Raw genomic sequence first — 144,179 nt, forward strand, 5'->3', positions numbered from 1 at the left:
TGTGGGGATGGAGGTTTTGGATAAATAGTGATTTAAAATTTAACTCTTCCTCCATTCCGGAGTCATTTCTAGGTCCGAAATACGCCTGTCTGAGTCAGTTATAATATTGCTGAGGGGATTCCTGGCGTTGCTGTTTTACGTTCAAAGCAGCGGCCAGTCCTGTCTGTGACAGGTAATTGGATAATTCTTCCTCCAATGCTTGGCACAGCACATCAGATCGTGCTTTCACATAGTCTGGCTGACGTTCAATGAAGTTACTGACGTCTCGGTTGGAGGTCAGTTTAATCACATATAGCATGTCATCTATTGTGATTCCGGGGAACCGTTGGAGGTAGAAATCAATATCTTTCAGGTAAGAAAAGATATCATTAGAACCATCAGGTTTGGGATCAAAGCGGGTTATATTGCGCGCGATTTTGTCTAGGTCCTTGTATGAGGGACCGGGAGAGGGTAAAGGTTGAGGGGGCCAGACACTGGGTTGCAGTGCTCTGGGTCTAGCAGGGCATTGTAAGGGACGGCTGACAGGAGACACAGGGGAAGGCGAAATACCTGTTGATACCAGAGGAGGTGCTGCAGCAGCTCTAAAGGTTATGGTCCCTGAGTCTGGTTCCTGATCCTCACTATCTTCCTGCTGGTCTTGTCTTTCTGTAGCGGCACTAGGTGGCACATCAGGAGTGACCTGGGGCAGTGTGTTCCCTTCAGCCATTTCATACTGGAGCTGACTTAATTCTGCCTCCACCTTTGCCCGCTGTCGCAGTGATACATCAACTTCACGTTCACTGGCCCTGAGCTGTACTACAGCGAGAATGGCTATTTGACCTAATGCCTCAGTTAGGGACTGGCCCTTGAGCATGTAGGTTAAGTGGTTCTCTATCCACTTGGTCACCATGTGGTCACGACCGACCTGTGAGGCTTTCTGCACAGTTTCTGCGAGTCCAGGTGTTCAATTTAGAACATTTAGGTGAGGCTGGTCAGAACAGAGAATGCCTCATCCCACAATCTTTCTACATATACTTCCGGGGGAGAAGTCCCTTCTGCCATGTTAGCTGTGTCTAACTGCGAGGTGTAACTTAATTCTATTTAGTTAGGATTAATTCCGTTAATCCTTTTTAAACTAAACCGAACTAAATAAAAATTCCCAATTAAAGAATTATGAAAGCAAAAGAATTTTTCAAATTAAAGAATTATTAAAAATTTCCCTTTTAACTGCGTTTACGACCTGGTATCAAGTTAAAGTGTCAATCTCTAATTACTGCACACTGTTTGCTATAGCTGTATCAGCTTACTATGTTTCCAAACCTTTAATCATTGTTATTCAGATATGCAGAGCTTAGAGACAGCCACCAGAGCTGTAATACCAGATCTTGTTAGTGTGAACTGGTCAAAAATTTCAATTGCGATAGCAAGTTTCTCCACTAGAGGGTACTGAAAGTAAATCTGAATGGCAACAGCAAGCTTCCCGTCTTAGAGTTGAACTTAAATTGTAATACCAGACCGGGGCACCAGAGGGCGACAAGCAAGTTTATAATGCAATAGCAGCAATGAACACCAGTCGGTGCTGGTGGGAATTCTAATAAACACGGCACGAGCAGACACAATGTAACACAAATGGGAATTTCCACTATAGCGGGAAGTTTTAACACTAGAGGGCGTTATCAAAATTAAAATCTCAAATGGGACAAAGATTTTAAACACTAAGGTACGTTATCAAAATTAAAATCTCAAATGGGACAAAGATTTTAAACACTAAGGTACTTTAAAAGAATTTCATCTGTAATGACAGCTTTTAAGCACCAGAGGGCTGCTAAACACTTAAGGTTGCCTCGGCGGACAACCTCCCAACCACTAGAGGGTGTACAGGAATCAAACGTCAAGGGTAGCACCACACTTGACCACAAGGAGGAGCACGGGAGGACACACTTCAGTAGGCTCTAGTTATGAAGTGATTTCCCTGCAATCACGCACTTTAACCACAAGAGGGAATTAGTCTTCCTCTGTTTTGGGGGCGTTTTGAATTTCCCTCCTTAGTTTCAGCTCCGCCCCTTCAAAGGGGTCGTTCCTTTCCTGAATTCGCATTCAGTCGGCAGGAAGAGCTGAGAAGAGCACACCGCTCTCTACACAAGCCGTATTTTCGGCTTTCTATTTATTAATCTCCAATCGCCTAGCACGCAATTTCGTTATTAACGCTGGTAGCGACCCAGTTTTAAAACGAACGGAGGAATTCGGTTCGGTGGTTCTTCGCGCCGGAATTCGCGGCCGAGGGTCGAACCACGGCAATGGCCCACCGCGGAATACGCGCAATGGGGGTGCCGAGGCCTTAGTTTAATGCATGCAAAATGGCGCAGAGCCGCGCACTTCAAAAACAACCAAGCTTATTTTTTTCACGGTATATACCACAGAACAGATTTTCAACAGTAACATACACAACACGAAATTGCCCACATCAAGCTTTGAATCTCAATCGTTATTCAGCAACATAAACAGCGGAAAGCATTTCCATAAACCCAAGCTGAGATTATTTATCAGTGTTTACAGTTTGTTCATTAAAAAGCCTTTTTCCTGCCCCGCGTTGGGCGCCAAAAATAATATATATATATATATATATATACTATATATATATATATATATATATATATATATAGTTATGCCCCACGTTGGGCGCCAAAAATAATATATGTAGTGTATGTTGTGTATACACTGTAATATATATAAATATATATAATATATATATTGTGTTTGTAGCGTTTGACCTTATTCAAACTCTTCTGATTACTGACGTTTTGACTAATGATAATAATTGTTATTGTTATGATTGACTTAAATGACAATACATTAACAAGTAGTTAGAGAGTGAATACTGTCATCGCTACGTGAGTTCTTCAGGATTTTCAGACTTTTAATGAACAGACTCCACACACTGTTATTTCAAATAATGGAAATATTTTATTAAAAGGAAAAAAGAATATTCACTTAACATAGCATAATCTCACAATCTCACGGCATCAATGCAGGTGAAGCCCATTCGAATTTAAAGATAAGCTAGGCGATATGACTTGTGACTAATGTGTTGCTAACTGAGATTTAATTAACGTATAAATTTATCAAGAGACTTAATTCAATTTTCAGCTCTGGAAGTGCGTAGTTTTAGCTTACTTTTCGGTTGATCTCAACCACTCAATGGGTACAGAGGCGCTTTGAGGTTATGGGAGATAGGAGTCCCACTTAGTTCCCGCAGTTCTTCCGGGGAAGTTTTCAGGCTGGGTCAGCGTGGATTTAGTCACCCACGAGTCAAGCCGCTTCGGGCGTACTCAGAGAGTGGTGACGCGGATGAAAGGATTTCCTCTGGCTCACTGTCCTGAGTGGGAGGTTCCAACTATATGGAAGCTTTGGACGAGAAGCTTTGCTGGTCCTTGCAGTCTCCAGAAATAAAAATCAAACCAATAAGCTTATGCTTATTTTACGATTTTCTTCTATCTCTGCGGTGTTTCTTACTCTGGCCACGAATAAGTTCCACCTGCTTTGATCAGTCGTGAGATTAAATTTAGATTGGGCAACAAAACATGGAAACAAAAGTAACAGGAAGATTACTGAAAGTTACTCGACGTTACACTGTGTTTTCTGTATCACACTGCTAACTAACACAAGGCGTCCCTTGGAAGCTGAGTGAGGTCCTTTTAGAGTCTTTGATGAGTCGTTTCATCGGCATAAGGAAAAATGAAGAGCATCGCACTTGAAGAGAGTGAGCGCAACTCGAGAAGGTCGCTGGAGAGCGGAGAAAGAAGAGAGCTCTGGGCAGAGCGGAAGCGAGAGAGCCAAGGGCGGAAGCGAGAAGCAGCGAAGGGCGGAAGCGAGAAGAGGAGGGCGTGAGTCGGGCACTCTCTTTTCAAAGGTGGCGCGGTCACGCCCAATTGGGAGGTATCCTTCCTTTGATTGGATCCTGGGTCTGAGGCTCACGTGACTTGTTTCACGTTTCAGAGAGAGAGAAAAGATTCACGTATACACAAAATTACTTATAAATATTTGTGGAATAGCACAATGAGTGTCCTGGATTATTAATATCAAACATCTACGTATATATATCTTGGGTATTTTACGATTACATCCCACTACAATATTATGCTAGAAGTTAGATACTAATTTGTTTTCCTAATCAGAGACAGAAACTTTCCGTCATGATTGAAACAGTAATACACATCACTTCATTAGTTGGTAGACATTCACCTGAGAATAACAGAGGGTGACATTAATACATATTTGCATAAAACATGTTCATAAACACTCGTTGCGTTCGTTATGCATTTAGAGGGCAGCAAGGCGAAACATGATTTCGCAACTGTCCACTTGGGGTTGCTGTTGGTCCATGCTGTTCGTCCTGCAAGAGATAACCAGTGAGCCATTTAGGTGCCAAGGGCCATAAACGGGTTCTTTTTAATTCTGGTCTTCACCACTTTGTTTGATCTTCTTTTTGCCTAAGAGCATCATAAACTGGCTTGTTATCTTTAGAGGAGGGGGTCATAGCCAGGCGTCCTTTGATGCAGACCTTAGGTGTGTGCGTGAGTGTGTGTGTGTGTGTGTGTGTGTGTGGGGGGGGGGGGGTGCAGAGTCTCTCAACACATTCTATGGAATGTGGGATTCTGTTCCAAAAAATCCTTATCAGAGTGGAGAGTTTTTCATTCAGAACTTTTCATTTCTTTATTCAGTCCATACTCCACTACACTTAAATTTTCACATAGCACAGCTATTAAATTTTAAGAAGATCATATTTGAGTGAGTCTGGCCTGATGAGGGTGCAGTGTAATGCCCTCATGACTGAACACCTGAACTGCACTTTCATGGCCACCTGACAGAGACGTGAAATATCTATTGTGTGGCTTCTCAAAAATCCTAAACAGTTCATTTCAACTGTCTCAGATGCTGTTGTGATATAGGAATTTAGTTCAGATAAAGTACTACTAGACTTTCTCCTATTTTTCTTCCCTGTAGCTTAAGAAAGACTTAGCTACTGTCTCCTGCTTGTTTTCTTCACTGCTACTGTCAGGAACTGACTCATTCCCTCTGTGCAGTTGCAAGGACTGAAAGTAGAGATAATACACCTTTTTATCTATAAAGCAATATGTCAATAAATAAAACAGAATATTAATGAGAATATATCATAAAACACATACATTTGTTTGCACATTTTGACACTGTCACTTGTTGGTAATTAAATATTTAGTTGCATCAAAATTGTTCTGGAGGCAGGACGTCATGATCCAGCCAGAACAGGCAGTAGGATAGGTCCAGAAGAACAGATTGTATGTGGACTGAGTCTCCAAAAGACAGATCTACAGTTTGTTCAGCTAAATCTTCAATTCTCACATACTGGGAGAGGTTTATCTAGATTTTCATATTATTAAAATATTATTTATATTTTACTTTCACCCCTGATCACAGAACAAGGTGGGGTGAGGATTATACATGTGGGGGGGATGTTAAACATTGATTTTCTCTGCGTTATGTGACTTACAAGAAGTAAAAAATGTTTACAGTCCTGTTGTACATGTTGGAGTCCCATGCAGTAAAGATGAGAGTTTAAATGCTAAAGATATATCATGTGTCATGACTGTGACTGGGGTTGCCAAAACAGTAAATTACAAACTTCACCATCTCAAAAATGAAAACACAGAAGCATATTGTAAATTTAGATTTATTATTTATGCCATTAAATATATCAAGTTTATTCAATGTCACATAAATATAATTAAAATATACAAAATACAGATTTAAAAATGGTCAGCTTTTAAGCTTCATACAGAAGCATCATAAATTGTGACTATACTACACCTTTTTTAAAAGACACATTTTTTTCCCTTCATTAATCTTTATGTTTTCAAGATTCTAAGCAGGAAATAATGATATAATTAAGAAATATACAAAAGCAAAGAGAGTACTTTCTATTTTGCTTAGTATTAAAAAACTGACATTTTCAGGAAAAGCAGGTGAGCAATCAAATTAGGAAACAGAAAAAAAAATATCCTGTGACTTCCATTAGCCATAGATTTGTGGAGCTATATTAGGGTCAAATGTTTTGTTCATTTAAGAAAAAAAAAAAAATCTGACTGAAAGTTCAAATCTTGAGAATGAACTTAAAATAAAAAAAAATACAACAATGTATTCAAAACAAAAATAGGTGTAGGATGATTTTTTTCAGTTTAAACAGAATTTTGATTGATTTTTATTTTTTTATTTTTATTTTTGAGTAAATAATTTATTTTCATTTTTCACATTCCTATAAATTTTGATTTTGATCTAGTGTGGGAGGCGGGACATCAGCGGAGAGGGGCGTGGTCTAATGACTGACAGCATCGCAATGAAGGCGGAGGACCTTCCTCGCTGTTGACAATGAGAACTATTGCTGAACACTCACGTTATACGCAATATTCAGTGTAAAACATTGACTTCAGTGACAAAGTCCTTTATAGTGAGCTCTTTTAGACAACATTCGACACCATCCTCAGTAAAAAAGCTATAAACTCTGTCAGAGCGTAGTTCCACAGCCACTCTTTAGTTTCCCAGCACTTTGCTGGCGGTGACATCCGCTCCATCAAGACAAAGCTGCAGCCGGTAACAAATCTGAATAAACCCCTTATTCACCAGGTTCTTAGTCTGATGTTCTGTTCCACCTTAAATTGTGCTTTCGCTGCGCAGCACAATTCCGCTGATGTCAGAGAAACACCCCTCTCCGCTGATGTCCCACCTCCCACGCGAGATCAGGGCCAAAACTCTAAAACTGAAAAACAGGGATCATTCATTTATTCATTATCTGTAACCCTTATCCAATTCAGGGTCGCGGTGGGTCCGGAGCCTACCTGGAATCATTGGGCGCTAGGCGGGAATACACCCTGGAGACACACAGACACAGGGAGAACACACCACACTCCTCACAGACAGTCACCCGGAGGAAACCCACGCAGACACAGGGAGAACACACCACACTTCTCACAGACAGTCACCCGGAGGAAACCCACACAGACACATGGAAAACACACCACACTCTACACAGACACGGGGAGAACAGACCAACTCTTCACAGACAGTCACCCGGAGCGGGAATCGAACCTACAAGCTCCAGGTCCCTGGAGCTGTGTGACTGCGACGCTACCTGCTGCCACACTTTCAGTTTCAGATTTTTTTTTTCAGATGAACAAAACTCTTGACCCTAATATAGCTCCACATAGACTGCAGATCATGCAACCACATTTTTTTGTTACAGTTGGTCTGTTAAAACCAGGGCAGGTGATTTTGTAGAAACCAGTCAGTGTGGGAGGGGTTGGATAGATATCTTACTTAAAAAGTCCCACCCCATTCTTTCAGCACTTCTTTCCAAACCACTCCCACTATGTGAATGTATTAAACGTTGTTGTACCTATAAATATGGACGTTGTTAGACCTGTTTGATTCTTTAATCCAATTCTTTCATTTTCAACAATGTTTCTCTGTCTCTAGATGTCTGTATTGCTTTTTTGACAGAATACGCACACTGTGTTGCCAAACGTCCCGTAAAATATGGAATCGTCCCATTCCATTTTGAATTGATACGGGACACGTTTTGAAGTGTATTTCTGAGGTCACACAGTTATGTTTGAGACAGAAACACGCAGATCTCCCTCTCTCAGGTGGAGCGAGGGGCAAATTCTCCACAGCTCCTAAACAGAACACGATTTTCATTGGTCGTCACATTTATTTAGCCAATCAGCAGCCAGAGTTATCTGTCCATCATTCAGTGTGCTGCCATTGGAGTCAGAGTCCCTCCTTCAGCAGTTTCTTTTGCAGCGGCACTGAGAGCAGCATTTCAGAGCTGAAACACCAGTTTTACACCAAATTCTGTGACCGTCGAGTTCTGTGAACCTAGAGGCCTCTAATTCATGTCCAGAATAGGGGTCACAGTTTCTGACAGCTGCCATCAGAATTTGTGACCCCACTGAATATTAATTACATAAATGTACTTAAACCAGAATATTTATAAGGTTTATATGGGGATTCAGTGGGGGTCACAAATTCTGACGGCAGCTGTCAGAGATTGTGATCCCCTATGCCAAAGCTATGAAGTAGCGCCCTCTAGGGTCACAGAATATGGTGTAACACCTGGAACTACAGCTCTGCTTTCAATAGAACTAATGTTACCTCCTTGTGGCTTTGCTTAATGTGTACCTCATCAAAGAAATTTGCTGCTATGAGGCAATTTCCCCAGACCCCCCTGGTTAAACCTTAGCCCCCCAAATCATTAATCTTTATTGATGGCCTTGCCTATAGATAAACACAAATAAGCCAGCAATATGCACCACCTCAACTCATGTCCTGTTTAAAGCCAATATATATATATATATATTTTTATAAATGAGGAATGCAGCTACTATTTTGAATTTACTGTAGTTCTGAATGTAATTATAGATCCTTTAAAATTATTTACAGTGCACCTACAGAGAAGGACATGGTCAGCTACTTTCATTACAGGCACTAGCAGAGTTTCATGGTGCTTTGTACTCTTTAGGTTCAGGACATGTTATTTACCACAATAATCATCATCACATACTTAGGAAATAATTTACATGGTTTAGCCTATATGTATTGAGGCATTATATGTACATAGCTGACTAATGAGGAAATGATGAAATGAATTTTAAGATGCCCAGTAATAACCACATATTTCTAGTGTCATGCCATTTACTTACTCAGTATTTAATTTATCTTATGGCTTACTTAACAGGTACATATTTTGTACTTACCCATTAATTAGTTGGCTGTAATTTAAAGTGTTACCAAATATTTGCATTATAGTGCAAACTAACAGAGAGTAGCTGCCACTAGAAGCCAAAAAGGTATTAAACAGAATATAAAGCAAAGATGTCACCAAATTAAAGCGACTCTACCATGCGGTATTGAGCTTAAAGTCTGATAATCGTTCTATTGATCACTAACTCTCCTGTTCACAGTCAAATCAAATCAAATTTTATTTATATAGCGGTTTTCACAGAAAGCAGAAAGTTGTCATAAAGCAGCTTTACAGAGATATGGCAAGCCAAGGGCAACAGTGGCAAGGAAAAACTACCTCAGTGTATGAGGAAAAAACCTTGGAACCTTGAAACATTCATTCATTCATTCATTATCTGTAACCCTTATCCAGTTCAGGGTCGCGGTGTGTCCAGAGCCTACCTGGAATCATTGGGCGCATGGCGGGAACACACCCTGGAGGGGGCGCCAGTCCTTCACAGGGCAACCTTGAAACAGGTGAAACATTTTTGATGTTTTCACAATTACTGACATGGAACAATCAGAGCCGTACAGACATTTAGGCATATCTGTTGTTACATTACAAATATATTATGTAGCAAACTATGTAATAACTGTGCAATTCCACTGCTCATACCTTGCACTACTGTGACATTAGACTCTTACACTAACAGGCCTGCTGCTGTGGAGCTACACTGCCCCTATGACCTTTCTCTAACCTGGGTGAAATATGCCTGGGGCGTCTGAAACAACATTTTTACCTGCACTGCAGAGTCTTATCACTCTGACGATTTCACACACCTGTTCTTGTCATTCGTGCTAATGACTATCATCTCCAACAGTTCCTCATTCCTGGAGTGCAGACAGAGATGTTGTTTCAGACGACCCAGGCATTTTTCAACCAGTCTGGATAAAGATCACAGGGGCAGCATGAACTAAAGATTGTACACTACAACGAAAAGACGTCAGGAGATGTCAGTTAGTGTGTCATCTCTCTCCCTATCTCTATATGTCTGTCCCTATCTCTAGTCATCTCCCCTGCACTCCCCACTTATATAGGGTTTTTTCTGTCTACCCATGTAAGGTAATGGTATAGCTCTTGTTTACATTATTCCCTGCTCTAGGATTGAGATGAGTTATAGCCTCCTGCTCTCTCAGGAAACTTACTCTCCATACCCATGGACACAGACAAATATCATATGTGTAAACCCAGGATATTAAAATCTTCCTGTGTACTGCACACACTTAATAACATATGCATATATGGACTTTAAATTATACGTCATTTGAATACACATCATCTCCAAGCCAAGTCCAACAATCCTTTAAGTTTTGTTTTGTTTGTTTACATATGTGTACATATTTCCTTACAGTTTTACTCACAAAACATGACAGTCTCTGTGTGGTCTTGAATTATTTTGAACATGTTTGTCCGTAACTAAAATAGAACACACAAATGTGAGAACTCTTAAAGTAAAAGCCATTTCATTTTTTGTTTGTAAAGTGAAAATGAACAATAGTTGGTTAGATTATTATACAGGGTGGACCATTTATATCGATACACCTTAATAAAATGGGAATTGTTGGTGATATTAACTTACAGTTTGTGGCACATTAGTATATGGGAGGGGGGAAACTTTTCAAGATGGGTGGTTATCATGGTGGCTATTTTGGATCCAACTTTTGTTTTTTTTCAATTGGAAGAGGGTCATGTGACACATCAAACTTATTGGGAATTTCACAAGAAAAACAATGGTTTAACGTTACTTTTTTTCTTTCATGAGTTATGTACAAGTTTCTGACCACTTATAAAATGTGTTTAAAGTGCTGCCCATTGTGTTGGATTGTCAATGCAAACCTCTTCTCCCACTCTTTACACACTGATAGCAACACCGCAGGACAAATGCTAGCACAGTCTTCCAGTATCCGTAGTTTCAGGTGCTGCACGTCTTGTATCTTCACAGCATAGACAATTGTCTTCAGATGACCCCAAAGATAAAAGTCTAAGGGGGTCAGATCGGGAGACCTTGGGGGCCATTCAACTGGCCCACGATGACCAATCCACTTTCCAGGAAACTGTTCATCTAGGAATGCTTGGACCTGACACCCATAAAGTCCATCTTGCTGGAAAAACTCAGGGAATGTGCTAGCTTCGGTGCATAAAGAGGAAAACACATCATCATGTAGCAATTTCACATATTCAGTGGCCTTGAGGTTTCAATTGATGAAGAATGGCCCCACTATCTTTGTACCCCATATACCACACCATACCATCAAGATGTTCAACACCTGAAACTACGGATACTGGAAGCCTGTGCTAGCATTTCTCCTGCGGTGTTGCTATCAGTGTGTGAAGAGTGGGAGAAGAGGTTTGCATTGACAATCCAACACAATGGGCAGCACTTTGAACACATTTTATAAGTGGTGAGAAACTTGTAAATAACTCAAAATGGCCGACATGGTCACCACCCTTCACCACCACATCTTGAAATGTTTCCCCCCTCCCATATACTAATGTGCCACAAATAGGAAGTTAATATCACCAAGCATTCCCATTTTATTAAGGTGTATCCATATAAATGGCCCACCCTGTATAACGTCCTTGAAGTTAAACAATATAAGTAGGTGTTCCTGAGGTGTGTCTTAAATTTTCACAAAGCACTGCTATTAAATTTTAAGAAGATCATATTTGAGTGAGTCTGGCCTGATGAGGGTGCAGTGTAATGCCCTCATGACTGAACACCTGAGCTGCACTGGCCACCTGACAGAGACGTGAAATTGTGTGGCTTCTCAAAAATCCTAAACAGTTCATTTCAACAGTCTCAGATGCTGTTGTGATATAGGAATTTAGTTCAGATAAAGTACTACTAGGCTTTCTCCTATTTTTCTTCCCTGTAGCTTAAGAAAGACTTAGCTCCTGTCTCCTGCTTGTTTTCTTCACTGCTACTGTCAGGAACTGACTCATTCCCTCTGTGCAATTGCAAGGACTGAAAGTAGAGATAATACACCTTTTTATCTATAAAGCAATATGTCAATAAATGAAACAGAATATTAATGAGAATATATCATAAAACACATACATTTGTTTGCACATTTTGACACTGTCACTTGTTGGTAATTAATTGTTTAGTTGCATCCCTCCCTACCAAGTACTGTCTTTTTCAAAATTGTTCTGGAGGCAGGACGTCATGATCCAGCCAGAACAGGCAGTAGGATAGGTCCAGAAGAACAGATTGTATGTGGACTGAGTCTCCAAAAGACAGATCTACACTTTGTTCAGCTAAATCCTCAATTCTCACATTTACAAAAATCCCACGGAAGCCATACTTTAGCGATTCCCTTAAAGTTTTCACTGATACAGTAAGGTGGCGGACAGTGCTTAGCATCCTAATAAGGTGATTGTTGAGAAAGAGAACACAGGGAAAAGCTGCAGTAGGAGTCACAACTTGCTCCCCTTGTATCAGATCAGTGGCTTGATTATATAGCTCCAACACATCCACTAGCATTCTCTGGCTGGCTGTATTGCCTGGGTGTTAGACATGGCTCTTGAAGTCCTTGAGCCTCAAGAAGGACACTGAGTCTGTGGTTATCCAAATATGTAACTGTCTGGAAAAGCATAAATGTTCCATTCCACCTGACAGATGTTCTTGAGGAGAGACTGCAGTTGACTCAAAACTCTGCCTCAAACACTTCCTTTACTCCACAGGAGGAATGAAGTAGACTACAGAATTTACTGACTTTTCCCAGTGGGCTGTTCAGTATGCTGGTATCTTTTAGCCCATCATGAACAACCAGCTCTAAAGTATTAGCAAAACAGTTTCTTGTGGTCATCATCCACATTGTGAGTTTTCCAACTCCACATCCTCACTCTCAGCTGAAGCTAAAGTGCTGACTTTTTTATGTTGGAAGCATAATCACAGATAAGGTAATAAAGTTTATTCTTTATGTCAAAGTTGATACAGATTTGTTCAAACTTGATTTTTCCGCTGTGTGGGACTCAGTGAATGGATCACAGCTAAACAGACTGCAGCCTGTAGCTTGTCTTTTCCAACTCCATAAAATGAGCAGTCACAACTAAAAATCCATGCATGTTTTTGTCTGTGCAGATATCCACTGTCACAGTTTGCCTTCTCAACATTAGATGTGCCCCCTTTAACACCAGATCATTCACATGCCTAGTCACTGTGCAGTATGTGTGTATTCTCTGTGGTACGACCCAGTCTATGGTTGAGCCGTAACAGAATGTGGTGTATGTTGGAATTAGCGTATGGGAAAGGAATTACTGTAAAAGAGATGTGAAGGTGGACAAAAAGAACACAAACGGAAACACAGAATGTATAATGAATAGAATCTATATATATATATATATATATATCGTTAGGTGATATTTGCAATGACACAAACACCAGTGAACTCCGGGATGGCCTTATGCCGACAAAAATAACAAACACCCTCCTAACTGACCCACAGACAGCTCTAACTTACCTAAGTGAAAACAAAAGGAAACCTTACCTTACTCCCTGTCTATACACAAAAACACACACAAAACCCACTCCCAAAACAAACGGCACCCACCCTACTCTGGTGAAATATATACACAGTGTTTACAATACTTTACAAACAACAGATCTAACGTCAGTAATCAAAAAAGGGCAAAAACAAACTTGTAGTCAAAGTAGAATGTCACAAAGTCAAAACCAGGCAAACAGAATTCAATATACACAACACAAATCACAGAGCACAAAACACGGCTGACTAGCAGAGTACACACAGACGTATTTATGATTCCTGCCGAGATGACGTAGAGGAAACGGTGACAGACATAACACATGGACTGGATGGTGGACCGGACTCTGAACAAATACACGAACTGGAACTGGAAAAAAGTCACTGACATGACATCTATGTAATAAATAAATAATTTTCTAAACAAATAATTAATGGATAAACAACAAATATTTGCTATTTTGTGGAAATAATGAAGATTTCAAGACATGACACTCAAGTCACTCTGATGTGCCATTTCAAAATAAAGGCCCTTTGAATGGTCCCATTTCTGTAAATTTAATTCCAAATGTCAATAATTATTAAAAGGAAACCTTTAGTTTGCACAGAACAATTTCACTTCATAATTATAGTACAACACCTGATTATGTCACTCACTGAATATCAAGTAATTCTGATGTGTCATTTCAAAATAAAGGCCCTTTGAATGGTTCCATTTCTGTAAATTTAATTCCAAATTTATATAATTATTAAAAGGAAATCTTTAGTTTGCACAGAACAATTTCACTTCATAATCATAGTACAACACCTGAATATGTCACTCACTGAATATGAAGTCATTCTGATGTGTCATTTCAAAAATAAAGGCCCTTTGTTGTCCTATCTCTATAAATTTAATTTCAAATTTAGATCATTATTAAAAGTGAACCATTAGTTTGCACAGAACAATTTCACTCCATGATGATATTACAACACCTGATTATGTCACTCACTTTAACATCAAGTCATTCTGATGTGTCATTTCAAAATAAAGGCCCTTTGAATGGTCCCATTTCTGTAAATTTAATTCCAAATTGAGATCATTATTAAAAGAAAACCATTAGTTTGCACAGAACAATTTCACTTCATGAGGATAGTACAATACCTGATTATGTCACTCACTTAATATCAAGTCATTCTAATGTGTCATTTCAAAATAAAGACTCTTTGCATGGTCACATCTCTCTAAATTTAATTCCAAATCTATATAATTACTGAAAGAAAACTATTAGTCTGCACAGAACAATTTCACTTCATGATGATAGTACAACACTTGATTATGTCACTCACTTAATATCAAGTCATGCTAATGTATCATTTCAAAATAAAGGCCCTTTGAATTGTCCCATTTCTGTAAATTTAATTCCAAATTGAGATCATTATTAAAAGAAAACCATTAGTTTGCACAGAACAATTTCACTTCATGATGATAGTACAATACCTGATTATGTCACTCACTTAATACGAAGTCATTCTGATGTGTCATTTAAAAATATGGGACCTTTGAATGGTCCCATTTCTGTAAATGTGATTCCAAATTGAGATCATTATTAAAAGAAAACCATTAGTTTGCACAGAACAATTTCACTTCATGATGATAGTACAAATTTGAATGGCCCTTTGAATGGTCCCATTTCTGTACATTTAATTCCAAATGTATATAATTATTAAAAGGAAACTATTAGTTTGCACAGAACAATTTCACTCCATGATGATATTACAACACCTGATTATGTCACTCACTTTAACATCAAATCATTCTGATGTGTCATTTCAAAATAAAGGCACTTTGTGTTGTCCCATCTTTGTAACTTTAATTCCAAATTGTCAAATTCCAGTGTCTCTTAAAATCTGAATAGACTGTTTATCTCCCGTATCACTAAGAGAAACAAACCCAGAAAAAGTAAACGGTTTAAACAGTATTTCTACCGAAGGCTGTTCAGACGAAATGTCACTATCAGGGGTCTTCAATGAACCAACAGCGTTAACTTTCTTTGGGGCTAAAGTGCGGGCTTCTTTACGTTTTAAAACAGGACAAGCAGCAATTAAATGACCAACAGCATGGCAATAGAAACATTCTCTATTTTCAGAAACATTAGATGGAGAGGAACTAACAGCAGGTTGTGAAGGGGGGTTGCGGCGAGACATGTCACGCTGAGAACTCGGGACAAAGTTTGTTTTATGTGTGAGAACGAATTCATCAGATAAAGTAGCTGCCACAGACAGATTGGTGACTTTTTGTTCATTGAGGTATACCACTATTTTATCAGGAAGATTGTTTTTAAAATCCTTCAGAAACACCAACTCCTTAAGCTGCTCGAATGTCGTGACATTACTAGCCGCACACCATTTATCAAACAGAGACTTTTCTCTGGCAAATTCCACATAGGTCTGGCTGGGGGGTTTTGTAAGACGTCTGAAATTCTGCCTGTAGGCTTCTGGAACTAACTCATATGACTGCAGAATAGTACTTTTCACGACATCATAATCCAAGCTCTGCTCCAGCGACAGAGACGAACAAACCTCCTGAGCCTTGCCCACTAACTTACACTGAAGCAGAGACCACAAGTCTTTAGGCCAACTAAGAGTGGTAGCGATCCGCTCAAAAATCGGAAAATAAGCATTGAAGATTACAATGTTATTTTGGACCGTTCCCAAAGTAATTAAAATTTAAAAGATCTCCAAAAGATCCAAAATACACCCTCCCTCTTCCAGGGAGGCGTGGTCGTTCCGGGAGCTTTGCAAAAACCAGTCGAGTGAAGTTCAAAGCAAATCAAAGTATTTATTGGATCCAAGAGAACAATACATGAAACCCTTCTAATGGCCTTCCCCAGTAGAGTTCTGAGGTGTCCCTCTTCTGAGTCCAATTTTATACCCCATATGACGTATAGCCTGGTGGTGAGGCGTTTCTGGCTGATTAACATATATTAATATGCATAATAAGACATGTTAGTACTCAGCTGTCTCGCGTGCAAGTTTCCCATACACCTTGACCCCAAAACATTAATTCTTAGGTAGGCTTGACAATATACCTTTTCTTTCCCACACTCCTTTTCTGTCATCAAAATTTAGAGGAGTCACTAATGCACTTCAGGTCAAAATAGCCCTAAAGTTCAGCTGTCCTGGCTAACACTTGTAATTTATACTAAAAGCCTAAGTGCAGATCTGTTCAATGTTAGAAGTCTAAAAATTTAAAACGTGAGTCATCATGCCAGTTATTGTGCAGATTCTAAACTGTTTAAATGCATGTCTAAATACTGGTTAGTCATTCATATGAGTACATATAAAATACAAGTTTTCATACAATGAATATGTAATTATACTTTCTAATTTTAACTAATATTCATTTAAGGATATTTGTCCACTAACACAAAATAATAAAATTGTTTTCTACAACAATTCCCCCTTATGACGTGTCCCAAGACACGTCATCACACTCTAAATCCTCCAAACATGCTTTTGACATGTGTTTAACCTGTGAGAGCGAAAACCTGTCGGGCAGCCAACCAACCAATTTTTGACAGGAAAAATTCTCCCACTGGCCCCTTCTGCCCCCAGGAAGGGGGAAATGACATTATTTCCCTGTTCGTTATCTCCCAAACTACTTATTCTACAACAATAATTCCTCCCGCTCTTCCGCAGACTCCAACATTGGTAACATATATGGTGGTGGAGGATCTTTGCCCTCCATCATACGTGTTATTGTTCTCTCTATCAGGGACCTAATACAGGGTACACAGCAGCATCCGCACATGACTAGAATAGCGGCGAATACCGCTACGGCTGAAGCCATAGATATGAACACGCCTTTCCATTGTCCAAAAGTTCTCTCTAACCACTTAGTGATTGGATTGACTACTCCCGTGTTTTCTGCCATCTCTCTAGACAGAGATTTTAGGGCTATTAAGGCTTTAGTCACCTTTCCATCTGGGGCCGTATTATTTGGAATTATAGTACAGCATACATCTCCGAACATATGGCAAACACCACCCTGATTAGCGAGTACCATATCTAAAGCTATACGATTTTGTATGGTCATTAATGAAGTTGCAGATAGTTGCTCTGATAAACCAGTTATTGCTGCTCCAGTGATGTTAGCCAGTCTCATTACTTGGTAAGTTACGTAATTAATTCTATCAACGTTCTTGTTTGGTGTGATCCAAATGAAAATACTTTCCCATCCTGCCGCTATCTGATCTACCAATTTATGTTCGTCTGGCACTCCGCGTGGAATTCCTATTGCGTCTATATAAGTGGGTTCTTAGTTAAGTCGAATTCATAGTTACCTGATCGTCTAAGCCTATTGTGATTATCAATGGGTTTGTGCGCGCCATACATAGTGATTGGGGAAATTAATCTAACCATAGCACAAAGGCCGTGACTATCTTTAGTCTTAGCAATAGATTTAACCCTCCGCAATAATAATACAGTCCTGCTCTAGCCCATGGCCCTATAGAGTTACCGGAGTCATGATTAAATAGTGTGGCACCATTTAGGATTTATGTTACCTAAGTGTTTTGCACTCCGTGTCTCGTCACCTGCTGTATGATTAAAACAAGTGAAGTTACCTGATTCAGGAATCTTGAACGGCCCTGATCCGGTGTTGTTTGCTATGACTGGTAAAATGTTTACCAAGGCAGTACAATTAGCTGGATTAGCCATATGTGTTAAGTTAATCATACACTTAAACCCTATTGGGTCTTCTCTCGGAAATAATGGTGCTGGACCTAAAAACAATGTTGGTCTGGCTGCCGCACATGCTATGCACCCGTCCATGTTAGCTTCCCTGGCTTGCGCATTTATCCATTTGATCCATAAGTTACTCCCTTCAAACCCTGTGCTTAATTTTACGATTTGTTCGGTTGTCCATGTAGAATAATCTGTTCCCAATATAGACTGATTCCCCCCAGTGTTGTCTGTCATGTTTTTTGTGTCCTCAACGGTGTCGGCTGTTGGTCTATTTTTAATTCCGACCTTAATCCATCCCACAGGGTCATTACCACTTACATCTACCCCGAGCCCTATGAAAAATGCTGAAGACTTTTCCCCATTAGGGTCGGCTTGCCACTCCAATGCAATAGTTATTAAATTGGAAATTGGACCATTGTCCCTCTGTATGTTAAGTTTTTCCCATTTCTCCCGTTCACGAGTCGCCCAACGTGTAGTCGGATTCCAATTAACATGTGTTGACCTCATCACATCTTCCCACTTGTTACAGGGTCTAGCCTTATAAGCTGCTTGGTCGGTGTTCTGATTACATTTAATATTGTCGTCCCGAGACCAACACAAATACACCGGCTCCCCCTTATACCCCAGCTGATTTTTGCCACAATTAACCACTTCACATAAGTTCACTGTCCATGCGGTTGTCTCACCCCAATAATAGTCTAATTCGATACCTCCCCAGCGTCTGATGCATTTTGATTTAGGCTGAGAGATGGTTGATCGTTTGGTTCTGTTTAGCTGTGATGTCGGGTCTTTAATTGTCGCGTTTGCCGGGCATACGATCGCTGAAGTATTGACAACTGTTCCCTCTCCCGTTGTTAATTGTTCCTGTGTTGAGACAATGGCCAGAGTTATTATCATTGTACCCAAAAGGATAATGGTTATGGTTACCTGGAGCCATATCGGAATATCAGGAGGAAGTACTGGTTGGTAATGGTATCTGTATTTTGTCCTGTCCCACCCCCTTTTTCCATACCAAGCCATCATTAAACAATCAATGTGTTTCCCCACTAAGTTCCCTTCTACTTAGTAAAATATTATCTAAACCCTTATTATGTGTAAGTGTCAAAGTTACAGGGTGCGTTTTTTTTTTATTTTATTTTTTTTACAAATTCGTTTAGAAAGTTCAACCTGCAAGGAAAGAAGGGAAAAAAAATAAAAAATTAAGAGTCCAAGCAACCTGTAAAGAAGAATAGTCCACGACAACCTGTAAGGAAAATAATAATGTGTTCTCCCCTAATTAGTAAGTAAGAGTCTATGGCCCTATATGTGTAAGTGTTAAAAATTACAATGTGCGTTCTTTTTTTTTTTTTTTACAATTTTATGCAGTCCAAGGCAACCTGTAAGAAAAAAAAAATGTTTTATTGTTCTAGATCTTCAAGAGCTTCAGACCGCTCTCCGGTGACGCCTGTCGTTCGCAGAGTGTCCAGCTGGCACTTGTTACTAATTAGATGCTTGCTTCTGCGTCTGGTGCTCCTCTGGTGGCAGTGCTGGCTTGCACTGAGACAGGTGTGCAATGGTTGTTTTGATGTCCTTTACACTTCACAATTGCTACCTTGTTTGGTTTGTGTATAGCTGCTTCTAATCGCATCAGTTCTGTCTTGTGTTTGACTGGTTTCCCTGTGCTTGTTACATATCCAGCCTGCTTCCAGTGTGGAATGTCTACGTGCGCAGCTGTGACTACGTACGCTGAGTCACTATAAATAGTAACGTCCCTTCCTTCTGCCACTTCTAGTGCTGAAATTACTGCTAGCAGTTCTGCCTTCTGTGCTGATGGATTTTGTTTCACTTCCTCTGCTATGACTATCTGAAACTCATATGTTTCCCCCTTTGCTTCCTGAACTACTGCGTATCCTGCTCTGACTTCACCTGTATCTGCCCTGTACCCACACCCATCAGTCCATAAATTCCATGACCCTGGAATGGGTGTGGCTTGTAAGTCTGGTCTTACTTTTCCTTGCCTTTCTACCTGTTCCTCACACTCATGTGGTGGACCTTCCAACATCCCATCTGCCATATTAACTCCTTCGTGTGTGTAGGTGATGTTGGGTGCAGTGAATGCTTTGTGAATGCGTCTCTGTCGCAATGGAGTGAGTGTGAACATCTGTGAGTTTATGTACGCTACTACTCCATGTGTGGTTAGAATGCGCAATGGATATCCTGCTACCAAATGTGCTGTTTTCTGTACTAATTTGGTCAGTCCTGCTACATGTCTTGTGCACTGTGGTTGTCTCCTCTCTATAAGGTCCAATGGGACACTTAAGTACATTAGTACTGCTCTACCTTCCCCCTTTTTCTGAAACAGTACACCATTTATCACAGTGTCTGTTTCAGAAACATCCATGTAAAAAGGTAATGAATAGTCAGGTCTGGCTAAGTCAACTGCAACGGATAAGGCTTGTTTAACATCTATAAACGCCTGTTCTGACTCCACCGTCCAAGTGAGCTTACCAGACAAATTTCTCATCCCTAGAGATTTCACCATGTCTCTAAGAGGTTGTGTACGTCCGACAAAGTCAGGAATGTATTGTCTGCTGTAGACAGTCAGTCCTAAAAATGCTAACATGTCTTTCACCGTTTCTGGTCTTGTGTGCGACAGTATAGCGGACCGGTGTGTAGCGGACATGCCCGTAGAACCCTGTGTTATTACCCTCCCCAGGAAAGTAACCCTAGATCTGCAGCACTGTAATTTCTGTTTGGACACTTTGTACCCAGCGTCTGCTAAGCATTGAAGAACCACCTTGGTTGCTTCAAGGCAGATTTCCGGTGTTTTAGCCGCCAAAGCAAGATCATCAACATATTGTGTCAATATGGAGCCTTCTGGCAGTTGGCATGAGTCCAGACTCCGCCTCAGGGCCTGATTGAACAATTCTGGGTCAGAAACCCTGAGGTAATCTAGTGTATCTGTATTGTATGCCTTTGTGTGTGAATGCACATATATCTCTGCAGTGTTCTGCCAGCGGAATACAGAAAAATGCGTTAGCCAAATCAATGCAAGTGAACCATTTCATGTCTGGACCTAGTTCCGACAGGGCGGTGTATGGGTTAGGAACCGGAACAGTGGCAGTAGCCAAGGCTGCATTCACGGCTCTTAGATCATGGGCCATCCGATATTGGCCTGGTTCCTTTTTCGGAACCGGCAGAATCGGTGTGTTCCATTCTGATTGGCACGGTTCCAGGACTCCAGCCTCCACCAAAGCCTGGACCGTTTTATCCAAGGATTCAACAGCATCTGGCTTGTGTTTATATTGGGGAATCCAAATTGGTTGTGTAATGTTCATACAAAAAGAGACAGGTGTCTGATTAGTGTATCCTACATCATCTGGGCCTGTGGACCACAATGTGTCAGGCAGTGATGCTAATAATGCCTCGGTCTGTGGATGATCAGTGTCCTCACAACCATGATGTCTAGGCAGCAATTGATGGTGTAATGTGACTTGGATGGGTTAGTTATCAGTTATGTGATATGTCTGTGTTGACTGTGAAAACATGACACCAGGCAGCTGGGTCCAGACCCAATCCGTGGCCTCATTTGCTCTTTTTACCATAGGGCCCAACTGCTTGGCCTCGTGTCCCGGATGGAGAGCTAGTGAAATGTGTGGTGCCGCCGTGTCAGACAGTTTGTACCAATTACGTTGTTGTGGTGTTAGTGAGACAGGAGATGCCACCCCTTCAGGACCCACATAAATCCCTGTGGTATCAACCGACCACTGTGTGCCCTCTAATTCTGTTTGAAAAGCTACATAGTAAGTTAAATCTCCCTACATCATAAAACAGGGTGACATGAAATGGGTCGGGCGGAGGGACGTAGGGTGCCATGGCTGTAATCCAAGGCGACCACTGGTGGAACAAAGCAATGAGTGGTGGTGACAGGTCCGTCTGTCCAGTCACTAAACCCCAATAAATGTCTACCGACTCATCCTGCCGAGGTCTCATCAGATACATACCATCAGTGTACCCCACCACTGCCACAGTTTTGTGTCCGTCCAACCAAATGTCAGTTTTTGGCAGTGATGTAGATGTCCCCGAGAAGCCTCTTACTTGCACAGTGTGTTCGCTCATCAGATGTGCAGGTAATACTGTATTGATGGCTGACCATGTGGCTCCCGTGTCTACCAGAAAAAGGATTTCGGAGGCCCCCACAGTTAATGACAGCATGGGTTCAGCCCTGGCCCTGCTGTCCTGGTGCTCCTCTGGGCCCCGTCAATGTCCACCCCACGGTTCCATGCTGTATTGGCCAGCAGGAAGATGTGATGGCTCCGGTTTTGGTGCCGCCTGTGGGTGTGGTGCCTGGTGTGGACAGCTGGTGTCAGTAGAGAGTGGTGCCCTACATTGTGCTGCCCAGTGGTCCAAAGCTCCACATCTTAGAGATGCCGCTGTCCGACGGCGGGCCCTGCCCCTCCACCTACCACTACCGCGCCTCCTGCCCCATGAGTAGGGCTGATATGAGAAATATGGACTTGGTCCATAATTATACGGTGGGTTTTGTGGTGGCCCTGATTGAGTAGGCATATATGTGTCTGTGTTCATAAATGTTCGTGGTGATTGCATATTAGGTGGTGGTGCAGTCATAGGCATCATGGTATCAGACTTTGTTTGCTTTTTATTATCATTTATAGATTTCCTGGCTTCTGTTAGTTGAACACTTAATAGGTCTCTTTGTAACTTAAGTGTCTCCTTGTCCTTGTTATCTAATTTTTCCTTATATTTGTTCATATGGAACAAAACGTGTCTAACCCACAGGTCATGTGGTGCGTCAGGGCCCATATTAGGATCGTCCTCAATTTTATCTTTTATGAGGGCTGGCAAGCCTTTCACAACTGCAGTCCTAAACCAAACCACCTGCTGCCCCCTAGCAGGGTGAACCCCTGTAGTGTTAGTCCAATCCTCAACTGCTTTACCCATATATTCCCCTGGGCTAAGCTTTTCATCCCAGGCATATAATGGGATTGTGGACGCTGCTCTGGTTGGCCACATCTCTCTCATAACGTCAGTAAGGCGCTGTGAGTGAATGTGGAAAAGATCATAATTAGGTTGAGTAGATGTCTGCACCTGTCTCTCTATTTCAGCTGCTTCCATGGAAGTAGTCGATCTTTTAATAATGTTTCTAAAATCCCCAAGTGCTAGAGTCATGCCACCTGTCAGACTGTCCAGCTTTCTAATCCAAGCAGCCGCTCCACTACATAGAGGCGGAAGCTGGTCTGCCAAAGTCTGTGCATCAGTCAGTGATAATGGTACATATATGTTCCAGTACTAGTGGCCACTAATGGAAGCATAGTGTCGACGTTAGTGTCAGTTGTATATCTGTCAGGCGGGTGTCGGGGTCTGGTGCTTCGTCTCAAAGTGTCCGTTTTGTCCGAAGTGTGCATGTCGCATTCTAAAGTCTGTTGTTTTAAGTCCAATTGTCTCTGTTCTTCTAGTATAAAGTTTTCCATGGCACGCAATGTTTTGTTCAAATCAGTCATCCGTCTACCACCACGTCGTCCATTCGCACTGTCCTCATCATCTGCTATATGTCCCTCATCTTGGTCAGAGTCATCCGTTGTGACATGTCGCTCTAAATCTGCTTTAATCCTGATTTTTTGTTTATTTTTACGTGGCCTCGGGTTCTTAAATGGAGTTGTCAGTGATTGTTTATCGACAAGGCGCGGTTTATCCTGTTCTACATGCTTTCCCGTGTCATCTATAATGTCAGAACAGTCGGTGTTAATATCTGTGTGTGGGTTTAAAATTGACTCCTGTGGCTTTCGCAATTGGAACGGGTCGTGTATGTGTGCTTTTGTATGTGTGTCACTTTGAGCTGGCTGCTCACAAGCAAAGTCCCGCCCTCTTGTGTCTGTCCGAACGCTCACTTTGCCGGAATCAACACTGAAAACAGGGAGGATATTATCAACTGGTGTGACGTGACCTATGTTATATGGGGGAGGCGGAGCTGTAGGAGCTGTAGGCTCCTCCCCCTTGTGGTTCGTGTAAGCAATTTCCACTTCCGGCTTCTCGGCAGTGAGTGATACAGTGATCGAAGGTGACGGACCTGGTGTTTTCAATACCACGAGCTGCGGAATGAGACTGAGGAACGCCATTTTAAAATTTTGAAGCTCCGCAATGTCCGTTTTGGCTATATTTAAACTTTTGTGTGCCTTAGTTCTTTGGAAAAGGCTAGCCTTACTAACCTCTGCTTCAGCCTGACATAATATTTCCTCCAACTCTCTTTTTAACTGATTAATACCGGTGATTAAAGAAGTTTTCTCCCCTGTGTGTAATTTAGCCCACATTTCAAATCTCTGTAGCACACTTTTGTGCACAATATCCCGCTTTTTCAAATGTATTTCTCCCAGTTTTAATCCCTCAGTAATAATTTCAATTTGTTGTACAATCGGTTTCCATTCCCAATTCCCCACGCCGTAAATGGTGTTTAATTCATTATGTAAGTCTCTAGTAGTAGCCATAGTGTCTGTAAGAAGCTGATTAAAAAATTGGACCTTACCTGAAAGAGTCTTCGCTCTAGTTCAGCCCCTTAATTGCAAATCAATTATTACCGCTAGGTTTCATCACAATACAGAGTGAACTAAAACAGTTTCCCAGCACCCACGCAACCTCGGACGATATATAGAAAAGAAGAGAAAAAATCTAGGTTTTAAAGTCAGGTTCTGAAACACAGCCAATAAAAGCAGGACCACCTCAGCTCTGTGAATAATTTCACAGGTGGATAGAAAACATAAGTTTGTCTTCAAACACAGTATTGAATTTAAAAGCAAGTCAAGCCTAATTTACATGAAGTATGAAACCGACCCACGGACCAAAAAAGCTTATTAGTCAGAAGGAAATAACACGCCAATGTATGAAATAAAATTTGTAGGAAATGGAAAAAGCAAGAAAAGCAGGACTAATATCTCACAACACAGAATTAAACCAACGACTATATATTAGGAACAAAAACAAGTTTCCAGACACACTCAACAGTCCACAAGCCACAGTGAAATCACAAGATATATTATAACAAGCGAAAACAAACTTTTGAGAACTACTGAAATAGCAAGCAGGTTACAAAATATGTTATAATGAACGAAAAATTCAAACCGAGGCAGAAAATAAAATGGAACACAAACTAGCACAGTCAAAAATGCAAAGTGAATCGGAAAGTAAGATTCTTAGAACAATAAGCAGGAAACGAAATACTATTTATATTACCACAAGAAGTCAAAGTGACCAATATATGCAAATAAACCCCAAAAAGAAAGAAACAGAATTTTTTAAATTTGAGCAGGCGCTCTTATTAAAAAAAAATCAACCAGTTTATGCAATCCTCTATCGCCCTCTAGCGAGCAAAAACATACACGACAGTCACATAACAGCCTCTAAGAATAACACAGGCATTCAAAACAGAGATAAAACATGAATACACAATCAAATTTCATTAAAATATACAACAAACTGTGGCGGGAACAACTTCCGCTCTTTTTTAATAAATTTGCGGGGACAACTTCCGCTGCTATTTTTAATAAATTTGTGGGGACAACTTCCGCTGCTATGAATATACTTCTGAGGAGACGAACTCTCACGGCCTACCCTTAGACCAGGCAATTAACACGAAACCTCGTCAGGTTCCGAGCTGAGGACGCCACCACTCTGTCTCAGATGGGTACAACATCCATCTATTCCATTTTAAATTCCATAACCAAGCAACCCCAAAAGAATAAACCAATAACAAATTATAAAAACATATTTAAAATAAATTGATTTGCTCAATACCCCACTCCGGACCACCATCGGGGCTCCACACCACTCCAATTTAAAAAATCCAATATGCAGAATTTGAATAAAACAGGGTCTGCACACCCACCTTAGTATGTTGCGGCCGCGAGTGGAAAGGAGTCCTAAGGTCCTCCCGCACGTCGGGGGTCAACAATTTGAAGATAAAAATGTTCCTTTGGACCGTTCTCAAAGTATTTCAAAGTTTACAAAAAGGTCCAAAAATACACTCTCCCTCTTCGGGGAAGGCGTGTCCGTTACGAGAGAGTCGCAGACACCACTCGAGTGAAGTTCAAAGCAAATCAAAGTATTTATTTTACAAAAATATTGGATCCAGGAGAACTAATACATTGAGAACAGTGTGATACCCCTCACAAGTGAAAATTCTGACCTCCCATCATCTGACTCCGACAGTTATACCCCAGATGACGTATAGCCTGGTGGTGAGGCGTTTCTGGCTGATTAGCGTATATTAATATGCATACTTTCACGTGTTAGTACAGCTCTTCACGTGCAATATTCAGGTGCCTGTTGTGACCCTGAAGACATTCTTTATCTGGTCAGGCTGACCATGGGCCTCTCTTCTCAGCACTTTTTCCCTAGAGACTAAAATTTAGGGAGTCAGAAATATACACTTCAAGGCCACAAACAGAAGCTACAGATCAGCGCCTCCGTGCCCAACACTATGATGTCAGTGTGTTACAATCCTGGAGTGCACATCTGTTCAAGGTTAGACGTTAAGAATTAACAATGTGTAAATCTCAAGTTATCATGCCATATAGTGAAGTTAGCTTATAATATGTCTTTAGGAGTAATTATCATATGAGTTAGTAGTGCAGAATCAAGCAAAAATGTTTAACTACATGTGTAAGTAATTCATAATATAAATGCATATAGGGTACAGGATTTCACACAATGAGTATGTAGTTATAAATGCTAATTCAACTAATCATCATTTAAGGATATTTGTCAACAAACACAAAGTAATAAAATTGTTTTCTACTACAGTACCTGCTCAACAACCTCCTTCCACCGTAAAGAAAAGGTTCGCTCCAACTCATGTTTGGACCCTTTTTATCCATCTCAGCCCTCATTGCCTTTCTCTCTTCATCCAAGGAATCCTCACTCAGCGCTGCAGGGTTTTATCTCAAACATCTTTGTAATCACAAAGCTCACATTTGAAGGTAGACCTTTGGTGACATGTAGATACTTTACTATGACATTTTGAAAGATGAAATCTCAAGGAACCAGCTGTTTTAAAGGAACACACACAATTGGAGTGAAAACAGGGCCAGCGTGTACCATGGAATCCGTGGCGTACTCTGTGGTGCTTCAACCGAACATCCGGGTCTTGGCTTGTGAAAGAGTAGATTTTCCACTTCATCTAATGTATCCCTTTTTCCCTTAAAAATGAAAGCAATATTAGTGTTAGTATTGTCATTGTACACAAGTATAGTTTGTAAATGCAATTACAGAACCACAAACGATGTAACGTTATTTAATGTGTTTGTAATTTATTTACACACACATATATATTTTACATTTAGCTAAATGTTTTGAGAAACAGACGTTGCTAGGTATAGTGTTAGGTGTAGTACTAGTGCTGTTAGACACCTACGAACTTTTTAAAAGCAAAACAAAAAACAAATAGTAGGTCTGAACACTATTTAAGCCTATTCCTAATGTGGAAAAGTAATGAGAAACGTTTTTACCAAACTGATTCATGTCTGTGCATCTGTTTAATTGATTCAAACAATACCGCTATTTTTGTATCTTTTACATCTTAATCTTGTAATAACACCCTGCTGCCTTCATATAAATGATGTCAGACTAAAGGAGCGTTGTTGTAGTCAGCATCCTGAATTTTCCGTTCTCCCTTAAACAGCTCAGCAAACACCGAGGAGGCTCAATATAGCGTTACCTACTCCAGTATATAAGGTGGAACAGAAAAAAGCCAGCCAACAAGATGCCAACTTAACATTTTCAAAATAGAACATAAAGAAAGCGCTCAGGCTTGTTACAGCCTGCTTGAGTCTGTTACGTTGGGCATTTGATTAAATGAAACAAACGGCTCATAATCAAACTTTCCATGGCTACCGTCGAGGTGGCAAAGTTAGCTAATATAACAATGCCACGGCAATTTCCCTCACATATTCATGGCTTTAATATAGTGTTAAAACTAGAAACGTAACGTTAAAATGCTTTGTGAACTAGTTATTTACCTCAATCTTGAACTTCTCCAAACTTCGAGCCACAACAAAGGTTCTGTGTGACACAAAAACCCACACAAATGCTCACATTGTCTTGTAAAATACACCATCAAACCACATAATTACTCAAATTAAAATACTCCTGTATGAGCGATTGTCATGTCATTTCAATGTTTTCTATGTCAGAGGAAAAAAAAGAGCTAGCTAAACCGGTTAGCTATAAAGTGTGTCATTTGAAAAAAAAAACGGTTCAATACTAGGTATGTAACGTATAGCAGTTTATAGAACAACGTACATAACATTAACGATGTTAACTACATTTGGGCGATGCCAACCTACTTATGTATCCGAAAATATAAGGTTAAATTGAAATACTTACGGGATGAAGCAGTTCCCTGAGGCCGGTGAGAGCTGCTCGCGCCGCGGTCACAGAAAAGAGCGCGAATCTTCATCGTCTTCTTCTTCTGTGTTTTTACAGCGGTTCCCTTCTGCCACCTTCCGTTTTCTCATTCAGAGTTCCTTCATTTTATAGCTGTCATCTTCAAAAACTTAAATAACAATTTCCTCCCTTCAGCACTGTCTCCTTATTAACTCTTTATCATAATCATTTCTGTCGTCCGTGTCCCAGTCATTACATCAATATTCTAAAATATTACAGAGCTTAACTCCGGTAAAGTTGGTTTCATATTCGCATATTCAGATTTCTTTCTTCAATAGCTCTCAAACGGTGCATGCAAATGACTTAATACTTGCAAAGTATTGTTTTTGGGATCCAAGACAAGCAACTTACAACTCAGTTTATGTCAGAAATGTTTGCCATTTAAAAAACACGAAATATATTGTTTTCTATGGGCTGCCGCCATCTCCGCGAGAGCTAAGGGACCGTTTACAAACTACACTACACAGTAAAAACGAAGGTGACGAACCTCACACATGACATACTACACCTGTTATTTTGGTAAATTTAACCCTTACTGGCCCGTGGTGATACATTTTTCATTATACATTTCAATAGCTTTTGAACCTTTGATGATATTGTTTCAAAACTAATTGTATTTGATCAAGTGCCACCCACATGACGTACTACACCTGTTATTTTGGTAAATTTAACCCTTACTGGCCCGTGGTGATACATTTTTCATTATAAATTTCAATAGCTTTTGAACCTTTGATGATGTGGTTTCTAAACAAATTGTATTTGATCAAGTGCTACCCACATGACGTACTACACCTGTTATTTTGTTAAATTTAACCCTTACTGGCCCGTGGTGATACATTTATCATTATACATTTCAATAGCTTTTGAACCTTTGATGATATTGTTTCAAAACTAATTGTATTTGATCAAGTGCCACCCACATGACGTACTACACCTGTTATTTTGGTAAATTTAACCCTTACTGGCCCATGGTGATACATTTTTCATTACAAATTTCAATAGCTTTTGAACCTTTCATGATATTGTTTCTAAACCAGTTGTATTTGATCAAGTGCCACGCACATGACATACTACACCTCTTATTTTGGCAAATTTAACTATTTCTGGCCCGTGGTGATACATTTTTCATTACAAATTTCAATAGCTTTTTAACCTTTTATGATATTGTTTCTAAACAAGTTTTATTTGAACAAGTGCCACCCACATGACATACTACACCTCTTATTTTGGTCAATTTAACAATTAATGGCCATAATGATGCATTTTTGAGAATAAATTTCAATAGTTTTTGAATGTTTAATGAAATTGTTCAGAAAGAACATGTAGCTGTTTGAATGAAGTAATGGTGGGGTAGGCAATAATTTGAGCAGCTTTTTTAACAGGTTTTAAAATATTTTTATTGACCAACTGTCAATATTTTGCAGAATGTAAGTATATACACACAAAACAACAGCAATAGTTATAATCCAAAAAAATTACTTTCAATGTAAAAATTAAGTTGTCTGACTCATGAGAGACATAACTTTTGCCAGAGGTGTACATACAGTAGGTGTATGCAAAATGTTGGTGTATCCACAGGATACATTTAAAGAAAGCTGGAGCAGACATTCCCAGAAACAGAGACTGTTTGTCTGTAAAGGGCCATTGTGGATCTAGGACATTGTCCAAGACAAGTAGCAACACATCTCATGTTATGCATTACATAAGGTAGTCTCTGTTAATTTAACTTGGTTGCAACATTCAGTGAGAATTTTTGCTAACTTGAACTGGTAGTCTAAATCTGCTTTGCCTAGTTAGCAATTAGTACTGTTTAGCTGTCTAACGTTCTTGCTAACGTAGCTAAAATATAATGATATTGTTCCAGTGAAATCTTTCCTTGTGAATTTACATACACACACACACACACACACACACACATATATATATATTAATGAACGTTTGGTGTATTCAGTGTACATTTTTAACTAATGTCCTTTGTAACAGTGTGACAAAATGTTAATGTTAATCACGATAAATATTGAAATTGATCAATATTAAACACTTGTTGTGATAACACTTTTGCCATGTATTTTAATTGTACATGAGATATTGCACATTGGTAGGTAGATTGAAATATTTCACATTATATTGTATAAAAAAAAAATACAAGTTGGTAGCAGTGAAAACACTAAAATATGCAGGTCAGTGGTTGCCAGGACCAGACATCAGTACAGACAGAGAATAAATACAATAAATAAAACAATATGCCATGTAAAATATCTTACATATTTGTGTGTTGGGAGAATTAGATATTGTACTTGGCATGGGAGCCATAGACATTGTTTAAACTGCAGATTATGTGTACAGACTAAAGTGTTACTTCATAAATACGTCTTGTTGGTATATAGTAATTCCACAAGCTAGACAGAGGTAATACTAACTCTTCCTTTTATTATTTGAAGCTCCTCTGCCTTGTCAAACAGAAGACCTGTGTGTGAATCTCCAACATTTATAAAGGAACTGGTTCTGCTCCCTGGACCTAGTTTTAATTTGGTCCCTAGACGTGGAACAAAAGCAATCCTGTTTGACGAAGGCCATGTGATCTCAGCAGTTGAATTCGATATCACATGGGATGAAGACAAAGTACTGAGCACAATCAAGGAAAGTTTTTCACACAAATTGCATGGTTCTAGGTATGTAGCCCATTACATCTACTCGTGGGACAGGAATATGGCAGCTGTATTGGTTGTATATTAAAAATTCAGGTAAGGTACCAGTTATGAAAGACAGTAAACCACATGGAGCTTTTTGTGTTTGTCTGTAGCATTGACATTTTGATGGGCTGTCACAACAAATTGGTGAAGCCAAGACTGACACCTGGTCAGTCAGTCAGTCGGCGAATAATGAAAAGAATCTTCTCCCAAAAAACTATTTATATCCAACCAGAGAGGCAGCTTCTTCACCTCAGCTCTGGAGTAAGTATTAAAACACTTTTTTAAAGACATTTTTAAATTTAAATAATAAATGTATATGTGTACCCTATACTATCATAAGACTACTTAATAAGCTGTATTTAAAAATTAAAAATGGTGTCAGTTATGTAAGCTGTATAGTGATTGGAAAGTCAACAGATTGAATACATGTTATGTAATTGATGTTGTCTTAGGTGCTTCTTGCTATCCTGATCGATTAATCAGATTAATATTAACGGTTCTGTACAGGGCTCATATTTGCAAATTAAACAACTTGTAATGATAAATGATTGTGTACTCGCACACAATTTTCTTATTATGTTAAAGCTGACTAAATAATGTGAAGTAAAAAAAATGCTGAGTTCTCCTCAGCATGCCTCATTGCTCCGACTACCTCCATGGGTTGGCTTTAGCATTGGATCATCTGAAGTTGTAGGTTCCTTTACTGAGGCCTGCTCCTATTTAGATTTTAAAACATGTCACTTTTTACTGCATTTTGATTAAATGTGTCTAGTTTGATAAAGATCTCAAACATTTAGATCTCTATTGTTCATCATTTTAAAGGCAGTTTCTTTTTTTTTTTAATGGAAAAAAGTTTCAGATTTTCTCCAGTGTGCTCATAAATATTACTTTGTGCTGCAGATGATTATTTTATTTTGCTACAAGTGTTATGGATTGAACTGAATATTCTCAGCCTGTACTGAAAATTTGATAGAAATAGCAATTATAACTTGGGTGTGGTAGGATTTTCTTCCAGAAGTTTGTGAAAGCTCAGACATTCATCTCAGCGTAGACCAGGAAATGAAAGAATGAATGACAATATTAGTCAGTATAACTGATTGCCCTTGGTGTTAATACACAAGTTAGTATTTTTTAATGTACATGGTCAAATTATTTAACATATTAATTAACAATTTGTATATATAATTTTGCAAAAATGCATGTGGCACTTGTGCTAACAGACTGAATAATCAGTAGCACAAAGGACAAATTTACACTCAGAAAGAGGAGTTCTTTATATTTTAACACACAGTTCAAAATCAATTGCCCTTATGTAATTTTCAGTGCATAACATTTGACTGAGAATTAATAAGATATAAATATAGGTATATATTTAAATAATAAAGACCTTTTGGATGAGCTAACAAAACACTAGCAGTAGAGTTAGCTATGCATAGTTTTTCACTTTTTTCATTTACCTCACATTTGACTCTCTCTTTACATTTGTCTGGTCTGTTGTGCATTTTAGACAGAGAGTGATGATGGTTGCAGTATAGACATGGATTACCAAAGTACAGTAGTAAGTCTAATAGCTGTGTACTTTATACATTGATGAATTACCTTGTTTAAGTAACTCTACACATGCTACTTATGTACTTTTTTGTTTATATTTTTAGCCTCTAGGGGCAAGATCTAGTAGACAAGTAAATGCTGAACCAGTGTCTACAGTGACCAGAAGAACACCCGCTGCATCACCAGCACAAATTTCTGAGTCTGTAGATATTGGGGCTTCCATATCTGGACATGTGTCTAGCACTGTGGTTTTTGGAGCTGCATTCCCTGGCCCTGTGTCTTCTGGAGCGTCAGTGTCAGGACCTGTGGTTGTTGAGGCTCCAGTGTCAGGATCTGAGTCTGGACGTGTTTTACATGGAGCTACAGTGTCTGTACCTGCTGATTTTTTGCACATACCTATGGGGGAGCCAGTAACTGTGAGCACTTCACCAATGGAATCCAGTGTTGCAGTGACTGACAGCATATATAGGTAATGTGGTTATGTTATTAAGGTATTGTATAAAATTGCTTCAAAATATATATCAGTTTAATACTTTCAAATTAACGAGTCAATAACATTTTAACCCTAACATTCTATATGATACATTATAATGTGAAATATCTGGGGGAAAATGTTTGAATATTAAATGTAGTTATATTAGCCATGGTACATTTTATACGTTTTTCAAAAGTTGTTCATTATTTCTATATATACTGCGGGGATTTTTTATGCTGTCTTGTGGCGGCTTGTCTCTGTTTGATGAAACGGAGTCGTTAGTGACTTCATTTGATTGTTTAGACACAGTCATGTTACAGAACCCTTGATGGAAGTCTCGACAAAACAGAGGTCTATTAAAAGTAGCAAATAGCGAGCAGAATGTAGCTCAATGTAACTGAGTGAAGCATCACTTCACAAATATACTGCAGTAAAAGTAAAAAGTGTGCTGCATTAAATCTACTCTTATAAGTACAGTTTACCCAAAAAGTTACTCAAGTAAATGTAACAGAGTAAATGTAGTGTGTTACTACCCACCTGTGGTAACAAAGTCGTTTGAATTTCTGAATATAATAATAAAAATAAGTTATGTTTGAGATGTGTAAATCTTTATACAAATCATTTATAATTAGACTGGCACCCTTTTTATTGAATTTCATGATTTAATTAATTAATTTTTTTAACCATTTAGGCACTATGTGGATTTATTGGATGACACTGAATCACAAGACTCTGATTTAAATGAAGCCATAGCGAGACCCCTGGAAAACATGGAATCCCAGGAAATGCAGATCAGTACTGAGTGAGTTTATGGGGTGCTTGTAATGCACATATGGAGGCTTTTTAAAGTGTAAACACTTGTAAATGTATTTCATTATTTTACTTTGGTACAGATAAACAATATAGTGTAGTAGTTAAAACACACGTTTCAGCTTTTTGAAAAAAAGGACATTCTTCATATGTTTTTATAACTAATAATTTCGAACATTTCAGAGATGAGACCTCCTTGAATGAAATTTTGAGCCCACTTGTAGCTGGCATCTCCACTGAAGTTGTCCGATTCAACATTACAAGGAAGAGCGTGTGGGAGGGAACTGAAAGAGCAATGCGACGGCCAAACTTCAGTCCTTCCAAGACAATTGTTGTCAAGTTTACTGACGATGTCACGCTTGCAGGAGGAGCTGTTGATCAGGGGGGACCCAAAAGAGAATTTTTTAGACTTGTTCTTGAACACATCAAGTTTAGTGGAATGTTTGAAGGAGAAAAGGATCAGTGTGTCCTGTCCTGTGATCTGACAGGTAATGAGTTAGTACTTGTGCATGCTTGTATATTAGTTATTTATTTCTCCATATGTTTTGCTGCAAAAGCAGCAGCCGTATACAAAAAAGAAAGGAAAAAATACAAGCCCCTTCATATGTGTCATTCAGTTTGTAGTGATTACATGTAGTTTTACTTTTTCTTTTTAAATGTGTAAATGTTTCAAAATGTATGCCATTTGCTTTAAATATATTATTTCTATTTATAGCTCTGAACAATGGTAGCTATTTTAGGGCTGGACAGTTGATAGCTATGTCAATTGTTCATGGAGGGCCCCCCCCGCACTTCATTTCACCACTAACACTGGATGCAGTGATGTATGGCCCAGAGAAAGTGAGTGTCTCTGTGGAGGATGTATCTGATGCTGATATTCGCAGGAAAATCAGTGAGGTATGACATCTGTGTTTTATGAGGACATTTTCAATATTGGTAAAGTCAATGTAGATAATAGTGCTGGATGATAAGATAAAAATATTACACATTTGCACAATTCATTATATTTTTCACAATATTTGGACATGCTAACTATCTAAATCTACTTGTACTGCTCAAGTATGGATTTGTCTTTGATTCAGCGGCGAAGGCCCAGCCACTGTGATCCGAGGATGGCTTTTTGGGGTTTGAATCCCAGATCATGCTTCTCGCCATCAGCAGCGGGAGTCAAAGAGAGCACAGTTGGTTTTGCTTTCTCATAAGTCGGTTGATGGCGCTTCCTCCCCACATCGGTCTGTTAGCTGATGTATGGGAGCTAGGAATCCCGTGCTTTCCTTCGAATTCCTTGGCTGAATCAGCAGCAGTTGAAAAAGAGATGGGGTCTGACTATCCATGTATCGGAGGAGGCATGTGCTAGTCTTCACCCTTCCAGTGTTGGGGACTAAATACACTCTCTGTAATTAAATGTGAATGTGATCATTTTTTAAGCACTTATGTCCAAAATATGCTCAGAAAGGAATATTGTGAATCACAGTGACAAAATTTATTACAATATTATACATTGGTTTGATAGACACTGTTTAATAAATATGGGAAGAATCACCTACTAGAAGCAGGGAAAATGACAGTTTTCATGGAACCCTTAATATGGTCAACAATTCTGCTTTGTACAGTCATTTTCAAATTTGTCAAATTGCTTGTTTTTTACATTTTCTAAGAGAAAATGACTTATCACATCAACAAAAAACACTTCAACATAGCAATTTATGTTAATTTAAGCCTGTTTATTTGTCCATGTTCAAATTGGATGATATGTGAACTTGCTTACACATGAAATTTGACCAGGGTTACCCAAACTTCGGCTTTTTGTAGACAATGATTATACTAACACAGTTTTCAAGTAGGCACACCTTGTATGTGTTAGGGACCCTGAGGTTTGGTTTGATAACCACTGCAGTGAATGTACAATCTTGACATATTACTAACTTGTTTTATGCATGTTTGTACAACAGATCATGAATGCGGATAGTGAGGCACATTTGCAGGACAGCATCAGCAAAGCCCTTGATGTTTTGTCTATAGCTGGATATTCCAGGGCCATAACCATGCTGAACTGTAAAGGAGTTGCTGAGGACCTTGCTAAATGGTTTGTTTTGCAACGAACTAGGGCTGCATATGAAAGGTAAGAGTTGTAAGTAGCTTTTTACACCATAGCCACATTATTTTATTATTGTTTAATATATTGTTATCTGGGCACACACTTTACTCAAACTTTCAAACCCTGTATAAAGAATTGAAAGGGTTAATTCTGAATAAGATTTTCATTTATATAGTGAGCAATGAGGGCATTAGCAGAGAATACTAAATAAATGTAAAAAATAACACTAATAAAACTATTTTTAGTTGCCATTTAACTAAGGTTGAGCACTGCCACGTTGAATGTCTGTTCTGCAGTGGTATGATCCACAGTAGAGATTCTCTGACAGACTGTTGTGTACTTTGGGCTGTCATGCCTTTGACCCTCCGCCAACTATTGTGCACTGCTCCCCCTCTTCTGGAGCTCTGGCTTTGCACTCCATTCCAGCACAAAAAAGCATGTACAAAAACAAATCTAAATGGAGATTGGAGAGTAAACAACCTTTCTAACTAACCCTGTTGATGCATCTCCAGCCACGACAGGTGCTGCTCCTGTTTAGTTTTTCTCCTGCTGTAACCACTCAACCCGCATCAGATATTTTCCTCTGAGGGAGGACCTTTGGATGATGTGGTTTCCACCGATGTTACTGACTTGTTTTGCTTTGAGTAGCGATGTAGGGGCAGCCACTCCCTCATTTTCACCCTGTCTTATGTGCTCCTCTGTTGGACACGCAGCCTGGTGCCAGCCCTAACGAAATACATGAAAATGTATTTGGCTCTCATTCATTCTTAAACACCATCTAATGAATTCCAATTGGCTGCAGTAGGTGGCACTCCAACTATAAAAGGGGGCAGAAGGAGGGGTCTTTTCCAGTAGTTGCGTTTGTGCCAGCAGTTTCCCACCACCCAGACCGACCCAGCCTACCCATCCGTGTAGAGTTTCTGTGTGTTAACCCTGACGTGTATATGACCCTTAGACAATTGTTAATAAGTAGGGGACTTTTTTATTTATTTATTTATTTTTTTAAACATATTTTCTCCTGTTTTTGGAGTAGGGAGGCAGGGAAGTTATTGTAATTTTGTTTTTGAAATGGGTGAGTTGGTTCATTTTGTATTTTATTTGTTTTGTCTACTTGTTTACCACCACTGAATAGCTGACACAAATTTTCATCAGAAAATATGTTTTATCAAAAGTGTAAAGAAATAAGTAATCATTTTGACATGTAAATAGAATCTGTCTTGTTCTGGTGGTTGGATGGCATAGGCCTCTTTTTTTTGTTTATGTATGGTACTTATTTTTCCCTAGGCATTTTGAGGTTGTAACAATGTGCAGTTGCATAGACCTTTATGTGAATACTTTGGCCCCATAATTGGTTATAAGTCCTGCTCTATGCTTTTCCCTGATTATTATTATTTTTTTTAATATTTGGGGTTAGGGGGAGTGTTATATTACGTATATGCACTTGGACAGTACATGTCAGCAAAATTTGTCACCAGCTGGACTGCTGGTGGCCCACCCTCAAAGCAAGGAGTTTCGCATCAGGTTGCTAAGGTCATTACTGTGACTTGTAAGACAACTGGTTCTACACCCACTGGTAATGTGGCATGTGATTCAACTAGGGGCGCCAGCCTCATGGACTGCACTTGGAGGGGTACTGCATTCTGGCATTATTCAGCATTGACTTGGTTAGCTCCCTCTTTTTCATTACATTTTACAGTATGAACATGGCATTGAATACAAGCCTGTGTGCTTCAGTCCTGTCAGCTCAGACAACTGAGGTGTCAGATGCACCTTTATAGTGTGGGCTATGTCTCACACAATTTTGTTGGTATTTGTCTTGATCCATGCAATGTGCCAGAAAATATCCATATGCCCTCTGACTGTGATGTGGCATTCACAGAACCACAGTTTCATTCATAAATAATATTTTGAGCTGTTCAATGTTATGTGCAGGAACTTCAGCCTGCAGAGGGCTCTCACGAGAAATGCGTAACCCTTTACGGCACATATCTCACAGGTGGATGGATGGTTGTCTAGATATAAGAAGAATCTAGCTCAGTATTCCTGGAATGGACATTATATGAGAGAGCGAGACATGAGCGGCCGTACATCCGTTAATACTGGACTGAGTTTACACAGTAGAAAGAACAGAAACAGACCTGAGGACACAAATTAGAGCAGTAAATATTTGTTGCCCTTTCTTCATGTGTTTGCCGTGTTACTGAGAAGTTTTGTTTATGAAAGTGTTATAATCAGGTTTTGGAGTTACAGTGAGCTAGGGTTTGTGGCTGCTAACTTTAGCTGGATTAGCCTCACTTTTTTGTGTTTCTTGTAATAATTGCTACTCTGTCGTAACAGCTAGAGTGCCACCAAAGTTACATTTTATGGTTGTGATAACATGGTCCAGAGCAATATATGGGTTTTATCATGCAGTCAGTTTTCTATGACACATTCGCCCGGCTCAACATTAGCTGAAGCCCAGAAAGCCATTTGTGACTTGTGTAAACATCACTCAGTAAGTGAGCGAGAGAGAGAGGTGTGTGTGTGTGTGTGTGTGTCTTTGAGAGGGAGAGACAGGTGTGTGCTAGAAAATCCTTTTAAAGCTAATCTTAAATAACTAATACCTTGTATATTTTGTTCAGTCGGAGTCCAAAAAGCATGAATTAATACAATTTAAAGAACAAAATACCTTTGTAAGACAAATACATGAATGTGTCATGTTTTTTTTCCTGAAACAATGCTTATGTATTTTCAGCTTTACACAGGGCCTAGCATCCCTTGGTGTACTAGACCAGCTCAAGAAACATCCCACACAAATGAGGCCGATATTCATCAAGAAAGAACAAAACCTGACTGCTGAAACCCTGGAGGACATGTTCAGTGTAAGGCTTTCAGAAAGTGGTAGCAACCACTACGATGCAGAGTGCAGAGTTGTTGGCTACTGGAGAGACTTCCTCCAGGATTGTGAGTGTAAGTATTTTTGTGTAAAAGCCTATACAGGGAATTAGTTTTCCGGTGGGGAGGTGAAATAATATATTATTACTACAAGACATCTGTAAAACTAAGGCTGATTTGCTTGGGATAAGAAATCTCTGCAGAAATTACTGAGATGGGAGTGGCTGCTTGATCTCTGCTCTGCCATCACCTCTTAAAAAAACCCCTTTTTAATCAATTTTATAAACCATTTATAGTGATATTTCGGTTTGGAATGTAGCAGCTACACTACTCGCCAACAGTATTGGATCAGTGAGGCCAATCCCATTGAATATTGATTAAATTTATTTTGAGAACATTAACTACTAAACTCTGCATTGGCAGAGAGGATTTGGCAAATGTTTCATGAGCACAACCCACATACTCAGATCTACTGCTCATCCCACAGATGCATGTTCCTTACAATTGTGGCACCATTTTAAATTAACAGGCTCCAACTGTATAAGATATATTGCCAAGTAGCATTGTTACAACAAAAAAATTATCTACAAAACAAATTTCCTTACTTTTTGTGCTATGTTTATTTGTATTTCCTCAGTGAACCTGACATGTGTGTCTTTGGAGGACATTCTGGTTTTCACCACTGGAACAAACCATGTTCCTGCTCTTGGATTCAGTCCACAGCCATCAGTAGAATTTCTTGAGAATTGCCAAGAGTGCACTCTTCCAATGGCGACTACCTGCAACAATGTAATCCGACTTCCAACATACCCAGAAAATTATGATAGTTTGTGTCAGAAAATGTCTTTTGGGATTAAAAATTCCCCTGGGTTTGGCTTTGCCTGATTCATGTCCTCTAGAACTTCTGATCACAGGACCTCTGTAGACTGAAGGTTTTTGTTTGGTGGACAGTCCCTTTTACACTGATGTATTGCATAGACAGTGGCTGTGCCATTTGATTTAAAATTTCTTTTAAAGTGTTCTGTGTTCTGCCAGAAATTATTCTGTTCTGTGATTGTGAAAAGTGAAGCGAATGTGCAGCACGGCAAATGGCTCGGCTCCTGGACCGTTAATAAATCTTTTTTTCCCCTCTCCTCTTGCCCCAAAAGCACTTGTAAACACACATTTTGATGTAAAAAAACAAATTGTTAGACAATACTGGTGAGTTTTTTTTATTATTATTGATTGTACATAAGACAATTTGAAAAAACATTCGAAAAATTTACAAGGTTTTTCCACACAAAAAAAGTAAAATAAAACCAGTACCACATACTGCAAAGTTTTGCAAGATTTCCAAATAAAAATTCTGGAAAACGAAATCAGATTGACAGTCTTCATTGCTGTGATTTATTGAAATCTTCAGTTGATGACTGTCTGTTAGAACTTTCCCTCATCTTAATTGAGCTTGAATGTATGCTCTAACTTGAAGGTAGTGCTCAATTCCACAGTTTCCATCGTCAGCCATGGGATCGACTCTCTCTCTCAAATGAGATATTTTTTCTTTGTATTTCTTTGATATTTATCTTTGTAATGGTATGTAAGCACCCGATTCAGTTCAGCCCACAGTCTTTCTATGCGCTGATTGTGCACGCTCCTCCCCACAATGAAACTTCCCCTTCCAGCACCTTGTTGTTGTACCATAAATCTTGCAACCTCTATGTTTTCAAGTCCTGCATCTGACCTCACTCGGCAAGGCATACCAAAATCATTTACCCCCTCCTGAAAAAGCTCAAGAACAGTTCCAGAATTATTGTTGTCACAACACTTCAGATATATTATGCACCTGCTAAATCCATCTACACAGCCATGGTAGTAAAATTTCCAGCTGGAGATTCGCATCAATGTGCCTGTAAAAATAAAGGGGAAAAAAAAAGTAACGCCATAAGTGTAAGACCAGAAGCACACAATATTCCTTTATGGGTTAAGTATGCATTTTCATATGGTGAACTCACCAGAGCTGGTTTGGAACTGAGATGTTGTATATCCTTCGATGTATTGCTTGCCTGTGCCGCACTGCTCTTCCAACCGGATCAAGAATTCTGAGCCTCTCACGTACTCTTCTTCTTTGTACCTTTAAGCCTCGGCTGCCTAAACTCCCACAGATATAGGTTTCTCCAACGTTTGGAGTGGAAGTCAGCACTTCTCTTATAACTGAGTCTAACTCTTCGTCCGTCAAAGCAGTAAACTGCTGGTAAGGCAGGAGGCCAAGTCTTAGCCTATGATTATACAAGTTGCGTGTACTTATAAAGAATAAAGATGCAATCGAGGTCCAACTAAATCCAAATTCTTTAAGTACTTCAATTTGACATCCTTGCACATCATACCTGAACACACAAAGATGAAACAATGAAACTGTTAACTGATGCTGAAATAAACTATAAACACTGTGGTGATTGACAGAATAAAGTTAAATTACACAGTGAGTTTTTTCCAAGCAAAGAGTATAGATCTATATCTATGTGTATAGAAAAAATAAATATAAAACATAATGAACAAAGCACAGCTAGCTGTTTACCTTGGCCTTCCAACTTCCCCCGATCTGACGACAGCAGGATGAATGCCAGCACACCCCGAATGTCCTCCTCTTTGGTTCAATGAGTGTATGTTTTCCAAAAGATCTTCAAGCAAAAGATTAATTTCTACATATAGCTGGTTTAGCAATGTGGAGAGTTCAGCAGAGTTTGAGTCTTGATCAGAATTAGACAATGAAACAATGAATGAAAAGATTATGCCTTTATGCCCCTCAAGACGTCGAGATAAAATTTCAAGTACAGAAATACCTAGTGAAACGAATGTAATTCTGTTAAGAGTCCCTAGTAATTCTCCAAAATAATCAATCAGTTCCTGAGAAGTCATTAGCAATAGCCCTTCTGCCTAGAGGAAATGGACGATAAGGATGTTTAACCTTTGCTGTTACAAAATAAAAGTCCTGATAATCATTTTGAGAAAAGTGCGCATTAAAGCTTAACAAAGACTCTTAGCAAATAAGTATTTTATAAAATGTACGATTAAAGGTAAAATTATTATTTTTAAATTATATTTAAACATCAATACTTTATGTTCTTAATTGACACATTATTCATTTTAATTATGGTTTAGCATCGCAAAACTTTTGAGATTTGCCAGTGTAGAATTTACATGGTTTTCATATGGCAACAGATTTTTAGATACATTTTTTCCTCATAGGAATCAATATAGTAAAAATTTAGTCTTCAAATAAAATGTTACAAATACATCCGAACACCCACATGAGATACAATATCAAAACCCACAAATATATATATATACACACACACACGAGAAAACCAATGTATGTATTGAGAATCCGATTTATGCCACAAACCAATATATGCGCCCACAAACCGATATATGCCCACAAACCGATATACACAAACAAATATATATGCCCACAAACCGATATAAACAAACCAATATATGCGCCCACAAACCGATATACACAAACCAATATAAATGCCCACAAACCAATATACGCGCTTACAAACCGATATATGCCCACAAACCAATATAAACAAGCCAATATATGCGCCCACAAACCGATATATGCCCACAAACCGATATACACAAACCAATATAAATGCCCACAAACCAATATACGCGCTTACAAACCGATATATGCCCACAAACCGATATACATGCACACAAACCAATATAAACAAGCCAATATATGCGCCCACAAACCGATATATGCCCACAAACCGATATACATGCACACAAACCAATATAAACAAGCCAATATATGCGCCCACAAACCGATATATGCCCACAAACCGATATACACAAACCAATATAAATGCCCACAAACCAATATATGCGCTTACAAACCGATATACATGCACACAAACCAATATAAACAAGCCAATATATGCCCACAAACCGATATACACAAACCAATATACGCGCCCACAAACCGATATAAACAAACCAATATATGCGCCCACAAACCGATATAAACAAACCAATATATGCGTCCACAAACCGATATAAACAAACCAATATATGCGCCCACAAACCGATATACACAAACCAATATAAATGCCCACAAACCGATATATGCCCACAAACTGATATAAACAAGCCAATATACACGCCCACACACCGATATACGCGCCCACAAACCGATATATGCCCACAAACTGATATAAACAAACCAATATACATGCCCACAAACCGATATAAACAAACCAATTTACATGCCCACAAACCAATATATGCGCCCACAAACCGATATATGCCCACAAACCGATATACACAAACCAATATATATGTCCACAAACAGATATATACAAACCGATATATGCGCCCACAAACCGATATATGCCCACAAACCGATATAAACAAACCAATATATGCGCCCACAAACCGATATACACAAACCAATATATATGTCCACAAACAGATATAAACAAACCGATATATGCGCCCACAAACCGATATGAACAAACCAATATATGCACCCACAAACCGATATAAACAAACCAATATATGCACGCACAAACCAATATACATGCCCACAAACCAATATATGCCCACAAACCGATATAAACAAACCAATATATGCGCCCACAAACCAATATATGCCCACAAACCGATATAAACAAACCAATATATGCACCCACAAACCGATATATGCCCACAAACCGATATAAACAAACCAATATATGCACGCACAAACCAATATACATGCCAACAAACCAATATATGTGCCCACAAACCAATATATGCCCACAAATCGATATAAACAAACCAATATATGCGCCCACAAACCGATATATGCCCACAAACCGATATAAACAAACCAATATATGCGCCCACAAACTGATATAAACAAACTAATATATGCACCCACAAACCGATATATGCCCACAAACCGATATAAACAAAGCAATATATATGCCCACAAACCGGTATAAACAAACCAATATATGCGCCCACAAACTGATATAAACAAACTAATATATGCACCCACAAACCGATATATGCCCACAAACCGATATAAACAAACCAATATATGCACCCACAAACCGATATATGCCCACAAACCGATATAAACAAACCAATATATGCACGCACAAACCAATATACATGCCCACAAACCAATATATGCCCACAAACTGATATAAACAAACCAATATATGCACGCACAAACCAATATACATGCCCACAAACCAATATATGTGCCCACAAACCAATATATGTGCCCACAAACCAATATATGCCCACAAATCGATATAAACAAACCAATATATGCGCCCACAAACCGATATGAACAAACCAATATATGTGCCCACAAACCAACGTATATACCAACAAATCGATATACACGAACCAATATATACGCTGGAAAACCAATGTATGCACTGGTAATCTGATATATATACCCACAAACCAACATATATACCCACAAACCATTATATATGCCAAGAAACCAATATATATGCTCAAAAACAAATATATGTACTGAGAGTCCAATATATATACCAACAAACCAATACATACAAACCAATATATATGCTAGGAAACCAATGTATAAACTGACAATCCAATATATACTCACAAACCGATATATACAAACCAACAGTTTAAAACCAATGTATGTGCCATTAAACCAAGTAGTTTCTCCATAACCCAATATATATGTACAAAGTACATTATAATTATTTCCTGAACGGCTTCTCATATTTCTTTTTGTGCACGCATCAGTTTTCTTTTTGTGTGCGCATCAGCTTTCTTTTTGTGCGCGCATAAGTTTTCTTTTTGGGTGCGCATCAGTTTTCTTTGTGTGCGTGCATCAGTCTTTGTGCGTGCATTGGTTTTTGTGTGCATCAGTTTTGTTTTGTGCGTGCATCGGTTTTTGTGTGCGCATCAGTTTTCTCTTTGTGTGTGCATCAGTTTGTGTGCGCATTAGTCTTTGTGTGTGCATCAGTCTTTGTACGTGCATCAGTTTTCTATTTGTGTGCGTATCAGTCTTTGTGTGTGCATCGGTTTTTGTGCATGCATCAGTTTTCTTTTTGTGTGCGCATCAGTCTTTGTGCGTGCATCGGTTTTCTTTTTGTGTGCGCATCAGTCTTTGTGCGTGCATCGATTTTTGTGCATGCATCAGTATTTTTTTTGTGCGCGCATCAGTTTACTTTTTGTGCGTGCATCGGTTTTTGTGCATGCATCAGTTTTCTTTTTGTGAGTTTGCCCTTCAGGGCCACTGTAATCAGCGGCCTCTCTGGGGCAAATATTCTCCGCCTGTCATGAAACCCCCCGATGACGTCACTGCATCCTCTCTCTGGAGCCCAACCCTTCCTGTGGAGCCTGTCCAGTCCAAACCGGAGTTTACCCACGAAAGTAAAAGGGCTGTTGTTTGACGATCAGTAACAAAAAGAAAACAGGTAAATTTAACATTTTATTACTGACCTGAGGATTAAACGTGTGTGTGTGTGTGTGTGTGAAGACGATAATAGGAAATCCGGTCCATACCGGAGTTTAAAACGAAAGTAAAAGGGCTGCTGTGTGTGAAAATCAGGAACAGAGAGAAAAAACTAGTAAATTTAACATTTTACTACTGACCTGAGGATTAAACATCTCTCTATCTCTCTCTTCCTCGGTGTGTGTGTGTGAATACGATGAAAAGCTAGGAGTAAATGAAAAAATTATGAGGAACTTTTGCCCTAAAGATTAGTTTTTCTCTGTGTGTGAAGCAGTATAAAGAATTTTAATTTAATCTCAGGATTAGATATCTCTCTCTCTCTCTCTCTCAGAGAGAGAATCATAAACAATACAAAGTTGGCTTCTTATTCGCCAGCCCCTTATTCGGATTTTCTGTTCCACCTTAAATAGCGCAGTAATTGCATTCTACCGCAACTAGATGGAAACATATGAATATGACTTCCATGCCGTTTTTGGCCTAATTGATTAGACATTGTCTCTTTATTTTCAAAGTGTCTCTAACATTTGAAAGACACATTAAAATATAATTTTACAGACTGTTAGTATCCTAAAGATTAAACAAATTTTTTTTACTGTGGAATTCTTTTGTAATGGCCCTGTAAACATAGCATGCCACATAAAAAATAATAATAATAATGAATATCCACAGTAAAATTTTTAAATGTTAAGAAGGTACAGCAGCATCTTTACTGAAGAAGGAGACTAAAGAAAGACAATCTTAGATCCTCACAAACTTTTACTGCTGCACTATTGAGATCTTCCTGAACAACTGTGTTACAGTGGTCCCTCATCACATCACTGGCATACAGCTCCCTGTCGTCAGTAACATTCAGCACCAGTGCTATGTTTACAGAAGACACAGTATAATCAGGGACCCCTCCCACCAAATGCTTTAGCCTGCATTTGTGGATTGTCAATTGTGTTACAGACAATGATTTCTGGAAGTGTTACTGAGCCCATGCAGTTATTTCCAGTACAGAATCAGGCCTCTTTAATGCAGTGTGGCCTGAGAGTCCCAAGATCATGAGAATCCAACACTGACTGTCTGTCTTGTCCCTTTCAAACAGGAATTTCTGCAGATTCTCTGAATCTTTTGATGATATACTGAAGATGGTGGGATCTTTGAAATTTTATTTTGAGGAACATTTTTCTGAAGCTGTTCCACAATGTTAACATGCAGATTAGTGAACATCTGACCATCTTTGATTCTGAGAGACTCATGTGGCTTAATTGCAAGTTGCTCCTCCAGCTGTTGTATTATAAGTACCACTTACTTTACCCTTTACTTACTTTTATTGCCCCGTCTCAACTTCTCTGAGATATGTTTTTGCCATCAAGTCCTAAATGAGTTAACATTTGTTCATGAAATGGTAAATTGTATCTTTCAATATCTGTTATGTGTTCTATGTTCTACTGTGAATAAAATGTGGGTCTGTGAGATTTGCAGATTATTGCATTTTATTTTTATTTATATTTTACGCAACACCCTACATTTTTTGGAATTTTTGGTTGTGCTTCATGCACATTTACACTGTTCTATTTTTGCACTGTTGCAACTATTTTCACTACTAGTAGATGCTGACTGCATTTTGTTGCCTTGGTTGTACTGAGCAATGACAATGAATTAATACATTTGAATATTTCTATCTCTCTATTGAAGTGAATTATATGCACATATGATATTAAGTGCAGCACTAAGCAATTTTTTCCTGTTCTGAGTTCATACATATGGGGTATATCTGCATGAGAATAGAGTATTTGGAGTAAGTTCATTTCCTGAAATTTAGAGGACAGGAAGCTATAATTCTTTTTCATTCTTCACAGTCCCAGAGCAGTGAGAAATGTAAACAAGACCCTATACCATTACCTTACATAGAAACAAAATAACTTCTATAAGCTGAGGATGGGGGTTGAATGTCAGAGGTACATTGGCTGAATTCCTCGCAACAAGCAATCAACTGGTGCTTGTTTGATGCTGTTCTTTTCATTGTAATAATAATTTTATTTACAATGTAAGAATGGTGTCGGCGTAGAAGACTTTTTCATCGTGTTCTTCACAACAATGAAAATAAACAACATTATTTAACTTTTTGTCTATCTATCTGAGTTCCCTCAGTTGATATTAGCAGGATTTCGCAGCAGCGTTTGCAGGCTGCTAGCTGGTGTCAGCTTCCCTTGGGCGTCATTAACGTCATTAATAATTGGGCGTCATTGGCAGACAGACACCAGCGGCCCAAAAATGGGCTTCCCTGGTCAGCCAGCCCAGTCACTGTCATTGGTGACAGTAGGCAATTAACCCCCCAAGGAGCAATGAAGAAACCAGGCCCCACTTCCAGTCACAACATTTTTATAAGTGTGTGTTTCACTGAATTTTTGATGACAGAATTTTATTTGTGAATCACCTCTTACTGCATCTATCTCTGTTTTCCCATTCTTTTAGCAGATTATCAGATTGTTTACTAACAGGGTAAAGCGGTTCTTCTCTGGCTTCAGCTCTGAAATCAACCTTCTCCCACCTGAGATAACTGGATCTGACGTACAATCAGCCAGGAGAGTGCAGAAAGAGACTACTGTCTGATCAGACCTACAGACTACTCACACTCAGGTACAGAGAGGGAGAAAGAGACTGCTGTCTGATCCACACTGCAGAATACATAGAATAGGGAAGAGAAAGTTTAAAACCCTATAAACATGAGATTAAATACAGTGTTGACATGTGGAAGGAGAAATATTCTCCTCTGCTCCACAAGGAAACTCAGATGCTTCATTAAGACCCCAGAGCTGTCTAAACAGCCCAGTTCAGATCATTTCAGATGTTTCAGCTATTGTTCCTTTATCTGACAATGAACCACACACAGCTCACAAACATTCACACAAAAATTTCTAGAAATGTCCTCTTTATAACAAATAATTTGAAGGCTGATTTAGACAAATTTCACTGGTGAAAAATGTCAGCAGTTATTTAGATGTTATTAAGATTCATATTTATAGCAGCACAACAGGTATAGTTTACATAAACAAAATATATATATATACATGTCTACATCATACATACACATATAGCCTACATAAAACATAAAAAAATGACAACCACTGCAAATTTTTTTCCTCACAGTTTACAATTAAAACTTCACAGAGATTTTGTCTTCTCTGATTCTTTTCCCACAGTCACTTAGCAGTGTGGTCACGTGGCAAAGAAGCAGGTCCTGATTAGTTGTCTTGTCTGTATTCAAAGCACAGACTGGCTCACAGAATTATGTTAAGAGTTTGATATTTTGCAAAATTTGCATATTTATGTTATTTGGTTTTCTCTAAAGTTAAATTTTATAGACATTTAGAGATTAGTATGGTAGCCATAAATACATATAGCCTTTTATTATTTTATTAACCTATATACATTTCAGCACATTACACATTCATAAGGTAACTAGCTTTACATGAGGAATAGCCTAGTAAATATTATATTTTGAATACAAAATCCACACTGGCCTCCTTGGTAACTAAGGCAGTACCAAGCCTCACTGGCACTGTTAAATCATGCTCAATGCCACCAATTCCATGTGAACTATATGTAATATAATCACCGGCAACTGCAATAACACAAACAGCACCCCACTCGCCTGTCTTGCCCTGCAAGAACTAACAAACATTTACAGCATATTTCCCCAGCTACTCTGTGCTCTCTTTATCCACAAACACTGAAAAGACCTTTCAGCTAATTCTGAAAACTCCTTCATAGCTACCCTTAATTTTTTGGCCCCTGATGAAGTACTTTGCAAGCCGAGATGTAGGAGACTTGGCTACAAATCCTCTTACACCTGTCTTACATGTGCCTGCCACCAGTGATCCCTAACCTCAGCTGCCAGGTCTGCATGCTTTAGTTTCTTCCTTTCAAAAGCTTCATGTACTGCATCCTCAAATAGAATTGTTAATTCTAAGTAATAAACTGTTTACTTTCAGAGTACATCACCATGTCTGGCCTCACCGTAGTTAACGCAATACATTCTGGGACCTGTACTTTTTTACCTACATCCGCCAGAATTTACCCATATTTAAAACCTGCACATGCTCCTGACCATTTTCCCCCTCATGCACAAACCTAACCATTCAATTACAACAACCACTTGGCTATGTATTTACCTCTAGGCTTTTGCTTTCCAGTAAATGCATAATACCGTAAGCACCTGATTATGTCTCCATGTATGACGACTTTGCAACAAACTAACCTTACTAGCTGATAGAATATGCTTCAGCATACCAAACCCCACACACAGCTAGAGTCTTCACCTACCCTCTCTCCAAGATTTTGTGGACTTGGAAGGATGTTGTAAGTTTCTCCCAGCAAAAACTTTATACGACTCGACAAAAAGTGATTTCCCACTTCTCTAGGTCTTCCCAACGAAACCAGTGGCCTTGTTTTGTTCTGTGACACTGCTGTTGTGGACCTTGCCTCCTCTTCCTGCCCGTGAATAAAACTCGTTATTTGCATTCATTCTTATGATGTGGCATTTTACCAAGTGCTTTCCACGAATCACTTGATACCTGCTATTCCACATTGCACTTTGCCAATCACATCCCTTAACCCTAATGAGCTCCTAGCTAAGTGCACTGCCACTCGTGGATTCCACTTCCTTCCTGTTTTTGTGATTGGCACTGCTGATTGTACCACTGCATCATTAGACCCTAACAAAATCATTTGCAACTCACCTTAGCACATTTAATTTCCTCAACTAAACTTGTGAGTTGACAACTTGTGAGTGAGCCCTCACATCCAGACTCCGTAACAGCTTCTTCCCACATGCTGTCAGACTCCTAAACACCTAGAGACTGAGACTGGACTGAAGAAGCACACACACACACACACACACACACAAACAAACACACTTCTTCATGCAAACACTGGTCTGTTGGACGGAAAATGAGTGTACTGTTTACGTCATGGTTACATCCAGTTACCGTTTACAGCACAAATACACTTTAAATTGCAGTGTCTCTCTCCCTCACCCCCTCCGTACTTATGGTTTTGAATTGTCTTGTATTGCATTGTATTGTATTGTACTGTATGGACATTGTTTTGTATTTTCTTAGCCATATCTTTTGCACTTTAATGTGTATGCACTGTTTTATGTTGCACTAGCTTTGTACTAGTTGCACTTTAATGTTGTGTATTGTTTCATGTTCTATGTCTTTTGCACTTTAGTGTGTGTGCACTGTTTTATGTCTGCACTAGCTTTGCACTAGTTGCACTTTAATGTTGTGTATTGTCTTATGTAGCACCTTGGTCCTGGAGGAACGCTTTTTTATTTCACTGTGTACTTTAAACACTGTATACTGCTGAAATGACAATAAACTTCTTGAACTTGAACTCCAGTACCCCTCTCCCATACTGTGCCATACTATTATACACTGCGGCACCCCTAGTCATGTCCTTATGGCCTTGTTCATGACTCTTTCCATCCTCTCTACTTCTGTGATTGGACAATTATAAACTGTCAGAGACCATCAAATGTGAGGCAGTAAGCCAAACTGCAGGCCACGCAGTTTTAGCTTCCCTGGCAAACATGATCTATAAAATGCTGTTAATAGCCCTCGCCAGTTTGGTTTTTATGACCACAACTTGCTCTGCATCACTTAGAGCTATACTGTACCATCTGCCTAAACTCTTCACTGATCTCTCCCCAGCGTAGAAGGGATCAGCTCTCCATCCATCAAAAAATTCTTTAAATATTGATAAACTATTAGACTTACACAGTTTAACTTTCAGCAAAGACCATCTAAGATTATCATTTAACTTCCCCAGCAACCACCGTGGGCAAGGCACAGCAGTCATCAGGGTCTTCATGTTGTCCATGTATGCCCTAACTGGGGGCAGCCGAGAAGAGTCATGTAACCTCTCCCTGCCTATGAAACACTCAGTCGCTAATCACTACCTCCATTGCCATGGTGAATGCTAGTGGTGAAATGTGCATCCAACTGTTTTACCCATTTCCAAATTCCATTTTAGAAATTCTTTGTATTAACCCTCTGGAGTCTGAGGACTTTCAGCCACATCTGAGGTAATATGACACGCCTTGATACACTGTTTTTCCTAATACCTGTGGCTCACACGTTGACTCTTCATGAGATAGGTGTGAAACACAGGTGAGAAATCCCTTCCCTGCTGTCAAAGATAATGGCCCATTAGCCCCCACCCCACCCATCAGTGACACCAATGGTGGTATTTTAGTTATTTAGCAATGACACAGACTGCTTTGGAGAAACAAAACCATAAATATGAGCTTCAGATGACTATTTGAAAGCAGCAAAGAGTATCCAGACTTAACTACAAGCAGTTTTTTTTCTCCATCAGCTGAGCTGTGTGTCACCCCATTCCATCCACACACATACATATGCAACGTCTTTTCTTCTCATACTACCCTAGTTGCCTCTATGTTTATCTCATTTCTCGTAGTTAAAGACTTTCCAATGTCCGTAGCCATGTAATCCTCATGTGAATACACACCTGTTTTTCTCCATCAGCTGAGCTATGTGCCTCTGCATAATTACAAAACATTCATCGTCAGCTTTACGAATTCTATTGCTGAAATATACTTCTGAGCTAGCATAGCGTAGAACCTAATCAGCACCAAACATGCTGCAGAAAAGTGAGACAAACATATTTCATGTACAAACCGGATTCCAAAGAAGTTGGGACACTAAACAAATTGTGAATAAAAACTGAATGCAATGATGTGGAGATGGCAAATGTCAATATTTTATTTGTAATAGAACATAGATGTCAGATCAAAAGTTTAATCTGAGTAAATGTAACATTTTAAGGGAAAAATATGTTGATTCAAAATTTCACAGTGTCAACAAATCCCCAAAAAGTTGGGACATGTAGCAATAAGTGGCTGGAAAAAGGAATTTGAGCATATAACGAACATCTGGGAGACCAATTAACACTAATTAGGTCAATTGACAACACGATTGGGTATAAAAAGAGCTTCTCAGAGTGTCAGTGTCTCTCTGAAGCCAAGATGGTAAGAAGATCACCAATTCCACCATTGTTGCTCAGAAAGATGCAGCAATACTAGAATGGTGTTACCCAGCGTAAAATAGCAAAGAATTTTAAGTTATCATCATCAACCGTGTATAACATTCAGAGATTCAGAGAATCTGGAACAATTGGTGTGTGTAAGGGTCAAGGCCGTAAAACTCTACTGGATGCTCGTGATCTCTGGGCCCTTAAACATCACTGCACCTCAAAGGAATGCCACTGTCAAGGAAATAACAGAATGGGCTCAGGAATACTTCCAGAAAGTATTGTCAGTGAGCACAATCCACCGTGCCATCCGCCGTTGCCAGCTGAAACTCTACAGTGCAAAGAGGAAGCCATTTCTAAGCAAGCTCCACAAGCTCAGACATTTGCACTGGGCCAGGGGTCTTTTAAAATGGAGTGTGGCAAAATGGAAGACTGTCCTGTGGTCAGATGAGCCATGATTTGAAGTTCTTTATGGAACACTGGGATGCCATGTCATCCAGACCAGAGAGGACAAGGATAACCCGAGTTGTTATCAACGCTCCATTCAGAAGCCTGCATCACTGATGGTATGGGATTGCATGAGTGCTTGTGGCATGGGCAGCTTGCATGTCTGGAAAGGCACCATTAATGCAGAGAACTATGTTCAGGTTCTAGAACAACATATGCTTCCATCTAGACGTCATCTCTTTCAGGGAAGACCCTGCATTTTTCAACAGGATAATGCCAGACCACATTTTGCAGCAATCACAACATCATGGCTACGTAGGAGGAGGATCCGGGTACTGAAATGGCCAGCCTGCAGTCCAGATCTTTCACCTATACAGAACATTTGGCGCATCATAAAGAGGAAGGTGTGACAAAAAAGGCCCAAGGCGATTGAACAGTTAGAAGCCTGTATTAGACATGAATGGGAGAGCATTCCTATTTCTAAACTTGAGAAACTGGTCTCCTCTGTCCCCAGATGTCTGAGTGTTGTAAGAAGAAGGGGGGATGCCACACCGTGGTAAAAAATGGCTTTGTCCCAACTTTTTTGGGATTTGTTGACGACATGAAATTTTGAAACAACATATTGTTCCCTTAAAATACATTCTCTCAGTTTAAACTTTTGATCTGTGATTTGTGTTCTATTCTGAATAAAATATTAGACGTTGACACCTCCACATCATTGCATTCAGTTTTTATTCAGAATTTGTTTAGTGTCCCAACTTTTTTGGAATCCGGTTTGTATAATTAAATACATTTATTTAAATTAAATATACTAAGTAATAAAGTACTATGTTAATAATCACGCATTATTAGGTGCTGTTTGCTGATAATGATAGTCCCCTTCAGTTGTAAGTAATATTCTTTATTTATTATCTAAAATAATTGCTTGTAAGAAAAACCTGAGCCAAATGCAATAAAACATCTTTACAGTGTTTAGAAAGTTCAGGACGTTGATTTAAGAGATTATTCAACGTTAGTAGGTTTTGGCGTCACATCAGTGCTAAAAGTAGAGGGTGGGTCCAAAGCCTACCTGGAATCATTGGGCACAAGGCAGGAATACACCCTGGAGGGGGCGCCAGTCTTTCACAGGGCAACACACACACACACGCACACACACACATTCACTCACACCTACGGACACGTTTGAGTCGCCAATCCACCTACCAACGTGTGTTTTTGGACTGTGGGAGGACACCGGAGCACCCGGAGGAAACCCATGCAGACACAGGGAAAACACACCACACTCCTCACAGACAGTCACCCAGAGCGGGAATCGAACCCACAAGCTCCAGGCCCCACTACCTGCTGCACCGTGCCACCCGGGTACAAAATCACCAGGTGGAAAATATAAACCTGCAAGTTTTAACATATCGCGTGTGTAAATCTCTTTGTTGCGAGCACAGAAAGAGGAATTGTACATGCACTGATTATAATCTTGCTCTTTTTCTCTGTCTTTTTTAATCCTTTATTGGCTGATGTCTCTTTGTTCTGTGACTGCCCGCTCATATATTGTATATAGCCCACATTAGACTGTGTGTGACCAGCACAAACTCATCAGCACACCAGTTCATCACAGGACACGGATCTGTTTATTCTTTATTACTTCTGTATCATCACACATTGTCCTCTGTGTGTGTTTCAGGATGGAGAATTCAGTGCAAAAGGGTCTCAAAGACAGTGTGGTAAAATGTAAGTCTCTCTCTCGCTCTCTTTCCAATTCTGTATCTCCATCCTCTTCCCTTTTTTCGGAATCTCTCTGCCTGTCTCTCGCCCTTTCTTTCTTTCTTTGTCTTTCTCTCCATTCCTCACTGGTTCTCGCTCTCCCTGTCCCTTCGTCATTTCTTCATTCATTCTCTCTCGTTCTCTCTCTCTCTTTCTCCCTCACTGTTGGTTTACCTCACTGCCATGGCCTCTTTCTTTCTATCTCTTAATGACAGATCATTTAAGATCATGTGACATGATAGAAGGACAAATGACTGAGCAGAACAGACTTTAGAGAAGACAGATGACAGAGCAGGACTGATGACATAGAAGGACCGTCTTCTCTGTCCTTCTCTGTTGTCTGTCCTGCTCTCTGTCTGTCCTTATTTAGCGACTTCTTATAGCGACTTCTTATAGACTTCTATCCTTATAGCGACTCACAAAAGTGCTTACTGTTCATACAGAATGTGTATCCTAGCTAGTACAAATAGGTTAGGGTCCAAATTCCCTCTGAGTTCAGACGCTTGTCAAAATAAGGGCCAGTGCTGATACCTAGAAAGAACAAAGCGTAGTAAGTGCAATACACAATACAATCTAGTCAGTGCTCAAACCTAGAAGGAAAATTTAGTCAGTGCTCATACACAATGAGCACTTAGATTAGTTCTCACCTAAGTGGGTGATAAAGAGATGGGTCTTCAGTCTGCATTTGAAGACTGCAAGAGAGTCTGCTGTTTGGAGAGCTAGTGGAAGTTTGTTCCACCATCTGGGTGCCAAGGCTGAGAAGAGTCTTGACACTTGTCCTCCATGTGACTTTAGGGATGGCAGGTCAAGTCAAGCTGTACTTGAAGATCAAAGGGCTCAAGGTGCAGTCTGACTCTTGACTATTGCCACAACGTAGGGAGGAGCTGATCTGTTCTTGGTTTTGTAGGCAAGTGTGAGAGTTTTAAAAGCTAAGAACCAGCTATATAAAAGAGTCAAACAAATAAATACAGTGGAATTTGAGTTCCAAACTTGTGTTTATTGATAGTCAGAAAGCATGTTATTTCTTACTAATTCAAGGAATAAGGTTGGTCCCCCCCCCAACGGTGTTCAGAAAATCTAATTGGCATCTTGCCTGTGACGTAGATGGTGGACAACAACTCTAGAAGTTGCACTTAATTTAATGCAAAATTACGAAAAGGTCTGTTGTTTTTGGCTGCAATAATTCAATGTACAGTGGGACATCTGTGCACAAATAGCCCAAAGATCACAAAATATCCAGAAAATTTACTAAATTTGTCAACTTTAAACGGGCACTTTGGAAAGGACCATACCCTCACTCCGTTATCTGTAGCTCATTTCACTGGCGCTTTTCCAACAATATGGGCATGTAAGGAAACCAACGAAAGGTGTTCAGGAGCCTCTGTATACATGGAGATAAACAAGGTAAGTACACTTACTTCACCTGTTTTAGTTGGTGTTAGTTAAAGTTAGCTTGACTTACTAAACTTGGTGGCTCACTATACTAGGTTACGTAGTTGCATTACGGAGGTTTATAGTGTCGGATGAATTCGAGTTCGATCACATTTACAAGAATAACGGTACCTCTAAATTTGAGTTTAGCTTATTGCTAGGCTAGGATCAGCTGAAGGGGCCTGAGGCCCACAGAGGTAGACGATCCAGGCATTAGTTGGAGTAATCACGTCTTGGAATGACTAGAGACTGGACAAGCACCTGGGCAGCCTCCTGAGAGGGATCAGCCGGATGTTGTACAGTAGGAATCTGCATGATCGAGTCAGGTTCACGAAGTGGGTTGAGAATGATAGCTGGTCATCCAGATTCACACCAAGGCTCCTTGTATATCCAGAAGAAAAAATTGAGGAGTTCTCAAATGAGATAGCAAGATCTTGGTGAGGGCCATTCCAGGAATGAAAAGCAGCTCAGAAGAAATGTCAGTCAAACGTGACGAGATGCAACTCGAAACCTGAGTGTTGGAAGGTGGGAAGGAAAGCATTAGTTGAATGTCAACAGCATAACAGTTGTAAGAGAAACATTGAGAAGTAATTATATCACCAAGAGAATGGGTATATAGTGAAAAGAGTAGAGGACCCAGCACAGAACCTTGAGGGATACTGGTGGAGAGCCTGCATGGAGCAGAAGTAGATCTGTTCTATGTTACCTGATAAAAGTGATGCTCCAGATAAGACTCAAACCATTTCCATGCCAAACCAATGATTCCAAGGTTGCTGAGGACTGATAGGAGGATCTTGTGGTTGACTGTGTTAAAAGCTGCAGGAAGGTCCAGAAGAATCAGAACCGATGACAGTTTGGCTGATCTTGTTGCCTGGAGCGTCTCAGTAACTGCTACAAGGGCTGTCCCTGTTGAGTGTGCTGGTTTGAAGCCATACTGGTAGGGGTCCTGGAGCTTGTTCTGGGTGAGAAAGAGGGACAAATGATTATAGACCACACATTCAAGAATTTTAGAGAGGAAAGAAAGTAGTGATACCGGTCTGTAGTTACTGAAGTCAGAGGAGTCCAGAGTGGGCTTCTTCAGGATGGGAACCACCCTGGCGGTCTTGAAGGCTGATAGAAGTTGACCAGAAGACAAGGAACTGTTTATGATGAATGTGATGAAGGGCAGCTAGTCCATGGAGATTGACTGGAGTAGTGTCAATGGGATGGGGCCCAGTGGGCAGGTGGTTGGCTTGCTGGACTTGAGTAGCTGTAGGATGTCATCTGTGGAATGGGAGGAAAAGTGGGTTAAAAAAATTAGTAGTATGTCAGCTACTTATTTAGGGAGGGGGAACAGAGAAAAAAGACTAGTGGATTTTATTCACCTTCTCCTCAAAGAAAGTGACAATCTTTTGGGGTGAAGGAAGAAGATGGTGGGGTAGAGGGGGTTTGAGGAGAGAGGAGAAAACTCTGAAGACCTTTCTTCAGAGAGATGATGTTCCAGTAGCAGTGAAGGGTGAGCCAGACCTTAAGCTCAGACATGCAAGTCATTCAAGGACTGAGTGAAGAAGTGAGTGGACTGAAGAGGCAAGATGAAGGAGATGGGAGATGAATGAGTAACTCTGGGGGATGATTTGAATGGTGGGGTTCAGGTGGCCCAAAACAGTGGAGCTGCTGTTTTGCACAGATGGGAGAATCAATAAAATCTGAGCAAGCATGAGGGTTACAGTTGAGTCTTTCCTGGGGAAGGGAAGCTTGGAATGGTACAGCAGAACTTCAAAGAGGTTGAAGGGCTCACTGTCATTTCACTGGAGAGAGGAATCCTTAGGCAGCTAAAGATGTTGGATAAAGCAGTGAGGCCATGAGCTGGAGATGAAGAAAGGGGATAGATAAAAAGAAAATCATCAAGAAAATGGAGAACAAAAGGTAGCTTTTGTGCATTGAGCAGGATCCAACAGAGGGCTTCTGCAATACTGATTATTTTAGGATTTCTTCTACAAAGAAAGGTGAGACAGATAGCAAAGTACTTTTTTTGTTCCCTGAAAGATACCAGAAATCCAGATTGAAAGGCAGAATCTTAAAAGCAGAAATGATATTGGCCTTAGTCAGCACCATGTCTGGCAAGTTAGAAGGTGATGGCATGACCTACACTCTTAAAGCAGAGTGAGAATTTGGTGGGCCCAACTCATAATCAGGGTCATACATTGGATTTTGTGTTCAGAATATGCTTGTGTCCCCACTCTGTGATGTGTTTCTGTGATTGGTTTATTTGTTTCTGACCATAAGTGTATTCATTGTAATATGTCATTATTTATGAATAAGTTTGCCTCTAAGCACTGTATACAATCACAGATTTTGAACAATTATTCTAAATCATAGTTTTCATGTGAGTTTACAAGGTTTAGTGAATATATATATATATATATATATATATATATATATATATATAGATTTATACCATATTAGTCTCTTCCTGTACACATACTGAAATGGTTTCTCAGAATGGTGGTGGGGAAAATTTAAATCAGCTTTTACCCATCTCTCTCGAGGATTTAACAGAAGTTGTGCACTGCCTCAACCTCTCCTGTGACATTCTCACAGCTTCATTTGTTTAGAAGGTCTTTGAATCTGTGGGCACTCATCTTTAATCAGTAGTGAATTTATCACTTATTACATGGTATTTGCCAGATTGTTTTTTTATATTGGCAATGCCTAGTCTCAAAACACCTGGCCTGAATCTAACAAAATTGTAATGCTCTCTTTACATGTCTTAGTCAAGGGGCAATGCCATGGCTGCAATTGGTCCAAAATGCAGCTGCCTGAGTACTTACTAAGTCTAATAGAAGGGAGCATCTTACTCCATAACTGGCATCTTTGAATTGGTTGGCTCATTCTTTTAAGTTGCAGTTTTAGTTTTAACATACCAGACAGTATAGGGTATTAGTCCAGAATATATTTCTGACCTTGTAGTGCAATATTCCTGTGCAATGGCACTGAGGGGTTCTAGTCAGGGGCTTTTAGATGTCCCAAGGACAAAGAGAATATGGAAAAAAACTTTGCTTTTTCCACAAATGCACCCAACTGTGGAACACCCTTCCATTAGATATTAGGCTTGCTGGGTCAAAGGAGATTTTTAAAAGCAGGCTTAAAACATAGCTTTACACCTTAGTGTATAGGGATGGACACAGCTGATGTTCCCTGTGTTATTGGTTATTGATTATGAAGCACTTTGTAGCTTGTCTTAGAAAAGTGCTATATAAATAAATGTTTACTTACTTACTTGCATTGTGTGTCAGAGGGTGCATGGTGCATGCAAATGAAATGTGTCTAACTGGAGGCCTGCAAAATGGACTTGAGTGGGATGTGGAGAATAATGCCCTAAATTATTAATGGTTTGTTTTTGGCCATTCTAAAGACCCTAGAGATTTTTTTTATGTTACACTTATATAGGCCTTTCTAGAAACTAATTACAATCAACAATCAACATTAAATCCACACACACACACACTGGCGAGAAGCAGCAGCCAAACGCACACAGTGTACTCTCAACCAGGAACGACCATCCACCTGGAGGACCACATCGGGCACTAGGGTTTCACCCAGGACAGAGCGGCAATCCACACACACATTGACTCACACACATACAGACATTCATTCACATAGACACATATTCACTCACTCATTCATTCACATACCCACTAGGACAGTTATTAGAGAAGCCAATTCACCTAACCTTCATGTTTTTTGGACTGTGGGATGAAACCGGAGACCCTGGCGGAAACCCACGCAGACATGGGGAGAACATGGAAACTCCACCCAAATGGGACTTGAACCCAGGCTCCAGCACTGAGAGTAGAACATGCCCACTAACATCACCACTAAGTCACCGTGCCAAGATCAGTGCCCAAAACAGACCTCTTCATTTCTTTATGCTCTGCAATTTCCGGAATCACAGACAAACAAGCGCTTACCATTAACACCCAGAAATGGTTTGTTTTTTCTGGGCATGATCTTCAATGTCCAGAGCAACCAACTAGTGGTAGGTACTCACCAAAAGACTCATGGTCTCCTTCCCAAGTCCACAATTCTTTTCAAATTTAATATTGCCAGTCTGTTGCTATCCTACATATCTGTTGGTTTTATGATTGAGTAAGAATAGCAAATTAGCAGACGTAACATACTGTTAAAGGTTAATCACAACAAAGCACCTGAATACTTTGGACACCCACAGAAATGGTAGAGTATGCTACATGTATAAACATGCTACATGCATAAACATGTCTTCTCAAAGAAGAGAAATGTTACTGATTATACAGTATCTGCTCAAACACAGGATCAGCACGTGATGACCACATGAATCGTGCAGTATGTTGAACTACCAAAATATAACATATGAGCAGAGGGTGAAGAGGGTGTAGGAACAGGAAGAACTACCAAATGGGTAAGACAGAAGAAACAGGCAGTCATTTTGGGAGAGAGAGGAGCATGCTGGTCTAACAGATATAATCTAGCAGTTATCCCACTGTAAGTAGAGAAACTGTGCTCCTTTATTTAGACGTATCATCACTGTCACTACATTAAACACATGTTAGAACAGTAAAGGGGACTATGACCTGATCAGTGGGTCTCTGCTATAAATTATAAACTGAAAAATTACTTTTGTGTTTCTCTCTTTGTTGTGAATTACCAAAGGCATAATACTGGATTATTTTATTTACTTTGTGTGTGTTGTACAGCATCTTCCCGACTACACACACTCCACGTAGCCCTTCAGTTACACATTCTGTTGAGTTAAATGATGTGTAAATAGAGTGTTTTCAGTGTCATGTTGTAAACTAACAGACTACCCTCAGGTACATAGCACTACTCTGAAATGTTCTGTTTTCTCTTGCTGTTCCAGGTGAGAGAGACTCCAACCTGGAGATCAGTGCCCTCAGCAGACCACTGCATCTGGGCACGCTCTACAATGCCCTGAACGACCAACTAATCCCAGGTACTCCCAGCACGCCTCATCCTTCCCAAGTGCACATTTCTTCTCATTTATTACAGTAGGAAATGTAAAAGGGAGAAATACTTCTGCATATCTCTTAGTGTTGTGATTTATTAATGTACAAAAGTAAGCTGTTGTTAAAGGATGATGACCACAAAGCACCTGAATACTTTGGACACGTACACAAATTATCGAAAGATCAAGTTTTGTTTAGTATAGAGTTAATTTGCCTCACTAAAGTTAGTTTGCCTCGCCAGTAGAGGCACTAGTGCACCAGGAGATAAGTCATATACATAGATACTACGTATATAGAGCAAATGTTAGAGTGTGCTGGATGTAGAAATTCAGAATATACTGTATCTGTGCCAGGCTTGGGTAAAATAAAATTATACAAAGTTGAACATTTGTATTATTTTATTAAACATTAATATTTCAAATTGTCTTATTTTCACTTTATTAATTTATTTTTAAATATGTACATGTAAAAGTAAAGCCTTTAACAAGAGAATTTACTTATTTGCCTGTGAGACCTGACCACAGACAGACTGAACGGAATGTGAACTGATGTGTTAGGGTTAGGAGCCTCTTAGCAACAAACATTTAATAAACAATAAAAATTAATAGAATATTTCACAGCAATTATCCCATTGTTTTCAGAGAAAGTACACTACTTCTTTCTTTAGACTCTAGAGATATAACCCAGTTCTCAGTAATTTTCCAAAGACAACCATTCCCAATAGGCCCTCACATGTGAGAGTATACGAATGCAGTACCACTTATTATCAGACATTAATTAAACAAAGACATAAACAATAATAACCTAAAGAAAACTATTCCACAAAACCTACCTTTTGTCTGAATACTTTTGCCCCCTATAATGGCTTTTGTTTTGTGAAACGACCTTGGGTTTGTGAAATGTGCTATATTCAAATTATTATTATTATTATTATTATAACTATCATTATTATTAAATTAGCCTGTGAGAAACTGAAAGCCAAGTTTCTTTACTACCATCTTCACAGTCATTTTGATGGAATATGGCCACACAAAGCACAGATAAACACACATAGAACCCAATAGCCACACAGGCTACACACTATTTACATGTCTGGTTTTGGTCAGAACACCTTGTTAAAAATGTAAGAAAATATCACTAATAATATCATCAAAGATGCCAGTGAACACATTAGCAGCTTTTATCAGAGCAGTGTCAAATAAGATGATGGTGCTATTTGCAGTGGTTTTTCAGGGATCTTGCTAATTTTAGATCAAAACTCCTTAATGCTTCTTTAAGTCCTTTGCCCTGCTCCACATTTGGAAGAAGAATGAGCCCGAGTTAGTAGCATCATATGTGTGTGTTTACATCGTCAGCTACATTTCCACACTTTAGTTTGAGAAAAAGCCTTTACATTTGTTCTGAATCAGTGTTTGACAGTAGAAGGCGTGATACATTACACATACACACATGATTATACGCGCACACACACACACACACACACACACACACACACATGAATACAGATACTCATGCGCAAACACAAATGAAAAACACACACACACACACACACACATCCCACTCATATGCCCCAATACTAATATGAAGAGTTTGGAGAATGAAGAAATGTCATTTATTAGTGCTACAGCACAACTTAGAGGGCTGGCAAGGCCCAGAATCTCTTATACCTTGTCCATGACCTGCAGTGTGAACAGCAGTGTTAAATCCCATACAATGCAGTTTAAAAGCAGTAATGTGAATCGTATGATGTTTTCTATATTTTATTAGCCATTATATTATGTTAACTGAAGTGTTGAATTGGTCAAGGAGAAAATGTCAGTGCATATTTCTTACCAGTTCAGGCGACCTGTTTATTTTATATATATAGCCCATTATTCAGCAGGGAGTGAGATTTGATTGTCTTTTGATATTATAAGTTTATATACTATGTTTTCTCAGGTTTAAGGCAATATAGTTCTGAGTAGAGTGTAGGAGGGTAACTGCTGTTATTTGTTTTAATACATCTTTGAGTTGTGTACTGAAAATGGCAATTATGTGGTATATTTCTTTGATGATATCAAAGGTCATGAACAGGCCTTTGGTTATTTCTCTCGACTCCATGCTGAAAATATGAAAGGTGTTTTATTTATGAAATACATGGTATAATTCCTAATGGTGTTTGATGGGAAGGTGAAGAATTATAATTTAATATTTTGTTTTCATTCAGCCAAACTTTTAAAGTAGAATGTATTGTGGCGATGGCCACTGGGTTGTAGGCTCGTGACTTCTGGGTTTGAGGGGGAGTTGCTGTGGGAGCTCACAGCATGCAGCATGGGTTAGACACTCGGGTCCCACTGATTTCACAATTTAGTGGTGTTTTAGAAAAAAAGATTTTTATTTATGAAAATGTGGGTTTCTTTCTATGAAGGGAATGCTGCTGATATGCACTTCTTTAATTAAATTTAGATTTCAATCTAATCAAGGTGGATTTGTGTTTTTTGTCTAATGTCTGATATTGGTAAGATTAAAAAAAAATCCTACAACGGGTTTATGCTTTTGAAATGTGGTTTAATTCAAGGATTTTGGGGTCTTCAGAGTAATTGCAGGGGAATGTCAGGGGAAGAGAACCTGCCTGATGGTGGGCTGACAGGGGTCATAGAAAACAGATCATAAACTTTAGGAAATATGTTTATTTTAATAGTTGATATTCAGCCAATTAAACATAAAAGTAGTTTTACTAGCATAGACCAAGCCCATGGGTACAAATATATCTGTGGTAGGTTTGCGAGGACCAGCGGCCAAGGACTTGGATGGTGTGATTGGGAATTCCTTGATGGGAGGCTGAGGAAGCCACCCCGATCCTAAATGACTGAAAGATGGTGAAGCTGGGAGGAAGTGGGAAGATGCATTCTGAAAATGGAGGCATCTGTGTGGGATGAGGATCCGATAGTGGCGCCAATGCTCTGAATCTCTGAAATTTAAAGTGAGAGAGTGAGTCAGCTATTGAATTGGAGTGGGCAGGAAAGTGTGAAGCCCTTAAAATGAAGTGGTGCATAACTCAATGCCAGACAAGACTGCGGAGAAAGAGCATGACTGGCAGTGACTTTAAACGCCCTTTGTTAATTATGTTTACGACTGATGCATTATCTGAATGGATGATAATGGTGTGACAGGCCTATTCGTGCCCCCAAAAAATGGCAGTGGCCATGATGGGGTATGACTCATTCAACGCAATTGAGTCACCAGCATTAATTGAGAAGGAGGGAAGTTCTGAGGGCCGCTGAGATGTAAACCAGTGACCATCGTAGTAGCCACCAAAACCTATAGAAGGAGCGGCATCCGTAAATATGGAGGGGTCTTCAGGATTTGAAAGAGCATTGTTGTAGAAGAATGAAACAGAGGAGGTGGGATTAAGGAGATGTGAAAAGAAAGCGCAACCTTGCGGGATGATTCGCATGGCAAAGTTGAGGTGACCCAACAGAGAGAGGAGCAGATGCTTATTGCAACTAGCTTGAGAGCTTGAGTAAGAAAGTCAGAGAGGAACTGGATGATGCGGTCTTGCTTTTCATGTGGGAGGGATCCTTCGAATAGGACGAAATCCAGGACAATGCCAAGGAACTCGAGTGAGGTAGTAGGACCAAGGGTTTTCTCTGCTGAGAGGGTAACACCTAGTTATGTTGGGTAATGCAGCGTGCAGGCGGGGGAGGATGGAATGTCGAGCAACAGGAAGTCGTTGAGGAGGTGGGTGACGTAGGGCAGGTGGTAGATGTTCAGTAATATCCAAGATAGAGCATCGGCAAAGTAGTCAAAGGTCTTGAGGCTGCTCTAACAACTGAATGTCAGCCGTACTGCAAAATAGTATGAGCCGTGCACGCCAAATATGTGCCAAAAATCAGGATGAAGTAGGAGGATTTTAAAGGTGGAGATGATGTTCGCCTTGGCCAAGCAGGCGCCGTGTCCAATGATCTTGATGAGTGAAATAGCGTCCACAACTAAAGTATAGGAGAGGGAAAAATCTGTGCTGGGGATGAGACTACAGACGGATGGCACAGAGGAGCCATGGGGAGCTGAGAGATCTATTTCTTGTCTGAATACTTTTGGGTGGCGATGTCAATAGTGTTGATGCAGAAGGGAGAGAAAGGAGACATGGAGAAAGGGCCAATCTTGAAACCATCTGAGACCTCCTTGTCTAGAAGTGATGAAACGACTTCAGGTTCATCTTTGGCTGATAGCAGAATGCGAGCGGAAAAGGAAGAGTTGGGGAGGACTACCAGGCCAGGAGAGAAGCCAAAGAAAAGGCCATCGAGAAGGATCCATGGCGGGATCCATGGTGGCAGAAAAACGGGTGGGTGAGAGACGAAATGCAATATGATGTTGTTAAACACAGGGATGGAGTGAGAGTGAAGGCGTAAAAATTGAGCTGTGGAGAGGTAATTGGGGCATGGTCTAGCTCCCAAAACTATGTCATGTGGTGACTTCACTTATTCTCTATTTCTAGATATGGTTTTCTTTTTTTTTCTTTTTTTCTGTTTGGTGAAACACTAACTCTGAAGTAATGTTATTAGTTATGCAGTGTGCAGCATGTTTGGATATATCCTGGACCTCGTCACCCCAGTTGAATTTACTGAGAGGCAGAAACTCAGATTTTGTTCAGTTGTCTGACTGTGCAGACACTTTGCTATGGACTGATGGAAGAGACAGTGAGGCATTGGTGATGAATAGTAAAACATCATCCATGTATAAGCAGATTTAATGTTGGTAAGTCTTTGACTTTGTACTTCTGATTTATTTAATTGTCAGTTTGAAGCAGCAGTGTTTGAGACAACAGTAACGGTCCACAGAGTCCCTCTTTAAGCTGAAATGGTTTTGAAATTTGATTATGTATTGAATCAGAAGCAGAAGGTGAATGGTACAGCGTTTTTATCCAATTGATACAAAGAAGAGAAAAGGCCACTCTGTTGAACTGGTGATTAACAATTAAGTATGAGAGAGAGGGCTTTGGGAATTTCTACAGAAGAGAATGGTCTGTCTATTGATTCAGTTGCTATTTTGGATAGTTTGGGTTGGGAGACACTGTTTAGAAATGCTTAGATTTCTGCAAAAAGGTTTTCTTATTGGGAGTGTAGAGATTAGAGTAGAAAGATCTGAATATGTCATTAATAGCTGATGTGTCCTAGCTGATCTCACCAGAAAGTTCTAATTTTTTTCTGTTTTCTGTTCTAATAGATTTGCTAAAGGTTTTCCAGTTATATTTTAAGTTTAAACTGCTGCTGTCAGAGTTTGAGCATGGTATATTCTCTGTTCTTTTGTAGTTGATTATTACGGTTTAAGAGTTCTTTAAAACATTTCCAGGAGGTCCAGTCTCTTCACCTCATCCTTTTGTTATTTTATGAGATTGTCTTTCTTTTTTTTTTGAACAGTAGGGAATTATTCTGTCCTCATCACAGCGTTTGCTGTTTCCCATTGTGTGTGAGCTATGATTTCAGGGTGGTCACTGGTTTCAATAACCACTGTTTTGCTAGTACAGACCAAGCCCGTAGAGGCTGAAATGGAGAGGTGAACTCAGAAGTCATTGGGGAGGAGTTCAGGGTGGTATATGAATGTGTATGAAGCCATTCATAAGTCTGGCTTCATACACATTCATAAGCGTGCTGCCACTCCCAAAATTGAAGTTTTTCTGTTCAAAGTGCCCTAAGAATTCTCATCACTGAGTAAAAACGTATTGAAAGGTAAAGGTTGAAGATCTGTTAAGAAGGTGATACTGATTGGTGCAGGGTCTGACATGATAACAGTATTGATTCTCGAGCTGATGACTATGTACAGTGGAGCTGTTGGACAAGTAATCTATACAGGAGTATGATTTATGGTGAGGGGAATAGTATGAGTACTCTGTCTCCAGGGTTCTGCATCCTTCAGATATCTACCAGTCCATAGTTTCACATGTAATGTTTAAGAAGGGTTGTGGAGTGATTATTTGTGTTACTTTGTGCTGAGGACAAGCAGCCTCTGTGTGGGTTCAGAACACAATTAAAATCCCCACTGAGTATGAGGGATGACGGCAGGAACTTTGATATTTCTAAGAAAAAGTGAGAGAAAGAAGGCAGGGAGTCAGTGTGAGGACAATAAATATTTAACAGTGTTATGTTTTTTTTTTTTCAGTGATGCCAGTCAGTATAGATTTACAGGAAAAATGTATAAGTTTCCTAATTTGGATGGATACACCATATTTTTTGGAGCTGTATGTGGCGTGATAATTCTGGTTAATCCATTTAGATGAGTCTGATTTTAAATTGCCAAGATGGGTTAGTATTTTTGCTCTTTTGGCATGAGAGCTAATACCTCTTATGTTCTAAGAGGTGATATTCAAAGACAGTACTATTATAATAACATGGCTATGTAATTTTGAGATGATGTGCTGCAAAGATGAGAGTAGAAATTACATTCACTACACAATATGACAGACATATACACAGACTGCACTCACAAATGAAAGGTATGTTTATGCATGTATGTGTATGTATTCATGTGCATATACACTCACTGAGCACTTCATTAGGTACACCTGTTCAACTGTAGTCAGCCAATCACATATAATTGATCCTCTGAGTGTGTACTAAATACAATTTTATTTATGAATAAATTTGCTATTACACTGGCTTAAAACTAGGGCCTTTTCCTGGATTTTACACTTGAATGAGCAAAATTTTCAGCAGCTGTGTAACATATTCTTTCTGGATGAATACCAAAATGTGTTCTATAATCTCTAATCTGTGGACTAATCTCAGATGTTGTCAGGACCGGTCGGACTGACAGACGTGGACACAAATGCTATAACAGGCTTTTATTAACAATAAAGATAAAGAACAGAGACATAACATCCATCCATCCATTATCTGTAACCGCTTATCCAATTTAGGGTCGCGGGGGGTCCAGAGCCTACCTGGAATCATCGGGCGCAAGGTGGGAATACACCCTGGAGGGGACGCCAGTCCTTCACAGGGCAACACAGACACACACACACATTCACTCACACCTACGGACACTTTCAAGTCGCCAATCCACCTGCAACGTGTGTTTTTGGACTGTGGGAGGAGAGACATAACAGAGATTCTAAAACAAATACATCCATCCATCCATTATCCACCGCTTATCCGGGTCCGGGTCGCGGGGGAAGCAGTCGGAGCAAAGAAACCCAGACCTCCCTCTCCCCAGCCACCACCTCCAGCTCCTCCGGGAGGCATCCGGACCAGATGCCCGAACCACCTCAACTGGCTCCTCTCGATGTGTAGGAGCAGCGGCTCCACTTCGAGTCTCTCCTGGATGTCCGAGCTCCTAACCCTGTCTCTAAGGGAAAGTCCAGACACCCTGCGGAGAAAACTCATTTCAGCCGCTTGCACCCGCAATCTCGTTCTTTCGGTCACTACCCAAAGCTCGTGACCATAGGTGAGGGTTGGGACGTAGATTGAACGGTAAATCGAGAGCTTTGCTTTTCTGCTCAGCTCTCTCTTCACCACAACGGACCGGTACAGAGCCCACATTACTGCTGATGCTGCACCGATCCGCCTGTCAATCTCATGCTCCATCTTTCCCTCACTCATGAACAATACCCTGAGGTATTTAAACTCCTCCACTTGAGGCAGGACCTCACTTCCAAACAAATACAGGGAGACCTAAAAATGGATATTTACATAGAGAGACCTAGAATGAGAGACAGACTACTTAGGCAGGTTAGCTGAGGCAGAGATACTTAGATTATTCATTCATTCATTATCTGTAACTGCTTAGCCAGTTCAGGGTCGCAGTTACTTAGATTAGAGAGAGAGGGAATTACTAACTAACAAGATAGGGAAATACTAACTGACTAAAAAGAGAGGGAAATACAAATGGACTAGAGAGATAGGAAATACTAACAAAGAGAGAGAGAAACAGACAAACCAAATGAACACACAAAGCACAAGGATTACAATAATAAGAAGAAACATACAGACCAAACAACCACACTAAGGGAAGGCGGAAAAAGACAAGAGCGACAACAGTAATGTCCACTAAAGAAAGCCTGACACAAAGGAACTTAAATACACCACACTAACAAGGAACACCTGTGACATAACGAGGGGGCAGGACCACAAAGGAGGCACAATGAGGGGGAGGAGAGAAGGCAGAATGGTCTGGGAAGAGACCAGAAAAATAACAAACAGAACCATGTGCTAGAGCACACGATGTGGAAAACAGACACATGACAGGACCAGGGAGTGACAGACGTGGTCTAACTTGGTTGGCCAAAGCAAGTTTACAAACATTGATTAGTTCCAACTTGGAAGTGTTTCTTGAGCAATAAACAAAAGAAATGAACAAAATAAATAGAGGAGTTGCAAATGACTTTCAAGTACTATTTCATTCTGCAGAACGTTCAAGCAGACACCATAACATGTCTGTGTTAGATTACATAAAAAGAATCATGAATACATGAATATTTTGCAGGATATATTGTTAAAGAAGGCAATAATCAATTTATCTGGTAATATAAACACACAAATACAGGATATATAATTTGTATATATATATATATATTATGAACAAAAAAGAAACAAAGAGGTTCCTTTGTTTAAGGCGGTCGGTGTTGTCCACTTATCCATGTGAAGGTGCAGTTACTGCATGTTACTTCTGTCATTTTACACTTAAAATAAGTTCTTCTTTAAGAGAGTTCTTATTGGGTTGCATTTTAAATTTTCACTTGAAGTCCCAGTGTTGAGTTGAAGTGCATGTTCTGTTCTGTTGCACATAAAGTGCAAATGAAGTCCATGGTTTGATTTGATCAGAAAGACCAAAGGGGGATTTGATTGGATCGTCTCCAGTCCTCTTGACTCAACCCCTTGCTGATTGTATTATCTTAAGGTGTGAAAGGGGAGCCCTGTGTTGACTCTTGTCATGAGTTTTATTTAAAAAGGCCCAGCTGCAAGGTTGGGGCTGTCTGAAACAAATACTGAATCTCTTGATCTTTCAGAGAAGACAAAAGGCTAGAGTGAATGAAGTGAGGAAGCTAATAAACTATCAAGATCAAACAGTTACTTGTCAGTGTTCCCATCAAATGTTACCAAATATTAATCAATGTACAAGTACATTTTAAAACTTGTAAATTTTTAAAACTCAAAATGTAAGTACCCTGAACTGTCTGTATTATTATTATTCAGTTGTACAATATGATGGACATGTCTCTATACCAATCCAGTGACTACTGAATTGTCCCTTGCAATCATTTTGGGTGAAAATTACAATACAATGCTCCATCTGTGTCTTGTCTATGTATATGGTTTTCGCACTCACCACAGTACCAAAACTGCCTTGGTCAAATTTATCAATGATCTGCTGGTGGCTGCAGATACGGGAGCCCTAAGTATTCTGGTCCTCCTTGATTTAAGGTCTGTCTTTGACACAGTAAATCATGCCATCCTCCTTTCAAGACTGCGTGAGCTGGGTTTGACTGGTTTATATTTTACCTAATGGATCAAAAACAATTTGTCACACTTTCTGGACATAGTTCAACTATTTCATCCATCTCACAAGGGGTCCCACAAGGCTCTGTCCTTGGCCCATTACTATTTATTGTCTATATACTTCCCCTAGGCCATATTATCTGTCATTTCAATCTTGATTTTCACTGTTACGTTGATGACACACAGATTTACCTCCGGAACAATTTTTTCAATGACCCACCACTCTCCAAATTTGAACTATGTCTCTCAAAAATCAAGCACTGGATGACACAAAATTCACTGATGCTTAACAGTAATAAAACTGACCTAATCCTAATCGGCTCCAAATCTACCCTCAATAAAACCAGCTCCCTAACACTCTCAATTGATGATGTCACCCTGTCCCCCTCCACTGTGGTCCGAAATCTTGGTGTCACCCTTGACTCTTCACTCACGTTTCATTCCCATGTTAGTTCCATCATAAAAACCTCATTCTTCCACCTTCGCAACATTGCTAAAATCCGTCCTTCTCTTTCCCAGTCTGCTGCTGAACGCCTCGTCCATGAATTCATCTCCAGTCGTCTTGACTATTGTAACTCTCTTCTGCTTGGCATTAGCTCCTCACTACTCCAGATGGTCCAGAACTCTGCTGCTGTCTCCTCACCCACACCCATGGTCCCACCACCACATCACCTCAGCTCTCCAAAACCTCCACTGGCTTCCTGTTAAATATCGTATTCAATTCAAAATCCTTCTTCTCACCTACAAAGCTCTCAGTAACCTAGCTCCCTTTTACTTTTTGGACCTTCTTCAACCATACACACCTAATCACACTCTCAGATCTTCCTCAGCTGGTTTACTCACCATTCCCTCTTCTAAGCTGCGTAGTCTTGGACACTGAGCCTTCTCCAGACATGACCCACGCCTCTGGAACTCCCTCCCTCCAGAAATTCAACAGTCAACATCTCTATCATTATTCAAATCCAATCTTAAAACACACCTGTTATGTTATGTAGTGTTATTTGTTCCTCTTGTTTTGTTTGATTGTGGATGTGATTGTCTTTGTGTTCATCTGATTGTAAACAGTGTCTTTGGGTTACTGAAAAGTGCTTTAAAAATTCCATTTATTATTATTATTATTATTATTATCATCATTTTGTACAAACAGATAAGAACTCATTCTCTATTATGTGTCCTGCCTCCCAAGCCTACATTGCAAACAGGACTGGGTTTACCAGTATTGATTGTCGTATTTATTAAAGTCAAATCAAATCAAATTTATTTATATAGCGCTTTTCACAACTGATGTTGTCACAAAGCGGCTTCACAGAATTCCAGTAAGACAAGATTTGACATGAAATGTAAAAAACAAATTGTAAAACCCTCAAGTGAGCGAGGCCAGGGGCGACAGTGGCAAGGAAAAACTCCCCCAGCTGAGGAAGAAACCTTGGGAGGAACCAAGGTTCACAAGGGGTGACCCATCCTCCTCTGGTCAATCTACTGGTGATAATAGTTAGTAGTCCGTTAAAGGACAGTGCCACCAGCTACAATTCAATCCTGCTCTTTTGAGGATTCAATATCTGCGCTTTTCAGTGAGAAGTTTTTCCTGTGCTCTCTCACACATGTACTGTAAAACTCAACGTAGATGCACAAGCAGAGCAAACTGCCATCCCGTACACCACGGTGACTTTATATTTTCAAAATATTATTACTTTAGTCTCAAAATATAAACAACTTTAACTTCAAAATATGTATGACATGGTATATAGTGTTTACTTTCTAGATGTTTTCTTCTCTGGCTGCAGTCTGGCCCCCCAAAAGACTTTAGATAAATTTAGATTGAAAAGTTTGAGGACTGTTATAAAGTACTGTAAATATGTGTCTGTCAGTTGTTTGAACAGGTCTCATAGACATGTTCATACATAATTCTTACACATAATTCTTAAAATGTAAGAACTAACAAGATATCAAATGTGATGTGTGTTATACATATATAAAAGGGAAGAAAAATTGTACAGTAAAACAAATTGGTGTCTGCTGATTGGCTGAAGCACAGTAGTATCAGGGCATCCCTGCTTTAACCCTGTGTATACCTTGGGTTTTATTTAACAACATACCTTGCCGTATTGGAAGAGGTCTTCATGGGGTTCCCCGTGGTACTTAGTAAAGCAACAGACAACTGCATTCCTTTTGTCCTCAACACTCTGAAAGTGTAAGAAGATGCATTTTAGTGACAAGAATTATTCCTGAAATTAAAACTTATGGGCAGCTATTCAATGCATCATAGTGATGCAGATTCTCTTTTTAAATTTATTTGTATATACAATAATGTGCAAATGAACTGAACTGTATTCAACTGGATGTGTGAGAGGTATAATATATTATTTTAGTTCTACACTCTGTACAGTCTGTATCTATAGAACTCCAGAGTGCACCTATGTGGTCAGGGGAGCTGATAAAATGTGGTGTATTGTAGCACCTTTAATGTGGACCAGCGTAATCTCAGGTACTAGACATCTTCTAGGTCCGGTACTAGGAGTAATTTAACTTAGTCACCACAATTTACTGAAGGGATGAACCAGCTGTGGTTTATTACCTCACAGGACACAAATAAAACAACTGTACAGTGCTCAATAAATAAAATACAAAAACCCCAAATAAAATAAAAAACTCCCAAAAAAAATATAGTTCTGTTTCCCCCAAAAAATGAGTCTGTGTAGTGTTCAAAGTCTTGGTTGCAACCGTTACTACCCGGGTAATCTGTAATCCAGTGGACAATATTCAGTTCAGGGTTCTCCTGGGAATGGGTGTTCCGGCCGGTCACACCGTCTCACCATTCACAGTCACCGTGGGCTGGGCTCGCCATCACAGAACAGATCACTGTATAAAAACCAGTCTACACAACAATGTAGAAAGTAAATATCCATGTCCACGTCTAGTTTTTACAAGACTTCATCTAGTCCTGTTACTCTCAAAAGAGCATAAGTGTTTTATCCAATACTCAGGATAACTGCATAACAGTAAACACATTTCTACTGTAACTTTAGTGCAGCGTAGACAGCTTAGATTTATGATGAACCATAATTAGCAGCACTCATCCACCCAAATACAATGGTTTAACATGTGTATAATATAAACAGAGAATGCAATATTAACTAAAATAAGCTTTTAAAGAGTTTTAACCATGAAATAAAAATGTTTACATGTTTAGAACTGTATTAACAACAGGGCTAACAGCACGTGTTGTTTCACCACTATGCTAATCTCAACTGCATAAGCAGATGCTATCTATGCTATTAGAGGTTAGCATTAGCATACATAAAATATTGATTTCTGTAATTAGCAATGATACAGCATGCACCAAAGCGTGGCAAACATTAGACAACATTCATATAAACTCCCGATTGGTTTTGTATTGAAAGTGTCTGGCGGTAGTATCAAGATAAAATTACATTTTTATCAGCATTAGCCATTAGCTTCGGGCTAACAGTAAACAGGGTTGAGACTAACCAGGACTTCCTCGTGTAATTTCCTCATCTACTTGCACTCCCGTGGTCCACACTCGTTTATCAACTTCCACTTATTTATCGTTTTTATTTATTTTTCATAAGCTTTTTATTACTTGTCAGCTTCAGCTAACTGCTGGTTGATTCTGGCGTTGTCAAAGTCAGAGTGTAGAGTTTGCTGTGGCGTGCTCAGATAAACATGCATCACCAAGGCGCACTCTACTGGAACAAACAAGTATTGCAACTTAAATAACAAACAGGCTTAGTAGCCCAATACTTCATATGGGTTACAGTATATTTCCTTAACTATGATATGTACATTATGTCAATATATATATATATTGTATGGGAAATATCTTCTTTAAGGAAACATCTTATGGTTTTATAAGTCTTTTTACCACACATTATGACGAACAACCTTTTTAATTTAGTCCTGCTCTGATTCATTTCTGTGGTGATAGGCATTGTTAAATTAGACCAATTATAAGTGTGTTAATAGATTATTTTCTAGGTGGGTGTGGACCTTCCATATTAATATGTATTGCTAAATTTATAATCATAAACACATTATAGATCATAAAAATACATAGATCTGGTGTATGAACCATGATGTACAGTACACAGGTTTCCAGTCCATCAAAGGACAGACACACAGACACAAACACACACACACACACATACACACCTAGAAAAATTTTGTATCTCCAGTTTGCTGACTGCATGTCTTCGGACTATAGGAGAAAACCAGAGCTCCTGTAAGAAACCCATGCAGAGATGGAAGGAAGTTCCAGAAGTTATATGTGTATGGACTAACAAATATACGTTCTGTTTGTGCTCAACTTCCACTGTGCTCTACCTACTACAGTGTCTCTCAATCACTTGATCTCACTTGACACTTCTTTACTCACATTCAACTTTATTTTCAGAGCAGTACAAATGAATCCAGAGCAAGTATTTTTTTGCAGTAGAATAAAGTCTCTACAAATATAATTAGGAGGTGTTCTAACATTGTCCTGTCAATCTTTTCAGGATACAGTCTCTGGAAGACTGGGGATATTGATAAAGCTACTCGAGTCGAACAACAGCACAATCAAATATTCCAGGTAAAAGGATTAGAGTCCCTCAGTGAGAAAACTAGTCTGCTGGATATAAGCGCCTCAGTGAAACTCAGCTTCTTCTGTGGGTTGATAGAGTCTGGAGGTTCTGCCCATTATCTGAAGAGCAATACCTCCTCCACTAATCAGTGCAGTGTCACCCTACACTACTATCAGTCTACAAAGTTTAAAAAGCTCATAATATCTGATCTAGACTCTCCAAATGCTGAGATACTGAAAGAGACAGATGCAACACATGTTGTGGTTAGGGTGCTCTATGGAGCTAACGCAATCATGGAATTCCAACAAACAGCCAGCAATACTTTGGATAAGAAGGAAATCCAAGGAAACCTAAATGTGATGATCAAAAAGATACCCTCAGTGGAGATCAGTGGGGATGGAGGCCTTAAAATGGATGATGATGACAAGAAGAAGGTGCAGAACTTCAGCTGCAGATATTTTGGAGATTTTGATCTAAAAGAGAATCCTTCTACATTTGAGGAAGCTGTGAAGGTGTACAAAAAGCTGCCCACCCTGCTGGGGGAGAAGGAAGAGAAGACTGTGCCTGTGAAGGTCTGGTTGTACCCACTGAGCAGGTTTAACCACACAGAGTCCAAGTTAAAGACAATGATTTCAGAGGCACTGGTGTCTGAGGTGGAGAAGGTGATGGATGATTTCCACCAAGCTGAGAAGAGAACCAATGACCTACTGGAGAAGAGCAAAGGGATAAAGGCTGCAGACCTTATCGACAAACTAGAGCAGTTCCAGAGAGGTCTGAGGGTTTTCACTGTTGAGTTTCTGAATAAAATAGCAGCTCTGATTCCAGAAATCAGAGGAGGAACTATGAAGGAAACAACCCTGAAAGACCTCCTGATGTCCCTGAATAAATCTGGCTTCAGTGGAAGAGAAATGAAGCAGTGGCTGGATAGAAAGGATACTGAGATTATTGTTGTGATAATGTACATCAATAAGATACAAGATCACACAATTAAACCTCCAGGACCTGAGCTTGACTCATTCCTCATGGACCCAGATGTTACTGATGCTTTTGTGTTCAGCTTCACCTCTCTGACGTATGAGGAACCATACCTCAAAAAAATTTCACAGGCAGCTGAGAACTTCAGGAGTGGTTCCACCAGTGGCCCGACTGAACAGGACACAACAGAGAAAGTTCCCTGGTACAAGAAAGATGGTGTCAAGGAGGTCCTGGATTTCACACTCAGTTTGTATAACATTATTAATCCCACCAAGAAAGTGATCAGTTTTATTTTAGACCCAGAGCACCCAGGAGCTTCAATCCGCTGGTATAAATACGCAGTCCTCAAAGATCCACATGTAACAAGCCCCACAAGAAGCTTGATGAAAAAATGTAAGATGTTTTTTAATTTATTCTTTATTACATTAATGGAATATTATGCAACAGTTTGCCACTTTTTGAAGTGTGTTTTCAGAGTCAACTTATTTTGGAATCTTCTACAAGTTATTTTATTGTGTATAGCTAAGAGTCCTTGGGAAGACACTTATTTATTAACAAACAAACAAACAAACTATAAATAAATAAATAAGATATTAGCAGCCACTAGCAGCAGGGTTATCATTCCATGAGTTGGATACTTGATCCATCGGTCAATATTAACAGCTGCTAGCTGCAAAGTTAGAGACTTGTATATTCTGTGGATATTAGTAGCCATCAGTCTATACTGGCAGCCAGGTTGGCATGCTGCTAGCTAAGAGCTAGTTCCCTTATTGCTTATTAGCAGTCGCTAGCACTATTGTTAGCCTGCTGCTAGCTGGAGACATCAACCCTCCGTCGATATTAGCAGTTGCTAGAATATGGTTAGCAAGTTGCTATCTGGAGACAGGTATCCTCTTGCAATATTAGCAGCCATTAGCAGCAATGTTAGCATGCAGCTAGCTGGAGACTAGTAACCACAGCTGATATTAGCAGCATTGCTAGGATGCTGCTAGTTGGAGGATGGTACCCTCAGTCGGCATCATTCCATATTGGCAGCCGTTAGCTGCAGGTTTGGCATGCTGCTAGCTGAGTACAAGATCCCTCATTCAAAACTGACAGCCATTAGCAGCAGTGGTAGCATGCACCTAGCTAGAGACTAGTACCTTCAGTTGATATTAGCAGCAGCTAGCAGTAGAATAGCATGCAGCACAGATAGCAGAAAGTATTCTGCCTAGATTCAGGCGGATCTACTGTAATGTCTGGGTTGGTAAAACTGATCTGTGACAGTGTCCAGATGCACAACAGGCCAGTACCAGCACAGACCTGGTTTCCAGATCCAGAATGACGCTGGGCCAGCACCAGGCCAGATCTTCATGGTTTTTGTGTTCCTTTGTTTCAATTACGGGCCAGATCCTCTTACCAATATACTCATCTATACTCCAAGCTCTGTCTGTTTAACTGTTCTTAGCCTTGTTTGTAATGATTTAACAATATTTTAAAGTTAATTTCAGAGTGAAGCTCCTGGTAAAAAGTAAATTCAAAACTAGACAAAGATTAATCCATAAACAAATGAAAATTGAGATGGTTACTTAAGTGTTTCTCTGAATGAAGTGAACACACTTTACCAAGAACTTTACTGATGATGAAATCAGTACTTTCCCAACTAGGTTTGAAAATATGAACTCAATTCCCCAACAAGACCTTAACCTGAGAATGTAGTAATTTATTTAATTCACTTAAAAACATAATCAAACATAAACACATTTTAATCAGCAGCCATTGATTAAATGTAAGGTTTATTCCACAACAGGAACAAACAGAGCCAGAGATTTCCATTTGCAGTTCACTGTATAAAGCCTCCACTGATCAGAGCAAACTTGGACATTTAGACTTGTGTTACTTTACACGCTGCATCCGTTCTTCTTCTGTAAGCAGTCTAAAGAAGACAGAAAGACCATGTTTTATTGGTGAAAAGGCCATAAAAATGTGTACATAGTGCAGCTGTGAAAATCTCTGTTGGATGTGAATGTAGAGTCCCTCGTAACTGCAGCTGTGACAGTTAATGATCTTCCAGAAATCACCTCCATCTCTGTCTGAATGGCTCTTATAGTTTGATCTAAACACTGCTAATAAAGACAGTCTGCTGTCATATGACCTTCTATCACTAACATTTACTTCATTTTAATGAAACAGGAGTTTATCCCCCTGTGAAGGACTGGAGCCCCCTCCAGGGTGTGTTCCCGCCTTGCGCCCTGTGATTCGGGGTAGGCTCCAGACCCACCACGACCCTGAACTGGATAAGGGTTACAGATAATGATGAATGAGTTTATCCATTGTACAAACCGAATTCCAAAAAACGTTGGGACAAGTAGCAATAAGTGGCTGGAAAAAGGAATTTGAGCATATAACGAACAGCTGGAAGACCAATTAACACTAATTAGGTCAATTGACAACATGATTGGGTATAAAAAGAGCTTCTCAGAGTTTGAGTGTCTCTCTGAAGCCCAGATGGTAAGAGGATCACCAATTCCACCATTGTTGCGCAGAAAGATAGTGCAGCGATACCAGAATGGTGTTACCCAGCGTAAAATAGCAAAGATTAAGTTATCATCATCAACCGTGCATAACATCATCAAAAGATTCAGAGAATCTGGAACAATTGCTGTGCGTAAGGGTCAAGGCCATAAAACTCTACTGGATGCCCGTAATCTCCGGGCCTTTAAACGTCACTGCAAGGAAATAACAGAATGGGCTCAGGAATACTTCCAGAAAGCATTGTCAGTGAACACAATCCACCGTGCCATCCGCCGTTGCCAGCTGAAACTCTACAGTGCAAAGAGGAAGCCATTTCCTCCACAAACAAGCTCTACAAGCTCAGACGTTTGCACTGGGCCAGGGGTCTTTTAAAATGGAGTTTGGCAAAACGGAAGAGTGTTCTGTGGTCAGATGAGTCACGATTTGAAGTTCTTTATGGAACACTGGGACGCCATGTCATCCGGACCAGAGAGGACAAGGATAACCCAAGTTGTTATCAACGCTCCGTTCAGAAGCCTGCATCACTGATGGTATGGAGTTGCATGAGTGCTTGTGGCATGGGCAGCTTGCATGTCTGGAAAGGCACCATTAATGCAGAGAACTATGTTCAGGTTCTAGAACAACATATGCTCCCATCTAGACTTCATCTTCTTCATCCAGTTTGTACCATTTCTGTTTATAAAACTGAAACAGACACTGATATTTTAATTAATCATAATAATAATCATTTAAATAAACATTCATATCAGATTCTGATGACCCCCTCCGTAACAGTGGAACTAAACCCCCCTTTGATCAGCTCCATTCACCACAGAGGAGCACTATGTAGCTCTAGAATTACAGACTGGGATTGATCTGTTCCATCTGTTGAGTGAGCACTAATTATTGTAGAAATGAACTGTATTTGCCCTTATTCTGTACTTAACTCTATCTTCTTTTTAGATGTAAACACATCCGTATAAACACTGACTAGGTGTTGTTTGGTATTAAATTAATGTGGTGTTTAATTCTCTAGTTTTCTTTCTAATATCAGCACTGGCTCCTCTTCTGTCAGCGTCTGAGCTCAAGGGGATTTTAGACTCTAACCTATTGGTACTCACTAGAATACAGACTCTGACTGAACACAGCACTTTTGTTAGATCATTCTCAGCACTGCAGTGACACTGACGTGGTGGTGGTGTGTTAGTGTGTGTTGTGCTGGTGCGAGTGGATCAGACACAGCAGTGCTGCTGGAGTTTTTAAACCCTGTGTCCTCTCACTGTCCACTCTGTGAGACACTCTTGTTGGTCCACCTTGTAGATGTAAAGTCAGAGACAGCAGCTTAGCTGTTGCTGCAGTTTGTGTTGGTCATCCTCTAGCACCACGTCAGTGTCCACACGTAAATTCCTGCGTCTTATGACTGTTGACACACCCTGTACATTGAACTCGAACCCCGCTCATTGCGGGGTAGAAACACACCTTATATAATCAGCTTTGTAAGTCTTGAATGTCTGAATGCGTCTGTGAGCTCCGTATACAGTTAGAAAGCGCAGATCCTACCGTTTCTAAAAATAGCGCTCTCATCGCGGTGCTGTGAAGCCTCTGGGAGTAATCCAGTGTGAAAAACCACCTAAAAATCAAGGCGCTCCTTCAAAATTTTGGTCTTATGTCCTTGTCATGAAAGACTGTAATGATAGGCGCTAAAATCAGAAAAAACCGCTGCAAAGTGACAAGAAAGACGCTGTTTACTTTCAGTTTCGTTTTGACTCACATAACGTCAACCCACGCTGTCTCTGGGCAGAAAAATATGAGTCATCAGCAAAAACATATTCCTATTATTGATTTATAGTTTTTCAAGGTTTTTTTAGGTTTCACATCAAATAACACTGCATTAGATCAACAAATATAAACTAAAAAGCTTAAATAATTATTTATTGTGTGTTTTCTAAATAAACAAGTATTATTTCATCATTTTTTAAAAAGATTATAATAATAATAATAATAATTGTAAATATTATCAGCATCTGAGAAAACTGCCAAAGTACCAAAATGTGTTTTATTTGTTGGGATATTGTCCATATTTGCCCTGAACTAAATTCCTGAAAGTCTGGGCCTGCTGTGACTGTCAGAACTTTATCAGTCATACATCCCAGAGCTCAGAATATCAAGAAAAATATGTCCGTCTGATGCTAAAAATTTATTTTGTCACAGTAATATGACATGTAATAAATTACCATCAAAAATGCTTATGTTTTCAACTAAAAGACACCTCACACTAACAATCTGTGTCAAGATATCCGATGTGGGAATATGATTTCAAGGCTGTACATTGAGAAATATGAAAAAAAAGCAGGCGCTAGGTAAAATTTTTGGTCAAAACATGACAAATTTATAGAAAAATTGATTTATCGGTCAGCATGAAAACCTCAAGTGATTACATATTTGAGTAGCTAAGGTTCTTTAGAAAATAAAACAACATAGCCATATTCAATATGTCACATAATTACTGTTTAAATGCAACTGAAAGAGGCACTGACAAATAAACGGAATAGCAAAATAGCTATATATATAGGGTCCATAGGGTTAACTCCTGTAGGTTTGGTGGCACTGCTGAGCACATTCTCTTCTATCTACAGTGACCCTGGGAGGGGTGGAGGGGCGACACAGCAAGTGAACCTGTAGACAGAACAGGGAATAAGTTTAAAACCTAGTTGAATAATACACACTTGTGAAAATAAGATTAGTAAATGGCCGTGTACAGACTTAAAACTTCAATTAATTGTATTGTAGGAATAATTTATTAATTTCATTTTTGTAAATGAACTCACAGCAACCGGTATAACCAATAAAATATAAACATTGTATTATGCAACATAGAATGCATTGGGTGAATCTTAATCTGTAAACATACATTAACTGCAGTAACAGAAACTCACCTCATCTTAATCTAAAAAGAGGACTTATGTCCAGGTGTTCAACAATTTGCTTCACCCATACAGCAGTCCAACAGACGTGTATATTATTAGTATAGTGTGGTATTAGTGTAGTATAACTCTGCTTCACCCATACAGCAGTCCTACAGATGTGTATATTATTAGTATAGTGTGGTATTAGTGTAGTATAACTCTGCTTCACCCATACAGCAGTCCTACAGACGTGTATATTATTAGTATAGTGCGGTATTAGTGTAGTATAACTCTGCTTCACCCATACAGCAGTCCTACAGACGTGTATATTATTAGTATAGTGCGGTATTAGTGTAGTATAACTCTGCTTCACCCATACAGCAGTCCTACAGACGTGTATATTATTAGTATAGTGTGGTATTAGTGTAGTATAACTCTACTTCACCCATACAGCAGTCCTACAGACATGTGTATATTAGTATAGTGTGGTATTAGTGTAGTGTAACTCTGCTTCACACACACAGCAGACCTACAGATGTGTATGTTATTAATATAGTGTGGTATTAGTGTAGTATAACTCAGTGTATTTAATGTTTTGTGTTTGTATTTTAATTCAGTATAGACACAAATTAATATTAGTAACCCACCACCCTAGTGAGCTGATTTGGCCTATCAAATTATCCTAACTATTATTTTGATGGTGACAATGTTTGATGACGTTTGCCATAAGAATAAGAAGCTGATTGCAGCTTCACCTTTTTAATGCTGGCAGTGCTACTTCAAACTGTTCCATTCCACCTTAAATGGTCTGTGAGTCCCTTGTAGTGTGATATGACGAATGTGTGTTAATTTCTAATAAGAAATTTGACTTTCTGGGATTTGACTTTAATACTCAGACTTTCAAACGGTCTTCAGAGACATCTCCTTGCACAGCTCAGATAGGAATGTGATATAACACCCAGAGAAGAGTCTTAAAACCTCATTCCAGGACAGTTTATGACACAGGGTCTTGGAGGGTCATGCAACTCTACTCAAATGCAGAATTCAGAGACACACACAGACCCACCTTTATTCCATGTTCTCTTACACATTTGAAAGACTGTTAAAATGAAAGAAACACACATTCCTTATTTCCTAAGTTCTTACCTGGTGAACAAGTTGTATATGGGTACAACTGTGTGAAATTTATACCATTTGGACAATCAAAATGGGTGGAATTAATTTACATGTGTTTAAAGTCACTTTTTATATGAACTTATGTAGAACCAAGGTAGCCACATACTCTGTGTTATTTGGTTAAGAATTATGTAAAACATGGCTTGTCTTAATGATATTACTTTGTGTTAACATATAATCTTTTATATTGCAAAAGCATGATTTAGAAACCTTGGGGTAGTCATTCAACAGGGATTGTCTTCAAGTCTTTGTCTTGTCAAGTGTCATAAATTTTATGTGATGTCACTACTAAGGTACAGGAAACAGCCAATTAGGAGCAAGAGATGCTCCAATCCTCAATTCCTGAGGACATTCAAGGCGGGTTTTCTAAATTCTAGTTAAAAACCCAGTGGTGCGAAATGACTCGAAGAATTTTTTAAGAGAGAGAACAAGAGGGCTTTTTCTGAAGAACAAGGAAGAACATCTCTCTCCTGTTTTTCATTGTGGCAACCTACCTTGATCATGCAAGGACCAAAGCAGTTGACACCAGTAGAATAGAATGCTGGTTTCAGGATGCACTAACGAGCTGGGGGAAGGTCTGCCATCCTTGGTGGATCTGGGTGTGCTCACCATTTCCTACATTCAACACCATTCCATTGGTGTAGACTGTTGTAAACTTGTCTTCTGGCAGCATCAAAATGAAGAAAGGAGACCAATCTGGTTATAATTATTTTCATAGAGCCATCTGGTTGCAGAATGAATATGGAATATGGTCTGGTCTCAGACTGATCTGATGGTCTGTGAGAGGCACATATCTTTATTCTCCATTCAGACCTTACTCATGGATTGATCATTATCTACTAGAACAGAAACAGGATCTGAAAACAGGATAAACTGTTGTTACACATCATCGGGCACTGTTGTAAAACAAGCCATAAACAACCAGGCCATAAACATCATCTGAGTCATAAAATTAACCATGTTTATTTAACAGACTAATTTTAACAGATGAGGTAAATTTAGGGAGTATGTGACCCTCCAAATCAGGCCAAATACCAGGAGAAATGGTATAATTCAACTAAAGGAAAAATAATTTACAACAAGACGAATGGTCTCATACCTTCTTAGAGTCCAATACTTTTTTCTGATTTCTAAAAACCTCTTTCATCAAGGGTGATACAACTGGCTACCATAATGCTTTATGACCAGCTTAGTGATTGAATGATGAAGATCAAGAGCAATTGGGTGGACCATGTCTTGCTCTAAAAATGTGCCACTGTGGAGGCGACCACCTATTCTGATCAACTGGTTTGTGTGATCAAATTCCGGGGCAAGTGATAGCAGCCTGCTAGTTGTTGACACTGATTTGGCTGTCTTGAGCTGCGTTACTTAGTGAAGGAGTTCAGCTGTGCCTGATGGAGAGCTGAAATTTCTGTATTTGTATAATCTCATGCCAAAAGGGAGGAGGGATCTTATGTACCATGGTGCAGCAAGGCAGTTGCTTGGATTAACTCACGAAAGGTCTGGTACTTTGTAGGATCTTGCAAGAGGTGTGTAGTTGTGGTTATGCCACAGAAGGTAGATGTCCTTAGCTCACAATCCTGCCTGTTAATAATAAAGATGGGAGCTCTGGCCAGTGATCTGGTGACAGTCTGAGAAATGGAGGTCTGTTGCTCCAATGTGTTATATCATCTACTGGGTTGTCACAGGACCGGACATACCTCCATGTGTCTGCCTCTGTAAGGTCTTGTATTTCTGCCACTCTGGTACCCACAAATACTTTATAATGACAGGAATCTGAATTCAACTATTCAAGTACTGTAGTAGAATCCATTCAAAGTGTAACATGTTGAATTGGTTTTGACTCTAGGTGGGGTATTGACTGCTGCTTCTTAGGAGCAAAATGAAATCTCACAGTCATGAAAGCCACCTCTACTTTGCCATGGTGTTCTGTCTGTAGATAAGCAACAGACCCATAGGCCTGTTTGGATGCATTTCAACATTGTATTTGGATGAATTTCCCTCATACTGCTAGGATGATCCATTTCTGAGCTTGAATAACATTTGGGCAAGCAAATACTCTGAAGTTCACCAAGTTCAGCTTCCCATCTCTGACAGATAGTCAGCAACTCCTCCGGTAACTGTGAGTCATCCCACCCTATCTTTTTTCCCCATAAATGCTGGACCAATAGGTTTGCTCTGATGGTGTCGGGGACAATTTAACCAAGAGAGTCATACTGAGAAGCTAAGATTTTGTAGATGGTGCGCATAGTGATTACTGAGCTGTCTAACCTGTGGTGCTTGTAAGACAAAGTGTCTGACTGGCAATTCCAATGCAATCCAAGGGACGATTCTGGTAAATCTTGATAAACTTGATAAGCCACAGCTAACTAATTTATGACCTGATATCTAGAGGAAGATTACAGATGGCTCATTACTGGCCCATTGTCACAATTCGAATGCTTTTGCCCTGTTTTCATGTCATGTTCCATGTTTCCATTGTCTTCCATGTGCTAAGGAGCACATGGCTCTGTTTTTGTTTTGTTCGGTGGTTTTCTGTTTCTTTCTGTTTCTGTGTATTCCAGTTTGTGTTATGTTGTGTTTGGTTTTGATTTTGTTTTAATAAAAGTATTCCTTGTATGTACATCTACCTCCTCATCTACCTTCAGCCGTCACAGAAGACCAGACATACAAAGCGAGGAATCCATGGGCTGGGTGTGCCATTCGATGGACTCTTTGGGTATGTGCAGGAGGTACGAGCCCCCTTTGCAAACCCGTGCCATAAGTGTCTACAAGGGCAACATGCTAGAGCCTCCCCCTCACTGGAGGACTGCCACTTCAAGTCTAGGGAAAATTTTGAGGGGGAGTTGGCGCTTTTAGCCTCAAACCTCAGGACAGAAGAGGTGTGGCTAACATGCGCCCTTCATGAGGATCCTTGTTAAGGAGATTCCTCATGAATGCACCCATTGGATTGGACCTTCTGAACCCTCAACACTTCCAGCACCTGTCCCTGCATCCATGGATGTCATTGCAAGGCCTCCTGCCTCATTGGACATAGTTGCAGGGCCTCCTGTCTCAGTGGACATCATCGCTTGGCTCACCGCCTCCTTGGATGTCATTGCGGGACTGCTTGTTGCTTCTGCTCCAGTGAATGTGGCGCCATCTGCCGCTCCTGTTCCCGTGAATGCGGTGCCTTCCGCCACTTCTGCTTCAGTGACAGAGGCTCCTCCCACTTCTGCTCTAGTGACAGCAGCTCCCGCTGCTTCTGGTCCAGTGAAGGCAGCTCCCACCGCTTCTGTTCCCTTGTCGGCACTTCCCGCCGCTTCTGTTCCTGTGTCGGCGGCTCCTGCCACATCTGCTCATGTTTCTGAGTCAGACCCAAGGACTTCAAGGCTGACTCCCAGAACTGTGCCCAGGCTGGTCTCTCAGACTATGCCATAGACCTGTACCCACCAGTCCTGGGCACTCACCGATGTTTGTTTTATACCTTTGTCCACCCATTTTAGTTCCTGTTTCTGTCTGTGTCCCTTTGCCTGTTTCGTATGTCATAGTGTATCAGTCCCAGTTAATGTCATGCTCCCTGTTTCCCTACCTAATCCTGTCCCTTCTCTCTTTCAGTCAGCTGTCCAATCCCCTGTTCAGTCTCAGTATCTGTCCCAAGTCTGTCTCCTGTTCCTGGATCTGTCTTGTCCCATGTTTCATTTCTTGTCCTGTCTTGTCCCAAGTCCCATCTCCTGTTTCTGCTCCCATACTGTCTCGAGTTCAGTCTCTGTTCCAGTCCAGTGTTTTGTCTCCCTTCCAGGCTCCTGTCCTGTCCTGTTTCAGCTCCCATCCTGTCTTTGTTCCAGTCCAGTGTCCAGTCTTCTGTTCAGTGTCTAACTCTAGTCCTGTCATCTGTTAGTCTGTTTGTCTTTTGTTTTTCAGGTTCCTTCCCTGGGCCAGCTCCAGGGGGGTCTATGATATATATGCCCCAGGAGTGGTGCATTTTGGGGTGGGGGGGCTACTGTCATGCTTTTGCCCTGTTTTCCTGTCATGTTCCATGTATCCCTTGTCTGCCATGTGCTAAGGAGCACATGGCTCTGTTTTGTTTTGTTACAGTCTTCTCAGGTTTTCCTTGTTTATGCTCCTGTGTATATATAGCCCCTTTGATTCAGTGCTTCCTTGTCTGGACTTGTGCATAGAGTGTGCTTTTGTGTTTAAGGGTTTGCGTGCATTCAAAGTTTTCTGTTTTTTTTTTCTGTTCCTGCGTATTCCAGTTTATGTTATGTTGTGTTTGTTTTTGGCTTTGTTTTAATAAAAGTATTCTGTGGGTGTACGTCCGCCTCCTCATCTCACTTCAGCCGTGACAAGCACAAACCCAGCAACAATAATGTGAGAGATGTATGTCATTCATGTTTTGTTTTGTTTTTTTAATTAACTCTGGACTTTTAGAGCTCTGACCCTTGTAGACATGGGTTTTTGCTAGACACTCGTGTTTAAAGCTTTCTGATATTTAATTAGTTTTTCTTTTATATTGCTACGAATCTGATGTTACAGTATATTTTTCTAAACCTGTGGCTCACACACTGACTATTCATGAGATAGGTATGAAACACAGGTGAGAAATCCCCTCCCCACTATCGAGAATAATGGCCTGTTAGCCCCCACCCCATCAGTGAGACCAACTGAATGGCTTGTTCGTAAATGGTGGTATTTTAGTTATTTAGCAATGACACAGCTTGCTTTGGCGAAGCCATAAATATAAGCTTCAGATGACTGCTTGAAAGCACTAGAGAACATTCAACCTTTACTACAACCTCTATTTTTCCTCATCACCTGAGCTGTGACAGAGAAAATCAAAAAAACTATTACAAAACCACAAACCATTACATTCGCCATCACTTTCATGAATTCCATTGCTAGAATATAGTACTGAACTAAAGCATGAATGCTAAACATGGTGTAGTAAAACGAGTCAAATATATTTCACCTACTCATCACAAAATGAAGCTGTTCCTCCTCAGGCAGCTGAAAAGCATGACTGTGCCATCTTGCTGCTCAGCGTTAAGTGCAAAAGCACAGCCATGTGCTTCTGTTTATATGACTGAAATGTGCATTTCCACATGTTTAGTTGCTGTAAATTGTAATCCTCCAATAAGAGCCGCCGGATTAGCATTCTATTATCATATGAATACGAATGGGTGGGCCATCAAGGGTCACCCCCTGAGTCTCAGCGAGAGATGTACCTCTTGTTACTTATCTTTATATAACAACAACTTAAAAAACATTTCTTTTTTTCTGATTTATCCTGCCGGTGGGAGCGCAGACTCCAGAGGTGTGTGATAGTGTGTTTTAAAATGTTTGTTTATTCTGTGTGTAGATGTGTGTGTGTGTGTGTGATGGTGTGTTCTCTAATGTTTGTTTATTGTGTGTGTAGATGTGTGTGTGTGTGATAGTGTATTCTCTAATGTGTGTTTATTGTGTGTGTAGATGTGTGTGATGTCACTCTGGATCCAAACACAATGAACAATCGTCTCTTTCTGACGGAGGGAAACAAGAAGGTGGAGCGTGTGAAGGAGAATCAGTCGTATCCAGATCGTCCGGAGAGATTTGATGTGTGGTCTCAGGTTCTGAGTGTGGAGAGTTTGACTGGACCCTGTTACTGGGAGGTGGAGTGGAGTGCGGATGTTTATATCTCAGTGTCATACGGAGGAATCCAGAGGAAAGGCTATGGATTTGAGTGTGGATTTGGACACAATAAAAACTCCTGGAGTCTGTTCTGTGAAGGGAACAGTTTCTCTCTGCTCCACAATAATCATAAAACTAAGATCCCTGCCCCCCCCTCTCCCTCTAAGAGAGTGGGGGTGTATCTGAACCGGAAGGAGGGCACTCTCCTCTTCTACACCATCCAACCCAACACAGACACACTCACACTCTTACACAAACTCACCGCCGCATTCACTGAGCCCCTCTACGCTGGGTTCTGGTTTCGGAATTATGACTCATCTGTGCGAGTGTGTGAGGTAGAATAAACACTGATCAGTGTGTGTGTGTGTGTGTGTGTGTGAGAGAGAGAGAGAATGTGTGCATGGGGTAAACACTGATGTGTGTGTGTTAAGCACTGATCTGTGTTATCTCACTCACATATCTTTGTCACATTGTTTCTCTTTTTTATCTCTTATCTCTGTTCCTTTTATGTCTCATGCTTTTTTTTCACTCTCTTTTTTCTATCCCACTTTTATCTCTTTCTCTCTCATCTTTATTTTCTGCTTTACCTCTGACAGTTTTCTTTCCTCTCTCTCTGTATGACATTATTCTTTCTCTCATCCTCTACCTCTCCTGTTTCATTTTCTCCCCATTTCTGTTCTCCTCTCTTTTAACTCACTCATTTTCTTCTCTCTCTTTATTCCCTTTCTTTCTTTCATTCCTCACCTTTCGTTCTGTCTTTATTCTTTCTCCCAGTCTTCACTCTCTCCTCCTTCTCTCCCTTTTATCTCTAGCAGTTACCTTCTCCTCTCTCTCACACATTCTGTCAAAATTACACTTATATGTTCAAAACATTACATGAATTATATTTGTATAAAATTATACAGTGTAATAAATCAACTAATAAACGAAAGTTATTTGTTTAATCTGTCAAAATGATTAAAAATGGCCAATGTTTATTAAATAATGGAAATGTATGTATAAAAAATCATATTTACATTTGTGTGCTTATGTTTGAGTGAGAGTAAATGTGTGTGTGTGTTTTGAGATGTGTGTATCCACTGTCCCATGTGGAGTGCATAAATGAGATGTGTGAAATAATAATAATATGCAATATAACCCATTTAACCCATGTGTGGTAGTGAACACACACACACTAGTCCCATGTGGATTTTACCTTGAATATCTGTACTTTTAAATAAGTACATGGTTTGTGTACATCGTCCATCAGTGCTTAGTTCTCCTCCTTTCATCCCTGTTCTTAAATGGTCTGGAACCCCTCAGGACCCCCACAGAGCAGGTGTGATGTGGTGGTGGATCATTCTCAGCGCTGCAGTGACACTGACGTGGTGGTAGTGTGTTAGTGTGTGTTGTGCTGGTGTAGAGTGGATCAGACACAGCAGTGCTGCTGGAGTTTTTAAACCCTGTGTCCACTCTCTGTCCACTCTGTGAGACACTCCTCCCTCGTTGGTCCACCTTGTAGATGTAGAGTCAGAGACAGTAGCCCATCTGTCACTGCACAGTGTGAGTCGCTCGTCCTCTAGTCCTTCATCAGTAATACAGGACACTGTGTTGTGAATGATTCACCACCAAAATCACACCTGTTCTGTGGGGATCCTAACCATTAAAGAACAGGGTGAAAGGGGGCAAAAGTGTGCAGTGCTCCTCTGTGGTCAGAGGAGCTGAGAGAGTGGACAGTGAATATAGAAATAAGTAAGTGTTCATAATGTTATGGCTGATTGGTGTTTACCACATGTTTGCAGTAAAAGTTTATATCATATAGTAGGCTCACCTACTATTTCTACCAGCCCACCATAATATAGCAGACTACAACAAGCCCTGCCCCAGATTCATCCTCTCCTTGGAGATCTGCAGCCCGACCTTTTCTGTGGGGCCTGTCCCATCCAGTCCAAACCAGAGTTTAAAAACAAAAGAAGCACAGCTGCTGTTTGTGAAGATCAGGAGCACAGATAAAAACGGGTAAACTTAACATTTTACTACTGAACTGAGAATTAATGTGTGTGTGTGTGAAGACAATATCCAAAAATCTAGATGTATATAAAAACTTTACTCTCAGGATTAATGAAGTTTATCTGCATGTTTAAGAAGATGAAGAGAAGATTATTTTTATATTTAATGATCCCAGGATTCAAGATCTTTCTGTGTGCATGTGTGTGTACGTGACATTATTATATATTTGTGAGGAACAAATTTGTTAAATAATTATATAATTTAGTAATTAGCTACATTAATCATTATTTGTTTGGAAGTTCTTCACAAATAACAAAAGTAGCAAGAGCAACATATGAGTGTAGAGACATCATCTGGATCCAGCTTGTGGCTCAGATGTGGATTTCTATGTGAACATTTACCAGAAAAGGTTTAGAGTGTTCCACTTTATTTCTCTTATATTTATTCAAGTCTAAACAGAGGATCACATGTGGAGTCTCAGAGTGTTCTTCTGAGCTTCTCCAAGTGTTTCTTGGTAAAAAATACTGTGTTTTTGAAGAATTACTACAAATATCCACTGCAGGGCGTATGTTTGGGCCGTGAAAAGCCGTATTGGGCGACATTAGGTTCTGAAAAGCAATAATGGACTCACTAGGTGTGGAACTATTTGTCCTTTTTGAAAAAATGGTGTAATAACTTCCCAAAATGTCAAAAATGGTGTCAGACTGTGCTCCATTACCTTGAAGAAGGCGTCAAATGAAAGCTTAGGCTGCCTCTTGTGGCCGGTGTGAGGTATCGCATGATAATATCACATTAATCTGTGAAGAAGCTCTGAAAATATAAGGCTTTCATATAAGGGTTTTATTACTGATAAACATCCATCCATCCATTATCTGTAACCGCTTATCCAATTTAGGGTCGCGGGGGGTCCAGAGCCTACCTGGAATCATTGGGCGCAAGGCGTGAATACACCCTGGAGGGAACTATTGATAAACACTGAGTTATATTTAAGAGGAAGACTGTAGACACACAATGAGGGCTTGTTAGTTACAGGATCATCTCAGGAATTCAGTGAAGCCTGGTTTATTTTAGTAAGTGATACAAATATCTTTAGATTGTGAAGTGGTTATATTTTCTATAAGAAATAGAAATGTGAACATTTGACGGTTTAAAACTTCACCAGTTCATAACAATGACACCAGCCTTTCATTTGATGATCATTTATTCATTATTATTTGAACAAATGAACAATATTCATATCCCTTTCATGTTTCTGTCTTTTATCTTTGGGCACATGGTTTGTTTGAGGCAGGTTCCTCATTATTTATCTTAATATTTACATAAATGACCCCACTCCAACTGAAAGAGGAGAGTTCATCTTTCACAGGGCACCTTCATCTTGTGTTATATCTGATACAATATGAAAGTTATGAAGTGGAGAATGTGAAGATTACAGTCTGAATCCACCAGCGCTTTACTGGAGCATTCACTCCCTCACACTACTGCAGTAGATCAGAACTCTGTTGGAGAGAGTGTGGAGTGATAGGGGACTTCTCACAGGCCTTTTGGGATCGTCTGACCCTCACAGAGCTCTGGAGGGTGTTCAGAAAGAGACTGAGTGTATTATAGAGATCAGAGTTCATCTGGAGCTGACATTCTTTACACATCGGGCAGTATTCCTGAAAACTGGAGACTGGACTCATTAATGAGAACTTTGGGATCAGAAGCAGAGAAAATGAGAAGCATTTCTCAGAGGAAACCACACAGAATACAAGAGACAGTACTATGTATTCTGTGGAAGTCCTTTTATTAAAATTGTTAGGCACCTTCATATTGTACATCACAATGAAACTGAAGTGGCAAAAGCAGTAGTTTCACAAAAATCCCAGAGAGGAGACGACAGTTCAACAATCTGAGAAAACGTGGCAGTTCCTCCCATAATGTGGATGTGATTAGAAAAGGATCTGATCAGATGATCGCCTGTTATCGTCCGTCTCAGTCCAATATGGCCAAAGATCTCATTCACTGCATTCATTACCAAGGTCTTTATTCAAATAGAACCCTGTGGAAACAAGTGAAGATCTGTTTAAACCTAATGATGGATCACAAGTAGAAAACATTGATCGCTCTCTGTGCTTCTCCAACAGCTGTAGGGCTAGAGATCAGCACTGGATTAAAGAAAGTCCTTCAGCGCATGACTTATGACCTCACAGATGTTCAACAAGGAAACATGCTTCCTGCAGTGAGGTGAAGACTTATTCTGTAGAATGGGACCTGACACAAACAAACACGATAACATCAGACAGAAGACGTGAGAGGGTGTCAGACTTCTTCATGAAACAAAGAAAACCACAACACAACACAATGGAAGACTATTTTGTGCCGTCAATCTTTTTGTATGTTGTTAGTGAAAGCTGTAGCTGGTTTATAAAGAAAGTAATTCACATCAGATCCTGTCACTAGCACTTAACCTGTCACTAGCTCCTTTAACATGTAGCGCTGTTGAGATCACAGTGCTAGAATAACTCTGAAGGAAGCACAGCTGAACATGCCCCAGTTCTCTCCTTTCACACAGGAGGTAAGACTGTTCCACATGTATCTGGAGAAGAAGCAGTGGAGATGCAGAATGTGCTGAGTGTCTCTCCCTCAAAAGACTACTACAGTGATCTTTAGAAGATAACTCTCAGCCTAATGGTGCTTTTTAACAGGAGAGGAGAGGTTTCAAAGATGCCTCTTTCATTCTTCACATCAAGGGAAAAAACAAAGCTTCATAAAGACCTTACCATCTGCAAGTCTGACTTCTAAAAGAAACTGTCTGCACTTTACTGGAACTGACAGAAAAGGTGGGTAGGTGCAGGAAGGTACAGTTCTCTTGACACCTGTGAAAGGTGTGGTGTGTCAAAGGAGAATCTTTATTTGTTTAAAACCAGGTGGAGCTACACCACACAGAGGAAGAGTTCCCATCCACAAGTTTGCACTGGAGTGTGGTGTAAATCATCCACCAGAGGGCACTGTCTTCCACTAAACTCAGACAACACAGAGCTACTACGACTAAAGCGCTCAGTCCTGAGGAAAATGAGACAGATCAACTATCCGCTTCCAACCAATTCACAAACACCTCAAACACAAACAACAGTTCACACTAAATAACAAAAGTCGACTTAATAACAGAATTACTACAGCATGCTTTATCATCACTTTTCCCTTTTTTCTCTTTTTATTCCTGCAGTGACCTTTATTCCTCTTATTTACTCTATTTCCTCTATTAACTCTTTATTTCTCATATGTTTCTCATTCATCTCTTCAATTTTAAACTTAATCTACTTTGTCTAAATGCCACTGGACCCAGGGCTTAGTTCTTTTTCACTTTAAAACCAATCCCACATTTAATCAAAGCTTAATTTCATGCAGTGGCCAAAACGTATGTCTTACCGTTAAGAAGATATGGGCCCCTCTACGTAATCACACAACGTTAACTGACTCACCTTATTGTTACTAATTAAGCATTTTACACATTCTACAAACTATTACATCAGCTTCTTTTACACTGTTACATCAACTGTTACTGTCTCCTTTATTCCTATCTTTGTTTCTGTATTTAACCCAAATTTAGAACGAAGAAACGTCCCCAACATTCAACAACACAGCACTGCATTCACTAATGAGTCTAACACAGTGCAGTCTTACTGTAAACAAACGTCTCAGACATACGACCAGCGCTCAAACTGTGAGGAATGCTCACAAGAATTTCTCTCCTTTTTCAAAACTACTGCAGCTCTTTTAACCGCTTTATTTTACTACTTTACTATTACTTCACAAGAAAACACTGCTCTTACTGAGTTTTATTTAGTTTCTCTCCATATTTGGGGAAAGTTAAACACTTCCTGTTGTGGAAGAGACATTATTTAAATGGTCTTTCAGCTCTCTCTCACTGTCAGGGAAAGAGGAATTTATTTACATTTATTTTGATTTTCTTATCATTTCAATTCATTTCAGATTTTAACTTCCTATTTTTTTTTAATTCTCTTTCAAACTCATTATTTTCTCATCAAATCATCTTCTTTACAGTGTACAGTACTCACACGGTTTATGAAGTTTACATTTACAGTCATTTTATATTATTTTTATTTAGAAAAGAACCTCAAACCAAAAAATTTTTTTTTTTTCTTTGAACAAGTCTGTGTCTGATGAAGTTTATAATAAAAACCAAAACACTGCAACAACAACAGACTCGTACCCTAAAGAAATGTCTTATGGTCAACAACAGTGCACTGCACCAAAAGCCCAAGAATCCTGAGATACCTTTTTAATTCTTGATCATATCTGGAGCAAATCTGAAGACTGTTTGATATGATTTAAACCGGGTCAGACACTGAGCCTGTATCTGCATCATGTAGTTCACTGTCTCCAGATACATCTCATGTTGTCTACACTTGATATAAAGTGTCTGAATATGCCCCCATGCCATATACTGAAATATAAGGACTTAATACTTAATACTGAACTCAGTGATGTGTCATCTCCTTTTGTCACTGAAACATACTGTGTACAGATTTAACACTAGGGGGATTTTTACTGATATTTAAAACAAATAATATATGCCCTCACACCATATACTGAAATATAAGGACTCAGTTTAACTCAGAATATGATCAAATCTGTAGCGTTTCTGCTGCCCCAAATGTTCAAGAATCCAGGGATATCTTTTTTCAGTTTTTTTGCAGTTACCCTGATCATATCTGGAGCGTGTGTGAAAATATATCTGACATCCTTCAAGTCAAGTCAAATGAGCCAGTATAGTATACTGTCATATTTAATACATATGAAGTATCAGAGTACACCTTAATGTCATACATTACAATATAAGGAATATTACCACATCTGCAGTAATCATCACTGCCAGCACTGTAGACCACTGTGTGCAGTTATAACAGTAGATGAGTCTAGATCTATGTACTCTACCTTAGTCCAGTGTACTATTATACCATAATCACACACATTCATACTTTAAATCAATGTTTATTCAGTTCTTTTTTTAATGTTACACTGCCACATTTTACAGAAAATGGAGGAGAAGTGGGAATTTAAATGAAAAGGTAGAACGCATCACCGCCTCATTTAGAAAGTTTAAGTCTGTAGACATGTCACAGATCACTTCATCGAGATTTTCAGAGAAATGAACACGTCATTGAAGAAATGATTGACAGTAAACAGGCTCCCCATCAACCAGAACATCCAGGTCATGCCGACTGTCACGGAGAAGGACGTAACAGCGATATCTGGAGGTAAGACAAACTTAAAATACACTGCTGTTAGAGATAAAATGCAGAGATTTTGTTTTCTTATGTTCTATTACAGTTGTAGTTCTAATGTAAAAGTTTTAGAAGTTTATATGAGAGTTCGGTGAGGATGAGGATGGCTACATTTAAGCTAGCTAGCACGGGCAAGCTATTGTATGCTAGCTATCTGTGAGGAGAGAGTTAAGTCTTAGAGGCTCATTTCTAATGTTCAGTTGTAATTGTAATGTCTTGCCAGAAGGTGCATGATGACAACAGGAGGAAGAGCCTGGCCTCGCTCCACTCCCACCACCAACAACCATCCAGACAGTATTCTAACAGAACTGCTCCTTTATCCAGGAGTAAACAGGTGCTTTCTTACAGAAAGTGAAGAGGAAAGGGAAAAGCTGGTTCTTAAACATTTTTTGTTATTGTAATATTCTGCTGTTTTCAGTAGGGATTTATTGTTACTTTTGGTTTGAACTTCAATGAAATTTTGAAATTAAAATATTAACTTACTAAGATGCTTTTACTTATTTATAATTGAGAGGAAGGGCGGCATGGTGGCGCAGCAGGTAGGTGTCGCAGGTTCGATTCCCGCTCCGGGTGACTGTCTGTGAGGAGTGTGGTGTGTTCTCTCTGTGTCTGCGTGGGTTTCCTCCGGGTAACTGTCTGTGAGGAGTGTGGTGTGTTCTTCCTGTGTCTGCGTGGGTTTCCTCCATGTGACTGTCTGTGAGGAGTGTGGTGTGTTCTCTCTGTGTCTGCGTGGGTTTCCTCCGGGTGACTGTCTGTGAGGAGTGTGGTGTGTTCTCTCTGTGTCTGTGTGGGTTTCCTCCGGGTAACTGTCTGTGAGGAGTGTGGTGTGTTCTTCCTGTGTCTGCGTGGGTTTCCTCCATGTGACTGTCTGTGAGGAGTGTGGTGTGTTCTCTCTGTGTCTGCGTGGGTTTCCTCCGGGTGACTGTCTGTGAGGAGTTGGTGTGTTCTCCCCGTGTCCGCGTGGGTTTCCTCCGGGTGACTGTCTGTGAGGAGTGTGGTGTGTTCTCTCTGTGTCTGCGTGGGTTTCCTCCGGGTGACTGTCTGTGAGGAGTTGGTGTGTTCTCCCCGTGTCCGCGTGGGTTTCCTCCGGGTGACTGTCTGTGAGGAGTGTGGTGTGTTCTCTCTGTGTCTGCATGGGTTTCCTCCGGGTGCTCCGGTTTCCTCCAACAGTCCAAAAACACACGTTGGTAGGTGGATTGGCGACTCAAAAGTGTGAGTGTGAGTGTGTGTGTGTGTGTTGCCCTGTGAAGGACTGGCGCCCCCTCCAGGGTGTATTCCTGCCTTGCGCCCAATGATTCCAGGTAGACTCTGGACCCACCACGACCCTGAACTGGATAAGGGTTACAGATAATGAATGAATGAATGAATGAATAATTGAGAGGAGGAACAACTTGTGGAAGAACCACATCAAGTACAACTTAAATATTTAGCAAAAAAACTATGTGAAGTGTCCTTGTAACTGATGACATGTAGATACCTGTAACATACTGACCCTGAATCTAGAGGCTATCTGCTCAGGCAGTGAATAAACTCATTTTCGTGATTTATTTTTACAGAAAACCCTTCAAATTTGTAAAAGAAATCATTTAGAGTCCTGAAACATATATGAAGTGGTGAAAAGCTTATGAAAACCACAAAAAAAATGTAGGCGCTTGTCTTATTTTAGAAAAAAAAAAGTCAGTGACTGAAGAGTTCATGAGTCCCATTACTTTTTCCTCTTTAAACTTGTGTCTTCAGGCGTCTACTTTCATCAGGTAAAATGTGGAGTTCATACCTCACACTGATGTGAAGTTATTGAAGCTGGAGCAGACAGTGAACAGTAGCCTCTCCAAGTGTCTCTTTAGGCCCCAAGTTCTCCTAAGGAAAATGATTACTTTTACTGCAAAAATACAGTAATACTGAGTTTATTTCTGATGTTTACACTTGTTCGTCACCGAGTACACTGTCCCTTTAAATCCCAGACGCGAGAGCTGCGTTCTGATTGGCTGTAGAGTGAGGCAGCCTCCCCCACACCCCCCGCTGCATTTAAATGGCCTCAGTGAGGGCAATAACATAATATAAGCTTTCCAAACATGTTTATTGACTTGATTACTGTTTGTGGAGCTTCTGGCTGTTAAACAGAACCGTTTGAGTCTCTCTCGCGGTGTCTGGGTCTGTCAGGTGCTGAAAACATATGCACTCCGCTGTGTGTTTGTCCCTCCATCTTGGGTGCACATCAGCATAACTCTGCCCCTGATTGGTCTATAGATTTGATTGACATGTCATTGGAAACGGCGGTGCTCCACGGGGATCATATTTTAATTATTTTTTGAAAATGTGTACTATTTTTTCGGCCAGTACTCTTGACACAAACACGAGGATTATTCACGAACGGTTTGACGGAGAGACTCAGATTTAGTCTCGTTTTGAAGGGGACAGCCTAAGGTAAGCACTGCTATGATAACTGTGTGTGTGAGACGCGTGGGGGCTGTTCAAGCTCCGAGACGCAGCGGTTTTGTCATTGATGAAGAAGAAATATGAAGTTTGGAATATCTTATTCTTTCGGCTTTAAATGCTTAGTCCTACATTTTAGTGTACAATGTCTTATATCCTCTTAATCCTGAGAGTCTGCCCGTTCGATTGGTGTATGATATGTACACATTGACTCAAATATGGCGCCGGGGGAAAATATGAATATGTTTACCGTCAACAATATTTGTTCATAACAACATTCCTGCAAAGGTATATTTCGACCAAAAATACATATTTTTTTAATGGAAATATATATAAAATGGCAGAATCAATAAAGAGCAGAGACTTAAAGCTTTAATTTCGTACCTTGAGTGTCTATATTGTAACTGTAATAGTTGAGATATTCTGACAAATATAAACACGAGTGTTTTTAGCCACCTGCGGGCTTTAGCGGGTTTCACCGTGAGAATCCGTGCACTGGGCGGAGATAATGTGACTTTATATGAACTCTTTTCCAGGCTTAAGTCTCCATCTACTGGACCATTTTGAACACTGCATCGTCCACAGAGGAGTTTATATTTTCAGTGTAAGTTCTCTATGATTAAAGATTAAATATTGTTCCCTTCTTTAAAGGTAGGGATGGCGTGGGAGGTTAAGGTGAAGTCTGATGGACAACAGAAAGGTAAATAAAGAGAATGAGACATTAAATAAATAAATGTTTTCTCTCTCTCTGTGTTTTATTAAAGAGCCCTCATTGTCAGTGCAGCCCCCGGTCCCTGGTTCAGTGTCACTCATGGCGTCAGAACTGAGTGTCACATCAATATTACTCACGTCCTCATCTAAGTGTGTGTCCTGTTAATTGAAGTAATTTAACATTCACCAGGAGATCACTGAGCACTGAAGCTGCTGTGAGGTGTGTAAATGCTATGATCATTTCTCATTTTACTTACTGTTCGACAAGATACAGGCTACAAATCTACAGTGAAGCCACCTGAAATGTATATAAACATATTCTCAAAGTTTTAGACCAGAAACCCAGTAGTTTTCATAGTTGTTCAATATTAAGAAAGTACAACATTTAGAATTGAGGTAAATTTGATTAAATATTTTAATCTTTGTCTTATTTTTAAGATATTACATAACACAGCTCCTCCTCCACTTAAGACTTTTATTATGTAAAGAGACAGTGCTCAGGTCACCAGAGTCACTATTATTAGACTGTATTATTCCGATCTGAAGAAGTGCCTTTAGTCAGTCAGCTTTTTCAGTAACAGCATCTAAAGAGTGGAGTTTACTGCCAGATATTATTAGAGAATGTAACACTTATCGTAGTTTTACTGAACAGTTGAAGTTAGGGTTGGGTACTAAACACGTGTGTGAACGTTAGAATATGAAAGATCTACTGATCATTTCTGCTGAATGTTACCTTCTATGGGGTAGTGCTGATATTGTTTGTGGTTGTGTGAGTTTTCTACAGAGAGCTGGGGTTTTTTGTGTTTGTTTAATGTTGTATAATGTGATTGTATAATTTCAGGTTTCTTTTTAAGAGCTAAATCTGCCTTATTTACAGAACTTCTCTCTTGATTAATGTGCATTGTCCCTGTCAAATAAATAAATAAATAAATAATAAAACTACAGATGGGAAATACATGGATTTAAATATTTTAGATTATTAAATGTTCTAAGCATCTTCATAATTTTATGCCAAACATATTCATGATGTTATGGACACCACACACATTACGACCAACTACAGTCACATCGATGAAGGATGGACATGAAAATAGTTGTTTTTTGTGTAAAAGGACACTGTAAAGTGTTACGTCCAGTGTTATTTTGGAGTGTTTGTTATTCTTTCTTTCTTTGAGATTTTAGGTGAATGCTCTTGGGGCTGATTTGCTGCCTGTTGCTCCACCCACATGCTTCACTTCTGATTGGCTGGCTCTGATGGCGGGAGATTTAAAAACGACCATTGTCCTGGAGTTGGAGAGCTGCTCCTTTTCTTCTGTCCAGGCCGATCCCTTGCTACAGCTGCCTGCCCAACAGTGTCAGACCAAAGTTCTGTTGATTTTGTATTTTGTGGTTGTTCTATTTAAACAGGATTTGTAAGGGAGACCTGCCAATTTGTTTATGCTTTTGGGCTCTTTTTTTGGTGAGAGTAGACAGGGCAGCTATTTGTATTTTCTTTTCTGTAAGTTTAGTTAGTGGCATTAGTTTATTTTTAGTCATTGTTTGTTATTTTGGCCTGTGGTCCCCCTGAAGCTTTATCTTGTTTTCTAAGAAGCTTTTAAATCTGTCATGAGGCAATATTGAACGGTGTGTCTCTACAGTAACTCATTCCTCTCAGTGTGTGTACTGTCTGTAAATACTCATGAGTGTGTATCAGAGCTCTGTCTGTGGTGTGTCTCTACAGTAACTCATTCCTCTCAGTGTGTGTACTGTCTGTAAATACTCATGAGTGTGTATCAGAGCTCTGTCTGTGGTGTGTCTCTACAGTAACTCATTCCTCTCAGTGTGTGTACTGCCTGTAAATACTCATGAGTGTGTATCAGAGCTCTGTCTGTGGTGTGCCTCTACAGTAACTCATTCCTCTCAGTGTGTGTACTGCCTGTAAATACTCATGAGTGTGTATCAGAGCTCTGTCTGTGGTGTCTCTACAGTAACTCATTCCTCTCAGTGTGTGTACTGTCTGTAAATACTCATGAGTGTGTATCAGAGCTCTGTCTGTGGTGTGTCTCTACAGTAACTCATTCCTCTCAGTGTGTGTACTGTCTGTAAATACTCATGAGTGTGTATCAGAGCTCTGTCTGTGGTGTGTCTCTACAGTAACTCATTCCTCTCAGTGTGTGTACTGTCTGTAAATACTCATGAGTGTGTATCAGAGCTCTGTCTGTGGTGTGTCTCTACAGTAACTCATTCCTCTCAGTGTGTGTACTGTCTGTAAATACTCATGAGTGTGTATCAGAGCTCTGTCTGTGGTGTGTCTCTACAGTAACTCATTTCTCTCAGTGTGTGTACTGTCTGTAAATACTCATGAGTGTGTATCAGAGCTCTGTCTGTGGTGTGTCTCTACAGTAACTCATTCCTCTCAGTGTGTGTACTGTCTGTAAATACTCATGAGTGTGTATCAGAGCTCTGTCTGTGGTGTGTCTCTACAGTAACCCACTCCTCTCAGTGTGTGTACTGTCTGTAAATACTCATGAGTGTGTATCAGAGCTCTGTCTGTGGTGTGTCTCTACAGTAACTCATTCCTCTCAGTGTGTGTACTGTCTGTAAATACTCATGAGTGTGTATCAGAGCTCTGTCTGTGGTGTGTCTCTACAGTAACTCATTCCTCTCAGTGTGTGTACTGTCTGTAAATACTCATGAGTGTGTATCAGAGCTCTGTCTGTGGTGTGTCTCTACAGTAACCCACTCCTCTCAGTGTGTGTACTGTCTGTAAATACTCATGAGTGTGTATCAGAGCTCTGTCTGTGGTGTGTCTCTACAGTAACTCATTCCTCTCAGTGTGTGTACTGTCTGTAAATACTCATGAGTGTGTATCAGAGCTCTGTCTGTGGTGTGTCTCTACAGTAACTCATTCCTCTCAGTGTGTGTACTGTCTGTAAATACTCATGAGTGTGTATCAGAGCTCTGTCTGTGGTGTGTCTCTACAGTAACTCATTCCTCTCAGTGTGTGTACTGTCTGTAAATACTCATGAGTGTGTATCAGAGCTCTGTCTGTGGTGTGTCTCTACAGTAACTCATTCCTCTCAGTGTGTGTACTGTCTGTAAATACTCATGAGTGTGTATCAGAGCTCTGTCTGTGGTGTGCCTCTACAGTAACTCATTCCTCTCAGTGTGTACTGTCTGTAAATACTCATGAGTGTGTATCAGAGCTCTGTCTGTGGTGTGTCTCTACAGTAACTCATTCCTCTCAGTGTGTACTGTCTGTAAATACTCATGAGTGTGTATCAGAGCTCTGTCTGTGGTGTGTCTCTACAGTAACTCGTTCCTCTCAGTGTGTGTACTGTCTGTAAATACTCATGAGTGTGTATCAGAGCTCTGTCTGTGGTGTGTCTCTACAGTAACTCATTCCTCTCAGTGTGTACTGTCTGTAAATACTCATGAGTGTGTATCAGAGCTCTGTCTGTGGTGTGTCTCTACAGTAACTCATTCCTCTCAGTGTGTGTACTGTCTGTAAATACTCATGAGTGTGTATCAGAGCTCTGTCTGTGGTGTGTCTCTACAGTAACTCATTCCTCTCAGTGTGTACTGTCTGTAAATACTCATGAGTGTGTATCAGAGCTCTGTCTGTGGTGTGTCTCTACAGTAACTCATTCCTCTCAGTGTGTGTACTGTCTGTAAATACTCATGAGTGTGTATCAGAGCTCTGTCTGTGGTGTGCCTCTACAGTAACTCATTCCTCTCAGTGTGTACTGTCTGTAAATACTCATGAGTGTGTATCAGAGCTCTGTCTGTGGTGTGTCTCTACAGTAACTCATTCCTCTCAGTGTGTACTGTCTGTAAATACTCATGAGTGTGTATCAGAGCTCTGTCTGTGGTGTGTCTCTACAGTAACTCATTCCTCTCAGTGTGTGTACTGTCTGTAAATACTCATGAGTGTGTATCAGAGCTCTGTCTGTGGTGTGTCTCTACAGTAACTCATTCCTCTCAGTGTGTGTACTGTCTGTAAATACTCATGAGTGTGTATCAGAGCTCTGTCTGTGGTGTGTCTCTACAGTAACTCATTCCTCTCAGTGTGTGTACTGTCTGTAAATACTCATGAGTGTGTATCAGAGCTCTGTCTGTGGTGTGTCTCTACAGTAACTCATTCTTCTCAGTGTGTGTACTGTCTGTAAATACTCATTTTCTCTGAAGAGTAAGGGTTATTCAAGCTTTACTACATACGATGTTACATGGGTTAGATGTTCACATAGACTTGTTCAAATCTGATGTTGCTGTAAATTGTTGTTTTTAAATTTTTAACTAGAACGTTGAACTTAACCTGTTTCCATTGTTGTACAGTGTTCAAATGGCGTGGAAGGTCTTCAGGATGAATGTGCACTGTGTTTGTGTAAAAGCTATTGGGTCTCCCCCAATCGGAACACGTCCAGCTTTTTAGTATTTTTTTAGTATCAACATGAATAATCTAACAATTTGGGCTGCGTGAAGTTTTTAGACTTTTCTGGTCCTGTCTGTCCTGGTTCCTTATGGACATATTTACCAATACAGTTTGTAGTGTGTCACAGTGACCACTACATGACCACTTAATGACTTCTGAAACTTCTACCCATTAATCCATCTCATATTTTTCTTAAAGGTAATTAAAAGTCTGGATGAAGACTAAATAATCTATAGCCTATTTGACTGTACTTTAGTAACCACTGGCTCTAACAGAACCTTGACCTGAAATGTAACTCTGTGATGAACCTGAGATGAACCAACAGTGGTGAAGTATTTCCACATCTCGGTGCCTTCTAATGATCTACAGAGGTCATCAGTTACAGTTCCTCACATTTATTAACAAACATTTCCTGAAAGGTCATCCTTAATCTGCAAAGTAAATGTGAGTTTCTTACAGAAACAGTGATGAAATATCCTGATTTCACCACTTAATAAATTAAAGGTATCTTTCTGCATCAGATGAAGAAAGATTATTAGTTCTTTGCATGAACTACTTTTCTGTATAAACTAATTAATTCTTTGTAAGTAAAAAAAAATAAATGTGTCAGTTAAGTCAAATTAATTTAAACATTCTTCTAGTGATATATTGTGTACAGGTTCTACATAACACACTTTCAAATGTCTGTTTGGTAACACTTTATTTTAAGGCTTGCTTTTTAATACTTAACTATTAATTAGCAATTATTTAACTATTAACAAGAAATGAACAATTACTTAGTCAACAGTTTACAAATGTGTTAAAAATATAGTTATATTATGTGTTATTAAGATTCTTTTAATTTGTTAGTAACTATTTATTGTCCTAAATACTATTCTCTGTATTATTTCAGTTACAAATAGATCTCAAATGTCTTTATATGACATGATGTCCCTAGAATAATAACAGGTTATAAATAAATAAATGCACATACCATACCTATCAAAAGTGTGGACCCATCTCCTCATTGGAATAGGGCTATTCAATGTATACATCTGTGTACAGAACTGTGACACTACCTCTGCACAACTGAAGTTACGGTCTCAAACACATTGGCATTTGCCAGAGAACGCCAAGATTGGAAGATTCACCATTGGCCCCCTGTGCTCTTCACAGATCAGAGCAAGTTCACACTGAGCTTGTGACAGACGTGGCAGAGTTTGGAGACGCCATGGAGAAAGTTCTGCTGCCTGTAACATTCTCCAGCGTGATTGCTTTGGCAGTAGGTCAGTAATGATCTGGCTAAAGTTAGAGTTAGTTTAATGTATTACTCACCAGTTTACACCAGCAAAATCTGTTCAAACTGCTAACCAAATACATTCCAGTTATGTAGAGGATTAAGCCTTCAACCCGAACTGTAAAGCTCTGGATGGATGGGGCTGACTCCTTCCTTCAGCAACAGTTCCAGCACACCGACTGGAGTGAGTATGCTGCCCGAGCCACCACAGGCTCACACATCCACTTGGACACTTACACTAACTCTGTCCTGAAACACATCAACAACTGTGTGGACAGAGTGACATCACAAAAGACAATAATAACATTCCCTAATCAGAAGCCCTGGATGAACAGAGAGGTTCGCTCTCTGCTCAAAGCCAGAGATGTTGCCTTCAGATCAGGAGACAGGGAAGCATACAGCTTGGCCAGAGCTAACCTGAGGAGAGGAATAGCTATCGCCAAGCACCGCTACAAACGCCGGATTGAGGAGCACTTTACCTCCTCTGACACTCGGTGTATGTGGCAGGGAATTCACACCCTGACTGATTATAAACAGCCAACTCTGTTCCATCTACCAACAGTGCTTCACTCCCTGATGAGCTGAACAACTTCTACCCTCGGTTCGACCAGGGCAACAAGATATCTTCAATAAACCATCCTCCACCAGACCACAACCCACTTGTACTTTCCACTTCGGACGTCAGTCGCATGCTTAGCAGAGTGAATGCACGAAAGGCAGCTGGCCCTGATGGTGTACCTGGCCGTGTGCTAAGAGCTTGTGCTGTGGAACTTGCGGGTGTCTTCACTCACATTTTTAATGTTTTGCTTGCCCAGGCAGCTGTACCATCCATCTTTAAGTCTGCCACCATTGTGCCTGTGCCTAAGCACTCTACTGCTTCAGAGTTAAATAACTTTCGACATGTTGCACTCACCCCAATAATTTCCAAGTGCTTTGAAAGACTAGTTCTTTCCCACTTGAAATCCTGCCTACCTGCTACGCTGGACCCACACCAGTTTGCCTATCGTAGCAACAGATCCATCGAGGACGCTATCTCAACAGCACTACACACTGCACTAACCCACCTGGACTGTCAGAACTCATATGTGAGAATGCTGTTCATCGATTTTAGTTCTGCATTCAACACAGTGATTCAGTCTATGCTGATATCCAAACTCAACCAACTGGGTATCAGCATATCACTCTGCCACTGGATTTTAGACTTCCTGTCTAACAGACCCCAATCTGTTAGATTAGGCAGCCTTCACTCATCAACCATCACCTTGAACACTGGCGTTCCACAAGGTTGTGTTCTGAGCCCGATTCTGTACTCTCACTTCACCCATGACTGTGTACCTGCCTATGGTTCAAACACCATAGTCAAATTCGCAGATGACACCACGGTGATAGGCTTGATTACAGATAATAATGAAACAGCCTACCGGGATGAAGTACAGCATCTGTCCTTGTGGTGCCACAACAATAACCTGACCTCCCCTGCGTCATTGGTGTCGTCATTTCCGGCTGACAGTTCGCGCGCTCAGTTTGTTTGTTTGCTTGCTGCTGTTTAGTACTGTTCCTAAGCTCTTTACTTTACTTTACTGTTAATACCTTGTTAACTTATCCTTATTAGTTGTGCTTAGTGTTAGTTGTACACTTTTAAATACCACTACCATTTTATTATTGTTGTTTTCATATTAATAACTTCTCTCAATTAATAACTCCTTCTCTCCTGATTATGGCGACCGCGGAGGAGCGATCTCTTTCCAGGCTCAGCACGGAGCTCGAGCAGTTGGGCCGCCGAATTCAGCGTCTCCTGGAGAAGCAGACGGAGCTCCAGCGGGAGAAGACGAGGCTCGAGGCCGCCCGCGATGCCTCCTACGTGGCCGTTGGCATGCCAGCTCCTTTGTCGCGACGGCTCCCCGAGACGGCCATCTTCACTCCAGCCCCGAGCTGGGAGCATCAGCTTGGGCGTGGGAAGCCGAGGTCGTCTCCCCCTCTACCGCAGCCAGTCTTCACCTCTACTAACCGGTTTGAGGTGCTCAGCTCCTGGCCCTCACCTGCACCGAGAACTAAACAGGGCGGTATTCTTATCATCGGCGACTCTATAGTCAGACATTTAAGAGTCTCAGGCACAAAGAGTAACGCTACTGTGTCCTGTCTTCCAGGTGCTCGTGTCCTGGATGTTGCCAGGCGACTTCCCTCTGTGCTGCGGCAGCGTGAGGATCTCGGCACCGTCGTTCTCCACGTGGGGACGAACGACACTTCCACCTGCCGCAGCGAGGTCCTGAAGGAGCACTACCGTTTGCTTCTGGATACCGCTCGGAAGAAGATGGACGCCAGGATCATCGTCTCCAGCCCCCTACCCACCTACAGACGAGGATGTGAGGCGTACAGCAGGCTCTTCGTACTCCACTCCTGGCTCCGGGTTTGGTGTGGCACTGTCGGCGTGGACTACGTCGACCACTGGGAGTGTTTTCGGGAACGTCCTGCCCTCTACCGCCGGGATGGGCTTCACCCTAGTCGTCTAGATTCTGCAGTTCTCTCTGGGAACATCGAGGATGTTCTTCGCCAGGCTTGACTAACCCCACCCACCAGCACAAATCAGGCAAGTAGATTACACAGCGAACAGGTAAGTGATATTAAGGATACACTTACAGATAATGGCCATAGTAAGCGTATATCTACAAAGCTTGCTTTAAGAAATATAAAAATTTGTTACAGTATCAAGACTGTGTCTGTCCCCCAAATCAAACTTAAACCCAGAAAATATCAAACAGCGTGCCCCAATAACCTAATCACTATTAAACCATCAGAAACAGAGGGTAGTATCATCCCCACAGACCTAAAGTTTGGCCTACTCAATATAAGAGCACTTAACTCTAAAGCAGTCATTATACATGAAATAATAATGGATCAGAAACTTGATGTTTTATGCCTTAGTGAAACTTGGCTCAGAAATGATGAATATTTAGCACTAAATCAAGCCACTTCTACAGGCTATAAATATGTACACAGCCCCAGACTGACAGGCAAAGGGGGTGGATTATGTATAATTTACAAAAATAATTTAATTATTAACCAAAAACATGGTTACAACTGTACTTCCTTCGAAATTATGTACATTAACATAATTAACCCCGCCACAAATAAGAACACTATCTCCTTATTAAACATTTATAGATGACCAGGGCCCTATTCAGAATTTATAAAATAATTTGGTGAACTAGCTGCTAATTTAGCAGTGTCATGTGATAAGTTAATAATTGTAGGAGACTTTAACATTTATTTTGAGAAAAGTGATGATCCCCTAAAAAAGGCGTTCACATCAATCATAGATTCTGTTGGTTTCACACAAAATGTATCAGGTCCTACTCATTATTGTAATCACACATTAGACTTGGTTTTGACCCTGGGCACGAACATAAAAAACCTAAATATTCTCCCTCAGTCTTCCACGGTCTCAGGCCACTACCTAATTTCATATGAACTGAGTTTAGATATTAAAAAATGTACATGCCCACATTATTATCTAAAGCGCTCACTAACCCCATCTACAGCCCCTAAATTTACTGAAAACATCACTGATTTATTGACCTCAGTCAGTAGTCCAGCAGACCCACTGGAGCTGGACAGACTAATGGACTACTTAGATAACACTCTTCTAGATAGTGTAGCACCGCTTAAGCGTAAAAAGCTACAACAGAAAAAACTCGCTCCCTGGTATAATGAAGAAACACTCACCCTAAAACAAACCGTAAGGAAATTAGAGCGGAAATGGCGGTCGACTAAACTGGAAGTATTTCACTGTGCCTGGAAAGACAGCCTTATCCAATATAGAAGAGCACTCGTCAATGCACGTTCAGCACATCTGTCCTCACTAATTGAAAATAATAAACACAATCCTAGAGCACTCTTTAATGTAATCTCTAAACTTACAAACAATCGGGCAGCTACTGATCCACAGATCCCAGCCATTCACACCAGCAATGCTTTTATGGACTTTTTTAACAATAAGATTGAAAATATTAGACAAACAATAAATACCATATTACTAAATCCAGCCTGTCTGTCATCTAGTGTGGATGATATAGAACAAAACATAGAAGAAAGACTAGAGGACTTTGACCCACTACCACAGCTAGAACTGGAGAAAATCATCCATCCATTATCTGTAACCGCTTATCCAATTTAGGGTCGCGGGGGGTCCAGAGCCTACCTGGAATCATCGGGCGCAAGGCGGGAATACACCCTGGAGGGGACGCCAGTCCTTCACAGGGCAACACAGACACACATACATTCACACCTATGGACACTTTCAAGTCACCAATCCACCTGCAACGTGTGTTTTTGGACTGTGGGAGGAAACCGGAGCACCCGGAGGAAACCCACGCGGACACGGGGAGAACACACCAACTCCTCACAGACAGTCACCCGGAGCTGGAATCGAACCCACAACCTCCAGGCCCCTGGAGCTGTGTGACTGCGACACTACCTGCTGCGCCACCGTGCCGCCCGGAGAAAATCATCTACTCGTCAAATTGTACGACCTGCACACTTGATGCAATACCAACAAAACTATTTAAAGAAGTATTACCAGTCATAATCAATCCCATCTTAACAATCATAAATTCATCCCTTAGACTAGGTCACATACCCAAAGCATTTTAACTAGCAGTTATTAAACCCCTGATCAAAAAAACGAATCTTGATCCTAGTGTACTATCCAATTACAGACCCATCTCTAACCTTCCCTTCATATCTAAGATCTTAGAAAAAGTTGTGGCCCAACAACTTAGGTCATACTTGCATAAGAATAACATATATGAAAAATTTCAATCTGGTTTTAGGCCACACCATAGCACCGAAACAGCTTTAGTTAAGATAACAAACGACCTTCTTCTCGCCTCTGATCGAGGCTGCGTATCCATGCTAGTTCTACTAGACCTCAGTGCAGCTTTCGATACAATTGATCATACTATTCTGCTAGAAAGATTAAAAAACATGGTTGGAATAACAGGAACAGCCCTATCATGGTTTAAGTCTTACCTCACAGATCGCTATCAGTTTGTAAACATAAATAATGTTTCGTCTACTCATACAAAAATGAGATTTGGAGTTCCCCAAGGCTCCATTTTAGGACCATTACTATTCATATTATACATGCTGCCACTGGGCAGAGTTATTAGCAGGCATGGCATTACCTTCCACAGTTACGCAGATGACACACAGTTATACATATCAGCCAAAGCAGATGACAAACCTACACTAAAGAAAATGGAGGACTGTGTTAAAGAAGTGAAGCATTGGATGTCATACAATTTCCTTCTGCTAAACAGCGACAAAACCGAGGTTCTACTTCTAGGTCCAAAACCTGCTATAAATAAGGTATCAGACTTAATACATAATTTTGACTTCCCTGTTCTCCCGAGCTCATCAGCTAAAAATCTGGGTGTTATAATTGATTCAGATCTATCATTTGATCAGCATATAGGTAACATTACAAGAACAGCTTTCCTACATCTTCGGAACCTCGCTAAGTTAAGAAATTCCTTATCCCTCCCAGATGCGGAAAAATTAGTTCACGCTTTTATTACATCAAGATTAGATTATTGCAATGCACTTTTATCAGGATGCTCCAGCAGAAACTTGAGTAAACTCCAGTTAATTCAAAATGCTGCAGCCAGGGTCCTCACTAAAACTAGAAAATTTGATCATATCAGCCCAGTATTATCGGCCCTTCACTGGATTCCAGTTAAATTCCGTATTGATTACAAAATTATTTTACTCACGTATAAATCCTTACATGGTCTCGTGCCTGAATACTTGCAAGACCTCATCACACACTATGAACCACCAAGATTACTCAGATCTCAGGGCGCCGGCCTCTTACTAGTACCCAGAATTCATATAACTTCAGTGGGGGGGAAAGCCTTCTCCTACAAAGCCCCTCAGCTCTGGAACAATGTTCCAGCTAGTGTTCGGGACGCAGACACAGTCACTATGTTTAAGTCTAGGCTCAAAACACACTTGTTCAGTTTAGCCTTTGGCAACTAACCTCTGTCTAGTTTAAGGTTGTCATTTCAGGAACTCATGGACATGGAGAATCAGCGTAAACCTGGATGATGTGCTCACAATTTCTCTTGCTTGGAACGAATGGATGTCTTTGCCTGAGCTCCTTCTGGTTTCCCTACTCCCAGTCTGTTACAGTCAGATCCCTCACTACACTAAAGAAAATATTCACATGCTCTTATTCTCTGCTGCACTCAACTAAACTAATTGCTTCCCTTTTACTGTTTTACTGTTTTCTGAGAGAATGGTGGCCCACTGATGGAAGATTGTTTGCTGGATTCTCCTGCAGACCAGACCAGACCAGCTGCTCACCTTATTATTATTATTATTATGTAGCATAATGACACTTCATTGGTGATCATTTAAAATTCAATCTATAGTTTGATCAGAGGAGGATGGGTCCCCTTTGTGAGTCTTGGTTCCTCCCAAGGTTTCTTCCTCCAGCCTCGAGGGAGTTTTTACTTGCCACTGTCGCCTTCGGCTTGCTTGCATTGGGCTTTGATTTAAATGTTCTGTTTTGAAACTGTGAAGCTGCTTTGTGACAACGTCAGTTGTAAAAGGCGCTATACAAATAAATTTGATTTGATTTGATACTAAACATGCTCAAAACAAAGGAGATCATCATGGACTTCAGACGGACTAGGTCTCCACATTTCCAATGATCTTACCTGGTCCTTGAACTCCTCCCTCCTCATCAAAAAGGCGCAGCAGCGCCTCTATTTTCTCCGGAGTCTGAAGAAAGCTCACTTGTCTCCCAGGATACTAGTGAACTTTTACCACTGTACCATCGAGAGCATACTTACCAACTGCATCTCTGTATGGTACGGCAGTTGCTGTGCTGCAGACCGCAAAGCTCTCCAGCGGGTGGTAAAAACAGCACAGCGCATCATAGGCACCGAATTACCTACCATCGAGGACATCTACCATAAACGCTGCCTGGGCAGGGCAAGAAACATTATCAAGGACGTCACCCACCCAAATCATGGACTTTTCAGCCTTTTACCATCTGGCAGACATTACAGGAGCCTCCGTTCCCGCACTAACAGGCTTCGTAACAGTTTTTTTCCTGAGGCTGTTATCCGGATGAACACTATTCAGGCACTTTAAACAAACATTGCACAATCATTACATTGCACTTTCTGTAAAGTTGTATTTAATATATCCCTCAGTACTTAATGCATCACCTACACAATGTTACTTTGTTTACATTTTTTATATTTCAATATGTATATATGGTTACTTTAACTTCCATAATCACAATGTCATATCACAACTGCACTTTAATCACAATCCATAATCATAATGTCATTTCACAACTGCACTCTATGTAAATAATCACAACTGCACTTTATGCAAATTATGTAAATAATGTTATAAAATATTGCACTTCTAGTTAGATGCTAACTACATTTCATTGGCCCTGTACTTGTACTCTGCACAATGACCATAAAGTTGAATCTAATCTAATCTAATCTAATCTAAACTTCTTCCACAACTGATGGATAAACACAGGGTGTGTGCTGCAATGTCTTAATTAAGGGGTGATTTATTTATTTTTAAAAATATATTTACAACATTTTTCAAGCAATTGTAATTACTTTTTTAATATAATAGTCTTATTTGTTATAAAAAACCCCAACACACACTCACGTGTGCGTGCTGGTTTGGGCTCCGTTTCTCTGTCACGCGCTCGGTGGCTGAAAATCAAACAGCTTACTTCTTCTTACTTCCTTACTAGTGCCCTACAGATTTGAAACACACATTACTCGCTCAAACTGTGTAGAATATTTCGGTTTGGGACTCAGACACATGCTCATACAACACATTATTGATATATACTGCACTGTTTGCATGTAAACACACACTGAAACAGTGCACTATGGAGGGAGCACGGAGTGAATTGGAACACACCCGCTGTCTGACGGTTGTTAGGTAACTGCTGGAAAAACCATCTCATACCAGCTTAGGCTGTGTTTTGGAAGCTGGTAACTGGTTTTTAGCTGGTAACTGGTGTACAGCTGGTCAGAGCCTCTAAAACCAGCTTGAAGCTGGATTGTACCTGGTAACTGCTTATTAGCTGGCCCGAGCCTCTAAAACCAGCTTGAAGCTGGATTGTAGCTGGTAACTGGTGTATAGTTGGTCACAGCTTCTAAAACCAGCTTGAAAATGGATTTTACCTGGTAACTGGTGTACAGGTGGCTAGAGCCTCTAAAACCAGCTTCAAGCTGGATTGTAGCTGGTAACTGGTGTATAGCTGGTCACAGCTTCTAAAACCAGCTTGAAAATGGATTTTACCTGGTAACTGATGTACAGGTGGCTAGAGCCTCTAAAACCAGCTTGAAGTTGGATTGTACCTGGTAACTGCTTAATAGCTGGCCAGAGCCTCTAAAACCAGCTTGAAGCTGGATTGTAGCTGGTAACTGGTGTATAACTGGTCACAGCTTCTAAAACCAGCTTGAAAATGGATTTTACCTGGTAACTGGTGTACAGGTGGCTAGAGCCTCTAAAACCAGCTTGAAGCTGGATTGTAGCTGGTAACTGGTGTATAGCTGGTCACAGCTTCTAAAACCAGCTTGAAAATGGATTTTACCTGGTAACTGGTGTACAGGTGGCTAGAGCCTCTAAAACCAGCTTGAAGTTGGATTGTAGCTGGTAACTGGTGTATAGCTGGTCACAGCTTCTAAAACCAGCTTGAAAATGGATTTTACCTGGTAACTGGTGTACAGGTGGCTAGAGCCTCTAAAACCAGCTTGAAGTTGGATTGTAGCTGGTAACTGGTGTATAGCTGGTCACAGCTTCTAAAATCAGTTTGAAGCTGGATTGTACCTAGTAACTGGTTCATGGCTGGTCAGAGCCTCTAAAACCAGCTTGAAACTGGATTTTACCTGGTAACTGAAAATTAAATCTGATAATTTATTTCTTGCCACCTTTGGACCCAAAAGCAGGACCTCTCTTTTGTTGCTGTTTAGAAGGAGGAAGTTACGCAACATTCAGCCTTTCACATCTTTTACACAGTCCTCTATTTTCTTTAATCTGTGTTTGTCATCGGGCTTGACTGAAATATACAATTGCGTGTCGTCTGCGTAAGAGTGAACGTTAATGTCATGGTTTGTTATAACTGTGCCTAGCGGTAATATGTATAATGTAAATAATAACGGCCCTAAAATAGAGCCTTGCAGAATTCCAAATCTTACTTTAGAATAATTTGAATTTAAATTGTTTACTTTTATGAATTGATAACATTCCGTTAAGTAAGATTTGAACCATAATAGGGCTGTCCCTGTGATTCCAACCATGTTTTCTAAACTTTCTAGGAGAATATTGTGGTCTATCGTATTGAAAGCTGCGCTGAGGTCAAGAAGCACCAAGAGGGATACATGGCCTTGATCAGAGGCAAGAAGAAGATCATTTGTTATCTTGACTAGAGCTGTGTCTGTACTATGGTGTGGCCTGAATCCAGATTGGAATTTTTCATATATATGATTCTTATGTAGATATGAACTAAGTTGTTGGGCCACAGCTTTTTCTAAGATCTTGGATAGAAATGGCAGATTAGAAATAGGCCTGTAATTAGACAGTGTACTAGCATCAAGATTTGGTTTCTTGATCATAGGTTTAATAACTGCTAGTTTAAAAGCTTTGTGTACATGGCCCAGGCCAAGGGATGAGTTTACTAGAGTTAAAAGAGGATTGATAATAGCTGGTAGTACTTCATTGAGTAATTTTGTGGGAATTGCATCAAGTGTGCAAGTTGTACAGTTTGCAGAGGTGATAATCTTGGTTTAGGGCAGTACGGTGGCGCAGCAGGTAGTGTCGCAGTCACACAGCTCCAGGGGCCTGGAGGTTGTGGGTTCGATTCCTGCTCTGGGTGACTGTCTGTGAGGAGTTGGTGTGTTCTCCCCGTGTTTGCTTGGGTTTCCTCCGGGTGCTCCGGTTTCCTCCCACAGTCCAAAAACACGCGTTGTATGTGGATTGGAGACTCAAAAGTGTCCGTAGGTGTGTGTGTGTGTCTCTGTGTTGCCCTGTGAAGGACTGGTGCCCCCTCCAGGGTGTATTCCCGCCTTGCGCCCAATGATTCCAGGTAGGCTCTGGACCCAACGCGACCCTGAATTGGATAAGCGGTTACACATTTTCTAAAGTAGATTTGAAGCAAATGCCTTTTTTACTGGGTCATTTTCCTTTTCATTACCTCCTACAATTATAATTTTGTGATTGCACACAGCTAAGTTTGCAGCAAAATCACTGAATTCTGAAAATCACTGAGGGCTGAAGGCCCTGGTGGTCTGTAAATGTTACATAATAAAAATGTGTCCTTTTTTGTGACCGGATTTGTAATAATGGTGGAGAGAACCTCAAAAGAAGTGAAGGTGTCACATTGTTTAAGACTAATTTCTAAGGGCGACACGGTGGCGCAGCAGGTAGTGTCGCAGTCACACAGCTCCTGGGGCCTGGAGGTTGTGGGTTCGATTCCCGCTCCGGGTGACTGTCTGTGAGGAGTTGGTGTGTTCTCCCCGTGTCCGCGTGGGTTTCCTCCGGGTGCTCCGGTTTCCTCCCACAGTCCAAAAACACACGTTGCAGGTGGATTGGTGACTCGAAAGTGTCCGTAGGTGTGAATGTATGTGTGTGTGTCTGTGTTGCCCTGTGAAGGACTGGCGTCCCCTCCAGGGTGTATTCCCGCCTTGCGCCCAATGATTCCAGGTAGGCTCTGGACCCCCCGCGACCCTAAATTGGATAAGCGGTTACAGATAATGGATGGATGGATGGATAATTTCTAAGGTATTTTGGTAAATTACACATACTCCACCTCCTTTGCCTGATAATCTTGGGCTATGTGCATAATTATAGTCTAGGGGGGTGGCTTCATTTAGTGCTGAATATTCATTTGGTCTAACCCACATTTCCGTGAGACAGAAAATGTTGAATTTATTATCACTTAAGATATAATTTACGATGACTGCTTTTGAGTTTAGTGATCTTATGTCGAGTAACCCAAATTTTAGTTCTGAGGTGTTGCTGCTATCATATGTGTATGATTTAATATTGAATAGGTTGCTGAAACAGGCTGATTTTGTTTTGTACTTTTACATTTAATTCGGGGAAAAGTCACAGTCTCAATATATTTGAACTTGCTAGCATTTAAACTGTAATTTTGATAACGGTCTACATTATAGCATCAAGACAAACCCAAAAGTAGTGTTTTTATTCAAACATACCTCAATAAACTATCATATATGACAGTTAATTAGAAGTACTCACCTTAAATTTGTAACACAGCCGCTCTGTTGTCCTCTGGTGCTCACAGTCAAACTGAAAAAAGGGCAGGAACCACGGGACAACCCAACGCTGGGTTGAACACACAGTAATCTCACATCTGGGTCACTTTAACCCAAACACTGGGTTATGTAGAGTCAGTGAGAAATAAATAACCCAACATAACTACCCAACTCACTCAACCCAGCAGTTGGGCAGAAAAAAACAACCCAGCATTTGAAATGTAGAAAAATGCACCTGTGTTCATTGTCCGTAACTTACACCTGCCCATAACAACCATAACCCCAAAGCCACCATGTGCCACTTGATTCACAACGTTGTTGTGGTTACACATGGTCTGCAGTTGTGAGAGCAGTTGAATGTACTGCTAAATTATATATATAATAACTATTTTTTGTATGTAGTTATGTAGTATACACTGTTTAAACTTTGACTGTGATTGCTGAGAGAGTGGTGACTTCACGCCCTGTTAAATTTTGGGTAACTGACATCCTGACATCATTTTGTTTATGTGGTGTGTTATGAGGATCCTGCTGCCTTTCTGTTGGTGAGATGGAGGGTGTTTCTCTTATGGTTCTGAAGAACATTAACATGGTACTCCAGTGCTTCTGCAACAGGAACTACTGTTAATTAATGCTCATAGTGTAACTGAGAAGACTCAGATACATTCAGATAAAAATGACTATAAGGACAACTTTTCAACATTTTTTTCCTGAATTTCTGGTATCAGTGCCTTTGTCTTCTGGCAGATCCCAAGCAGTGGAGTATTCACATTTTGTGTGAAATGGTTATCTTATTTATCATTTTGTTAATCATGAAAACACCAAAAACAGGACTGTGATATCTGTAGTAGGGGTGCATTACACCAGAGGTAATACATTTTTGTTGGTGAGAAGTTAACATGAGATCAAGGAATGTGTTCTTCTCTGCTGTAGCTCCATGTACCAGCTGTGTGTAACTTCTGCAAGCAAGTAAGTAATATATATTGGCTTTGGAATTCTTGACAAGTCATTTTCATTGAACTCTCCACAGATTATAATATTATCAAATACCATCATTTCAAAAGCTTCCAACATTTTTACATATTTTTCAAGAAGCCTGTCATTTTGTAGCTTGGAGGTCCATAAATAGCAACAATCATGACTTTATCAGGAGCTATAATTGTCAGTGTCAGAATTTCCACATCTGTAACACCTTGTACGTACTATAGCCTTTGGGCATTTATGTGGCTTTTTACATATACTGCAACACCACTATCTTTCTGTAAGTTGTGAAATCGAGCCATCGCGAGTGGTCCTGAGAGGACCAATGAAGTAGCTGCCTGACCGAGGAGAGTGGAACTGGTGACGCTGGAGATATGAGACGGGGAGCACGTGGACATCCACATCAAAGGCGAGACGCTGCAGACTCCGGGGCTGGTTAAGATCTGCCTCGGAACGGTGTGAGTACTGCAGCCTTAATTGTTGTGGCCTGAGTGTCTCCAGCTGCTAACATTAGTTCGCTAGACGTTAATGATAGGTTTTAGCCTCTTGCTTGGAAATTTCAATCTATTCTTATTCATTTTAGTAGTTCCAGATTATTGCCGGCTGTTTTATTGTTTATTTTAGACTACTGGAGTTGACGTGACTGGGTGCTCGTGAGATTGGGACCTTGCTGCTTAAATGACTACCTGCTGGGGCCCAGGGAGTTTCCCTCTTTTTGATTCCTCCTTCTCTCTTCTTCACCTGGACTGTTGTCAAGTTGAAGAACAGTTTTATTCTTTTATTTTTGAAATTCACTAATGAGAAATTCATTTTTTTATGGTTTTTGAATAAATAATTTTGATTGAAATTTGGATTGGTCTATGAGTTGCTAGGCAAATTCAGTTTTCCCCTCATCCCACCCCAGCAATTAGAGTGGAGGAGGATGGCACAACTGGTTATTCGAGTCCTCAAAGTGCCACAGCGACAATGGGATAGCGATTGTGCAACATGATAGTGTCAGAGTTGATCCCAAGATGGCTAAGATCATCAGGCTGGGAGGAAGTGGATTAGTAGTTGCCATGAAAGTCATCAAATACTACAAAAGAGGCAGCATTAATGAAACTGAGATGTCCTCATTTGGCAGGTATGACGTAAAGGTGCCGTTCCAGTAGCATAGAAGGAAATTAAAAGAGGAGGTGTGAAATGGAAGGGTGACCTAGAGGGATGACGGGTGTGGCAAAATAAGTGGCAAAAGAGGAGCTGGCGGTCTTCATCACAGAAACAGTGAGAAAGAGAGAAAAGGCAGCCCTTCATACGGGAGTGAACCCTGAAAGAGACAGAATCCGAAGGGTGCTCGAGCATGGTGGCATGGTAGAAAGCTGACTCAAATATGGAAGAGATGCCTAGATGGCAATTAGCAGGTTCCAGAGGAGAGGCGGTATGTGAGAGGGTGAATTGAAATTGAGGATATCAGCCAGGAAAGAGGTGGTGTGGGGTGCCTGGAGTGCCAGGCAGGGGGCTGATCCAAGGCACCGACAGAAGAAAGAGCATATGCTGGAAATTAGGGGCTGGGAGCAGTGTGGCTGCAAAGGGGAGAGATTAGGTTAAAGGCCCACAGCAGCCGGAGGAGAGAGTACGCACTGTAGGTGGCAGGGATGAAGTTCCATATCATGAGAGTTCACAACACCACCTGAAGAGAGAAAGCAAAATCTGGTAAACTGGAGAGTGGGAGCAGTGCAGTAGAAAGAGGGTAGGGGTTGGGACAGGGTTCTGTAGCAGCACCTGAAACAAGAGCATGAGCTTGAAGCTAGAGAGTGGGAGCAGTGCAGGTGCAGTGCAGCAGCAGAGGGGAGTGGGTGGGATGATGAGGGGAGCAGTGCGATGATGAGGGGGATGGTTGGACTGATGAGTAGAGACAGAAGGAAAGAAGATGACGAAGGGAGAGGAAATGAGACAGAACAGAAGGAGCAGAGAAGGGCTGTGTCTAATGGCACTTTTCCATGGCATGGAACCTACACGACTTGACTCGACCCAGCTTGGCTCTTTTGCTTTTCCACTGGCCACACTGAACTCTTCCCCAAAAACTTCTGAGTTCACTTCCCCGTTTCAGTCTTTACAAGTATGGTCTGTGCTAGCAGAGTGGTGGAAAAATGAACTTTTATAGACTGAAGGATTCTTGATTCCCAGACTTTTAGGAGTCTGAAGATACTAAGATAAGTGAAAACCTTCAAAGGCTTAAGGACTTTTGGTTCCCGGACGCATAGGAGTTTGAAGAGCCTAAGATAAGTGGTTCCCAGGCTCATAGGAGTCTGGAAATTCAGAAACAGTACTACAGAGGAAGTTTTTTTAAAGAATCAGAGCATGCAGAACAAGCTGCTATGCAGAATGATGTAAATTACCTAAATAATATTTTTCCTGTATTACAGAATTCCACCACAGACTTTGGCTGGACAATTAAAACAGGCCTGCAATTCCTAAAACCAATTCCTAGCTAAACTGACTTGTTCAACAAGTCATGGATCTAAATCAGCCATGATACATTTGTTAGCCAAGTATTTATATGCACCGAGGTTTTCTCAGTTTTCTAAAACTTACTGTGAAAGGTGTATAAGATGTATTAAAATGAAAACTGGAAAAGGTATTACAAAATTTGAGAGTGCACACCAAACCTCCAGTGGTCCATTTGACTGTTTAATAATGAATTTCATTGAAATGACACATTGTAAATTCAAATATTGTTAAGATATTGTTGATTTGTTTTACAAGTTTTTTCCTTACAGATGACAAGTTGCAGTCACAATGGTAAAATGCCTTTTGAAATAAGTCATTCCACAGCGGGGCATTACACACAAGTTGTCCTCGGATAACAGCACACATTTTGCCAATAAAATCATTACACATCTAAAAGAAATATTAAAATTTTACTTAAAAACACATTGTGCATATCATCCACAGTCTTCAGGAGCAGTGAATATGATCAACCAAACAGAAACAAAAGTTAGCTAAAATCCATTTAGAAATTGGGTGGTTTGGGTGCAGGCACTTCCGTTAGTAATAACAAATGTATATGGACCCTATCTATATAGCTATTTTGCTGTTCCATTTTGTTTTAGTGCCTCTTTCAGTTGCATTTAACCCTCCTGTTATGTTCGTTTTTCAGGAACAGCAACGATGTTCACGGGTCAATTTGACCCGGTGCATGTTTAATTATCCAAAAGATGTCTGAAACCAAAAACATTCTAACCAGCAGTGTGAATATGTCATTACTAACTCCATTACTAATTATTTAGTGCAGTGGTGTTCCTTACCTCTAACAGGTAATGGTTCAATTAGGATAATTCACTCGTTTTACATAAAAAATGCAACTTTTTAAAGTTTTTCACTACTTTATTACTTTTGAAAGATTGGCTGTTGATTCATCCTTTGACTTATAGACCCCAGCCAGGATGAGGAGCCCCAAATATGCATCTAAATGTGTTTTATTTAAGGTTACACTTATATAGTGCTTGTCTAGAAACCCAAGGACGCTTTACAACTGCCAGAAAGTGTTTGGATCTGGCAACCCGTTTGGCTGTTTCTGTACCCGTTTGGAAGCTGTTTTGATCGCTCGGGTTTTCCTGTTTACTCGTTTCCACTGTTATTTCTATATTTATATCTGTTTTTATAACCTACTAACCATCCATAGATCTATCTTTTAGATTGTCTCTGCAGGAATATTCATTACAGAGGCACTAAAACTGCCACTGGACCCTGGAGTAACATTCTTGGTGTAAGTTACTAAAATCAACTAAAAGCGGTAAGTACCTGCAATTCCATGGCTACTACTGGCTGTTTTGCCTGCTCAGAGTGTGGCATGTTTAGTTTAACCCCCTTTTCCACCTCTAGCGATAAAGATAGTGGTTGTGTTTGTACTAAGTGTCAGCTAGTTAGCTCTCTGGTGGATAAAGTGGACCAGTTAGAAGTGCGCATCTGGAGCTTATTATTGTTAAGGGATAAACAGCGAGATTCAGTGTTAGCAACTCCGGGTGCCTTAGGGAGAGTTAGCACCCCCACGACTCCGGCGTTAGAGCCCTCACAGCGGGGTGAATGGGTGACGTCTCGGCGTCATAGCCGGAAAGCTAAGGCTGATGCTAACGCTGAGGCCAAAGCTAGCCCACCGGGACACCACGCTCCTCCGATTCGCATGTCAAACAGGTTTGCCCTGCTCAGCGAAGCACCCGCTGAGGAGCCTGTTAAGAGTGCTCTGGTTATAGGAGACTCTATTGTTCGACACATGAAATTAGCTACTCCTTTAGGGGCGCCGGCAGTAACAGTTAGCTGTTTATCGGGAGCCAGAGCGCCGGATATTAGTGGCAACCTTAGACTGTTAGCTAATAGGAGATATTCGAGGGTAGTCATTCATGTAGGGGCCAATGATTTTCGTCTGCGGCAGTCTGAGGTAACTAAGGGTAATATTACAGAGGTGATTAAACTGGCCCAGACGATGTCCGATGCCGTAATCTGCTCTGGCCCCATACCAATGCGACGTGGCGACGAAGCTTACAGCAGACTTTGGGCGTTAAACTGCTGGATGTTCAAGTGGTGTTCCGAAAATCAAGTGGGCTTTCTAGACAATTGGTTACGTTTTGAGGGCAAGCCTGGTCTTATAGGTAGGGATGGTATCCACCCCACGCGGGAGGGTGCTGCCTTACTTTCTTGCAGCATAGCACATAGACTTTTAGTTAGTCAGCAGAGTAGTGTAGATAGCTGCTGACAATCCAGAGCAGGGACCAGGCCGCAGACAGACAGGCTAAACCGACCGTCTGCAAACTGTCTTGAGGCGTCACCCAGGTTCAACTGTATTGAGACTGTGTCTTTCCCCCGAACTAAATGTAAAAGTAGAAAAACAAAATCAGCCTGTTTCAGCAACCTAATCAATATTAAATCATACACAACACCTAGCAGCAACACCTCAGAACTAAAATTTGGGTTACTCAACATAAGATCACTAAACTCAAAAGCACTCATCGTAAATGATATTATAAGTGATCATAAATTCAATGTTTTCTGTCTCACGGAAACATGGGTTAGGCCAAATGAATATTTAGCACTAAATGAAGCCACCCCCCTAGGCTATAATTATGCACATAGCCCAAGAATATCAGGCAAAGGAGGTGGAGTATGTGTAATTTACCAAAATACCCTAGAAATTAGTCTTAAACAATGTGACACCTTCTCTTCTTTTGAGGTACTCTCCACTATTATTACAAATCCGGTCACAAAAAAGGACGCATTTTTATTATGCAACATTTATAGACCACCAGGGCCTTACTTAGAATTTCTGAAAGAATTCAGCGATTTTGCTACAAACCTAGCGGTGTGCAATCATAAAGTTATAATTGTAGGAGATTTCAATATCCATTTTGAGAAGGAAAGTGACCCACTAAAAAAGGCATTTACCTCAATCTTAGACTCTATTGGTATTTCTCAAAATGTAACAGGGCCTACACACTACTGCAGCCACACTTTAGACTTAGTTCTGACACTAGGTCTTAACATTGATAAAATTAATATCTTACCGCAATCCTCAGCAATCTCCGATCATTACTTAATTTCATATGAGCTACGTTTTAGCCATAATATATGTAAGAACCCTCGCTATTCTACAAGGCGTATAATAAAACCATCTACCGCCCTACAATTTATAGAAAACCTACCAGAACTATCGACCCCAGTTCCAACTCCATCAGACCCAATGGACCTAGATGTACTAACTGATTACCTAGAAAATACCTGTCGATCTACTTTAGAAAAGGTAGCACCACTTAAACATAAAAGTATAAGACAGAAAAAGCTCGCACCATGGTATAATGATAAGACCCGTACTTTAAAACAAACATTACGAAAACTAGAGCGGAAATGGCGATCAACCAAGCTTGAAGTGTTCCATTCTGCCTGGAAGGACAGCCTTATAGAGTATAGAAATGCCCTCACTAAAGCTCGCTCAGCATATCTGGCCTCGCTGATCTCCAATAATAAAAATAATCCGAGAGCACTGTTTAGTGTGTTTTCTAGAATTAAAAAAAATAACGCAGGTTCTGAACAACTAATTCCAGCAACTCTCACCAGTAAAGATTTTATGGACTTTTTTAATAATAAAATTGAGAATATTAGACAACAAACTCAAGCCACAGGATCAAATCCATCCTGGCTGCCACCCGATGTGAATGATATAAAACATAATATAACTGTAAAAGAAAGACTTGAAACCTTTTACCCACTCCCACAATTAGAACTAGAGAAGATTATCACCTCCGCAAACTGTACAACTTGCACACTTGATGCAATTCCCACAAAGTTGCTCAAAGAAGTACTACCAGCTATTATCGATCCTCTTTTAACTATAGTAAACTCATCCCTTAGTCTGGGCCATGTACCCAAAGCTTTTAAACTAGCAGTTATTAAACCTATGATCAAGAAACCAAATCTTGATGCTAGTACACTGTCTAATTACAGGCCTATTTCTAATTTGCCATTTCTGTCCAAGATCTTAGAAAGAGCTGTGGCCCAACAACTTAGTTCATATCTACATAAGAATCATATATATGAAAAATTCCAATCTGGATTCAGGCAACATCATAGTACAGAGACAGCTCTAGTCAAGATAACAAATGATCTTCTTCTTGCCTCTGATCAAGGCCACGTATCCCTGTTGGTGCTTCTTGACCTAAGCGCAGCCTTCGATACAATAGACCACAATATTCTCCTAGAAAGGTTAGAAAACATGGTTGGAATCACAGGGACAGCCCTATTATGGTTCAAATCTTACTTAACGGAACGTTATCAATTCGTAAAAGTAAACAATCTAAATTCAAATTATTTTAAAGTAAGATTTGGAATTCCACAAGGCTCTATTTTAGGACCATTATTATTTACACTATACATGTTACCGCTAGGCACAGTTATAAGAAACCATGACATTAACTTTCACTGTTACGCAGACGACACACAATTGTATATTTCAGCCAAGCCCGATGACAAACACAGATTAAAGAAAATAGAGGACTGTGTAAAAGACGTGAAAGGCTGGATGTTGCGTAACTTCCTCCTTCTAAACAGCAACAAAACAGAGGTCCTGCTTTTGGGTCCAAAAGTGGCAAGAAATAAATTATCAGATCTAATTTTAAATCTAGCTGACTTTCCAGTTAAACCTGGTTCAGCAGCAAAAAATCTTGGTGTCATAATTGACCCGGATTTATCATTTGATCAACACATAGGTAGTATCACTAGGACAGCTTTTTTACATCTTCGCAATATTGCTAAGATTAGAAATGCCTTATCCCTTCAGGATGCAGAAACATTAGTACATGCCTTTATTACTTCAAGGCTTGACTACTGTAACGCACTACTGTCAGGATGCACCAGCAGCAATTTAAGAAAACTTCAACTAGTTCAAAATGCTGCAGCTAGGGTCCTCACTAAAACTAGAAAATTTGAACATATCAGCCCAGTTTTATCATCACTTCATTGGCTGCCTGTTAAATTCCGCATTGACTACAAAATTTGTTATTAACATATAAAGCTCTACATGGGCTTGCTCCTGAATATCTTCAAGATACAATTTCCTATTATGAGCCTCCATGTTCACTCAGATCACAGAATACTGGATTTTTAATTGTTCCCAGAATTCAGAAGGCCTCAGCTGGGGGAAGAGCCTTTTCTTATAAAGCCCCCAGACTCTGGAATGATCTTCCAGAAAATGTTCGGGACTCAGACACAGTCGCAATCTTCAAATCTAGGCTAAAAACACATTAGTTTATCTTTTGGTAGCTAATGCTCCCCCATAGATAAAGGCGGCAGATCCGGGGGGTCCATGGACACAGGGAATTATAGTAAACTGAGACGCTGGTGCTGTCGTCCCGCCGCTTCTCGCGATCACTCAGGTTTGTTGACGGTGGAGCGGAGGGATGCCAGTGTTTCAGGATGCTCCCGTGTCTGTGTGTCCTCCTGGTTCTCTCCTTTTAGTTAAAGCTGTCATAGTCAGATCTGCCGGAGTCATTAGCCACACTCTGGAAATTTTCATATTTTCTACTTTACAAACACAAAACAGTTCAAAACTAATTCCATCCCTTTACATCTTTCCGAGTACTGCCCACCTGTCTGTCTGGACACTGATGGATGACTGTCGAGACCCTCCTCCACGCTTCAGACCAGCTGCCCACGCTCCAACAACCACCAAGTGCCTTGAAGCTGTCCCTACACTGAAGTTCTCATCGACTACTAACTATCATCACCTGTAGATTGACCAGAGGAGGATGGGTCACCCCTTGTGAGCCTTGGTTCCTCCCAAGGTTTCTTCCTCAGCTGGGGGAGTTTTTCCTTGCCACTGTCGCCCCTGGCTTGCTCACTTGAGGGTTTTACATTTGTTTTTACATTTCATGTCAAATCTTTGTCTTACTGGAATTCTGTGAAGCTGCTTTGTGACAACATCAGTTGTGAAAAGCGCTATATAAATAAATTTGATTTGATTTGATTTGATTTACAATCAACACTCAACATTCAATCCACACAAACACTGGCGAGAAGCGGCAGCCAAACGCACAGCGTACTCTTCACCAGGAACAACCGTTCACCTGAAGGACTGCATCGGGCACTAGGGTTTCACCCAGGACAGAGCGCCGATCCATATCTGGGCACATACACATTTACTCACACAAACAGACATTCATTCACATACACACTCATTCACTCATTCACCAGGACAGTTATGAGAGAGGCCAATTCACCTAAACTCCATGTTTTTGGACTGTGGTAGGAAACCAGAAACCCCAGAGAATTTGTCATTCATTCATTGTCTGTAACCCTTATCCAATTCAGTTTCGCGGTGGGTCCAGAGCCTATTCGGAATCACTGGGCGCAAGGTGGGAACACACCATGGAGGAAGTGCCATTCCTTCACAGTGCGACACACACACTCACATATTCACACCTTCGGACTCTTGAGTCGCCAATCCACCTACCAACGTGTGTTTTTGGACTGTGGGAGGAAACCGGAGCACCCGGAGGAAACCCACGCAGACACAGGGAGAGCACACCACACTCCTCACGGACAGTCACCAGGAGGAAACCCACGCAGACACAGGGAGAACACACCACACTCCTCACAGACAGTCACCCAGAGGAAATTCACGCAGACACAGGGAGAACACACCATACTCCTCACAGACAGTCACCCGGAGAAAACCCACGCAGACACAGGGAGAACACACCGCACTCCTCACAGACAGTCACCCGGAGGAAACCCACGCAGACACAGGGAGAACACACTATCTTTACACAGATTGTTAGTGTGAGGTTTCTGTTGAAAACATAAGCATTCTTGATGCTAATGTATTACATGGCATATTACTGTGACAAAATAAATTTGTCTTGATATTCTAAGCTCTGGGATGTAAGACTGATAAAGCTCTGACAGTCACAGCAGGCCCAGACTTTCAGGAATTTAGTTCAGGGCAAATATGGACAACATCTCAACAAATAAAAATTATTTTGGTACATTGGCAGGTTTCTCAGCTGTTTATAATAATAATTATTATTTTTTTTATTATAATCTTTTTAAAATATGATGAAATAATACTTGTTTATTTAGAATACACACAATGAAGAATTATTTAAGCTTTTTAGTTTATATTTGGTGATCTACAAACCGGATTCCAAAAAAGTTGGGACACTAAACAGATTGTGAATAAAAACTGAATGCAATGATGTGGAGATGAAAAATGTCAATATTTTATTCATAATAGAACATAGATGACAGATCAAAAGTTTAATCTGAGTAAATGTAACATTTTAAAGGAAGAATGTCAGTGTCTCTCTGAAGCCAAGATGGTAAGAGGATCACCAATTCCACCATTGTTGTGCAGAAAGATAGTGCAGCAATACCAGAATGGTGTTACCCAGCATAAAATAGCAAAGACGTTTAAGTTTTCATCATCAACCATGCATAACATCATCAAAAGATTAAGAGAATCTGGAACAATTGCTGTGCGTAAGGGTCAAGGCCGTAAAACTCTACTGGATGCTCGTGATCTCTGAGCCCTTAAACGTCACTGCACCTCAAACAGGAATGCCACTGTCAAGGAAATAACAGAATGGGCTCAGGAATACTTCCAGAAAGCATTGTCAGTGAACACAATCCACCGTGCCATCCGCCGTTGCCAGCTGAAACTCTACAGAGCAAAGAGGAAGCAATTTCTAAGCGAGCTCCACAAGCTCAGACATTTGCACTGGGCCAGGGGTCTTTTAAAATGGAGTGTGGCAAAATGCAAGAGTGTTCTATGGTCAGATGAGTCATGATTTGAAGCTTTTATGGAACATTGGGACACCATGTCATCCGGACCAGAGAGGACAAGGATAACCCAAGTTGTTATTAACGCTCCGTTCAGAAGCCTGCATCACTGATGGTATGGGGTTGCATGAGTGCTTATGCTCCCATCTAGACGTCATCTCTTTCAGGGAAGAGCCTGCATTTTTCAACAAGATAATGCCAGACCACATTCTGCAGCAATCACAACATCATGGCTACGTAGGAGAAGGATCTGGGTACTCAAATGACCAGCCTGTAGTCCAGATCTTTCACCTATAGAGAACATTTGGCACATCATAAAGAGGAAGGTGCGACAAAGACGGCCCAAGACGATTGAACAGTTAGAGGCCTGTATTAGACATGAATGGGAGAGCATTCCTATTTCTAAACTTGAGAAACTGGTCTCCTCTGTCCCCAGACTTCTGTTGAGTGTTGTAAGAAGAAAGGGGGATGCCACACAGTGGTAAAAAATGCCTTGTCCCAACTTTTTGGGTATTTGTTGACGCCATGAAATTATGAAACAACATATTTTTCCCTTAAAATGATACATTCTCTCAGTTTAAACTTTTGATCTGTGATTTGTGTTCTATTCTGAATAAAATATTAGATGTTGGCACCTCCACATCATTGCATTCAGATTTTATTCACAATTTGTTTAGTGTCCCAACTTTTTTGGAATCCGGTTTGTAATGCAGTATGATTTGATGTGAAATCTACAAAAACTACAAAACTCAATAATAGGAATATGTTTTTGCTGATAACTCATGTTTTTCTGCCCGGAGACAGCGTGGGTTGACGTCATGTGAGTCAAAACGAAACTGAAAGTAAACACAGTCATTCTTGTCCTGAGCTTGATTATATTAGATTATCCTCAGTTATTATTATATTACAATACTTTATGAGAAACATAAAACATAGATTTTGAAGGAGCGTCTTGTTTTTTTTAGGTGTTATTTCACACTGGATTACTCCCAGAGGCTTCACAGCACTGCTGTTCTGTTTAGTTCTTGTTGAGCATCCTAGCCCTTGTGTTTAGCCTTGCTCTGTGTTTAGCCCCTTCGTTCTGTATAGTCTTTGTTTAGTGTTTAGCCCTGTTTATAGTTTAGCGTTTAGCCTAGTCTTTTGTGTTTAGCTCCCTAACCTTTTGTAATTAGCGCCATAGTCCTTGTGTTCTAGTTATTTGTCTTAGATTAAAATCTCCTGCACTTACCTCCATCCCTTCTCCTTGTACCCTGTCCTTCTGACCTTACCCCCCCCCCCCAACCGTGACAACACCATGACAGAAACAAATGAACTTTCATAAACTATATAAATGGGAAAGTGTCATTGAAAAAGTGAGATTGAGCCAGTGTGCATTTGCAGCTCTCCCGCTGGCGAGATAATTTGCAGAATCACTTTCCATTCTCAAGTCCTAGGGCAACTGTTTTTTGGTGATTTGTTTGTTTTTCCTTTGACAGGGCCACACGCCAACGATGGAGGACACCGGTCACAGCGGGAGGAGGAGAAGCAGGAGAAGCCGGGTCTGGAGCTGTGGGGGAAACATGCAGTTCCAAATGTGAGGCAGAGGATCAGCAGAAACAAATCCAGTGCGGAGGAGTACGTTCAAATTGCGAAGCAGTCGAGTCGAGTTCCGGCTCAAGAGCAGTGAGTTTGTCTGACAAAGGGTAAATACAAGGCTGGGAGGATGAGTTGAGGCATGATCCTACTCCCAAAAATATGTAATTACATAAATTAAAGACACCACTGCTGACTTTGATGTCATTCCTTGCACTTTGTGTGATGTGCTGGTGTAGGCAAGTGACATGGGATATTTATGATGTACTAATCCCTTTTTACTTTAAGCCAATCAGATATAGTCTTTCCATCCTTGCCCAACTTGGTAACTCTTCCAAAAGTCCCATTAACCAGACCATCTTTTATATCCAAGTTTCTTGTCAGGACAACACATGCACCTCTGAGAGTGTCATTGTGTCAAGCAAATCTCCTTTGCATTCTTAAGTTGGAGTTGCTTGTTTTTCATCTCTCCTGGTTGCTCATTTTTCATATAGTCTTCTGCATCACTCTGTGATACACTGGGACAGAGGGCAAATATAATTTCACAATTGTGACAATTAACCTCTGTGTTTGTGGCAAAATTGTGCAACACATCAAGGGTGCTGTTGGCTTTGTTGGCGTAAGTATGACTGGCCAGTAGATCTCTATCACCAGCACACAATGACTTATTCCTTTTTGACGCTGAGCCTGTTCAGCATTTAAGCAAAAGCAACATCTTACTTTTGCAACAACATTTCAGTCAGCATTACAATCTGGAATCAATCTTTTTATATATCAAAAGTGTTGTCCACAGAAATGTGGGTTTCATTTTCAACTGGAAGCAACTAAGTCCCCAAACAAATGTTGGTCTCAGTTGAGGGCATTCAATCAGAGCCACAGCTGGTTTCTCATCAAAATTTCTGCTGTGTCCTGGAACAAGATCTTGCTCATTAATTACATCTGCATCCATTGGCTGATGTGCCGAAATACATTCAATTTGAACAAGTTCAGAATTAGGAGCAAAAGAGGCCCATGCATCCTCTGTGTGTCAATTTTATCTACCGGCAACAGCTCTTTTGTTCCAGGCAAGGCTACATATGCACACGTATAGAAGGCTGCATGTGAAATTGCTGAATTTGCTTTTAACTGATCTTCACTTCTATATGGGAGGTACAGTTTTAAGAGTGTCCCATAACTCCTTTCTGGATCTTTACAGGATAAAACTTCAAAATTAAATGGTGTTGTGTTTTAAATATAGTCATTTACATCATCATTTACATCCACTCGTTATTGATTTTAGTTACATTTTCCATTTTGTGCCAGTTTTAGCGGGGAAGGAGTTTGCACCAGTTAAGAAACTCAGTGTTACTGACAGCCTAAATAATGTCTTTTCTCAGCTCAGAGAACTGTACAGTGTCACATTCTTTGCATCCTAATCATTATTGTATTTGCTGTAAATGCTTTCATTTAGGCTACTGACGTATATTTAAACATAAGGCCTTAAGTGCAATATTAAGAAATGTTCACTGTTCTGTATGTTTAGACGTATGCTCTGTGTCTGTGCTCCAAAGAGAGAAATGTTTAGGATAAGCTGTCAGTGAGGAAAGAAGACTATACATTTTTACCCCTCCCTTAGTCCTTTGAATGTGCAAATGTAGGTCAGATTCCATATTACCATATTTGGAAAAGTTAAAGATCATAGAGATGGAAGTGCAAGCCAAGAGCCGGAAGAGAGACCTTAGCGCACGCTGTACCGGACACGTCTCTCATGGGATCAATAAGAACCCGTAAGACACTGTTTCTGTAAATAAAGATTTATTTACCCCTTTAACCGTGTCTGCGGAGATTCTTTTCCATCACCTGTCTTCACAATACAGCAAATAAACAACACTATTCACTGTATGGGCCTGACTGTTCTGTAAATGTAATTTAGGGTGTGTGCTTTCCTCAGTTTTTCCTCCTGCATGGTTTTCTATCCCCAGTCAGTCAATGGTGAGCTTGCATGGGTGTGTAGATTGTCACGGGGACGTGAAGGGTGGACTTACGGAGGCGGACACACTCGCTACAACACAGACAGTTTAATAAAGAGCAAACAGAACAAACAAACTTTACGAGAAACACGAAATAACATTACTTATAAACATAGGAAACAGGCAGAAGACCGAACGAGGAACGAGAAACGAGCTAGAGAAACGAAGACTACAATAATAATAACAATATAAACGAGTAGGAAAGACTACGGCTAGAACAGAGCAAAACAACAACACAACACAAACGAACTAGAGGGTAAACACGAATGGGGCATGAAAGGAGCAAGAGAGACGAGCAAGAACGAGGACGAAAACACAACAAAACATAACACAAAGACCGATACCAGGAAGTGAGGGAAGAGGGCTTAAATAAACGAACTTAACAAGAGACACCTGACAAAGATAACGAAGGACAATGACAAAGAGGCGGAACAAAAGGTGGAGCTAGAGTGGAACGAGGGCGGAGATAGGAAAAACAATAAACAGACAGAGCCACATGGAAGGAGAAAACAAACAGGAAAGTGCCAAGATGTGACAGACGCCCCCCCCAAGACGCGCAACTCCCGCGAAAAACTAGACTCCCCAGGAGCTGGCACAGGAGGGGCCAGAAGAAACAAAACAAAGATGAAACCAAAAGACTCAGGACAAGATAGGAAAAGGAACAGGTGACAAGGGACTGGACTTAAATGGACACTGGAAAGAACTAGAAAGAATAGATGGGGAACGAGAGAAGACAGGAGTAGAGACATGGGACTGAAAGATAGACTGGACATTAGATTGAACACTAAACGGGGACTGAGATGGAACAGGAGCAGATACACGTGACAAGACAGGTGATGGGACTGGGAACTGGACATGGGTCTGGACAGAGGGTCTAACTGTTGATTGGACAAGACTAACAGGGAACTGGACATGAGACTGGACAGAGGGTTTAACAGGGTACTGGACTGGGCTTGGCAGGGGTACAGGGACCAAGACATTAACAGGGATAGAGACGAACACGGTGACAGGGACCAGAACAGAAACAAAAACAGACACAGGCACAGGGACAAGAAGAGAAACAGGAACCAGGACAGGAACAGACACTGGAACAAAGACAACTGGGGAATGCCCAGGACTGGCAATAGTCTGTGGAAGAGTCTGAGGAACCAGCCTGGGCACAGTTCTGGGGATCGGCCTCGGAGTCCTCGGGGCCGTCTTACGGGTACGACCAAGAGCGGCCCTATCCACAGTCACAGGTGCAGACACGGCCGTAGCCACAGTCTCAGGGGCAGAAACGGCCGTAGCCACAGTCTCAGGGGCAGAAACGGCCGTAGCCAAAGTCACTGGTTCAAAAGTGGCCGAAGCGAAAGTCACGGAGATAGGAGCGGCTGAGGGAACCGCGCTCAAGGAGACAGGAGCGGCTGAGGGAGCCGCGCTCATGGAGACAGGAAGCCCTGCAACGACGTCCACGGAGGCAGAGGAATCTGCGACGTCGTCCACGGAGGCAGAGGAAGCTGCGACGACGTCCACGGAGGCAGAGGAATCTGCGACGTCGTCCACGGAGGCAGAGGAATCTGCGACGACGTTCACGGACGCAGAGGAATCTGCGACGATGTTCACGGAAGCAGGCGCGGCCGTTTTCTGTTCTCCGTTAACAGAAGCTAACAGGAGGGGTTTACTCAGAAACCCAGTTTAAAATGATAAACCTCATCACCTCTATGTAGAAAGGAAGAATTAGGAAACGTGTGTCCAGCTCGACTGCAGGGTTTATTATGAACTCTATTCTCCAAGGTGTTTTATGTTGCTCCAGAGTGCTGTGTGCCATCGAATGACTTCTTTGTCTATCAGACTGGTCTGGTAACAAGGAGAGGACAAAAAGACTGGCATTTCATCACTATTTATTTAAAGACACACACAAACACTGGGGTGTCTACGTAGTGAACTCTACTGTATGCTTCATCAATACAGGACGCCCTCAATGCTCAATATGTGTCTGTGTGTGTGTGGGGATAAGTTCCGTCTCTAACCACATCATCAGCAGCATTCAGTGAAACACAGCGCTCTCTGATCAGAGGCGGGGGATACTTCACTGTACAGAAGGTGTAGAGTTCAGGGGGAGGGGTGGAACGTGGTCTGGAACAATGATGAAAAGCCTCTGAACGGCTGAATGACCTCTTTGCTCTTTCATTTCTGTCTGATTCACACTACACTAGTGATGTTAATAAAAGAGCAGCACTCAGTTCTCCCTCCTCTGTCTTTCCCTCGGATCTGGACCCAAACCCAACCAATCAACTGCTTCATTTCAGATGCTTTAGTAACAGGACGAGTCTGTGTTAAACTTCCTAAAGAGCAGCGGATCACGGTGAGATACGGACTGCAGTAAACCTTTCCAAACCTGTCCCTCACTCTCTGTCTTTACTGACTCCAACTGTGAGAACATGCTTTCACTAAGGAGTCGGAGAGAAAACCAGCTCAGAACTAAAAGCAGAGGACACTCGCTTTCTACAGCGACTCACAGAGAGTCAGAGCTGCTTCAGGAACTGGACTGTGACCATGTGGTGGAGGACTTTCTGAGGAGAAAAGCAAGCGCTGTCCTAGATCATCCATTTCATTCTGAACTCAGTCCAAATGACCTCTTTCTGATCTTCAGAGTCCTTCATCATCTTCAGGGATTCTCCAGAAATGATTTGCTCTGTCTCCTCCACTGATGACTGATCCACTGCTCTTTTCACTTTTTAAGCAGGTTTTGTTTGAGATTGACTCCTATGTAATAACAGTGTAATAAGCATTAAATAAATGTGAGCTGTTCCTACCCTTGTGAAGAGGAAGATGTAATACTCCAGACCCAACAACGCAGAGGAGCTGAAGACCACTATCAGAGCACCCTGGGCTCTCATATAACACCTGAGCAGTGCCACAGACCGATCCACTCCACGCCACGCCGCACTGCTGCAGTAATTCAGGCAAAAGGAGCCCCGACTAAGTACTGAGTGCTGTTCATCTTCATACTGTTCATCTTCATACTTTTCATCTTCATATTTCTCAGTCGGCCAGCGTTTCTAAAAACCCTTTGTTTGTGTTGGTCTTCAGTAATATTCTAATTTTCTGAGAAACTGAATGTGGGGTTTTCATTAGGTGTCAGTTATAATCATCAAATTAAAGAAATAAACACTTGAAATATATCAGTCTGTGTGTAATGAATGAGTGTAATGTACAAGTTTGACTTTTTGAATGGAATTACTGAAATAAATCCACTTTTTCATGATTTTCTAATTTAAGACCAGCTCCTGTACTTCCTCCTGCATGGTTTTCAGTCCCCAATAAGTGAACAGTGTGGAGGTGTAGATGAAGAATGATCTGAAGAGTGTAGGTGAAGTAGATAAAGAATAATATGTTGATCTCCACATCTATAAAACTAACAGACAATGCTGTGATAACTCTCTCTGTTTACAGCGAAACTTGTTTAATCCTTCAGCCTTGAAACAGCCCGAGGCCTTAAAGCTAGAAATAGTTTTTATATCATTTTTGTGTTGTATAAACAGACACTCACTGAGTTTATGTGAAATGCTCCACAGTGAAGGTTACTGTTATCAGAGATAAACACCTGAGTGTAACCTGTAGAGGCATGATGCAGGAAAGTTCAGTGTGTTGAAATACCTGGTGACATTTAAAGATGTACGGGTGAGTTATTATGTTTATGAAAATGAAATAATCATCATTAAACAGTACTGCTCCCACAGCAACAGTCTGTTACAGAGTAATAAGGGTCCAGTATCTGATAATAACTCATCTCAGTGGTAATCACACAAATGTAATCACAGTATTGTGTTAAGGTGCTGGTTCACTAACACTAATGGTTTAGTCATGTCCCACTGCCTCTGTCAGAGCTGCTGTCACATTCATCTACATGTGCACTGTGACAGACATTAACTGTATTTGTACTTATTTTTATGGTTATGAGAAGGAAACTTTTCTGATGGAGCTGCTGTTTATTGGGCTCTCAGTTACTGATCAGACGTTTGGGTTTAAGTCCCAGCACCACCAAGCTGCCACTGTTGGGCCCTTGACCCTCTCTGCTCTAGGGGCCCCATATCATGGCTGACCCTGAGCTAAGTTTCTTCAGAACAAAGGTGCAGTGTTGTGTAACTGCCACAACTGTTATATGGAATTGTTCAGATAGGGACTGCATTGTTATCTGCAGGGCTGAGGAATGTATTTCCCCCTTAAACCAGGTGAGGTGGTTACACAATACTGCACCTTTTTCCTGAGAACCTTAGATCCGCTTGTTTTTCACTCTAATGAAAAACAACAAAACTTCAGTCCTCCAGGACTTCACTGTGTCACACATTCTTCTGACCTCTGCATGCAGCTGTTGAACTGTGTGATATATAATATATATAATATCACTGACACACACTCACCTCCCTACCCCCCACCACACACACTCAGGCAGAAACAGTAACAGACACATACACTGTTCAGCCATAACATAACCACCTATTCTGCACTCACTGTCCCCTCTCTCAGCTTCACCGACCAGACAGGAGCACTTTGTAGTTCTACAATTGCAAAATGTAGTCCATATGTTGCTCTGCATACATTGTTTGCTTGCTTTCCCCCTGTTCTTCAGCGCTCAGGGCCCCCACAGAGCAGGTGTGATGTCTAATACACACACACCAGCACAACACAAACTAACACACCACCACCACCTTAGTATCACTGCAGCACTGAGAATCATCCTCCAGCCAAATCATACCTGCTCTCTCTCTCTCACACAGAATCTCACACACACACACACAAATACAGACACTTTCAGCTCTTTTCATGCACTATGTATTTCCTTCAGAAATGCAAATCTAGTTATTATTATTGTCCAGTCTTCTACAATTAAAACAGTACAAGCCGCTTAACATACAGACTCCATTCAAACTGTGTTTCGAAGCTCTAGGTCATTCAGATTTGCCTCTTTTAATAATTTTACATTTAGAATAAAAAAATCCCACATACAAATTAATAGTAGAATGTTCAGAGATACAAACCTTAATTGCCCTCGATGATGTCACAGTCACAGTGTAACTGCTGCTGATGCCGATTTTCCACCAACGAGGAACCAGAACAGTTGCAGTTTCAAACTAAATTTGGAACAAATCGGTGTGTTTCCACTGATATAAACTGGTTCGGGAAATAGAAATGTTCATTCCCAGCTGGAACCAAACAAAAATTGTTTTTTCAGTGTGAACCGTGATGTCATCTGTGGGCGTATGGAGGTTCAGTACCACAAGAAAGAGTTACATATAAATAAATAATAGGAAATACACCAGGAACACACTCCATTCTTGTGTGTTTCTGGTGCTGTTGGGTGTGATACCATGCGCATTGGTCAGAGCCGTGGCTCTTGGTCATGTTTCTCTGCTGTTCACAAGCTCAGCAGGACGCCTCTGAACTAATATCACATCTCACTCTGGTCTGACTCCACAGTAAACAAAGAATAAACAATGACCCTGTCATGACTCTAACAGTTTATCTCTGGTGCTGTATTCCACCACGGCCACACACCCCGCTGATGACGTATTCCTGGTTCCACTCTAAACATGTAGAAATCCAGCGGTTCACTGGAAAGAACCAAGGTTCCCAGAATCAGGAACGGAATCATTTCAAGTACCAGAGCGCTATGACTTTCACAGACACACCGCACACACACTGCCCCTCTTCTCTCCTACTGACACACACTCATCTCCCCCAACACCCCAACACACACACACACACAAACACACAAGAACTAACAGACACATACATACACACACTTTGTCTTTACTGGAATTCTGTGAAGCTGTTTTGTGACATTATCAGTTGTAAAAACCACTGTACAAATAAATTTGACTTGATTTGATGCACTAATCAGCCATAATATTATGATCACCTCTGACCCCACAGGAGCACTTTGTGGTTCTGCAAACTGTAGGCCATCTGTTGCTCTGCATACTCATGAGTCTGTATCAGAGCTCTGTCCATGACGTGTAGGTAACACTTTACAATAAGAGTGAATTAATTAACAGTATTTACTACAATAATTATCATTAGAATAGAATAGAATTCAACTTTGACATTGCACATGTCACAAGTACAAAGCAACGAAATGCAGTTTACATCCATCCAGAAGTGCTTAGTAGTAAAACATAAAAATATAAATATGTATATTACAAATGCACAGTAAATTAGTAGAGTAAGGTGTGAATAAATATAAGTATGTACAGGTTATGAATGTGCAGACTATAAACAGGTTATAAATATGAATGTGAAGGTGTACAAACAGAGTATAATAAATAATATATATAATATATAAGTGTATACTTATGAACAATGTAGGTTATTTATACAGTATGTACAATAGGGGGCAATATATACAACAGATGAGAGAGCCGGTAAGTGGTGTTTAATTCCATGTGTTATTAGAGTGTGTTAGGATACAGTTCGTCATTATTGTTCAGGTATCGGGAGGTAGAGTTCAGGAGTGTGACAGCTGTGGGAAAGAAGCTATTCCGGTACCTGGTGGTCTTAGTCCGAAGGCTACTGTAGCGCCACCCAGAGGGCAAGAGGGTGAAGAGTCTGTATGCTGAGTGACTGGAATCTTTGATGATTTTCCCAGTCCTTTTCAGACACCGCTTCCTATAGATGTCCTCTATGGCAGGAAGAGGTGCTTCGATGATGCGTTGGGCAGCTTTCACCACCCTCTGCAGTGCCTTCTGGTCTGAGGCAGAGCAGCACCCGTACCATACTGTGATGCAATTGGTCAAGATGCTCTCAATAGTGCAGCGATAAAAGTTCACCAGGATGTATGAGGACAGGTGGTTCTTCCTCAGAGTCCTCAGAAAAAAGAGGCGCTGGTGAGCTTTCTTGATCAGCTTGGAGCAGCAAGTCGTCCAGGTGAGATCCTCGGAGATGTAGACACCTAGGAATTTGTAACTGTTCACATGCTCCACTGCCATCCCCTTGTTGTGAATGGGTGGATGTGGATCAGCATTCCTTCTGAAGTCCACGATGAGCTCCCTAGTCTTAGCAGCGTTGAGCAGAAGGTTGTTATTGTTGCACCACTCAGCCAGATGATCCACCTCCTTCCTCTAAGTGCGGGCTCATTGTTATCTTTGATGGGGCCGATCACTGTAGTGTCATCTGCAAACTTAATGATGATGTTGGAGCCATCAACAGGTTTGCAGTCATGGGTAAAGAGGGAATAGAGGAAGGGACTCCTGACACAGCCTTGTGGTACACCGGTGTTTATAGTAATACTAGATGAGCGGTGGTTATCCAACTGGACATGTAGAGGTCGGTTGGTCAGGAAGTCCAGTAACCAGTTGCACGAGGGAACTTATGCTTTTAAGTTTTGAGGGGATGACAGTGTTGAATACTGAACTGAAGTCTATGAATAGCATCCTGACAGAGGTGTTTTTATTGTCCAGGTGTGAGAGGACAGAGTGCAGTGCTATAGTGACTGCATCCTCTGTACTCCTTATCTGGCAGTATGCAAATTGGTGGGGGTCCAGGGTGGGGGGAAGACAGGATTTGAGGTGTGCTAGGACCAGCTGCTCGAAGCACTTTGTGATGATGGGGGTGAAGGCTACCGGGCGGTAGGCGTTAAGTCTCGATGGGTTGGAGTTTTTGGGTATCGGGACGATGGAGGTGGTTTTGAAGCAGCTTGGCACCACAGCACGGGCCAAGGACAGGTTGAATATGTCCGTCAGTACTCCTGCCAGCTCTCCAGAACATGCTCTGAGAACACGTCCAGGTATGCCATCAGGACCTGCAGCCTTATGGGCTTTGATACTGTTCAGCACCACTCTTACACCAGTGGGAAAAAGAGTCAGTGGTTGGTGATCTGCAGACACATCTGCCTTGGTTGCAGTTGTTGGGTTCCCTCTCTCAAAATGAGCATAGACATTGTTAAGCTCATTGAGGAAGGAGACATCAGAAGAAGTGGGGGAAGGGTTGGTAGACCTGTAATCTGTGATGATCTGGAGTCCTTGCCACATACGTTGGGTGTTGGAGTTGGAGAAGTGTTCTTCTACCTTCCCCTTGTAGTGGTCTTTGGCCTTTTTGATGCCACCTCTTCAGCTCAGACCTGGCTATATTGTAGGCCTGTGCATTCCCCAACCTGAAGGCTAAGTTGCGAGCCTTCAGCAGGAGACGGTGTTAAACTGCGCTGTGTATGTGTGAGTTTTCTCTCTCTCTCACTATCTCTGTAAATTTATAGGTTCTGCAATCTGTTCCAGTCCATGATTGTTCACCCGTCTAGAGTTCATTCCATATTCCAGTTCGTGTATTTGTTCTTCGTCCTGAGTCCGGTCCACCATCCAATCCATGTGTTGTATCTGTCACCACTTCGTCTACGTCATCTCGGCCGGAGTCATAAATATGTCTGTGTACGCTGTTAGGGAGCTTTGTTTTTGTGCTGTGATTTGTGTTGTGTATATTGAATTCTGTTTGCCTGGTTTTGACTTTGATCCATTCCTACTTCGACTATGAGTTTGTTTTCACCCCTTTTTGAATACTGACGCTAGTTCTATCTTTTGTAAAGTATTGTCAACACTGTGTATATATTTCACCAGAGTAGGGTTGGCTGCCGTTTGTTTTGGGAGTGGGTTTTGTGTGTGTTTTTGTGGATAGACAGGGAGGAAGGTAAGGTGTTGTCTTTTGTTTCCTTTTGTTTACACTTAGGTAAGTTAGAGCTGTTTGTGGGTCAGTTAGGAGGGGTGTCTGTTTGTTGTTTTTGTTGGCTTAAGGCCATCCTGAAGTTCACTGGTGTTTCATTGTAAATATCACATCTACAATATATATTCTATTCATTATCCATTCTGTGTTTCCGTTTGTGTCCTTTTGTTTCACCATTTACATCTCTGTTACATTTATTCCTTCACATATATTAATTCCAACACACACATCATTCTGTTACGGCTCAACCCTAGACTGGGTCGTAACAGACGGACATCCTGATTCATCCAAGGCTTTTGGTTGGGGTACATGGTAATCTGTTTCTGGGTGGTGACACTGTCTATAGTGGTGGAGATGTGGTTCAGTACAGATGAGGCGTGCTGATCCAAGTCTGTGTGAGTGAACATATTCCAATCAGTGTTCCTAAACCAGTCCTGGAGCACATTGTCTATCCCTTCTGGAAAAACTTTAATTGCCCTTACGATGGGTTTCACAAGTTGGATGAGTGGTGAATACTGAGGTGTGAGGAAAAGGGAGAGATTGTCCAATGTGGGGGAGGGGTGTTGCTTTGTATGCTCCAGTCAGGAAGTCACCAGCAACAGTAAAAGCAGCCTCAGGATGTTTGATCTGATGCTTGCTAAAGGCTGCATGAAGTTCTTTCATAGCCAGCTTAGCATTAGCATCCGGGTGATATACACTGCAGGTAGTATGATGGAAGTAAGATCTCTGGGGAGATAATAAGGTCTGCATTTGACCATTATAAACTTCACATTAGATGAGCAATGCCTCCCGGTAGAGTCTGTGCACCAAGCTTTGTTAATATAAATGCACAAGCCTCTGGTCTTGCCGGAGTCCTCTGCTATCCTGTCGGCTCAGTGTGTATGACGTCCTGCTAACTCAATAGCGTTGTCCGGGCATTTGTTGTTTAGCTATGTTTCAGTGAAAATCATGATGTTTGAGTCTATAATCCATCTGTAGCTGGTGATCAAGAGCCGTATTTCATCCATTTTGTTAGCCAGAGAATGGACATTGGTGAGGAAAATGCTGGGTAAATGCAGCCGGTGTGGTGTAAGCTTTAGCTTAGCTCGTAGCAACTCCATGTCTACCCCGCCTTTGTTTACGTTCTGAACGCCATCTGCGTTCACTTCCGCCTGGCCGGGAAGAGTATGTAACCTCCGGTGTTCTGGAGATCTCTGGAATGAGTCAGAGTTCTGCGATAAAACTGTCGGAGATCTAAATTTTGATGTCCAGAATGTAGTTGTAAAACCGTAGTGCCAAACCATTCTGAATGAATAGTCCGATCAAAAGTAGATTAAAAAACTGTTAAATCGCAGATTCTGGAAAGACGCTGAGCTTTGTCTTGATCTACTGAATGGTATTACGGAATGGTAAATGATTCCTCTCATTGCTACACTCTACACTAATGAGTATTTACAGACAGTACACACACTGAGAGGAATGAGTTACTGTAGAGACACACCACAGACAGAGCTCTGATACACACTCATGAGTATTTACAGACAGTACACACACTGAGAGGAATGAGTTACTGTAGAGACACACCACAGACAGAGCTCTGATACACACTCATGAGTATTTACAGACAGTACACACACTGAGAGGAATGAGTTACTGTAGAGACACACCACAGAGCTCTGATACACACTCATGAGTATTTACAGACAGTACACACTGAGAGGAATGAGTTACTGTAGAGACACACCACGGACAGAGCTCTGATACACACTCATGAGTATTTACAGACAGTACACACACTGAGGGGAATGAGTTACTGTAGAGACACACCAGGGACAGAGCTCTGATACACACTCATGAGTATTTACAGACAGTACACACACTGAGAGGAATGAGTTACTGTAGAGACACACCACAGACAGAGCTCTGATACACACTCATGAGTATTTACAGACAGTACACACACTGAGAGGAATGAGTTACTGTAGAGACACACCACAGACAGAGCTCTGATACACACTCATGAGTATTTACACACAGTACACGCACTGAGGGGAATGAGTTACTGTAGAGACACACCACAGACAGAGCTCTGATACACACTCATGAGTATTTACAGACAGTACACACACTGAGAGGAATGAGTTACTGTAGAGACACACCACAGACAGAGCTCTGATACACACTCATGAGTATTTACAGACAGTACACACACTGAGGGGAATGAGTTACTGTAGAGACACACCACAGACAGAGCTCTGATACACACTCATGAGTATTTACACACAGTACACGCACTGAGAGGAATGAGTTACTGTAGAGACACACCACAGACAGAGCTCTGATACACACTCATGAGTATTTACAGACAGTACACACACTGAGAGGAATGAGTTACTGTAGAGACACACCACAGACAGAGCTCTGATACACACTCATGAGTATTTACAGACAGTACACACACTGAGAGGAATGAGTTACTGTAGAGACACACCACAGACAGAGCTCTGATACACACTCATGAGTATTTACAGACAGTACACACACTGAGAGGGATGAGTTACTGTAGAGACACCACAGACAGAGCTCTGATACACACTCATGAGTATTTACAGACAGTATACACACTGAGAGGAATGAGTTACTGTAGAGACACACCACAGACAGAGCTCTGATACACACTCATGAGCGTTCACAGAGTACACAGCAGGGCTGTGCAAAATTTCAGAACTTAATTTAATTCAATGAATGAATTTGACTTTAATCCACCCTACAGGATGTTGAATTGAATTTGAATTACAGGACGTGGAATTGAATTCATTGCAATTCAGAGAAATTAATTCTTAGCACATATCAGCAAAAATGTAGTAATTTAACATAAATTTTTAAAATAACATACACTAACATTATGCATACACTTCCTTAATGTTGAATAATTATCAATATTTTCATATTAAAGTACTTTACAGGGTAACGTTGTTGCATCTAACGGTCAACAGTTCCTCAAATGTTTTGTTATTGAGCATCGTTCGGGTCTGAATATCCAGCCTGTCCTCTCAGCAGGTGCAGTGGAAGCAGGTATGGCCAGATACGTGCAAGTACAGCTAGGTTTGAGAAACTGTTTTGAAGACTTGGATAAAGCAAGGTATTCTGGGAAATTAAGAGCTGTCTTATCATTTTTCACAATTTGAGCGTTGTTACAATTTTAATTATCTGCTTCATAAAGTATGAGTTTAATGTTAATTTGTGGTAAAAAAATAGGCCTATTTATTATAATAAAGTATTGTGCATGTAAAATCCGTACAATAATGGTCACTCCCTCCTCCAGCAGTGTCAGTACTCACTGTGGCACAGGACAGAGCCAAGATCCTGATCCCCTGCTTCAACTAAACAGATTTGCTTTATCCATCAGTTGCTGAAACATCTTCACAGTAAGCCTCAGATCTCATTTTCAGAGTTTGTGCCTAATTAGTGTAACAATCGGGGTGTATAGGAGTGGTCAAGGAGCAAGGGAAGGAGGTAAGTGCAGGAGACTTTATTAACAATAACTAAAAGGAAACTTGACAGAGGGAAGCTACACACAAGGACTAAACACTAAAGGCTAAACAATAAACAAGGCTAAACAAAGCTAAACACAAAGGCTAAACAGAGACATGAAGCACATACAACCACATTGCCATACGTACAATGACCCACCACCAGGAACCATTGACAAGGACTATATCAAGACAACACCAACAAGAAACACCTGGACACTAATTAAGACACGAAACACAAGGGAAGGGTATCACATGACCTGGGAACAAGCAGGAAGCAGACACGAGAGGAGGAAACAGTCACATGACAAGGGGAGCACAAACAAGAAACAATACAGAACAGAACACAAAACTAAGCACATTACAATTAGTCCCTTGATAAAATTTCACTTTAATCACTAGTTAGCTTACATTAGAGTTAGATCATATTTAGTCACATATAACCGATATTACCTTCATATTATCATTGATAAGACTCATAAGAGGGGTTTCATCTGCATTAATCCCAGTCTATGTGGTTCTAATAATTGTGCTCTGTCGATTAAGTGATTATTATTTTTTCCTCAATTAAGTATCCTTTATGATTTGAAGTGATATTACGCTTATATAGAGTGTTCATAAACAAGATTCTGCAGATCCTGAAAAACCCACATTCGAGCAGGGAATTGTAACCAAATTTATGATAAATTATTAACATTATTATTCTCTACAAAATGTGGTTAATAATAATAATAATAACAACAACAACAATAATCCATAAATAATAACCACAATTAAGCATAAATAATCCGAATACGGTTCCCCCCGCTACAATATGTGCTCAGTCAGAGTAAAGGACGACTTTGATCAACAGAGGGGTAGCTCCATATGAATAGAGCATTATTTCCCCAGAGAGAAATCACCACATCTCTCTGCTCCTGATTACTGTGGGACTCTTATTTTCTCGTAGATTAGTTCTTAAAGAGTTGTTCTGTGTTAACTTAGTTTTTTAATGGTGTGATTATTTGTATGTGTTTTATGACAGAGGCCTTTAGCTCACTAGCTGTGGTAAAATGGCAAATATTATATATTTTTTAAAAATGTTTTGAAAAAATATCAGTAACACCAGTTTTAAATTAGTGATAAATTATCAGTGTGAGGGTTACAATTTACCACCTTCAGAGTTAGTTTAACATCCACTGTGAGATCAACAGTACATCAGAATATATATTAATCCTAATATGTGCAATAAATATTGTAAATAAATCCATTTACAAGCAATAATTATTCTAGGGACATCATGTCATATAAAGACATTTGAGATCTGTTTGCAACTGAAATAATACAAATAATAATAATTATTATATT

General features: G+C 40.5%; 1 protein-coding gene and 4 long non-coding RNA genes across 10 annotated transcripts; 2 read left to right on the forward strand and 3 right to left on the reverse strand.

Moving 5' to 3' along the window:
- Nucleotides 1–25,121: 25,121 nt before the first annotated feature.
- LOC136700297 (uncharacterized) lies at nucleotides 25,122–28,529 on the reverse strand. Its single transcript, XR_010803712.1, has 3 exons — nucleotides 28,378–28,529; nucleotides 28,011–28,053; nucleotides 25,122–27,191 (listed from the first exon to the last, which is right to left on the reverse strand). It is a non-coding gene; the product is annotated as an uncharacterized lncRNA (long non-coding RNA).
- Nucleotides 28,530–40,267: 11,738 nt separating this feature from the next.
- Nucleotides 40,268–42,353, reverse strand: LOC136699558 (uncharacterized). The gene is made up of 3 exons (XR_010803650.1): nucleotides 41,493–42,353; nucleotides 40,930–41,301; nucleotides 40,268–40,824 (listed from the first exon to the last, which is right to left on the reverse strand). It is a non-coding gene; the product is annotated as an uncharacterized lncRNA (long non-coding RNA).
- A 2,942-nt stretch (nucleotides 42,354–45,295) lies between these two features.
- Nucleotides 45,296–89,180, forward strand: LOC136699557 (stonustoxin subunit alpha-like). 5 transcript variants are annotated; one of them, XM_066674350.1, is made up of 6 exons: nucleotides 45,298–45,375; nucleotides 47,874–48,038; nucleotides 54,586–54,632; nucleotides 60,976–61,068; nucleotides 75,069–76,502; nucleotides 88,133–89,180. In XM_066674350.1, the coding sequence occupies exons 3-6, from the start codon at nucleotides 54,587–54,589 to the stop codon at nucleotides 88,672–88,674; spliced, it is 2,115 nt and encodes a 704-aa protein (XP_066530447.1). In that variant the 5' UTR covers nucleotides 45,298–45,375; nucleotides 47,874–48,038; nucleotide 54,586; the 3' UTR covers nucleotides 88,675–89,180. The 5 variants fall into 5 exon arrangements, with proteins under 5 accessions (XP_066530449.1, XP_066530447.1, XP_066530448.1 ...); XM_066674351.1 differs by having other exon boundaries at nucleotides 47,877–48,038; XM_066674355.1 differs by lacking the exon at nucleotides 88,133–89,180 and adding an exon at nucleotides 85,333–86,393.
- LOC136699559 (uncharacterized) lies at nucleotides 55,356–74,158 on the reverse strand. 2 transcript variants are annotated; one of them, XR_010803651.1, is made up of 4 exons: nucleotides 74,044–74,158; nucleotides 72,651–73,429; nucleotides 56,803–57,359; nucleotides 55,356–56,607 (listed from the first exon to the last, which is right to left on the reverse strand). It is a non-coding gene; the product is annotated as an uncharacterized lncRNA (long non-coding RNA). The 2 variants fall into 2 exon arrangements; XR_010803652.1 differs by lacking the exons at nucleotides 55,356–56,607; nucleotides 56,803–57,359 and adding an exon at nucleotides 70,987–71,474.
- Nucleotides 89,181–97,933: 8,753 nt separating the features above from the next.
- On the forward strand, nucleotides 97,934–100,649 carry LOC136699092 (uncharacterized). Its single transcript, XR_010803605.1, has 4 exons — nucleotides 97,934–98,034; nucleotides 98,580–98,647; nucleotides 98,808–98,974; nucleotides 99,937–100,649. It is a non-coding gene; the product is annotated as an uncharacterized lncRNA (long non-coding RNA).
- The last annotated feature ends 43,530 nt before the right edge of the window (nucleotides 100,650–144,179 follow it).

Source organism: Hoplias malabaricus, chromosome 6, assembly GCF_029633855.1.
Source record: "Hoplias malabaricus isolate fHopMal1 chromosome 6, fHopMal1.hap1, whole genome shotgun sequence".
NCBI classification, from domain to species: Eukaryota; Metazoa; Chordata; class Actinopteri; order Characiformes; family Erythrinidae; genus Hoplias; species Hoplias malabaricus.

What these genes read in the sequence shown, in the direction of transcription:
- LOC136699557 (XM_066674352.1), top strand. Translation starts at nt 54,587, where the DNA reads ATGGAGAATTCAGTGCAAAAGGGTCTCAAAGACAGTGTGGTAAAAT. An exon ending in CAAAGACAGTGTGGTAAAAT is followed by an intron (nt 54,633 to 60,975) that starts GTAAGTCTCTCT and finishes TTGCTGTTCCAG; the next exon opens with GTGAGAGAGACTCCAACCTG. An exon ending in AAGAAGCTTGATGAAAAAAT is followed by an intron (nt 76,503 to 88,132) that starts GTAAGATGTTTT and finishes TTGTGTGTGTAG; the next exon opens with ATGTGTGTGATGTCACTCTG.